Raw genomic sequence first — 142,904 nt, forward strand, 5'->3', positions numbered from 1 at the left:
TTTTTCTTTTTCCTTATAGTTACATATAACATAACATTTTATTTTATTTATTTTTTTAAATATATGTTCAAACATTAAATTTAAACCTAACTTTTGTTCTTCTTTTTTTCTTTTTTTTTGTTTGTTTGTTTTTCCCAGCTCTTCCAGTCTCTCTCCATTTCATGTGAATCTCCAGACTTGCCAACAGGCGCTGTTGTTCGTCCTAAACATTCGGTGGAAACCGTGACCGAATGTCTGACTCAGCTGAGAGATGACATGAAGAAGCTTCTGGAGACCACATGGCCCAAGATCTCTGCAACAGGTACCTGAGAGAAATATCCATCCACTTGATTCCACTTAATCCAGTATTATTCATTTATTTTGTTCCTATCAGTTTTTGGTATAAAAGTTGTGCTGCCACCTGTGCCAAAGACCAGAGAAGAGTTTTTGTGCTGTAAGTATATCAGTATATCAAAGCAGTAATCACTTACTAAATACTAGAAGGCTGATGATATTCTTGGTTTGCTTGTCTATCACTGTCCTCTAACACTGGATCCCAACTCAGTCAACAAATACTTGGACCTTTTACAAAATTCTCAACGAGTGACGAGTGGCTACTATGAGCATTTTCATTCATCTTCGACTCAGAATTTGGGAAGAATGACAAGTTCTGGAGTTTGGAGTGCTCTACAGACGGTTACACTTTCAGACATAACTCAGTAGCCAAGGCGGTGTCAGGTCCTCGTACCTCTCAGATTGGCGTGTACCTGGATTACAGATCAGGTACTCTGTCGTTTTACTGCATCTCTGACATCATGACTCTGCTTCACAAAGTGTGCACAGTATTCACTCAGCCTCTCTATCCTGGCCTTGGGCTGAAGGAAGGAAGCTCTGGCTGTTATGCAGAAGTGAAGAAGTTGTGATGCCAACTTTTTCACCTCTACCATGTTGATTAATGTCTTTCAAGACCTAAAATAAGCAGTGTAGAAACCTGTGAGCTCATTGAATTTGTTTGACACTTATTTGCTAAATGCTGAATGACTCGCACTGTTTGGATGTGGATAGACGTACCAGGTGCCCCACTGTGACAAAGGACATTGGAATTGTAAGATTTTGTTGCTCTAATTAATCTATGCTTAACAGTTTTTTTTGTTTGTTTGTTCTTTTAAAATATTGAGTTTATATTCACTTTTTCAACTGCATGTACCTTATTGTCGTTGTTCCATTTTACTACTTTAATGCTTGGGAGGGATTTCATAAGGAAATAAAGTTGACAACATACTGCACATAGGGCTTATTGTACTAATGATGAATGGGTTCAGATGAAGTCAGTTTTGCAGTCAGCTATAGGTACAGAGATGCTGTATTGCACTATGACCAAAGTCTAGAAGATGGGAAAGATTATTAAATACTGTAAACTCTCTGAATGCAGCTGTATTCATCAGTGGACCTGTACCGCCGGTCAGAGGAGGAGACGAGAGATTCAGCAGGTTGTTTGCACTGAATAAATGGCTTATATCAGCATGTACTGACCACTCAGTGCATTTTATCAACAATTTTAATATTTTTTGGGAACGCAGGGATCCGTTTAAAGCAAATGGATTCAATTTTAACAAGTCAGGGGTGAAACTGTTCACCTCCAACTTCTTTTATTCCATACATCATCCATCTGTGCTTGGTGCCAAGGCTGAGATAAACGAGGAGTTATCTCATAAAGAGGAACAAACAGTACTCCAAGAACAGACAAAGCCCAGCAGAAACCTTGAGGAGGAGCTCCATCTGCCCCCACCTGGGAAGAGCATCAGAAAGGAGAGACATCAGAGGCAAGAAGAGGGGTCCCCATTTGTCTCCAACTCTCTCAACAACACCAACGACCAGAACCAGGGACCACGACCTTCTCCAGTCCCCCAAACCCCTGATAGGCCATCACCATCCTCCCCCTCCCTTTCTCCCTCCTCGCCACACCTGAAATTCACTGAGGAGATGATGGAGCGGGTCAATGCTGGGCTCAGATCTACCCCCCGGCCCAATCCCTTTTTGTCCCCCATAAGCCCCCCACCAGAGCAACCAAAGGTTCGCCATCGAGCCCCGCCCTCAACAGAGCAATCGAAGCCCCCCTTAGTTCCTCCTTACCACCTTCATGCTCTGTCTCTGCAGTCTGATGTGTGAAGGGTCCGGGCTGCGAGGATTATGGCAGTGGTGACTTTTCCCAGGAGAAGCTGAGACCCTGTTTACTAGAAGGTTTTAACATTTCTGTACTTTTAGGTGACAGAAGGAGACATGTGGCCTGGTCAAAACACAGAGAGCGGCACTCTAAAAGACCTTTAAATATAGTAAACATACCTTGTGTGCCACAGACTGCTCCCAAACACGAGGGGGCAAATAATACCTCTAAAACACTCAAGTTGGCTTCATTAAACGTTAGATCTTTAGCTGGGAAAACATTTTAATTTAATCACTGAGCACAGCCTTGATTTTATGTTTTTAACTGAAACTTGGTTGGACCAAAGTAACAGTAGAGCTGTTCTCATCGAGACGACCCCTCCTAACTACAGTTTTATCAGTGAGGCCAGGGTGAGCAGGAGAGGAGGGGTTGCTGTCTTATTTAACCCTTTAAAGCCGGTCGGAGCAGGCACGCTCCATTTTGCGTAACTATTTTTCAATCCCTGTAGAACCGGAACCGCGTAAGCTAGCGCAATAATTTTTTTTGCATATAAAACCGGAGGAGTTGTATTTACATCTTAAGCCATCAGCTTGTCCTAGGTCACGATTTCCTTCCACATATAGCTTTGCAAATATTGCATAAAAAGCGCTTGCAGGAACAAAAACATAATATTCCAGAAACACGCTTTGCCGATCCGATTAGCTGTTCGTAACACTTCGCACATTGAAACAGACATAAGCGTGAACGATCGCATGTCCGCCATCACCTGCCCAAAACCGTGAGTGATGTCATTTTCGCGGAAAATTTAGTTTTTTACTTGTGCGCCTTGTGCGGTGTTTTTAAAAGTTATCTTTGACTTTATGACTTTCTGTGTAGTTTCTGGGATGCTTAGGACTTAGGACTCTATTGCAGTGCTGGAAATAGTTTATTTTGATCCATATGCTGCTTTTTTGCAAATTGGCATTATAATATTTATTTTCGTTTTTCCTGCGGTATATAAAAATTGGTGTATTTCAAAAATAAAACTATGAAGACACTCAAAATAAATTTCCAGTGGTGGGAAACTATTTTGTGCAACTTTTTTGTATTTACAGTTTTGAGAGATAAACCTCTTAAATTTCTCTAACTAGAAATATATGTTAAAAAAACAAAAACGATTTAAAATGTTTTTGTAGTTTATTGCACTTTATGTAATTACTATGCACTCAATGCATACATATTATTAAAATTTGGGCTATAATGGTTGTATTGATGTATAGCAACTTGAAATGCTCCCAAAAATGGCTCCACAGCATGTAAAAATATAATATCAGCTCTGGCGGACTTGGTTCTATGGTAGGTCTTAAAGGGTTAATGAATCATTTCAATGTAAGCAGCTATCTCCTGGAAGTTTTCAGTCTTTTGAATATGTGGCTTTACAGCTGAAGGCCCCATCCAAAGTTGTGTTTCTTAATGTTTACAGGCCTCCCAAATACTGCACAGACTTTTTTAATGACCTCAGTGAACTGCTGTCTGTGATCTGTGTTGATTTCGGCTGTGTAATTATTGTTGGGGATTTTAACATCCATGTGGACAACCCTCAGGACAAAGGGACTAAAGACCTGAGTAACACTCTGGGCAACTTTGGGCTGACTCAGCATGTAACAGAGGCCACACATAATAGAGGACACACTCTTGACCTACTGATCTCCAAGGGCCTGAGCATTTCAAAGGTTACTGTGTCTGATGTGGGCCTGTCTGATCATTACTGTGTTTTCTTTGAAAGTAAAATCTCAGCCCACATAAATATATCAACAGCAGTGATCACAAAACGGTGTATAACTGAAGACAGTAGTGCGATTTTACATAGAGATGGCGCCGAGTATGGCAGCCTCGTCGCGAGCTCCCCAAGCAACAGCTGTTTTCTGTGTTTAATTCTACTTTTCCTTTATTTTTTCACGACTAGCACATGTCTCCTTGTGTACGACCGACAAACCTTACTGGACATAAAAGACGGTCTTTCTTATAACTTTCCGGAGTTCAAGTTTTGCAACACGGACCCTCCGTTCGCAGACCCCCCATTCATCTCACCTGAGACGCCTTTGTTCTCTGGCCCTGGAGACCGCAAACGCCGACGCAGAGGGAGAAGATCTGGCGTTCTGGTTCGACTGAGACGGCGCACTAACAGACCACCGTTACCCAGTTTATTACTGGCTAATGTGCAGTCTCTGGAGAACAAGCTATGCGAGCTTCGGGCACGGATCTCATTCCAGCGAGAGATGCGGGACTGCTGCGTGATCTGCCTCACAGAAACCTGGCTATCGGACAAGGTACCGGACTCCGCAATACAACTACCGGGGTTCTCTGTGCACTGCACGGACAGGTCACAGGATCTTACTGGGAAAAGCAGAGGCGGTGGTGTGTGTTTCATGATCAACAACAGCTGGTGTGATTATGCGAACGTGCACCCGGTCAAATCCTTCTGCTCACCGGACCTGGAGTACCTGATGATTAAGTGCCGGCCATTCTGGCTACCGAGGGAATTTACAGCAGTGATTATTACGGCTGTTTACATTCCCCCACAAGCTGACACTGACCGAGCACTCAGGGAACTGTACAGCGCGATCAGCAGTGAGGAAACCGCACACCCAGTGGCAGCGTTTATCACAGCCGGAGACTTTAATAAGGGAAACCTGAAGAAAGTCTCACCAAAACTCCACCAACACATCCATTTTAACACTCGTGGAGACCGGCTACTTGACCACTGCTACACCTCTTTCCGGGATGCGTACAAAGCCCTCCCCCTCACCCCATTCGGCCAATCAGATCACCGCTCCATCCTGCTCCTGCCCGCCTACAGGCAGAAGCTGAAACAGGACGCTCCAACCCGGAGGGCGGTGCACTGTTGGACGGACCAATCGGAGTCTACGCTGCGGGACTGTTTTGATCACGCGGACTGGGAAAGGTTTCACGTGGCTGCTAGGGACATTGATGAGTACACAGACTCAGTCTGCGGATTTATCAGTAAATGCGTGGAAGATGTCGTCCCATCCAGAACAGCTAAATCCTTCCCAAATCAAAAACCCTGGATTAACGGAGATGTTCGCGCGGCACGGAGCACCGCCTTTGCCTCCGCGAACACATCGGACTACAAACACGCACATTACCAACTCCGGAAGACGATCAAAGCAGCCAAACGTGAGTACAGGGACAGGGTGGAGCAACAGTTTGACAACCCTCGGAGTATGTGGCAGGGACTAAACATGATCGCAGACTTTAGAGGGAAAACCAGCACACCGCAGACCACGGCCTCTCTGTGTGAGGATCTAAACGTATTCTACGCTAGATTCGACACAGCGAACACCACGAGACCGGACAGTGTGCGCACCGCGGATGACATCAGTGCGCACACTGTGTCTGAGGAGGATGTGCGGAAGTGCTTCAGGAAGGCGAACGCACGCAAAGCTACTGGTCCGGACGGGATTCCCAGCCGCGTCCTCAAGTCATGCGCGGCTCAGCTGGCTGGAGTGTTCACACACATCTTCAACCTTTCCCTCTCTCTGTCTGTAGTCCCAGCCTGCTTCAAAATGGCCACCATCGTCCCTGTACCCAAATCCTCCACCATCTCCTCATTGAACGACTGTCGACCTGTAGCCCTGACCCCCATCGTGAGCAAATGCTTCGAGAAGCTGGTCAGGGACTTCATCCGCTCTGCACTACCCGACTCACTGGACCCTCTACAGTTCGCATACCGCCACAACAGGTCCACTGATGATGCCATAGCCCTGACACTACATACTGCCCTCTCACACCTGGAGAAGAGAGACACGTATGTGAGAATGCTGTTTGTAGATTACAGCTCAGCATTCAATACCATCGTTCCCTCAAAGCTGGACAGGAAACTGCAGGATCTAGGACTGAGCAGCTCCCTCTGTGTGTACTGAGCCCTCTCCTGTACTCACTCTACACCTACGACTGCACGGCCACTAACAACTCCAACATCATTGTGAAGTTTGTGGACGACACTACAGTGGTGGGTCTTATCACCAACGGTGATGAGACGGCTTACAGGGAGGAGGTCAGCGCCCTGACCCACTGGTGTCAAGACAACCATCTCACCCTCAACGTCGCAAAGACAAAGGAGTTGATAGTGGACTTCCGGAGGTGCAGAGAAGTACACACCCCCATCACCATCAACGGCGCTGCTGTGGAGAGAGTGAGCAGCTTCCGGTTCCTTGGGGTACATCTGGCTGAGGATCTTACATGGTCAGTACACATAAACAAAACAGTGAAGAAGGCGCAACAGCGTCTCTTCTTTCTCAGGAGACTGAAAAGATTCGGCATGAGCCCCCGCATCCTCAGGACCTTCTATCACTGTGCCATTGAGAGCATCCTCACTGGATGCATCACCACCTGGTATGGCAACAGCACCGCCTACAACCGCAAAGCTCTCCAGCGAGTAGTGCGGTGCTCTGAATGGAGCTTCCCTCCCTCCAAGACATCTACAGGAAGCGGTGCCTGAGGAAAGCGGGGAGGATCATCAAGGACTCCAGTCACCCCAGCCATAAACTGTTCAGACTACTTCCCTCAGGAAGGAGGTTCTGCAGCATCCGGTCCCGTACCAGCAGACTGAGAGACAGCTTTTTCCATCAGGCCATCAGACTGCTGAACACGTCATAGACACCTCAGCTTCACTACTGGAACTTCAACATTATGCACTCCATACTGTACAGTAATGCCACTGTTTTGCACATGTCTCAACTCTGTATATTTTTATATATTTTATTTATTGTTGACTCTATTTAATTTGTAAAATATGTATACACACACACACACACACACACACACACACACACACACACACAGAAAAACATTTAGTATACACATCCAGAAATTTTTATTTTTTTTTGCATATACTATTATATATTGTACATATATTTATTAGTTTCAGATTTAGCCATTCGTATATTTTGCCTGTTTATGTTATTGTATTTTGCACAACTCTGTTGCTTGTGAAGCTCGCACACAAGAATTTCACTCGCATGTGCTGTACCAATGTACCTGCACATGTGATGTGACAATAAAAGTGATTTGATTTGATTTTTAACCAGGTCTTCCCATTAACACCTGACCTGTCCAGAGGTTCAGTCAATGAGCTCGTCAATAGCTTCAATGCAAAAATGTTAAATGTAATGGACACTATTGCTCCCATTAAGGTGAAGGTTATCGCTGGAAGGAAAAAGTCTCCATGGAGAAACTCCACACTGGTGAAAAATGGAGGAAAAAAAAAAAAAAAAGAGTGTAGGAAAGCTGAGCGCAGATGGAGAAAAACCTCCAGGTTCATTATGACATCTATAAAGAGAAACTTCACAATAATAATTTAATTATAATAATAATAATAATAATAATTTACAACTGAGGAGTGCAAGAAGGTCCTACTTCTCTGACATCATCACCAAAAACAGTCATAATGCTCGGGTCTTATTTTCTACAGTTGACAGGCTAACAAACCCTCCTGTGTCAGTGGCAGCTGCACTTCATTCAACCATGGCCTGCAATGACTTTGCCAAATTCTTCACAGACAAAATCCAAAAGATTAGACAAGCAATTGGTACATCAACAGCAGATCCAGGATATGTACTGTGTCCACTGAAAAACTGTTTAAACACCATCAAACAGTTTCACCCTATTAACAGCAAAGACCTGGAGGACATCTTAGGTCAACTGAACTCCTCCTCTTGCTGTTTAGATGTCCTGCCAACAAGTTTTTTCAAAAAGGTCTCAAAGACTTTGGAGTCAGACCTGTTACAGATCGTCAACTTTTCTTTATTATCAGGTGTGTTTCCAGAATCACTAAAAACTGCTGTAATCAAACCTATACTGAAAAAGGACAATCTTGACAAGACACAAATGAACAACTACAGGCCGATCTCAAATCTCCCATTTTTAAGTAAGATCATTGAAAAAGCAGTTTCTCAACAGCTCAATTACTTCTTAAAACAGAATAACTGCTATGATGCCTTCCAGTCAGGTTTTAGACAGAACCACAGCACTGAAACCGCTCTGACCAAAGTGTTTAATGACATATGTCTGAATACAGACAGTGGAAAAATGTCAGTCTTAGTTTTGCTGGAAAACTAGTCCATGCATTCATCTTTAGTAGGCTTGACTACTGTAACAGCATCTTTACAGGTCTACCTAAAAAAAAAAAAAATCAGTCAGACAACTACAGCTCATTCAGAACTCTGCTGCTCGAGTCCTCACTAAGACCAAAAAAGTGGACCACATCAGTCCAGCTCTGAGGTCTTTACACTGGCTGCCTGGCCGTCAGAGGATAGACTTTAAAGTTCTGATGCTGGTCTATAAAGCTCTGAATGGTTTAGGACCAAAATACATCAGTGACCTCCTGACCCAGTATGAACCATCCAGATCCCTCAGGTCATCTGGATCCGGTCTTTTATCAGTTCCCAGAGTCAGAACCAGACACGGAGAAGCTGCATTCAGCTTTTATGCTCCTTATATCTGGAACAAACTCCCAGAAAGCCTCAGATCAGCTGAAACACTCAGTTTATTTAAATCCAGGTTGAAGACTCACCTGTTCTCAGCTGCATTTGAATAAAGCACCAAATCCACACTTTAAGCTTAAATTTCAAAACTTATATTTTAACTACTGCTTTTATCTACTGTTCTGATCTTATCTACTGTTTTTTTAATCAATTTTAAATCATGCTTTTTATTGTTTTTGTTTTTTAATGTCTCTGTAAAGCACTTTGAATCACCTTGTTGTTGAATTGTGCTATATAAATAAACTTGCCTTGCCAGTGTGCGATGGCCGAACCTGTTTCTTTTCGTGGAGATAATTTCTCCTGCCTTAAAGAAAATCCCCTTACATGGAATAGAAGAGGCTGGAGTCCACAGAAACTGTAGAGAAGCAGGTATACGGTCTTCCTGGGTTCCACAAACTGTCAGCTAAAGAGAATAAATAAATTAAATTGCTGCACATTTTGCAGAATAACATTGTTACGTGTCTGCAGCCTGTATGTTTTCTTTCCCTCTCCTTTTGTTTTCCATTCCCTTAGGTACACAGACTGCAGGCTGGTGTCAATTTGGGGATCTCCAGCTAATTAGAGGAAGGAGGCTTTGATTGGACAAACCAGGAGTGCACACCTTGATAACAGACTCACGTGTGGCTCTCTTCCTTCCATGCTTTGAATTGTTTGGCACATGTGTAAAGCTGTTCTGGTGTATTTCCTTTGTTTCATGGTTGTGGTGGGAGTAAAGTGGACTAGGTAAGTTTGGGGACCGCATACACTTATTCACGTAGAGTCCTCTTTTGTTAGAAACACTAGGTAAGTAGGTTGGTGCCACCTGTGTAATTTTGAGCTTGTTTTGAGTTGAGGATTAGGGTCTTTTCCCCCTGTTTTTGTTTTTCTAGGATAATAGCTCAGTTAAGTTTTGGTTTTGTCTTTTTGGTGGGTTTTTTTGGCACAACATAACTGTCCCTTTCTCCCCCACATTTGTTGTTTGAATTTGGGTTATTTGTTTTGTGAGAACGCTGCCATTAAACTTTCTGTTTAGAACACCTGTACCGAGTTCCCAGAGTAGTGTTATTCCCTCCTGCCCTCGAGGAGATGTAAAAACATTTTAAGATTATTTTAAAAATAAAATAATTTTTGTATAATATCAAATGTAAAGACTCAAATGGAAGTTATTTAATGATATTTATATTATGAAATGCAGGTTTTTGACATTTTAAGATTTTTACATTTTCAGATAAAATAAACACGCACAAAACAAAAGCAAACAACAAGAGCACAAAGCTCGAAAACTCACCCGACTGACCAAATACGACTCAAAATAAAATACTCCCACGTAACAGAACCTCCTCTCTTCCTCGCTGGCTCCATATCTGTAGGTAGAAAAATCAGTGGTTTGCTATCTGTCACCATCAAAACTCCACAAATCCCACGAATGTTTCACTTACTTATAAACCAATGAATCAGGTACCGAAGCAGTTAGGTTCTAAATGAAGCTTCAGACGTCACTGATCACGTGACTCTGACCAAACGAATCAAGTTTCGACACAATGCTTCTGAAACAGTGTGGTGATTTTTTTTTTTTTTGATTTTTTTTGGACACACTCCCCAGAGCGTCAGCTTTAAGTGGGCCGTCACTACTTCGAAGCTTCGACACACAGGACATATCACTACTCACAGGTGAATTGCAGTATCCGTGACTATTTGCGGTGCCTTTCATTGGATTGCACTTTTGAATTGGTGGGTCTCAAATTACAGCTAGGGTTTTAGTTGAACATGTACTCAAGAGGATCAGGGCCACTGGGGCAAAAAATGTGTATCGGAATTAATGGGTAAAAAAGTAAGGTAAAAGTGAAAAAGGTATTAATCTTTTTCTTCTTTTTTTTTCCGGAATAGCAAAATGACTTTGCAACCAAATTTGTCCGTCTAGTTCACATAGTCTGCTGTCGAACCTCGTATTTTCATTTTTGTATTGTTTCCGTAATCTGCAGTTCAGCGGTTTCATCTGCTAGTTCGTAACTCCCACAGTAATGATGAGTCGGAAACGCGCGGATTTTGAAGCCCCGCCTCATGCTTCGCCGCTTTTTCAGAGAAAACGAGAAGTGTTCTTCGCGTGGATTTCATCCAAATGGCAGAGAAGTGGCAGCCGCAGTGTGGCGTCGAGTTGGAGCCGAATCAGTTTTACTGCTCGGTATGTCTGGACCTGCTCAAAGATCCCGTCACCATCCAGTGTGGACACACTTACTGCAGAAGCTGTATCGAGGGGTGCTGGGACCAGGAAAAGGAGAAGGGAACGTACAGCTGTCCTCAGTGTAGGGAGGCCTTCAGCCCAAGGCCTGTCCTCGGGAGGAACAACATGCTGGCTGAGGTGATGCATCCACGGTGCCGTTTTTGAAAATAAATAAATAAAATTACCATTTATTTGGGGTAGCTAGTTAACTAAAGTTAAAATATTCAGAGCTCAGAGAAATACTTATTGAGAAATATTTTTCTTTTTCTAAATTATTCTTTCTGATATTATCATTATCCAATTTCTAGTTTGTTTTCATTTACAACATTTATAAACAGATTTTCATTAATGGTGTGGTGGTTTGCTTGGTTTGATTCTAGTCTGAGACACATCCCTTTGGGTTGAGTCAGGAAGGGCAGCTGGTATAAGTATAAGTGAGTACAGTGAACTCATTGTTATGTTTAAGAAACCAGTTTGAGATGATTTGAGCTTTGAGATGGTGTGTTAGCCTGCTGGAAGTAGCCATCAGTAGATGACATGCTGCGGTCATAAAAGGATGGACATGGTAGGCAACAATACTTTGGTAGACTGTGGTGTTTCGGTGATGCTGTGTTTGGACTGGGGGAGGCAAAGTGTGCTAGAGGATATCGCCTCTACAGCATTCTAACACAAACCGGAACTGATGCAAAGCAGGATGGATCCATGCTCTTATATTGTTCATGCCAAAGTTGCAGGAGAAATGTGTTCTTCAGAACCAGCGACAGTCTTCTTCAGTAGTCTAATTTTAGTGAGCGTGTGTGAATTCTGGCCTGAGTTGTGTGTTCTTTGCTGTGGAAGTGGCTGTTGCAGATCATCTGCTCAGTTTGAAGTTCAGCAGGTGATCTTGACCATGTATACATGCCTAAACGCAGCGAGTTGCTGCCATGTGTTTAGTTAATTAGATATTTGTGTTGAAATGAGCAAATGAACAGATGCACCTCATAAAGTGTCCAGTAATCATAATTTTATATTTTCTTTGGCATGTCATTAGATTTTCTTGTGGGTGTTTGCATTGTCTGCTCTTGTTACCCCTAAAATATTTAAATGAATTATATTATCATCATAGCACATGCTTTCTAAATGATAGTGCTGTCTTAAAATAAATAACAGATTTTTTTTATAGTTTTAATTTGTATAGTTATAAAGGCTAATGGAAGGTATATTTGCTATTTGTGGACTTAATTGGGATGCTTTTGCTGACTTCATCCTCTTTCCATTCTAGTTTGATTCTGTTTGTTGTGCAAAACCTTTGACCGCTTTTATTTGATCACTGTAGGTTGTAGAGAAGCTGAAGAGGACAGTAACCCAACAGGCCCGTCCAGCTTCTTCTCTTGCTCCTGCAGGACCAACAGACATTGCCTGTGATTTCTGTTGTGGGACCAAAAGAAACAAAGCCAGCATGTCTTGCCTGACCTGCTTGGCATCGTACTGTCCTGCTCATCTTGAGCCTCACCACAGTTTTCCTGTGCTGAAGCTTCACCAGCTGGTGTCTGCTACAGTGCCACTTAAGGAAAAAATATGTGCGAAGCACAACAAGCTGATGGAGGTTTACTGTAAGACTGATCGAAGGTGTATCTGCTATTTGTGCACCTTGGACGATCACAGGCGCCACTCAACAGTGTCAGCTGCAGCAGAAAGAGCTGCGGAGCAGGTAGAGGCAAAAAGCCAATGTAAATCTGGAGAGTGGTTGAATTTGACTCCTGTGACTGAAATATTCACAATGACACATTGGTGGTTGCTTCTTACAGGTAAAACTTGGTGAGATCCAGAGTGCAGTCAAGCGGAGATTCCAGGAGAGACAAGAGGAGCTGAATGAGCTGGTCCAAGCTGTGAAGGACTTCGAGGTGTGGAAATAAGACTAGAAAACATGTTTCTGCTCTGACCACAGCAGTGTCTTTTGTACAGGTTCTGACATCTGGCAGTGAGAGCTGATAAGCATGACGGTCTGTAATTGCAACACGTATTCCTGCATTTTGGTGTATTTAATACACTGGTTACGTTTGTTTGAATTTATTTTTTATTCATGTTTATTTGCCAGGAGCAAAGTGAATTCAGAAAACTTTCTGATATGTTATGTTATGTTTTTAAACTGAACCTTCTTTATACATTATATATAAACAGATTTGTTGTCAGACTGCTGTGAAGTCCAGTGACGAGCTCTTTGACGAGCTGATCTCCTCCATCCAAAACAAACGTGCTTTAATAAAGGAGTTGATTGAAACTCGGCAGAAAACTGCAATAGCTGAGGCAGAAGATCTGCAGATGCAGCTGAAGGAGGAGATAGCCAAGCTGAGGAGAAGAGATGATGACCTGGAGCAGCTTTCTCACACAGCTGACCATATTCATTTCATTCAGGTAAAAAGTTGTGTGTTCTCAACCTACCCATCTTTCTTTTTATAATTGTCACCTAACACACTGTAGCTGTGTCCAAAAATGTCAGCTGCATCCTTCGGAGGACCCGGCCTTCGCGGTCTACGTGGGCCGGGTCCTTCAAAGGCCGGAAGTGCGAGGCTGTGAAATGGGACGGTCTAGCCTTCTGATTAGCGTCACCGCTGTCTCGGTGGAGTTTAATAAACTTGGCCGTCTGCTCCTTGCTATCTAAAATATAACAGGACACTGGCGTAAATTCTCGACAGTCTCACGCTTCTGTTTAATCAGTTTTCTTTTCAACGTTTATTCAGCTGTGTGAGGAACCCACCCGATGGATTAATAAAGTTTTATTTAATCTAATAACTTTGATCTCAGCCAAACCGATTTACTCCGGAACAAATAAAACACAGATAAAAGGCAAACAATTACATTTTTAAGTTATCCAAGTGACTTATATCATGTTTAACCTGAGTAGCAAAAGAGCGGGGGTCTGAAAACGATGAAGCTGGGAGTCCATTGCTCTCGCCTGCTGGAGTGACCATTGAACCCCACGGCTTGCTATCGAACTGGTGGGTAACAGACGTCTCCGAAAACGTCGGCACGCTTTTGCAAATATGGGATGGCTTGATAAACCAAGCAGATATTTGAAGTTTACACAGCTACTTTCTCGCCTGAAAATATGTTATTTTCAGGCGAGAAAGCATACCTGTGTGGATCAGCGCGCTTGTATTCAAATGGTTTCCACATGTAATGGTCTGCAAGAGGATGTAGAGAGCCATAGCCCCGTCCCCCAGGGCATGAAGCAGGCATGGAGGAGATCCAGGCCCCAGACATCCAGAGGCCCCAGAGTGCGAGAGCCCAAGGAGGACCACCGGAGGGGCATCCATGCCACCCTCATGGGAAGGACTGAGGATCCCCAGACAAGGCGTCACCCAGTAGCCACCGAGCAGAAGCTAGAGGGGGCTGCACCGGCATGCCCGCCGGCTCTGCCGGCAGCCAGCTGTGCCAGAGTGAACCGAACCGCAGGCCCGAGGGCCCCCCGCACCCCGGAGGAGGCCTGACTGAACAACAGGCTCCGGGCCCCGCCAGGTAGCCACCGGGAGTGAGCTGGTACATACCTGAGCGCCCAGCCCCGGACACCAAGAACCACCTATTCACCGACCCCTGAGGGCATCAGTCACCGCAGGGAGTGTGGTGAGGGGAGATAGGCCTTGGAGGGCCTGGGAGTTCCCAGAGAGGTGGAGTCTAAGACCCGACCTGACATTTAGACACAGACAAACAGGCACACACAGACACAAACATGCATTCCCACCCTCATGCACACATATACAAACACTCAGTACTCACCCAACATAAGGATTGACATAAATGGACATGTACACACAATCACACTCCCCAAACATACTCTATACCCCGGGTCCAGGTACCCTCGCCCCCAGAGGGGGAAACAGAACCCAGACCCAAGAGATGTTACCTTTCCCCCCGGGGTGGAGGCAAGCAGACCGTCCCAGGCTCCGCAGCAGCAGGGAGGCCAATCGGACAGCCAACATCTCCTCCCAGCCCCCCCGCCCCGATGGCTAGCAGAGAACGGGGGTGTGTGAAGACCCCATACCTCCCTCCTCCCGCTCATGTGTAGTGTTGCTGCGTGTTGTTCTAAAGTGCATTTAAAACAAGGGAGAGCATGGTGCTGCTGCCAGAGAGCAGCAGGTGTTAGCACGGCCCCTCCCGAGAACCCTCAATGTCTACATGGATTTAAAATTGAGAGGTGGGCACCAGCGCCAGAGGTAGGTTTGAGTACACAGACCGTCCACTGGACGCCGTTAACGTGCCCACCCTCAAGGCCCTGTGTGTGTGTGTGTGTGTGTGTTATGAGAGTGTAAGTAATGTGGATGTCTAAGTTGTGAGATAAAATTGAGGCACAGGTGGCCAGAATGGGACAGAGGGGGGGAATGTCTCCCCTGCACCCTTGTGACACACCCGCACCCCAAGGCCCTACCTGTGTGGTGGAGTGGGAAGAGGGAAGTAGCTGGGGATGGGGAGGAAAAGGAGGGAGGGGAGGATGCCCTTTTGTCATGCGCATTTGTCAGCCGCATTTGAAGGAGTCAACGAATTGGGACAGCCTTCGTCGCCTGGCTGTGACGTAATCGGCCTTCAAATGCGGCCTCCAGAGGATGCAGCCAACGTTTTGGGACACAGCTTCTATTATTTCATTTCAGTATGACACAATCATCATCTATAGCTGCAAGACACAAGTATTAGAAAAGTCTTCTAGGGAACATTACAGCCAAGCTTTAATTTTTGTGAAAGCCACTGCCTGATTTGCACTACTTTGGAATGTTGTGTGCCTCGTATATGGAAAGATATAAACATAATGAATTGAGACAGAATGTTCCATGTAACATGCAGTTAATATGCTTTTTCTGTTCTGACTTGTCATTTTTCCTCTAGATCTTCCAGTCTCTCTCAATCTCATGTGAATCGCCAGACCTGCCAACAGGCGCTGTTGTTCATCCTAAACGTTCAATGGAAGCGGTGACTGACTATGTGTCTGACCTGACATATGACATGAAAAACCTTCTGGAGACCAAATGGCCTGAGATCTCTGCCACAGGTGGCTGAAGGATATATTAAATAAGCTGAGTACCAGTTCCTCTGTTGTCTGTTACATTTTATATATAAATATATTTTTCCCCTGTTAGTGTCTGTTACAGATGTTGTGCTGCCACCTGTGCCAAAGACCAGGGGAGAGTTATTGCGCTGTAAGTAAAACTGTTAAGGCAGATCATTATATAAATGAAGTAATCACTTAATAAATACTAGAAGGCTGATGATATTCCTGGTTTGCTTGTCTATCAGATCACTGTCCTCTAACACTGGATCCCAACTCGGTCAACAACTGCTTTGTCATTTCACAAGAATCTAAACGAGTGACGAGTGACTCCAAAGAGAAATATTATTTATCTCACTTGGACAGGTTTGGAGGTGTGAAGCAGGTGCTGTGCAGAGAGGGTTTAACAGGGCGGTGCTATTGGGAGGTCAGTTGGAGTGGTGGCGCCTGGTCATTGGCAGCGTCTTACAAAAACATCAGCCGGAAATTATCTGAGTCAGAATTTGGGAAGAATGACAAGTCCTGGTGTTTGGAGTGCTCTGCAGATGGTTATACTTTCAGACATGACTCAGTAACCAAGGCGGTGTCAGGTCCTCGTACCTCTCAGATTGGCGTGTACCTGGATTACAGGTCAGGTACTCTGTCGTTTTACAGCATCTCTGACACCATGACTCTGCTTCACAAAGTGTGCACAGTATTTACTCAGCCTCTCTATCCTGGCCTTGGGCTGAAGGAAGGAAGCTCTGGCTGTTATGCAGAAGTGAAGAAGTTGTGATGCCAACTTTTTCACCTCTACCATGTTGATTAATGTCTTTCAAGACCTAAAATAAGCAGTGAAGAAACCTGTGAGCTCATCAAACTTGTTTGACACTTATTTGCTAAATACTGAATGACTCGCACTGTTTGGATGTTGAAAGAAATACCAGGTGCTCCACTGTGACAAAGGACATTGGAAGATTTTGTTGCTCTAATTAATCTATGCTTAACAGTTGTTTGTTTTTGTTTGCTTGTTAGTGTTATTGAGTTTAAATTGACTTTTTCACTTGCATGTACTTCATTGTTTTCTTTCCATTTTACTTCTTTAATTTCTGGGGGGGGGGGATAAAGTTGACAACATACTGCGCATAGGGCTTATTGTACTAATGATGAATGGGTTCAGATGAAGTCAGCTTTGCAGTCAGCTATAGCTACATTGATGCTGTATTGAACTATGACCAAAGTCTAGAAGATGGGAAAGCAGGATAAAGGTTAGTGTGGCTTTTGTGACACTTTTCCAAAGGTACTGCACTCATTTCTCTAAGGTTTGTCAAATTAATGGTTCTGTATTTTTAATTTTTAACTGTTTTTAGACTGCTTTCATAGGATTCCTTTCCTGTTTATCTGAGGTTGTGCTAAAAATAAATCAATAAATAAAAATGATTGCCAATATTTAAACTGTTGTGAATGACTTGTTTGTCCATGATCTGTGTTACATCTTGTGATGCTGTGGGAGTGTGTGGGGTGTTTGCCCGCTCTCTCCGGCTGTATCCCAATTAAGGGACCGCACGCTTGGGAGTACGCGCAGTACGGGTACTACAGACGGTGCGTACTATAAGTACGGGAAGTGCAGAAGTGAGAGGCTTGTGAACGGTCTAGCCTTCGTCGTGCTGCTCAGGATGCCAAGCAACCATGATACTAACCATGAGAAACGTTTCATACAGCACTGTGTGACAGAGATGAAGGAGAAAAAATGTTGGGTTTTTTTTGTTTTGTTTTTTTGGTCATTCATTTTTTTTTTCATGACATCACTTTGATTAGTTGAGTATCTGAGGCTGAGACCACGGGACTGTAAAACATGATTGTTGGGCTTCATTTCTGTGCTGAACAGTCATTTAAGATTAGTTAGTAAATAACAACTAGTTAATGTTGTTCATGAGACTAAAGTCATCTCACTGTGGTAATGTAAATATAATATGGCCAATATTATAGTTATTGTTAGATTATTATGATATATCTATAGATATATCTATGTTTATAAGTTACACTTGTGTTTGAATCCTGCAGCTTATCACACATTTGAGATATATATATATATATATATATATATATATATATAGATATAGATATATATATATATATATATATCTATATCTATATAGATATATATATCTATATAGATATATATATATATATATATATATATATATATATATATAATATATATATATATATAATATATATATCTCAAATGTGTGATAAGCTGCAGGATTCAAACACAAGTGTAACTTATAAACACATGTTCATACTTTTATTACACAATCAGAGCGAAAGAAAAAGAGAGGGAGTGCAAGACAGACAGGTGACAGTCTCAGGTGTATACACTACTACAAAACAGCACAAGAGAAGGATTTAGTGTTTGTTTTTTATTATTAGTGGTAGCAGTAGAGGTATTAGTATTAGTTTGATTTACACATGCACAATTAATGCATTTCCCATCATTTTCTCATCACTTATTTCTAGTTAACAAATTAAGGCCAGTAACCCAGGTATCAGTGGTGAATATCATGAGCACACATCCTCTAAATATCCATTTAAACATTTTGACTGCAGATGTAATAGCAGGAAATTTCAGAGAAAATACATCTACTCAAGCAAACACATAAACTAAAACATAACCAGTGGATTATTCAGCAGCAAGCTCAACAAGACATTTTGAAATTGGCCTCTACGTCCCTTCATTTACACAAGTGTTTCTTTTCTTCTAGCACTGAATTTAAAGAGGGTTGTGATATTTGGAAAAACTGGGGCTGGGAAAAGCAGTCTGGCCAACACCATACTGGGAGAGAATGTCTTCGACGTATGCCATTTACCCGTTTCTGAAAGAATCCAACCCATTTAGTAATTAAGTCTGTAAATGAAAATAACATCAGTTTTATTGACACTCGTAGTATTTTTGACACAGGCATGTCTGAGCAATTACTCAGGGATGAGATAGTGAGGTGCATGACAGAGTGCGCTCCCGGACCTCATGCTTTTCTCATCGTCCTCAAAGTGGAGAAATTTACACAGCAGGAGCAAGATGTAATCAAAAGAATATGTCAAGATTTCTCTGAAGATGCTATGAAATACGCTGCCGTTGTCTTCACTCATGGCGACCAGCTCCCAGAGGGAACGAGAATCGAGGAATTCATCAGTCATAACAAAGAGCTCAGCAATCTGGTGGAGAAGTGTGGAGGCAGATGCCATGTTGTTGATAATAAATACTGGAAAAACAACAAAGAAGATGACTACAGGAGCAATCGGTTCCAAGTAGCAGAGATACTCAGGATAATAGACAAGATAAGTGAGGCAAACAATGGAAGCTGCTACACCAATAAGATGCTACAAAAGATAGAAAGTGAACTACAGAAAGAGGAAGAGCTTATTAAAAAGTCATCAGCAAACATGTCGGTTGAACAGATTGCCACTGAAGCTAAAAAGGGTGTGATGAACAAGCTGCTGATTATATTTGCAGGTACAGCAACAGGCGTATTGGTTGGAGCCTTTCTTGGTGTGGCAAAGATGGTCACATCAACTTTTTTGAATCTGCAGGTGCAGACAGATGCAACAGTATCACTGGCTGCTATACAGAAAGGGTTAGAGGGAGGTCGGTTAGGATATGCTGCAGCTGAACAATCAGAAAGTGCATCGGAAGCCTTTCAGAAAGCTGCTAAAGCTGTCCTGGAACACACTGTTAAATAGTTGTTAGGATCATGACAACGACAGAGAGTGGAAAGCAAAGAAAGCAGAGAAAGGAGTGTTGTTTTCTTATGACTTGTGTAATTACGTTATAAGTAGAGATAGTGGCAGTAGAGGAACTATTTAGGTATTTAGTCAAGGAAAAGTAGCATTTGCTAAACACTTACACTACTTTGTTCTAGTTAAATATTAGCAAGTACAGGTACTTTTCAAGAATAATTTTCTTTATACAATTGGTTATAGATGCTGATGCATTTTTTTTTTTTACAATCTATCAAAGTACATCAATAAACACAGATGTAAAACAATATATTTGTAAAACATTATATTTGTTGGTATTCACTTCTTAATCATTTCTGTCAGCTGTAAGCAGAATAATAAATTACTATGGATTTGAAAAAATATTTTAAGCAACTTATAAATAAACACACATTTTAAGACCTTCAGGAGTGAACTTGTGTAAATGCTTTGATTTAAACTTGATTATGTCATACTACAATTCAATGAAACAGGTACATATTAAACGGAAATGTATATATCTGAATTTATTTCTTTTCTTTTCTTCCAGCAATAAAAAAAAAAACTATTGATGAATCTTTGTCGTTTCTTAGGGTGAACAATATTATATCAACCTGGGAGCTGGTTATAATATACCGTGATTTGGTATTTATAGTATTTGCTATTTTAATAAAATGTATTACATTGTCTCTCCTAAAGATTGGTATGTTTTTTAAATAACTCCTTTTACAAGCTTTTAAGATGTCTCCACTCTGTTTGTTTATGAAAGACAGACGGTCCAACTTTCCATTATTATTATGAGAAACCCCAGTATACTAGAAAGACATGCATATGATAAGGACACAATTAATACCGGTTTTTCATTATAAAGCCTGTAAACACAAATTTCCTTCTTTCTTTCATTTCTTTCAAATCACAGTCACAGTATCATCTATTAAAAGACGCAGACACCACCCCCTTAATCCTTTCTTCTATCCCAAACCTGTGTGCCCATTATGTAAACACAACCACATTCAGCATGTCAGCACATAAGCCACGGACAAATAGACAAGTCTTTGACAAAGTAAGTCAGATAAATCAAGTCAAGTCACTTTTATTTAAATAGTAAATATAGTTCTGGGAGGAGTTGTTTTAACAATGTAACCATGTCACTTAATCTTCTCTTTTTTTTCTGAGTACAAGTAGATACACGCACCAGAAATAAGCAGGGTGTGTGGGCTTTGTCTCTGAAATATGGTGAGAAGCGGAGATGTTATTTCTCCATGCTGAAAATAAAACAGTTAACGTGGTGCAAGCATCTAAGAAGGAGACACCCGCTAGGTGGGTTGTTTCGTCCTGGACCCACAGCGTACTGATCAGAATATATCTTTCAGCTGGCTCTGTTTCATGGAAGAGCTAGAGGAGGTGGCTGGGGAGAAGCTTGGACTGCTGCCCCCACCACCCAAACCTAGATAAGATGTAGAGTATGTATGTATGGACAGACTGACTGTTTATATTTATACTACAGGGGCAGATCTTGTGTCTAAGTCAGTGACCTCTGTTCCTTATGTGTACTACATAAGTCCACTCCTATGCTGTACTATTTCACTATCATCTCTCTATCACACAAATAACTAATACATACAGCCTGAAATTTCAATTCAACAATATCAGAGAATTATAGATTCTTTTGTTTTTCAAAGTATCTATCATATCTACCAGATATGGTGTCCAACATTAGAGGTATATCATTCCTTTGGCCTCTGTATGATCCTGTTACACAAGATGTCATTTGTAATAGATCCAACGTGATATCGTAGTTTACTTAAGTAGATAAGAGACCAGGCCCCACCTCACATTGACCTTTGTCATATTATCATCACATTTCACTTTTGGCTTATGTGTCCAACGTTCATAAAGTCTTAAAGGAATAAAAGAATTTTACATTGAAGACTATACATACTCATGATTGTCATACTGTGATCAGACATAGCCTTCTTCTTCAACCCCAATGATTGGGAAAATCATGTAGGAATAAAAAGAAATGTCAGTGTAAATCATGATATGGTCCAGAGTGTCGATTCTGACACACAGAGGCCTACTAGTGGGTCCAAGGACAATTGTAGTACTCTGTCCGTACCTTTCCACATGAGCCTCGTGCATCAGGAGTAGTCTTTCAGCCTCTGTTTGCAATGTTGTTTTACCTTATCTGTTCTGTACTCCAGAACTTTATTGTTAGAACAACCAACAATGTCCACACATCTCATTATTACAGTTTTTCTTTCTGTGTAAAGGGCTGTAAGACAAACCTTTAGTTTTATTTTCAGTCTTAGTCAGGCATGCTGTGTAATTAAAGATATGGATTACGGGAATTATTTTAATCAGTGTATCTTTATTATCATAGTTTATGGGTTTGAATGCTCTGATGTACTTTAGAGGTATGAGTTGGGCACGTAACTTTGATCTCTAAATATGATAAAAGTTGCACCTATAGGGTAGTTTCTGGGCATTTCACTTCTGCTTCACAGAGAATTTGTCTTTTCTGAACCAAATAGTTGCTCATCACCACTTAACTGGCCACGAGTGTGTTTGCAAGTGTACTAGTATCTGTGTTGTATGCTGTCGCCAGGTTGCAGTGAAACAAGATATATAATATAGAATACAAACTTAATAATGGCATTACCAACACCAGGAGATCCTGATGGTGCAGTATAAGAAGATGCAACTAATAAGTTAAAGGTGAAATTAATCTAAATAGATATATACACTACCAGCCAAAGGTTGGACACACCTTCTCATTTAATGGGTTTTTTTCCGCTCCACTTTTTAACCGCACCTCCGAGTAGAGCCCATATTAATGCCACACAGAATTCCAGTACCAGACACATCTCTACATGAACTGTTCTGGGGAGACAGCGCAAATCAGGCCTTTATGGTCAAATAGCAGCTAAGAAACCACAACTAAAGAAAAGTAGCAAGCAGAAGAGATTTGTTTGGGCTAAGAAACACAAGGAATGGACATTAGACCAGTGGAAATCTGTAATCAAAGTAATCAAAGCAGTGGGTGGCTATTCTGAGGAATCTAAAATATAAAACATCTTTTGAGTTTTTGTTTGTTGACACTTTTTTGTTTACTACATAATTACATATTTCATTCATACTTTAGATGCGTTCAGTGAGATCACAATATAAATAATCATGAAAATAAAGAAAAAAACATTAAATGAGAAGGTGTGTCTAAACTGACTGATAGTGTAAATATCCAGTAGCCATTGGAGCCGGATAGCAGTGGCTGGGATGTGCCAGGTATTTCAGTGAAACTGAGTTTCAATAGTGGGACCATAAGATATCTGTAGGCTAATCTGATTAAACTTTGTCTCTCGTCTCACATTCACAGGTTAATGCAGTTCAGCATCTGTCAGCCAATAAGGAAGTCAATCAGTATAAGTTTGTAAGTAAAGGTAGAGGCAACCAAATGCAAGCACAGATAAGTAAGGGACATCAAACACTTAGACTTGAGGATCTATCCGCCTGTTGCACTTCTCTTTCTTGCCAACATGAATGGTAAGTTAAGTTTGTTTCTATTATCATCCATGTACATTTGCAGCTACTTTATTCATCACACAATATCTTTTTTCCAGATACTGCAATACAAATTTTATTTGCATCGTTGTGACTAAAGTTGTGTTAATAATTCAAGAAAATAAAAGCAATTCTATCAACTGTGCTAATTTATTCTATGTTAACGATGTATTCTTTTTTTTGTTGCTTCCAGTTGGCTCACATTATGCAACATTATGCTGTGTCCTAGTCTCAGGTTATTTAATAAATATCCATAATGATGATTCACTCTGGATGGTAAAGTGCAGTATAAGGAAAGCTGGAACTATATTAAATCACTTTTTTATTGTCACATCACATGTGCAGGCACACTGGCACAGCACATGCGAGTGAAATTCTTGTGTGCGAGCCCCACAAGCAACAGAGATGTGCAAACACAACAACACAAACGAGCAAAATACAAGAATGGCCAACCTGAAACTAATAAATATATGTACAATATATAATAGTGTATGCATTTCTGGATGTGTATACTAAATATTTTCCTACGTGTGTGTGTGTGTGTGTGTGTGTATACACATTTTTACAAATTAAATAGTAAAAAAAAAAAATAAAAAAAAAAAAATAATAATAATAATAAAATATATAAAATATACAGAGTTGAATATGTGCAAAACAAGTGGCATTTATATACAGTGTGGAGTGCATAATGTTGAAGTTATGCATTGTGAAGAGGCTGTGGCAATGTAATCCCAAGATATTATATATGTAGGTAATGTGTAAGACATAATGTCCTACATTTCTAGTTCTAATTTCTATGAACTTTAAATTTTCTCTATAAACTTGACAGAGACATAGATAATATACTTTTACAGCAAGTGAGCAGAGTGTAATATGATTACTGACTGAGACTGTCATGCTTGCATGAAGCATTTTTGTCTCTGAGGAATAGAGTTGAAAAATAACTTGCCGATAACAGTTGCAACATTAGAAATGATGCAATAAACAAAATGGTAAAAACTAAAAAAATACTCTGAAACCTTTTTTTTTTTGTAGTGCCACCAACACGGAGGATTGTCCTCCTCGGGAAAACGGGAGCTGGAAAAAGCAGTGTTGCAAACACTTTATTTGGAGAATCCACGTTCAAAATGGGCCATTCCCCTGACTCAGAGACTAGCTTTTGCATTTCCAAGTCCAAACTCATTAACAGAAGATCCATAACTTTGGTTGACACGCCCGGCTTCTTTGACACAAGCGGATCAGAAGAGGACATGAAGCCCAACATACTGCAATGTATTGTTGAGTGCGCTCCTGGGCCTCATGCCTTTATCGTTGTTCTTAAAGTGGAGAAATTCACAGATCATGAAAAGTCTGTCATCGAAAACATGTTCCAGTATTTCTCCGAGGAGGTTTTACGATATGCTGTAATTCTTTTCACTCACGGTGACCAACTGCTGGAGGAAATGAAAATTGAAGAGTTCGTCAGTCAGAGCAAATGCCTGGCTGATCTCATTCAGAAGTGTGGAGGCCGATGCCACGTTATAGATAATAAATACTGGAATAATGAGGCAAAGAATGAATACAGGAGCAACAAGTTCCAAGTGGAACAGCTTCTCAAAACCATTGATGATGTAGTGATGGAAAACAAAGGTGGATATTACACTAATGACCTACTACAAGCAGTAGAGACAGAAATACAGAAAGAGGCAGAGCGTATTAAACAAACATCACAGACTATGTCTTCAGAAGAAGCCAGGGAAAGAGCTAAAAGTGGAGTCTATAAACAGCACGTGGCTAAATTTGCACGCATCGCAGGTAAAGGTCTGCTAATTGCAGCTTTGCTTGGTGGATTGGAGTTTGCTCCACTTGTACCTCTAGCTATAAAAGGAGTCAGTACAATCAAACAAGCAGCAAGGAAGAAGAGAATAGAAACAGTGTCAAAGGAAGAAACAAGTACAGGAGTAACTGCGGTAAAGGCAGGAGGAAAAGCACAAACACAGTCAGTATCTACACCGAATAAAGGAACTCCAACAAAAGAAACAGCAGTGGAAAGGAGCGTCGCTGGAGCAAAAACGGGAGCTGATATTCTCTCAAAACTACTTAAAATTTTTAGGAAGACAAATGAAGAGGAAGTGAGCGCATCAATAACAGACGAAGCAGCGACACTGGAAGAAGAAGCCGAAGATGCAGAAGCAGAAGATGGAACAGAGGAACTAGTCGAAGAAGAAACTGGGACTGCAGAAGTTTTACCAACTATAGAAACAGATGTGCCAGTAGAAGAAGAAGAAACTGAGCAAGTAAAAGTGGAAATGACACAAGAGATGACAACATCAATGACAGGAGAAACACCAGAAGTGGCAGCAGTACTGGCAGAAGGAGAAGGAGCAGCTGCGTTGACAACAGCAGTCGAAGAAGAAACAGTTGGGGCGGTGCTGTCAGCAGCAGAGGAGGCGGCTGAGGAGGTAGCGTTGTCTGCAGTGGGGGAAGCTCTTTCAGTAACAGCGGTGGTAGAGGGCATGGCTGAAGCTTCAATTGAAGGAGTGGAAATGGAAGTAGTAGAAGGAGCTGCTGGAGTAGTTGCGGAGGCAATAGATGGAGTAGTACAAGTGATGGATGTAGCTGTTAAGGTAGCTGAAAGCTGTTGCGTACAGTGAATCAACCTGTACCAACAGAATTTCTGCTTTCAGCGATTCAACTCGACTATTTCTATTAAAATTATTGTAACACTGGCAACAATGGTGTAATCACTTACATCCCTGTAATGGGTGGTATGAGTTATAATATAGATCTAGTTGAGGCTGGCTCTTAATAAAAAAAAAAGCAGTTAAGACATTGTTGCTAACATTTTTGGCTTTACTTTTGTGTTTTTAAAATGGATAGTGTTTCAAATACAGAGATTTAATTTCTTCTTTTTTTGTTAAATATAAAACTATTGATTGTATTAATTCTATCTATTAAGAAAACATGATCTGGTTAGGCTGGGAAACATTATAGCAGAGTTTTCCTTTAAACCATCTCAAGGATTTTATCTAGTAATGACAGAAATAATTATATTCTTAAAATGAAATTTTAAGAATACATTTTTGATGAAAAAATATAGTTAAAACAAGCAAACGGTTATAAAAGATCTGACTTGAGGGCGGATCAACCCTGGAGTCTTTTCTTGTCTGGGCAACTAATATCACAGGTGCATTAAACTGTGTCTGTCCTGTTTCTCCACACTTTTACCTTCAGTTTTCATCTCCTACAATTTGTCAGATTACAGCTGAATAATTAGATTTAAAAACTTCAAAAATGCATTTAAGCTGGGTAAATGATGACCACAAAAAGTATAAAAATAAATGATATATTTTGAACTTCTATTTCATTAATAATGATGATATAGTTTGTCATTTTTTTATTTCTTTCCTTCCTGTTTTGTTAAGGTAAGCATGTTGCTCAGCACTGACACATGTTCATTTTCTTCGCTTAGGTGGATTAAAATTAAAACTCTGTTCTTTATTTCCATGTTGCCATAGTGAATCATGGTTTATTATTGATTTTATTTAGAGGTCAGACATTTGTAGGTCTGTTGATGTAACAAAGATTACTCAGAGAAGGGAAGTTATTAACAAGAAAAGAAGCACAAATAGAGGGGGAAGCTCAAGCAATATAAAGTTGAACCTGGGAGGACTCATTAACTACAAGTTGTAAAAAGATGACTTGGCAACTGTTGTTTCACTAATTTGTGCCTTCTTGTCTCCTCGTCCTGCTGCCTATGAGGGAAAATTTATCTTCAGCGTGTCTTGCTATAGTTTATCACAAGTTGTGAAACTGATATGGAGGACAGAGGAAAGAGGAAGCATGCTAGAGGAGCTATAGTTGTGTATGCACAGGTGTGTGTTTTATTGAAGTGTTTTGGGGTTGTTTTAACTATAACAGAGCTGTGGCACAAAGCTGGAATGTACCAGTCATGGTGGGAGGACTCAGCAGCCAGACCTTTTTACCTAGAAGTCATTTCATTATTTAAGATCAAACTTTGTACCCTTCACTGTTCCTATAAAACTTTCTTGTCTCTTTGTGCTTTGTTGTGAATTTAACTGAAAATTAAGCTAAATAGTTGTTTAAAAATACATATATTTTAAATGTTGATCAACAACCTGTCATTTCTTATCTAGTGAATTTTTATTTTTATTCATCGCCTTTTGGGAGAAATTATTAGAAGCATCCTGTTTTACTTTAACTTTAGCGTGTGGGCTAAAAGTAATCGGTATGTTACTGCTGCTTAGAGGCTGCAGAACAGATAACCTGTAACTCTGATAAAGGAGCTGTTCTGATAAAGTGACCCAATTAGGGAATATTTTTAAAGTCTCCTATTCCACATCCTCCAACGAAACTCATCACTTTAAGTAACTGAAAATGTTCTCTGATGTGAAGCTCACAGTGAGGCATTTAATGTTGCAGTGTCATTTCCAATAAAACAAGCCCAAAAAAGGAGTGTCTGGTGAATGTTCTGATATCCAAAAAGAAAAATCTTCCACTTGAATGAAAATTTGTTGATGTTTTCAGGCATGGCCCTCAACTTACTAAACCACCCCCCTGCAACTGTATCTCTGTTCTTAAAGTGGTAAGCACCTATTTTATCTCCTAATCACAAACAGTGCAATATGATTGTCTTGGCCCTGAGTAAACATAACTGAAATGTGCACATTACTACTCCTGAAATGATCAACAACAAATCTCTATGAAATATTAATTAAACATGAGCTAAATATTAAACTCAAAATATACAGTAGGGATTTTGCGCCTACAGCAGCTGGTGACGTGTAGGCGCAAAATCGTGTTGCTCAAACAAGAGTCCCGCTAAGATCCATAGAGACGCAAAAGGAGTCTCAATGATTAGAGTCGTAATTACAGTGAGTCACCACTAGATGTCAGCAGATCGCAGGATTTCTTTTCCCCAGACATAATTCTGTTAAACTTTCTGTGCCATGATGACATCCAGTTCAGCAAAAAAGTAACTTTTATACTATTAAAGTTATTTTTCATCTCTTTTATTAAGGCTTTTCTATTCTAAAGTTTATATTAAAACTAGCAGTAGCACTCACTGGCCTATTTATTAGGGACACTGTGACATAGAGATCAAAAAAACTTTAGACATCAAAAATTCAGACGGTTTGATTAAATTACATCTCTGCCTTGTATTACTTGAAGTGCCAGGTAGCTTTGTGGTCACTTTAAAAATCATTCTATCTCTTAAAGTCTGGCCATTAGTGAAAGGCTACTGTGCAAATATTTACACTCATTTTACCTCAATGCCAGTCACATTGTGTCTTTTCTTCATACTGTAGGTATGTGTAGCAGGTGTAGGTATGAGTCTGAAGGTGCAACCACAAATAAAAATTCCTTTGATTTTGATCAATTAATTCTAGGTTTATGCGAACACATCAGTTTGCTGGAAGATGTAAATTACATACTAATCAATGTATATTCATAATTAAAATACTGTACTTAAAAAAACTACTGACATCTATCTTTTATCTTTAAATACTAAAAGAATGATGTATTTATTTCTTTATGTGTACATTTATGTATATTCAAATGTACAAGATAAAATCATTTTGGCCAGAGGCTATTAGGTCTTTTTCTTAGGTAGCCACACCCATGTGTGCACACATATCAAAGGTCATAACTTACAGCACTAGAAAACAATCATCATTTGCTTCATGTAATGCTAATGTCTGCAGTATATTGCCTCACTGGGAAATGAGGAAATAACACAAGAATCATATCAGCAATCATATCTGTCCCGCATTTAGCAGGTTAAACTAAAATAAACAATAAAAGACGAATCAAATAGACCAATACGGCAAGGCTGGGTTGGTCGATTTGGTAAAGTAAATCCGTTGGGCATCTTTCTTTGCCTTTAGATAGTAATTCTGATGGCAAAAGAGCCAAACGGGACAGGCAAAAAAAACCCAAAAACGATCATACCAACAAGAGAAGAAACACCTTAATTACCAGCTTCTCAGCTGTCCCCATCCTGTTCCCATGCATTCGTGTATGTTTTTTTTTTTTAACATTTACATTAACTTTGTAAATTATTTAAGTTTAATTATGGTTTAAAAAATTAATAAATAAAATTAATAAATAAAATACATAACATTTGCAGGGAACAGTGGTTATTGTTTGCTTTTTATTTTTATATTTGTCATTATTTTAATGTATTAATTTTTTTTAAGTGGCGTTAGCAAGCTTTTATAACAAAACTGTCACATACTAATTGGTTTAAGACTTGCAGAAGTTGAAGCCCCACCCCACATTTCCTTGCGTTTCCCTTCAATTAGTTAAAAACTCCGCTGTGCACCTGTGGATTTCATCCAAATGGCAGAGAAATGGCCGCAGCAGTGTGCCGTCGAGTTGGACCTGTATCAGCTTTACTGCTCGGTATGTCTGGACCTACTCAAAGATCCCGTCACCATCCAGTGTGGACACACTTACTGCAGAATCTGCATCGAGGGGTTCTGGGAGGAGGAAAAGGAGAAGGGAACGTACAGCTGTCCTCAGTGTAGGGAGACATTCAGTCCAAGGCCTGTCCTCGGGAGGAACACCATGCTGGCTGAGGTGATGTATCCACCGTGCTGCTTGGGGGGAAAAAAAAAAAAAAAAAAAAAAAAAAATCCGAGTTAATTAATGTACCCCCTTTTTTTTTTTTTTTGCTTGTTTTGTTAATTAAATACACATTTACGCCTACCGGTCACGTGGTTAGTGCCGCGTTTGACCCACTCCTTTCTTCAGACCTGCTTTAATTCTTCGTGGCACAGACTCAGCAAGGTGCTGGAAACATTCCTCGGTGTTTTTTGGTTCAACATTTCGTGACAGTATCACACAGTTGCTGCAGATTTGTCGTTTATGTCAGGTTTCAGCTTTGTGCCATGATCTGCAGCTATCTCTCAGATAAGCTCATCTCTTACTAAAGGACACGTGGTGTGTCAAGAAAATATCCCCAACACCATTAAATTATTAATTATTAACAGCAGTCTGTATCACTATCCAACTTGGTTTTAAGTTGGATAGTGATTTTTAAATTGGACAACCAAATCAGAGCAGTGGGGAAGTGCAGTTTTTATCATTTAAGGCGACTGGCAAGAGTAAAATCTTTTCTTTCGAGGCAGCACCTTGAAACCGTGATCCATGCTTTTATTTCTTCCCGCCTGGACTACTGTAACACACTTTATGTGGGGGTCAGTCAGTCATTGCTCTCACGTCTGCAGCTGGTTCAAAATGCTGCTGCACGACTCCTAACAGGAACTTGTAAAAGAGAGCATATAACCCCTGTCCTAGCCTCACTGCACTGGCTGCCTGTGTCTAATTTTAAAATTCTGTTTGTTTTTAAATGCCTTCACAATCTTGCCCTGCCTTACTTCTCTGAGCTTTATCTCCACACACCATGTCGGTCTCTCAGGTCACCTGACCAGCTGCTCCTGTAGGTACCGAGATCCAGGAGGAAGCTCAGAGGGGACAGGGCCTTTTCTATCGTGGGTCCAAAATTATGGAGTACTTTGCCCTGGCACGTTAGAGTATCCTTCACTATCCACTTTTAAATCGCGTCTTAAAACCCACTTTTAATCTTTGGCTTTTAACCTCAGTGAGACTTAGTTTTCCATGGAAATTAAATTAGTTATTTAATTCATTTTTTTTCTTTCTTTTATTTGGCTTTTATTTATATCTTATGTATTTTTATTTTTTGGTTCCTGTGTGTGTGTGTGTGTGTGTCAGTCCCAGAAGATTAGCAATTTCTGAAAGACTGACACCAGCATGTCTGCCACATTGAAATTAGTCTTTTTTTCCATTCTGGTTCTGTCTAATAACGTCCCAGGAGTATAATTTCTTATTTATTTTGGCATGGCATTAGATTTTTTGTAGGTGATTACTTTATTGATCCCCATGGGGAAATTACTTGTTTTTCTCTGCATTTGACCCATTCACTCAGTGAAGCAGTGGGCAGCCCACTAAGCAGGCGCCCAGAGAGCAGTGTTTTGGGACGGTACCTTGCTCAGGGGTACCTCAGGGTAGCCGTTAAGTGGATTCGAACTGCCGACCTTCCGATCATGGGGCGACCACTTTACCTACTGAGCTATCCCTGCAGTGGGTGATTACCACACCCACTGTTGTTACTCCTAAAATATTTTAATACACAACATTATTTTCATAACCAGCTATTCTGTACACAACAACATATGTTTTTTTATTATTGCATTTTCTACAGTTTTAAAGAAAATACACAATTGGGATGCTTTTGCTGACTTCATCCTCTTTCAGTTCTATTTTGATTCTGTTTGTCGTGCAAAACCTTTGACCGCTTTTATTTGATCACTGTAGGTTGTAGAGAAGCTGAAGAGGACAGTAACCCAACAGGCCCGTCCAGCTTCTCCTCTTGCTCCTGCAGGACCAACAGACATTACCTGTGATTTCTGTTGTGGGACCAAAAGAAACAAAGCCAGCATGTCTTGCCTGACCTGCTTGGCATCGTACTGTCCTGCTCATCTTGAGCCTCACCACAGTTTTCCTGTGCTGAAGCTTCACCAGCTGGTGTCTGCTACAGTGCCACTTAAGGAAAAAATGTGCACAAAGCACAACAAGCTGATGGAGGTTTACTGTAAGACTGATCAAAGATGTATCTGCTATTTGTGCACCATGGACGATCACTGGCGCCACTCAACAGTGTCAGCTGCAGCAGAAAGAGCTGCTGAGCAGGTAAAGATCAATAAAAAAAACAAAATGAATCTGGAGTGTTTTAATTTTTCTCTGATCCTGCGGTTTCTTCTTGCAGGGACGGCTTTTTCTGAGTCACTGTGCAGTTAAGCGGAAATCCCAGGAGAGACAAAAAGAGCTGAATGAGCTGGTCCAAGCTGTGAAGGACTTCAAGGTGTGGAAATAAGACTAGAAACCAAATATCTCTACTGACCACAGTGCTGTCTAGTACATGTGCTTTGTGGTAGTGTAAACTCATAAATTACTTGGTTAAATTCCAACTACTGCGTTCAGATTAATACAGCTTTCATAAGAATAACTGCCTCCTTAATGTGCTTTATACCGTAAGGTGAAGACCCTACAATCATACAGAGATGATACATATGAGTTATACAGTTTTTTTTTTTCTATTAAGAGCATTAACAGGCTTTAATCCTGTATCTTCAATGTACCTAATACAAGAGATTCAGTCAGCAAATGGAATTGGCTGACTGTGGCCCATTTCATCTGTGTGCAACAGGCACATGTACACTTTGAGATATTGTTTACATGGAAACTTTTCACAGTGAGTCAAGATGCAAAGTAAACTGCAGATGAACCACGACAAACATTTTTAACAACAAACCTAATTGGTCACTTAAAGGAGCTAATGAGGACAACATAAGTAAAAATAAAGCTCTCCAGAAAACACTTGGAGTAAAAATCAGAAATTAAAATCCATCAATGAGACACTAACTATTACATATTTACTAAATGCAGTGGCTACATTTTATTTTCTTTATATTGGTTTATGAATTTTGCCGCAGTTTTCTAAATTCTCCTCCAAAAAGTATTTTTTTCCTAATCTAAACCTTCCTTGTATAAAACAGATTTATTTTCAGACTGCAATGAAGTCCAAAGACAAGCTCTTTGATGAGCTGATCTCCTCCATACAAAAGCAACGTACTTTAATAAAGCAGCTGATTGAGGCTCAAGAGAAACTTGCAGTTGTTCGGGCAGAAGCTCTGCAGCTGCAGCTGGAGGAGGAAATCGCCAGGCTGAAGAAAAGAGACGCTGACCTGGAACAGCTTTCTCATACAGAAGATCACATTCATTTCATTCAGGTAGGAAATGTGTCTTTTGTGTTGTAGGCCAACTCATGTTTCTTTCTAAAATTCTGTCACCATTTAGACTCTATATTTAATTCAGTGTTTTATAACCAAAAGGTCACATCTGGAGCTATAAAAGCTCAAATGGTTGTAGAGGAAAACCTGTTTAAACATTACCTCATGAAGACATAAACACTGCACTATCACTATTTTGTTAATTGCTATGTTTTGTAGCGCTCATTTCATGTAAGGCCATCAAAGCTTCCCACCCGAGCAAAGAAAAATCCAGGTGAAAGAAACCTAATGTGAAACATGCAGTTTGAGCCAACATTGTAACTTCTTGCTGGGGAGTTTATGAGGATGCATAAATTTGATTTAAAATGTGTTGCTGTGCAGCAAATGTTCATCAATGAATATGAGCATTTACATTGAAAAAATGAGAGGGAGGATATACATTTTGTATATGGTGCACCATCTCTCGCTCTCTGTATGTATGTATATATAAAAACACTGCAGAGAGTAAAATTACTGACAGTCCACCATTGTACAAATGTAGAAATTAATTTCACTGAAACAATAATGTGGTGCCAAGCATAGAAAAATCTGCACTTTGAAAAATACCCGTGTACATGTGGACGTAGCCTGAGAGCCGATACTGATGGAGCCATATTAGAACAAGTCTTGAAAAACTAGATCTATTGTAGAAATACTTTTTTGAGAAAAGCAGGGAGCTGAAACTTTGCACACATCCTATTGGGATTTTTTTTCTTCTTTTTCCTTTATAGTTAAACATAAAATGTTTTTATTTAAATATGTTATATGTTCAAAAATTAAATTTCAACATTTTTTTTTTTTTTTTTTTTTTTTTTTTTTTTTTTTTCCCAGCTCTTCCAGTCTCTCTCCATCTCATGTGAATCTCCAGACTTACCAACAGGCGCTGTTGTTCGTCCTAAGCATCCAGTGGAAACCGTGACCGAATGTCTGACTCAGCTGAGAGATGACATGAAGAAGCTTCTGGAGACCACATGGCCCAAGATCTCTGCAACAGGTACCTGAGAGAAATATCCATCCACTTGATTCCACTTAATCCAGTATTATTCATTTATTTTGTTCCTATCAGTTTTTGGTATAAAAGTTGTGCTGCCACCTGTGCCAAAGACCAGAGAAGAGTTTTTGTGCTGTAAGTATATCAGTATATCAAAGCAGTAATCACTTACTAAATACTAGAAGGCTGATGATATTCCTGGTTTGCTTGTCCATCAGATCACTGTCCTCTAACAGTGGATCCCAACTCGGTCAACAAATACTTGGACCTTTCACAAGATTCTCAACGAGTGACGAGTGGCTACTATGAGCATTTTCATTTATCTCACTCGGACAGGTTTGGAGGTGTGAAGCAGGTGCTGTGCAAAGAGGGTTTAACAGGGCGGTGCTATTGGGAGGTCAGTTGGAGTGGTGGCGCCTGGTCAGTGGCAGCGTCTTACAAAAACATCAGCCGGACATCATTTGACTCGGAATTTGGGAAGAATGACAAGTCCTGGTGTTTGGAGTGCTCTGCAAAAGGATATACTTTCAGACATAATTTAGTAGCAAAGGCGGTGTCAGGTCCTCGTACCTCTCAGATTGGCGTGTACCTGGATTACAGGTCAGGTACTCTGTCGTTTTACAGCATCTCTGACATCATGACTCTGCTTCACAAAGTGTGCACAGTATTCACTCAGCCTCTCTATCCTGGCCTTGGGCTGAAGGAAGGAAGCTCTGGCTGTTATGCAGAAGTGAAGAAGTTGTGATGCCAACTTTTTCACCTCTACCATGTTGATTAATGTCTTTCAAGACCTAAAATAAGCAGTGAAGAAACCTGTGAGTGACTCGAATGACTCACACTGTTTGGATGTTGAAAGGCGTGACTCTAGGTGCTCTATCCTCACCAGGCAGGTGTAGAGTTGTGGTTCTAGATTAGAACATTGGAGAAATAAAATCACTGCTAAGTAAATGTAAGAGTTTGTTGCTTTAAGTAATATCATTACCCCGGGTTTGTTTTTGTTTTGCGTTTTTTTTTTTTTTTTTTTTTTTTTTTTTTTTTTTTTTTTTAAAAGTGACTTTGAACGGTCACTTTATAAGCTACATGCACCTAATTGTCTTTGTTCTGTTTTGTCTTTTAATGCCTCGGGGAAAAAGAAGTGTTACATTTGTGTTGGTGTATGGTATAAAATATAACTGCTAAAGAAAACATTTGTCTGAGACTTTTTAATGTCAGAATTAAAATATTCACAATAAAGAGCAGTAATTCAGTGTCTCAGATTTTGGCGAAACACACAATCATGTCGGAGCAAGCGGCGGCGCTACTGGCAGCAGCAGCGACACCTGGCCCGGTTATGGCAGTGCCACCAGCGGCTACTTTCACCATCAAGCCACCGGAACTGTTCGACTTCGCAAAGCCCAAGGGATGGGAGAAGTGGATCAGACGTTTCGAGCAAGTAATCTGAACAGTTCAACAGATGCTAACCAAGTGAACACATTAGTTTACTGCATGGGAGACGAGGCTGACGACGTGCTAAGGGGACTTGACCTAACAGACGGGCAGTGCCAGTAGTACGATGCGGTCAGAAATGCATTTGATAGACATTTTGTCCCCAGAAAGAAAGTGATCTATGAAAGAGCAAGGTTTAATAAGCGAGTACAACAGCCAGCAGAAACAGTTGACTCCTTCATAACAGCTCTATATGCTCTCGCTGAAAACTGTGAATATGGTGAACTTCACGATGAACTTTTGAGGGATAGGCTCGTTGTGGGTCTTAAAGATTCATCACTGTCGGAGAGAATGGAGCTCAACAAAGATTTGACCCTAACCAAAGCTATCACAATGACGAGACAATCTGAGGAAATAAAAAGACAGCAAACTGTCCTAATAGGTGAAAGCAGCACGGACAAAACAGCCGTGCATGCCGTGCATGTCAGAAAATCACAGCCAAATAAATTCAGAAGCAGAGATCAAAAGCAGTTCAAGCCACAAAAACCACAAATAACAAAACAAGAGAATAAAACATGTTCTAAATGTGGAAAAGCACAGATGCACCCAGCAGCACAGCGCCCAGCCAAAAATGCAGAATGCCACAACTGTGGAAAACGTGGACCCTACGGGAGAGTTTGTAGATCTACAACTGTGCATGAGGTGGCAGGAGAAGACCCGTGGCTTGCTAACATCTGCATGAGAGGCAAAAGCATGACATTTAAATTAAACTCGGGGGCAGATGTCACAGCTATCTCAGAGGAGACATTCAAAGACATTAAGCAGCCAAATGAACATTTGCAAAAAGCTGAAAAGCCACTGTATGGACCAGGAGGTGCAGCACTGATGGTACTTGGGTCTACAAAGGAGGACATTTCCTACAGTGACAGGAGCACTACAGAGACAATCTATGTAGTCAGAAATCTGCGTGTAGCTCTCTTAAGCAGGACAGCTTCTGTGAGACTGAAACTAATTGCCCGAATGGACAATGTTGACCTTGAGACAGTGAAGAAAGCGTACCCGAAACTATGTGATGGGCTCGGGCTTGTTCAAAAACCATACACGATTAAGCTGAAGCCCAACGCTAAACCTTATTCACTGAAAGTGCCAAGGTGTGTTCCACTGCCACTACTGGGCAAAGTCAAAACAGAGCTGGAAAGGATGGAACAGTTGGGAGTAATCAGTCGTGTGGAAGAGCCCACAGACTGGTGTTGCGGCATGGTCGTAGCCCCCAAAAAGGACAAAGAGAAAGTCCATATCTGTGTGGACATGACACCATTAAATGAGTCGGTGTGTCGTGAAAGATATATCCTCCCCTCTGTAGACCAAACACTAGGCATGCTCACAGGTGCGCAGTATTTCTCCAAGCTTGATGCTAACATGGGTTTTTGGCAAATACCGCTGTCCAAAGAATCTGCTCTCCTCACCACACTTATTACGCCATTTGGTAGATACCATTTCAATCGTTTGGCATTTGGTATTTCCAGTGCATCAGAGCATTTCCAAAACATGATGATGACGGAAGTGACAGCCGGCCTCGCGGGAGTCATGTGTAACCCAGAGTAATTTCCTGCACTTATTTCCTGCCATTGAACGCATCACAAATGCATGACTCCAACCACATGACTTTGCTCAGCCAATCGGATGGCATGTAGGTCATAGTAAGCCTGTCCCGGCTTCCTCCCGTCAGATGCGTGGAGGCAAGCCAGGTGACAGAGCTGTTGCAGGTGTGTATTGGCAAACATTTGCGTTTCCCGTTTTAATGCATTTTTTTAACACCAACTAACTTATGCAACTTAGATGCTGATTACTGTGAGCCAGAGCCATAATGTTGTTGTGCACTGAACAGAACGGAATTGGTGAGTTTGAACTTTTAATTGACTGTTTGTATTGCTACCAGCTGACCCTAATCGGCTGCTGCCGGTCCAAACAATTTGATTTTGATTTGACTGATAGTTGTTGAATAACAAATGTTGTGGAGCTACATAGTATGTATGTATGTAGCAGTTGAAATGTTTTCAGTTAAATCCTTATTGGTTAGAAATATTATATTTAACCAATATATTGTTTGTTTATTTATTTATAAATTGTGTACACAGGAACAAGAATAACTTAATGTATTTAGCTTAATTGGCTGACATTTTTGTATTATTCTTGTGATTTCTTATTGGCCTTGTTTATTTAATGCAGGCCAGGTGAACCTTTTTGGGGTATGGAAAAGGATGGCGAGCCAATGAACGGCTAGGAGCAGGACACATTCTGCAATTGACGCTTCCACCGGTTGGGTAGGAAGCTATCAAAGACAACGCTCTGTCCCCATTTTCCAAATACACTGATTTCCGCAATCATACACACCATTCCTTTCATTTATGGACAATAGCGCTTGGACATCTCTCATGGACATTCAGATTAAACTCATGGACTTCAGTGTGGATCAGTGGATTTGATATTAACATGTGGTGTTTATGGGGGAACTGTTTTTTTGAGAACCTGTGTTGCTTGGTATAAGCCAGATAAATCTGTTTAGTTGTCTTTGTGTACCCTCACTGGGTTTTTGATTAATTGGATAGCTGCAGCAGGAGTGATTATTTAAGTTTTTCTTTTCTTGTTATTCTTTTTTGGGGTTTGGTTAAATACATGGTACCTGCAAAACCATTTTTTGTGGTGTGTGTGTGTGTGTGTGTGTGTGTGTGTGTGTGTGTGTGTGTGTTTATTAATTACTGCCCATCAGCTCCAGTGGCGTCCCTAAATCTTCTGATTAATAATAACCATAAAATCACACTCAATCCCTAGCCTGTATTACTTCATTAGCGCTACATCAGTGTTACACATGTGCCACATGGACGACATCCTGGTCTGGGGATCCACGAGAGAGGAGCACGACATGAGACTCCACGCTGTCCTCGACCATGCAGAGAAGGTGGGCGTCACCCTGAACATGTCAAAATGTCAGTTTGGCAAAAGAGCAGTGAAATTCTTAGGATTCATTGTGTCATCTGAAGGCATGAGTCCTGACCCTGACAAAACTAGTGCGGTGCAGAATATGACAGAGCCAAGCACCGTGAGTGAGCTTAGGAGCTTCTTAGGAATGGTGAAATCAGCTGGGGAAATTCATCCCAAACCTCTCCAAAAAAGACAAACCACTGAGAGACTTGCTTTCAACTAAAAATGTGGTATTGGGGGCACGAGCAACAAAACGCGTTTAGCAGTTTAAAAGAAGAACTGTCATCCGCTCCAGTACTGCAGCTTTACGACCCAAACAAACCCCAAAAGATCTCAGCAGATGCCTCTTCATACGGGTTGGGGGCAGTTTTGCTACAGAAAGACAATGACGTGTGGTCACCAGTTGCGAATGCCTCGCGATCATTGACAGCCACAGAGCAGCGCTATGCTCAGCTGGAAAAAGAAGCGCTGGCGCTCACCTGGGCCTGTGAAAGATTCAGTGACTTTATTCTAGGGCTACACTTTGAGCTTGAGACCGACCATAAGCCACTTGTGAGCCTACTTGGAGGACAAGCCTTGGATTTGCTTCCACCGCGGATACAGAGATTCTGCATGCGCCTAATGAGGTATTCTTACACTATAACGCACATTCCAGGCAAAAGCCTCACCACAGCCAACACGCTGTCACGGTTACCGCTGGCAGACAGCGTGATGCCCAGAGACAATGATCTTATGGAGGACACCGATATTTACGTTGACGCAGTGCTGGAGGGCCTTCCTACTAGCAGCAAATACCTTGCAGATCTCCGTGAGCAGCTACAGTCTGACAGCGTCTGTTCCCAAGTCATGAAGTTCTGTGCAGAGGGCTGGCCTGACAGGAACCAGCTGCAGGGAGTGGTAAAACACTACTGGTCAGAAAGAGCAGTTTTGAGTGTACACGATGGACTACTACTGCAAGGCACAAGGTTGGTCATACCTGCAAACATGCGAAATGCAGTTTTGGACAAAATACACGAGGGTCACCAAGGGGTAGTTAAGTGTCGAGAACGTGCCCGACAAGCAGTGTGGTGGCCAGGCTTAAGTAATCAGATCAGTGAACTTGTCCTTAAGTGCAGGCTGTGCATACAGGAGAGAGTTAATGTGAGGGAACCTCTTATGCCCACACGTTTACCTGAGAGGCCATGGTAGAATTTAGGAGTTGATTTGTTCACACTAAAAGACAAAAACTATCTGTTGGTAGTAATTATTTCTCGAGATATGTCGAGATTGCTCAACTCAGCCCAACTCGGTCAGCCAATGTGATTGTGCATTTAAAGTCAATATTTGCATGCCATGGAATACCTGAAGCATTGATTACAGATAATGGCCCACAATTTGCCTATCAAGAAATGAAAGACTTTGCAAAGGACTACTGTTTTGAGCATGTCACCAGTAGTCCCAGGTAGGGCTGGGCCATATTATACCGTTCACGGTAATACCGGTATAATGTTAGGCAACGATAGGAAAATGAAATATCGCGATAGAATATGAGTAAAACGCACATGCGCAGTGCCTTTGTTTTCATACGCACATGGCCGATTGTTGAGTGAAACAGATGAACCAGAATTGGTTTGTAAAAATGGTGCAACTTCAGTGATGTGGAACTGGTTTGGTGTTTGTCCGTCAGATACACGACAAAGCACATTTTTTTGCAGAACATGCAAGCGGCCGTCGTTATTGTCGTATTTGTCGGACTAATATGCTCTTAAATCTGGGAGTAATCTGGGTCCTAAACTCCGTATGCTTCAGGTCAAACAACACTGCAGCATCACTGAGAGTTAAAAACTCTCTAAATTCTTTCATCTTTAATAAAACGATCAGCGTTGCTGCTTTACCAGGTGTAACTATGAAGTTTAACTTCCAGGCATCCATGAAAACAAAATTTATTACATTTAACAGAGTTAGAAGTTAAGCTAGCGGAAGTTAGCTCGCTAGTTACCTAAGCATGATATAGCACGTTCTGACTGAGAGATTTCTGGAAAAAAATCAAACGTACAGCTCTGCTATCACTTCCAACATAAATGAAGACAGGAAACTAAACAGCAGTGACGTTTGTAGGGTTACTGAAGTTGGGCTAGCTGGTATATAATGATGTGATCGCTAGCGACACAGCTATGTTAGCATAGCATAAACAGTGAAGCTGGAGGACGAACACTAACACTTTTCCACTTATAAAAATTAATGTTAAGGTTCCTGATAGTTAGAGACAAATGCAATCGCATGGCAGGATGCTGTAAATGGACCAAACTTCAGTCAGGAGAACAACTGAGATAATCCATCCACAATACCAGGTTAGTCATTAATATACTGCAACAACATGGGAATAGAGCAGCTGCCAGAGAATTCAACATTAATTGATCAATGGTACAGAAGTGGAGGAAGCAAGAAGAATGAGTTTAATAAAGTTTAATTTATCTGACTGCTTTGTTTCGCTTAATGTGCCTTATAATCCTGTGCACTTTATGGTCCAAAAAATACGTACTGCACACTGCAGTTTAATGTTGCAAAGCTACGGAGCCCCCCAGGGGACATGGGAGAAAAAAAAATTACGGAGGAAAAAAAAAAAAATCGAGATCTCGCAAAAGTATTGCGAGCGCTCGCAAAAAGTATTGCGAGATCTCGCAAAACTCCAACAATGGCGGCAGCTACTTAGTTGTAATATTACTCTTTCTGGGTCACAAAATACACTTTTAAGATATTTTGAGGCGTGAATGTAGTTGTGTAAACGTCAGATACCTGCTCGGTTTACAAGACATCACATATTTGCAAAAGAGCTCCGACGTTTTTGGAGATCTGACACCCACTAGCTCGAAGCTAACGGGCGGTCGAGACCTACTACAGCCGGGAGGAACACCGCTTTCCCGGCACATCGTGCCTCGACCTCCCGGTCGGCTTCGAGCTGGCGGCCACTAGCTCGAAGCTAACGGGCGGTCGAGACCTACTACAGCCGGGAGGAACACCGCTTTCCCGGCACATCGTGCCTCGACCTCCCGGTCGGCTTCGAGCTGGCGGCCTCCGAAGAATGCGGCTAAAACTTTTGCGAGCGCTCGCAATACTTTTGCGAGCGCTCGCAATACTTTTGCGAGCGCTCGCAATACTTTTGCGAGCGCTCGCAATACTTTTGCGAGCGCTCGCAATACTTTTGCGAGCGCTCGCAATACTTTTGCGAGCGCTCGCAAAAGTCCGTCTTAATTTTTTTTTTTCCTCCCTAATTTTTTTTTTTTTTTCCTCCCTAATTTTTTTTTCTCCCATGTCCCCTGGGGGGCTCCGTACAAAGCACCTCTTTTTAACTTCAGTGGATATTATACATGGTTATGCTCAGGATATGTCAGCCCATTTCTACTGGAAATGCCTTTTGGTTAAACTTTCAGCAAGGAATTTGCATTTGCACTGTTAAATTTTTATAAAGCTTTAATGTACATAAAAACCAGCTTCTTGTTTAAGTGAAAATAAATGGAAGGTTGTCTTTTTGCGCTAGTAATGTTGTGGAGTTGTATTTTGTCTCGCATCAATTATATCGTCAGTTATATCGTTATCGCAAATTTTCAAATATATATCGTGATAAACGTTTTTGGCCATATCGCCCTGCTCTAGTCCCAGGTACCCGCAGAGCAACGGCGAGGCGGAGAGGGGTGTCCAGACCATCAAAAATCTCCTCAAGAAAGCCAGCGATCCATACAAGCCATTGCTGGCATACAGAACAACAGCACTGGCGAATGGCTACAGCCCGGCTCAACTTCTCATGGGGCGCAGGCTTTGTACTACTTTACCAATGCTTCCTGAAACCTTAGAGCCATGTTTGCCTGATTTTCAGCAGATTTGTCGTTCTGAGAGAGAGAAAAGGCTGAGACAAACTGAATGTTTTAACAAAAGACATAGAACAAGAGTATTGGATAAATTGTTGCCAGGGCAACCAGTCTGGATCACGGATGCAAAAGCACAAGGCACAGTGACATCAGTCCACCCAACTCCACGATCGTACATCATCAGTGGACCCCAAGGGACAATGGTAAATGGTAAATGGCCTGCATTTGTATAGCGCTTTTCTAGTCCATAGGACCCCAAAGCGCTTTACACTACATTCAGTCATTCACCCATTCACACACACATTCACACACTGGTGATAGCAAGCTACATTGTAGCCACAGCTGCCCTGGGGCGCACTGACAGAGGCAAGGCTGCCGGACACAGGCGCCACCGGGCCCTCAGAAGGAACCGCAGTCATCTTGTGCCGATCCCACAGAGACTCAAACCGAAGCAAAACAGATCCTGTCCACCCCTATAGAGACCGTTTCTGAGCCAAGCGCACCCCATACACCAGGTGTGGTTAGAACCCGGTCTGGTAGGGAAGTGATTAAACCAAAAAGACTTGATCTGTGAAGCTAATTGTTTGGAAAGGGAAAAGTTGTATTTCGAAATGCTAAGTTTTGTTTTTGAGAATAGCATGTTTAAAAGGACAAGAAGGTTTAACTTGTGTTAAGAGTGTAAGAGTTTATGTTTCCTGAAATGCTGGGGTATGTCTGTATTGAAAAAAAATATTACGCAGTTATGTTTTGTTTGAAGAGCAAAAGAATGTACCAGCCTAACTTCAGTAAGGGGGATGTGGTGTAATCTATATTGATGTACATCATACGCCACTAGGTGGCAGTACTTACCCACTCAACGGGAAGTGTGTGGCATGTAAAACAGCACAAGAGTAAGCTGTATTAAAGAAAGATTGTTGTTGCTCCACGTTATCGCTTGAGCGGGAGTTTTATTCAAGAGCTCAACACAACATCTCTCTCTCTCTCTCTCTCTCTCTCTCTCTCTCTCTCTCTCTCTCTCTCTCTCATACATATATACGTATATACATATTTGTGTGTGTGTGTGTGTAATGTCCATTGTGTTGATTCAAATGTGCTCTGGGACAATCATAGGCATTGGTTGCTACTGAAAACAGGAAATAAAGCTGGTCCACACTATGGGCTGAACCATTTGTTAGTGGTGGAGGGGGGTATTCAATTCAATTCAATTTTATTTATATAGAACCAAATCACAACAAAAGTCGCCTCAAGGCGCTTCAGGGTAACACTATGCAATATATTCAGTTTTGGAATTTATTTTCAGTGCTAACTGTAGCTAGGCTCAAAGTGTTAATGCAATCTCATTTTGATAAACAATGTTATATTAAAAACTAGGGTGGCACTAGGGGTGGCAAGAGATCACTTCAGGGTGGCACATGCCACCCTATGCCACCTCTCTAGATCCGCCCCTGCTGAGCTCTTGCAAATTGCTGCTTGTGTATAGTTGAGTTATAGCGGGATGATGGGTGATCTTTATTGGTGCTTTATTCAAATGCAGCTGAGAACAGGTGAGTCTTCAACCTGGATTTAAATAAACTGAGTGTTTCAGCTGATCTGAGGCTTTCTGGGAGTTTGTTCCAGATATAAGGAGCATAAAAGCTGAATGCAGCTTCTCCGTGTCTGGTTCTGACTCTGGGAACTGATAAAATCTGATAAAATCCAGATGACCTGAGGGATCTGGATGGTTCATACTGGGTCAGGAGGTCATTGATGTATTTTGGTCCTAAACCATTCAGAGCTTTATAGGCCAGCATCAGAACTTTAAAGTCTATCCTCTGACGGACAGGCAGCCAGTGTAAGGACCTCAGAGCTGGACTGATGTGGTCCACTTTTTTGGTCTTAGTGAGGACTCGAGCAGCAGAGTTCTGAATGAACTGTAGTTCACTACACCCAAATTTCTCGCCTGGTTTGTGGTTTTTAGATGTATAGATTGAAGTTCTCTGGTAACCTGTAATCGTTTTTCTTTGGCGCCAAAGACTATTACCTCAGTTTTGTTTTTGTTTAGCTGGAGAAAATTGTGGCACAACCAGTCATTGATTTCCTCAATGCATTTACCAAGAGCCTGTACAGGGCCTCGGTCTCCTGGTGACATTGTGATATATATTTGTGTGTCATCTGCATAGCTGTGGTAGTTTATTTTGTTGTTGTTTATAATCTGTGCCAGTGGGAGCATGTAGATGTTAAACAGAAGGGGTCCCAAGATGGAACTTTGGGGAACTCCACATGTGATACTTGTCTGCTCAGATGTGAAGTTACCTATTGATACAAAGTATTTCCTGTTTTCTAAAAGAGAGTTTATTACAGAGAAATGTCTCTTTCCAAAATAAAAGCTATACTATCCGCTTCTTCTGGGCTATATTCTCAGCAGCATAATTAAGGAGAATCACGTGCTAACAGCTGTCTAAATGACTCGGCTAAAGTTAGTAGCATGCTTGTTGTTTTTGTCTTTGCACTAGGATGATGTCGGCATAAATGTGCAGTCATATTCGTTGTGTTCCCACTAGTGCTTTCAGGTTAATCTCGTTGAAATGACCTTAACGCCACAACACGGCAAATCTCCGTTAACGAGCTACCACCGATCGCCCCGTGCATGGGGCTGGACGGCCAACACGTTAACGAGCTAACTGCGCTAACACACTAGTTCCCACCCATGTAATTGAGCATTGCATGGCACATCCAACATACTGTTTTACTTTAGTCCATGACTCGCTTACCTTCAGGGTCATACGTCACATGAAAACCAAAATAATTCCAAACGCCAGATCTGAATGAGGGTGGGGGAGGTCCATGTTGCAAGGAGAGCTTAACTTCTGTCTTGCTAGCTTGCCCTGCGCTCTTCCTTCTGACTATGCTGTCTGTGTTGAGCGCTCAGTGGATCTGCGCTGGACAGTGCAGCCTAGGCGGAGTAGTCGAACGCAGATTCACTGAGCGCTCAACACAGACAGCATCGTCAGAAGGAAAGTTGATGAAATAAATTACAAATGTTGTATTGTTCGATACATATGCGTACCGAACCGAAAGCACTGTATCGAACGGTTCAATATCGATACGAATATCGTTGCACCCCTAATATATATATATATTTTTTTTATTTTTTATTTTTTTATTTTTTTAAAGGGACTACATTAAAACATGAATAGTAAATTGTGACATCTAATAGAGCATTTGAAAAAAAAATCATCAAAGAGCCAATTTGTAAATGATTGCATTAACCTTACCAATCACTGGCTTGACCTAGCAAATTTCCTTAGTGGACCAGTGTTCTCATCTTATCATTTAATATTGATTCTGTATCTGACTAAAACGGTTCAGTATCTATTGCATCCTGTTTCAAACTTCAAACCATAAGCAAAACACCTTTTTAAGAAGGGAGAAAAAAGTAAGAAACAAATGTACTTAACAGAGTCATTGTTCTCCTCTAGATTCAACAACGATGAGGTTGGTCCTGCTGGGAAAAACTGGATCTGGGAAAAGTCACCTGGGTAACACCATTCTTGGAGAGGAGCTCTTTGCCACTTATGACTCTCCAAACTCTGGAACAATGAAATGCCAAACAGAAACCAAAACAGTCAGTGGAAGAAGCATCACTCTGATTGACACCCCTGGTTTCTTTGACACAGGAAGGTCTGAGGAAGATCTGAAGCCTGAGATAATGAGCTGTATGACAGAGTGTGCTCCTGGGCCTCATGCTTTTCTCATTGTGCTTCGAGTGGGTAAATTCACAGAGCACGAGCAGGCTGTCGTCACTAAGATACATCAGTCTTTCTCAGATGAAGCTCTAAAATATGCTGTAGTTGTTTTCACTCACGGTGAACAGCTCAAGAAAAATATGAAAATTGAAGATTTTGTCAGTCAGAACAAAAATCTGAGTGATCTGGTGTCAAAGTGTGATGGTCAGTGTCACGTCTTTGATAACGAACACTGGAACAACAACCAGCCAAACAACTACAGGAGCAACCAGTTCCAGCTGGAGGAGTTGCTGAAAACAATAGAAAAAATGGTGGTGGAAAAAAACGGAGGTTACTACACAAATAAAATGCTGCAACATGTGGAGACGGCAATACAGAAACGGGTAGAGCATATTAGACACTCAATGCCAGATAAAACCCCAGAAGAGATCAGAAACCAGGCTAAAACTAGTGTGTTTAAGAGGTTTCTGATCCAAACGACAGGGATTGCAACAGGAGCTTTGCTCGGTGCTTTATTTGGTGTAGTAACATTGTGTGAATTTGCTGTGAAATCTGTGAAGATGAGTGTCACAGAAATGTTAGCATGTGTGTCTGCTGCTGCAACAGTAGGAAAAACAGCACTAGTAGCTGGTGGGACAGTAGGTTTGGCAGCAGCAGTAGCAGGAGGTGTAATGGGAGGCATCACTGGAAATGAAGCCGCTAAGGATGCAGAGTCACCTTTAGAAGCTGTACAGAGAACATATAAGGCTGTCCAAGAAAAAAGAAAAGCTTTTACTGAATTTTCGTAAGATTTTCTTAATAAGCAGATATTTATGTGAACATTTGATTATTTAATTACCTCTTGATAATGTTACATTACATATAATGTTCACATATTTAGGAGGCAGTACATAAATTTGTTTTTATTTGGAGGTTTTTGGGACTATTAAAGGTTTATTCAGCGGTTTCCGTCATTTAGGCGCCTATTTCTTTTTTCTTCGCTTACTTTGCCTTGGGCCACTGTGTCAAAATTTTTCATACAGTTGGGAATAAGGGAAATGTGGGGTAAAGCAAGTGAAGGCTCTGATTAATTCAACACCATTGCCAGCAGTAAGAGGGTTCATCTGGAGGAAAGATATTTGGAGGGGCTCACAAACAGCAATAGTGCCATCAGGCAGCCTTCACACCTCCAACGACCCCAACAATAGAGACACTTTGGACACTCATTCCCCCACCTCTCCCCCCTCCATAGAGCCATCACCACCTTCAAACTGTTCACCTACAACACCCCCCTCCTCACCCCACACAAAAGAGGATTTCACACCACCTCCTCCGACCACAACTCTTCATATTCATGAAGCAGATGTGAGGAAGCAGTTTAAGAATCTGAATGCTCGGAAAGCTCCCGGCCCAGACGGTGTGTCTCCTGCCACCCTCAGACACTGTGCAAACGAGCTGGCCCCAGTGTTTTCTGGCATCTTCAACTCCTCACTGCAGGCATGTCATGTGCCTGCCTGCTTCAAGTCCTCTACCATAATCCCTGTCCCCAAGAAACCTAGGATCACTGGACTAAATGACTACAGACCCGTGGCTCTGACATCTGTGGTCATGAAGTCATTTGAGCGCCTAGTTCTCTCCCATCTCAAGACCCTCACGGCCCCCCTCCTGGACCCCCTGCAGTTTGCATATAGAGCCAACAGGTCTGTAGACGACGCCATCAACATGGCCCTACACTTCATCCTGCAGCATCTGGACTCCCCAGGAACCTACGCCAGGATCCTGTTTGTGGACTTCAGCTCTGCCTTCAACACCATCCTTCCAGACCATCTCCGAGACAAGCTTTCCCAGATGAATGTGCCTGATCCCATCTGCCGGTGGATCACTGACTTCCTGACGGACAGGAAGCAGCATGTGAGGCTGGGAAAGAATGTCTCGGACTCCCGGACCATCAGCACCGGCTCCCCTCAGGGCTGTGTTCTTTCTCCTCTGCTCTTCTCCCTGTACACCAACTGCTGCACCTCCACCCACCAGTCTGTCAAGCTAATCAAGTTTGCAGATGACACCACCGTTATTGGACTCATCTCGGACGGGGATGAGTCTGCCTACAGGAGGGAGGTTGAACGTCTGGTGTCCTGGTGCAGCCACAACAACCTGGTGCTGAATGCCCAGAAGACAGTGGAGATTATTGTGGACTTCAGGAAGCACACAGCCCCACTCCCCCCCATCATCCTGACTGACACCCCCATCACCTCTGTGGACTCATTCCGCTTCCTGGGTACCACCATCACCCAGGACCTGAAGTGGGAGCCCACCATCACCTCCGTCATCAAGAAAGCCCAGCAGAGGATGTACTTCCTGAGGCAGCTGAAGAAATTCAACCTGCCAACACGGACGATGATGCAGTTCTACACCGCAATCATCGAGTCCATCCTCACCTCCTCCATCACTGTGTGGTACGCTGGAGCCACTATCAGGGACAAACAGAGACTGCAGCGTGTTGTGCGCTCTGCTGAGAAGGTGATTGGCTGCAGACTCCCATCTCTGCAGGACCTGTACACCTCCAGGACACTGCGGCGTGCAGCCCGGATCTCAGCTGACCCTTCTCACCCTGGACACAGTCTGTTTGACCTGCTCCCCTCAGGCAGGAGGCTCCGGTCCATTCGCACCAGAACCTCTCGCCACAAGAACAGTTTCTTCCCCTCTGCTGTTGGACACATGAACAATAACCACATGACTGTCCCCGCCACTAACACATGACCCTACGCTGTGTCACTGCATCATTTCATGTCTGGCACTGATCACCACCTGCACTCATGTATATATCTTTCTACGTAGCACTCATAATTCTTATTCTCATGTATATATCTCATGTATATCTCATGCACATATCTTTCTTTCTACATAGCACTTTAATTCTTATTGTTTGCCCTGAAGCACCGCAGCAATTTCCTAATGTTGTAAACCTCAACATCTGGCAATAAACCCATTCTGATTCTGATTCTGACAACGGCTATCTTTCCCTGGCAAAAAGCAATTGTGTTTCAGTTACTGGAAGGATGTAACTTTGCCAGTGCCGGACTTGAACTCTTGTCTTTTTTCACGTTACTCTGACACCCCATCCTTTTTTTAAAGCAACTCATTTGCTACTTTAGGGCCAGAATCTGTTGGTGTTTATTAACTATAACTGGGGTTTTACTTGAGCACTCATGTTGCAGCATAATGCAACCTTCCACAGCTTTAAGGTGAATAAAATGTTTAAATGAAGTGTGGTTTGCCTTTTTTTGTTTACAATCAAGTTTAATTTCTATCACAAATTCGCATGATAGTGCTTTGCAAACTGTGTAAGTTCGAGGAAGTACACACCAGACAGGCTATTTGTTATTTCATGTAAATATAGGTGAGGCCAAGCACACACCTATATTAGTCATAACTTAAGTGTAATAACATCCCACTAGGTGTGGCATGGAAAAAGGTTAGAGCTTTACCCTTAGTATTATTGCTGTGGCTCAAGCAATGGAAGCTTTATAACGTTCACTGTCACAAATGAGATATTCAGAGTTCCATTTTACTAGAAAAGTGTCCCCATTACTGTTCTGAATTTATCATTAACAGCATGTGCAGTTGTTTGGTCATATGGCCCATATTTCAATTCAATTTTTAGTTTCATTTATATAGTACCAAATCACAGTAACCGTGTCCTCAAAATCCTTTGAAAAGTAAAGATCAGACAATAGCACAGAGAAAACCCCAACTATCAAATGAACCTCTATAACAGGGGTGGGGGAACTAAACCCAGGGTGATATCCTTCAGTATGAGAGAGCTGTGACTGAGCGTTCATGGGGCTCATCTGGATTTCTATCTGCATCTCAAGTTATCTCATGTTACATACAAAACAAAGCACCGTCTGATAACCCATTTCTACATAAATGTGTAATTGCTGTTTCCAAAGAGAGGAACAGCTGCAAAAATCATCCCAAAACCTTCCATACACTTTCTTACTTAGACTACAAAGTCACATTGTCAAGTTTAAGATGGCCTGAATAATGGCCTCTCTCTCTCTCTCTCTCTCTCTCTCCCTCCCTTAGAGTAATGACAAAATTTATGTTTAATCGTGGCTCTAAGATATGCTTACAATACCTAATTCAAAGCTAATAATTATATCTAATGATGGCCCACTTAAAGCTGACGCTCCAGCACGTGTGTCAAAAACCACACTGCTTCAGAAGCACTGTGTCAAGGTTTGATTTGTTTGGCCAGAGTCATGTGATCAGTGACATTTAGAACGTAGCTGATTCGATGGTTTATAAGGAAGTGGATCATTCGCGGGATTTGTGGAGTGCTTTGATAGTGAGTGACAACAAACTACTGATCATTCTATTGAGCGATACTGAGCCAGCAAGGAAGAGGGGAGGTTCTGTTGTGTGGGAGTATTTTGAGTTGATTTTCCTCAATCGGGTGGGTTTGCCAGCTTTTTATTCTTGTTGTTTGTCTTTGTTTTGATTGTGTTTATTTTATTTTTAATAATATTATTTACAAACATACCTGTCCAGCTGTCCAGTGATTAATTGTATAAGTACCATAATGTGTTGTACATTATTATATGTATATTAATGTGTTTTTCATTTATTGTATTTACCAACATCAAAAAGTCACAAGCAAAGAAAGACCACACCATGGCACATGTTTAAATAAGGGAAGCTTATTGATCAAATTTATCTATTAAGCAAATAGACATAATTATTTCACCCAAAAAACATACATATTCAAAGCAACAAACGTGTAGGCCCAATATCAGACAGAACAGTGAACTCTGTAGAATGGGCAGTCATAATGAAGCACTACACTTTAATTTGTAGATTCAAGCTGTTCTTCATAATTTTGGCCACCAGATGTCACCAGAGAGGAATGTGTTGAAAAGCTAGTATGAAGCGTTTTTAACACAAGCTTCAATGCTTCAGAAAGCTTCATTTGAGCATCTAATAGACTCCAGTTTGTTCATGTAAATCAGGGGTGGGAGACTCCAGGCCCAAAGGGCTGATGTCATGCAGGTTTTAGATGTCACCTTGGGTCAACACACCTGAAACAAATGATCAGTTTTTTACCAGGCATCCAGAGAAATCAAAAACATGTTGAGGAGGTAATTTATCCATTTAAATCAGCTGTGTTGGATCAAGGACACATCTAAAACCTGCAGGACACCGGCCCTTGATGCCTGGAGTTCCCCTACCCCTGATTGAATGAGTCCATTGCCTATCCAAAACCTAGAAACCTTCCCAATAAAGCAACGGGGACAGAGACAACTATAAGTGTTGATATGTGAGTGCTAGGTGAACTTAAGTCTGCTACTGCAAATGAAAACATCATAGTTTACACATACTACAATTGACTAGACAAGCTAACCAATGCCAGTCTAGTGAAAGGTCCGAACAAGAACACACTCCTGTTTATAAAAAAGATATATATATATATTTTTTAAGTAATCATTATTACTTAGCAGTGATTGTTCCAGAATAAAACAAATATGGATTTGAATGTATTTCTCTGCCTATGGTAGTGCAGTGCTCCATAGTTGTATATGAACATTTAGAATATTGCTTTGTTGTTCTAAAACTGTCATGTTGTTCTAAAACACAGCCCAGAAGATCACTGGCTGCTCTCTGCCCAGCCTGGAGGTCACTGCAAACTCTCGGTACCTCAGCAGAGCTGGCAATATCATCAAGGACCACTCTCACCCCAGCAACCAACTGTTTGAACTATTACCGTCAGGCCGACGGTACAGGTCACATAAAACCAGGACAAACAGATTCAGGGATAGCTTCTTTCCCAGAGCTACCACCGTAGTAAATAAGCACAAAAACAATTGAACCTATTCCATACCGTCACTGTCATTATATTATGCTGCTATTCATACTGTCATTATATTAATGCTGCTATCCTGTATATATTGTACATACTATTGTTTGAGTACTTACGATTGTTTTTTTTGTACTTTTTATATTTTACATTTATATTTATTATTGAAACTTGCACCAAGGGAGTGGCACTCCAATTTCGTTGTACTCTGTACAATGACAATAAAGGCTATTCTATTCTATTCTATTCTATTCTATTCTATATGCGAGTTTGCATATTTACTGTGCCACCCTACAATACTGTGATTTCCTACACATACTGTCAGTGCACTGTGTGCATGTGTAGTCATGTCATTACACTGACTCCATTAGTTACAGAAAACCTTGGAAGAACTTCTGCTTCCTAACAAAAGAATGATCAAAATACCTCTGAAATAAGTTTGAGTAGGGAGACCGGGGATAGTTGTAACACTTCCAATTTCTCCAATCAGGGCTAAGTTTCAAATGATGTGACTCATCCTGTGCATGCCCAATTCAGTTCTGCTATCACATGTGAAAAATCAGCACATTTCGTCAAACACAGACAATTTAACATGAAAAAAAGTAATTTGTATGCCAAAAAGTAAGTTTTTCTACTTTATTTCAATTTCTAATAGCATTATCTGCTTTGCAGTTAAACTCATCAAACTTAAATTATGTTATTTGTATGTCTGTGGGGATATATTCTGTGTAGGTCTTTAGTGCTAATGTTTTAGCCGTTGGCTGTAATGTTAGCTAGTTCATGGCTATAGGAGTCTGGGTCAGTTGTAACAGCAACAGTCTGAGTTAGTTGTAACAATAATGCAGATGTTACAACTTACCACACTATTACTTTAACTTATATTAAACAAGTTGGGGCAACGACATCAGCAGAGAGAGGTTCACTGGTCGCTTTTGTATATGCGGTTAATGCCATTAGCAACACAACTACTTCACTGTTTGTGTTCCCACACATACATTATGCAGACCACTGTGTCAGAGATGGACCAGTAGGAAGTACTGGTAGTGGAAATAAATCGGGATGGGTGCAAGAAACAGATTTCCTCATCTTTCTGAAGCACTCTGCAAACCACACCAAGGTAAGCCAGGATAAAAAGTAATGGAATTGCGATGCTGGTGAACAACTACAATTTTTCAGCTTCATTGTTATGTTCAAAATTGGTGCAAGAGTTGTAGGTTATAATGCCCACTGAGCCAATGAGGCCAAACTCAAGGAAGACCAACCAAAATTAATGAAATATTCAGTTGCAGAAAATTCCATAATTTGTCTTTTTTGGGGGGTTGGAATATGTTCAAAAGCTAGATTTCTGCATTCTGTCACACACACACAGCTACATAAATGGATGTAAGTGCATTCATGCGTTGAATAAACAAAGATTACATGTTAATGTTTTGTCAGTACCCTTATTTCATTGTGTTACATTTCACCCCAGGATATGTTACAACTAACCCAGACTATGGGGTTAATTGTAACATTTCACTCTTCGTGTTTGAGACCATACCATGCAATGGGTAATTGTGCTGCAGAGAAAATAGCTGCACTATTTAATAGCAGAGACATGTAAATACTTTGCATTACATTTTGAATCCACCACCTTAAAAGAGCTCCAGTTTACAGACAGAAATGTCAAAAATGTTACAACTATCCCCGGTCTCCCCTACACACCTGCTAGACCTCATATCACTGGAAAGAAATCTATAAACAATAATCAACAAAACTTTGTGAGGAAGCAATTTCACTCTCCTTCTGTCCAGCTGTAGCTTCTCAGCACTCCCCACTTTTTTTGATTGCTTATTCACAATTACATTGGTCATTTCCTTTAAGGTAAAACTCAAGAAATTCCATTTGCGTATGAATTGTGTCCTATAAACACACTTTCTTTGTCTTCCCTATCAGTTATTGAATAGTTGCATCCACCTCTAAAGTAATTACATTTTAATCTGTTTTGCAGAGCAAGCAAACAGCATGTAAGTTGGTAGATTACAGAACTACCTGACATTCAGCCACAATGTAGACAAAGCAGGATAACTTCTAAAAGTCTACAAATTAGATCTTCAGTTAAAGTGACTGCAAGCTACAAAAATGATCCAGAAGATACGAGCCAGCTGCTAAACAAACAGATGAGATCAAGAAAGTTCACCATTGATGCTACATGAGAAACATCATTTCTACTTAAGAAAACTCTTCAACTCTTGATTGAATTTACTGAGATGGCTCATCTCAACAGGCAGCAAAGGACGTGTGATCTACTTGTTGTTCGTCTGAACAGATTTTGTGTCAAGTCATTTTTATTAAATGTTTTGATGTTGTTAGCTGTTTGACATATACATGTTATTCCGCAGTTTTATTTTATTTTTTGTAAAAAATGTAGACACTAATCATTAAATGTTACAATTAAACTAAATAACCTTGTTTTTTGTTTGTTTTTGTAAATATAGTAGAAGTTTGAAAGATTTCTGTGAAACAGTGACAGAGACAATCCCTGCACAATACTTATGATCAGCACGTTTTGGAGAAATCCCTGCACAAACAAGAGAGAAGGTATTGAGACCGTTGCAGACAGCAGGATGTGACTGTGGTGATCAATGTGCTTCAGCAACATTCGTGTTGCTCACAATAAATCAATTTATAAAGTAAAACATACAGAGAAAAGTCTGCGTGTTTGATGACATAACCACACAGATTTCCAGCTGTTTTTAAGGCTCTTTACAATCCACAGCAAAAATAATAATGAGAGAGATGGTGTTTTCTTTCGAGCATGTGTAATAAATAGAAGCGGTAGTATCAAATAAATAATTAAACAATTGCGGAGACCACCCCAAATGTCTCTGGCATGCGTCGAAGCAGCAGGTACCCATTACCTCGTTTAGTCGTAGTCACGTGACCTGGGTATTTAGCCCCGCACTTCGGAGGAGTGTTTTAATAAGATGGCAGTAATGCAACAGTTTTGGATACAAGCTGCCGTTAAACTCGACTGAAGAAGAAGAAGAGCGTTTTAATACGTCTGTATCGACTTTTGTTTTGGTTAGTACGCCCAGCTTTGCGGACCAACTTCTTTGTGGTCTGATGCTGCTGCGCCACCTCCACCCTTGTTACGCATGACACGTAGCACCAATCAGTGTTGAGACCCCGGATTGTTTGCCGCGCTTGGCTCACAGGTGAATTGATTACAGTGTTTCTTAGATAAGGTGCGACTATTTGCGGTTCCTGTCAATGGACTGCGCTTTTGATTTGGTGGGTCTCATATTACAGACAGTGTAGAGCATGTACTGAAGAGGCTTAGGGCCACCAGGGGAAAAAAAAAATATGTGACTGGTTCTGCAACCCAATTTGTCTCCTTGTTAAATGTTGAGTGTCCGTCCAGTTCACGTGGTCTGTTGCCGAGCCTGGTATTTTTATTTTCTGTACAAGTTTTCGTAATCTGCAGTTTATCGGTGGCATCTGCTAGTTCGTAACTCCCACAGTATATAAATTGTACAGTAATGATGAATCGGAAACGCTAAGATTTTAAACCTCCGCTTTTTCAGAGAAAACGAGAAGTGTTCTTCACGTGGGTTTCATCCAAATGGCAGAGAAGTGGCAGCCGCAGTGTGGCGTCGAGTTGGAGCCGAATCAGTTTTACTGCTCGGTATGTCTGGACCTGCTCAAAGATCCCGTCACCATCCAGTGTGGACACACTTACTGCAGAAGCTGTATCGAGGGATGCTGGGACCAGGAAAAGGAGAAGGGAACGTACAGCTGTCCTCAGTGTAGGGAGGCCTTCAGTCCAAGGCCTGTCCTCGGGAGGAACAACATGCTGGCTGAGGTGATGCATCCACGGTGCTGCTTTTGAAAATAAATAAAAATAAATAAAATGACAATAAAACGTAGCAAGTTAACTAAAGTTCAGATACTCGGAGCTCAGAGAAATACTTATTGAGAAATATTTTTCTTTTTCTAAATTATTCTTTCTGATATTATCGTTATCCAATTTCTAGTTTGTTTTCATTTACAACATTTATAAACAGATTTTCATTAATGGTGTGGTGGTTTGCTTGGTTTGATTCTAGTCTGAGACACATCCCTTTGGGTTGAGTCAGGAAGGGCAGCTGGTATAAGTGAGTACAGTGAACTCATTGTTATGTTTAAGAAACCGTTTGAGATGATTTGAGCTTTGAGATGGTGTGTTAGCCTGCTGGAAGTAGCCATCAGTAGATGACATGCTGCGGTCATAAAAGGATGGACATGGTAGGCAACAATACTTTGGTAGACTGTGGTGTTTCGGTGATGCTGTGTTTGGACTGGGGGAGGCAAAGTGTGCTAGAGGATATCGCCTCTACAGCATTCTAACACAAACCGGAACTGATGCAAAGCAGGATGGATCCATGCTCTTATATTGTTCATGCCAAAGTTGCAGGAGAAATGTGTTCTTCAGAACCAGCGACAGTCTTCTTCAGTAGTCTAATTTTAGTGAGCGTGTGTGAATTCTGGCCTGAGTTGTGTGTTCTTTGCTGTGGAAGTGGCTGTTGCAGATCATCTGCTCAGTTTGAATTTCAGCAGGTGATCTTGACCATGTATACATGCCTAAACGCAGCGAGTTGCTGCCATGTGTTTAGTTGATTAGATATTTGTGTTGAAACAAGCAGATGAACAGATGCACCTCATAAAGTGTCCAGTAATCATAATTTTATATTTTCTTTGGCATGTCATTAGATTTTCTTGTGGGTGTTTGCATTGTCTGCTCTTGTTACCCCTAAAATATTTAAATGAATTATATTATCATCATAGCACATGCTTTCTAAATGATAGTCCATCCATCCATCTTCATCCGCTTTGTCCGGGGCCGGGTCGCGGGGGCAGCAGCCTAAGCAAAGACAGCACTATCTAAATGATAGTGCTGTCTTAAAATAAATAACACATTTTTCTATAGTTTCGATTCTGTTTGTCGTGCAAAACCTTTGACCGCTTTTATTTGATCACTGTAGGTTGTAGAGAAGCTGAAGAGGACAGTAACCCAACAGGCCCGTCCAGCTTCTTCTCTTGCTCCTGCAGGACCAACAGACATTGCCTGTGATTTCTGTTGTGGGACCAAAAGAAACAAAGCCAGCATGTCTTGCCTGACCTGCTTGGCATCGTACTGTCCTGCTCATCTTGAGCCTCACCACAGTTTTCCTGTGCTGAAGCTTCACCAGCTGGTGTCTGCTACAGTGCCACTTAAGGAAAAAATATGTGCGAAGCACAACAAGCTGATGGAGGTTTACTGTAAGACTGATCAAAGGTGTATCTGCTATTTGTGCACCTTGGACGATCACAGGCGCCACTCAACAGTGTCAGCTGCAGCAGAAAGAGCTGATAAACAGGTAGAGACAAAAAGCCAATGTAAATCTGGAGAGTGGTTGAATTTGACTCCTGTGACTGAAATATTCACAATGACACATTCGTGGTTGCTTCTTACAGGTAAAACTTGGTGAGATCCAGAGTGCAGTCAAGCGGAGATTCCAGGAAAGACAAGAGGAGCTGAATGAGCTGGTCAAAGCTGTGAAGGACTTTGAGGTGTGGAAATAAGACTAGAAAACATGTTTCTGCTCTGACCACAGCAGTGTCTTTTGTACAGGTTCTGACATCTGGCAGTGAGAGCTGATAACATGACTGTCTGTAATTGCAACACGTATTCCTGCATTTTGGTGTACACCTGCTACGTTTGTTTTGAATTTATTTTATGTTCATATGTTTTTGCCAGGAACAAAGTGAATCTAGAAAACTTTCTATGTTGTGCATCTATTGTAAATTGAACCTTCTTTATACATTATATATAAACAGATTTGGTGTCAGACTGCTGTGAAGTCCAATGACAGGCTCTTTGACAAGCTGATCTCCTCCATCCAAAAACGGCGTGCTTTAATGAAGGAGTTGATTGAAGCTCGGAGGAAAACTGCAATAGCTGAGGCAGAAGATCTGCAGATGCAGCTGAAGGAGGAGATAGCCACGCTGAGGAGAAGAGATGCTGATGTGGAGCAGGTTTCTCACACAGCTGACCATATTCATTTCATTCAGGTAAAAGTTGTGTTCTAGACCAACCAGTCTTTCTTTTTATAATTTTCACCTCGTACACATTTTATTATTTCAATTCAGAATCAATCAAGCATCTATAGCTGCAAGACACGAGTATTACCGTAGTAAAATGTGCTAGAGAATATTACACCCATGTTTCCATATTTTGGCTATATTATCTGTGAAACCAGCTGCCTGATTTGGACTTTGGGAATATTGTGCGCCTTTATATACGGAAAGATAAACATGTCAGGTTCCTATCTGCAACATGGCAGTTTCTGCAGGCCTCCAAATCTGTTAATTTGCAGAGCCATAGTACAGGAGACTCCCCCACCCCAGATTTGAAGGACCTAGATCAAGTAGTTTTCAGTTAAAACTCCCGGAGAACAATGCTAGAAAGACTTCTAAAAACACTCTCACCTTGGCAGCAGGGACATGAAACTTCCCATTAGGAAGTGTCTTTCCCCTGGAATTTTGTTTTAATGAATTGAGACAGAATGTTCCATGTAACATGCAGTTAATATGCTTTTTCTGTTCTGACTTGTCATTTTTCCTCTAGATCTTCCAGTCTCTCTCAATCTCATGTGAATCGCCAGACCTGCCAAGAGGCACTGTTATTCGTCCTAAACGTTCAATGGAAGCGGTGACTGACTATGTGTCTGACCTGGCAGATGACATGAAAAACCTTCAGCAGACCACATGGCCTGAGATCTCTGCCACAGGTGCGCATATATATGTAAAGGTGCCTGAAGGAAATATTAAATAGTTGAATACAGTTCCTCTGTTTTCTATTTTTATATATATTTCTTTTCCCTGTTAGTGTCTGTTACAGATGTTGTGCTGCCACCTGTGCCAAAGACCAGGGGAGAGTTATTGCGCTGTAAGTAAAACTGTTAAGGCAGATCATTATATAAATGAAGTAATCACTTAATAAATACTAGAAGGCTGATGATATTCCTGGTTTGCTTGTCTATCAGATCACTGTCCTCTAACACTGGATCCCAACTCGGTCAACAAATGCTTTGTCATTTCACAAGAATCTAAACGAGTGACGAGTGGCTGCTATGAGCGTTTTCATTTATCTCACTCGGACAGGTTTGGAGGTGTGAAGCAGGTGCTGTGCAGAGAGGGTTTAACAGGGCGGTGCTATTGGGAGGTCAGTTGGAGTGGTGGCGCCTGGTCAGTGGCAGCGTCTTACAAAAACATCAGCCGGACATCATTCGACTCAGAATTTGGGAAGAATGACAAGTCCTGGAGTTTGGAGTGCTCTGCAGATGGTTATACTTTCAGACATGACTCAGTAGCCAAGGCGGTGTCAGGTCCTCGTACCTCTCAGATTGGCGTGTACCTGGATTACAGGTCAGGTACTCTGTCGTTTTACAGCATCTCTGACACCATGACTCTGCTTCACAAAGTGCGCACAGTATTTACTCAGCCTCTCTATCCTGGCCTTGAGCTGAAGGAAGGAAGCTCTGGCTGTTATGCAGAAGTGAAGAAGTTGTGATGCCAACTTTTTCACCTCTACCATGTTGATTAATGTCTTTCAAGACCTAAAATAAGCAGTGAAGAAACCTGTGAGCACATTGAACTTGACACTTATTTGCTGAATGACTCGCACTGTTTGGCTGTTGAAAGGTGACCCAGGTGCTCCACTGTGACAAAGGACATTGAAATTATAAGGTTTTTTTTCCGCTCTAATTAATCTATTCTTAACAGGTGTTTGTTTTTTTGTTTGTTTTTTTAAATTGAGTTTAAATGGACTTTTTCACTTGCATGTACTTCATTGTTTTCTTTCCATTTTACTTCTTTAATTTCTGGGGGGGGGGATAAAGTTGACAACATACTGCGCACAGGGCTTATTGTACTAATGATGAATGGGTTCAGATGAAGTCAGCTTTGCAGTCAGCTATAGCTACATTGATGCTGTATTGAACTATGACCAAAGTCTAGAAGATGGGAAAGCAGGATAAAGGTTAGTGTGGCTTTTGTGACACTTTTCCAAAGGTACTGCACTCATTTCTCAAAGGTTTGTCAAATTAATGGTCCTGTATTTTTAATTTAACTGTTTTTAGACTGCTTTCATAGGATTCCTTTCCTGTTTATCTGAGGTTGTGCTAAAAATCAATAAATAAAAATGATTGCCAATATTTAAACTGTTGTGAATGACTTGTTTGTCCATGATCTGTCAAATGTGTCTCTCATTAATGATATCCAGTCTTTTTGAGCCAAAGTATGTTCCTATCACAAGTTAGAAGCTGCAGTTTTGACAAAGTGACTTCATATACTCCCAAGTAAAGTGTCATGTTATATTAAAAATGTCTTCTTCAAAAGAGATCTGGTCTCGAGGCTGTCAGTAAGTGTAAAAAGCAGTTAGATATTTTAAGAGTCCAAAAAGAACTGTATTGGTTACCATGTAGGTGCAAACAGTCATTGCAAGATACTTTCAAAGCAGGTCACTTCTTTTATGCAACGCCTGTTGTTAATCCTCTTGACTAGTCGGTCAAAATAAGCAAAGATATAAGTCATAAAAAAATCACACGTCACTTTTCAGCAATGTATAATCTTCTACTGACAAAGGCAGGAGTACGCCTAGTACATGAGTACAAAGACATATGTCCCAAGGCTAGATTTGAATTGAACTCAAAGTCACATGTATTGAAAATAGTTTTTTATAAAGCGAGACCATTATTGTTTTTCAAACATGTTGACATCTGCAGTGTAATCTATTTTGACATGTGCCATGTTATTATGTAAAACCTGCCACGTTTACCTCTGTCCGTGTCTTTTTAGTAGCCTGCTGTTAGTCTAATATTGGTAATGGCTCTTGTGAACAATCAGTATTCCAAAGTGTTCATAAGCAAAATCACTAATTGCGGAGGCATTTATTAAAAAAAAAAAAAAAAAAAACAAGACTTGGAAGAGAAACTCGTTTTAAGATGTTTACTGTGAGCTTTCTAACGTCTTGTAGACTGAGTTACTAAAAAGGAGTTATCACTGTTGTAAATTCATCATTGGGCGTGCGCTGTTGTTTGGTCATGTGACGCACAAACACGATTGTCGGAGGAAGCCATGCAGGATCATCACTCCTTTACTCCGATCCGAGCGTGCTGAGCTCTTACAAATCGCTGCTTATGTTTGGTTCAGTTACAGCGGGATGATGGCTGATCTTTACCAGCACCCGGTTTTCTTTGAGTGCGAGAGTCTTAAAAAAGAACATCTGACGAGATTACAAAATTATTTCCGTAATCGTCGCAAATCAGGCGGAGGAGATTGCGGACAACTGACGAGAGTGGACGCAAACGTCTACAGCGTGGTTTTCCAAAATAAAAAAGGTAAGTTTATCATGCCTTTTAAGATATCTAAATATTCTATATTTATTATTAAAATATATATTTTATATATATAATAAATAGATTTATTTATGCACGAAATATCTTATTATTATTATTATCATTTCTCGGCTAAAATAGCCGTAACAGAAAGGTTTCAGCTGTTTAAGAAATATTACATTTTCACCGTTGAAGTACAGCTGTGGGTGGGAGTAGTGAGAAAGGAAACGTAAACCAAACGTTAGTCTGGAAACCGAAACTTGTTACGCAACGTTACGTTTCGTTTTCGGTGATCAGCAGCTGCCTCAATGCTGAGTTCAGGGAATTTGGGAAACTCTGATTTCCCACCGTCACATTTGAACTCTTTCCTCTGTGAGTGGGCTGTTTAGAGGGAGAGAGCTACTATGAGATGACGATATTATTGCAAATACAGTTTTTTTTTATTGTATTTTCTGTTTGAATGTGTTTTAGTAGATAAAGTGAAATGAGTTGCAAAGGCTTTAAAGCAGAAGTTAGCAATATATTGTGTTGGACATACTTCATATGTTCTATGTACTGACTTGGTAGCTTGTGAAGCTTGCACACAAGAATTTCACTCACATGTGCTGTACCAGTGCACCAGTAATGTGGTGTGACAACAAATTTGATTTGATTTTGATTTGACCACTGAATTATAGTTTCTACCAAACTGGCAGTGGGTGAAAAGAGGAGGAAAAAAGAACAAAAAAGGGCAAAGAAAACAAAAAGAAAGAGTTAAAGTTATATAATAAATTCAGTCTGTAATTTGAGATATCTGTCAACAGATCAGCAGAGAGTTCTTCAGAGATCAAAGCATGTTTTGGAGATTGAAGATTGTCGTTTGGTGTTCACTGTCCGAGAAAGTCTGCAAAATTCTACCTCCTCTCACTTCATGACCCCCACTTCCAATCCAGCAGAGGTAAATTTCATGTTTTTGTTTATCTAGGTTTTTAATAGTTTTATGCATCCATATGAAATGAACATTGTCCATTTTATTATAATATTAATGTAAGCAGGGGTTTGCTACAAATTGATAGCTGTTCTCATTTGCATGTCTTCCCAATCACAGACTCCTGAGCACATTCCTGCCTCATCTCTTCTACCAAGCGATGACGGGTATGAACTACATGTTAATAATTATCTTAGTTACCTATATGTCCACATGCTCAGCAAGAACTTGAGAACATGCTTGCCTGTTTAGCCTGCTCTGCTGATCTTTACTGTGAGGAGGGGAGAGTTTTAGTCAGGAGGCGAGCTCAACCTGGTGCTGCAGATCAAGTTAGTGATTGGAAAGTTGAGGTAGGCGCTCTCTTTAGTGGCTACTTTTGCCATTATGAGTTAAACCCTTACAAGGTTGAAGCTTTGGTTCAGTCCAGCAGCTCTCCTCAGACTGTGAGGTGAAAGTGTACACAGATGAGTCTGGGAAGAGTCTGAAGTAACTCTTGCTGCTGTGAAGGACTTTGGTAGTGTGAGAGGTTAAAGTCTGAGCCAAGTCATCCCGTTTGATAACAGAGAGGAGGCAGTGAGGGCCATACAGGAACCATGTGACAGGCTTCTTCAAGGGATAGATGTACCTGATGAAGATACAGCAAGAGGAGCCACTGCCAGAGCTCCTGGAGGCAGAGTCCACATGGAGGTTATTCGGGGACTAATCGAGAGCCAACAGGTGAGAAATGTTGCTGTAATTAAGATAAATCACAACTCACAATAAAACACATTTTCTAAATCTCCTGCTCTTGTCCTAGGTGGATGCTTTGGTGTCTCCTATGGTTGGCCATGATCCTCTCTCTACCCGTGTTGGAAATGCTTTATTTGCAGGAGCTGGACCACAGCTGACCACAAGGTTTAGAAAGGAAGAGGAAGATGAAACAATGCCTGGTGACTCAGTACTGCTGGAGGGCTTACCTGGACTTCAATGTAATGCAGTCTTCTTCCTCAATCTTGTTCCCTGGGACGGTGACCCAGACGGCGTGCCAGTCCAGGTGAGATAGTAAAGGAGGGATTTTATTATACTGCCTGTTTGTGAGGACACTTTTAATGGAGTCATTTGCCACAATCCAGTACTTTTACCTACTATCAAATCAAATCACTTTTTATTGTCACATCACATGTGCAGGCACACTGGCACAGCACATGCGAGTGAAATTCTTGTGTGCGAGCCCCACAAGCAACAGAGATGTGCAAACACAACAACACAAACGAGCAAAATACAAGAATGGCCAACCTGAAACTAATAAATATATGTACAATATATAATAGTGTATGCATTTCTGGATGTGTATACTAAATATTTTCCTACTATAGGTTCTTCGAATGGGCATCAGAAAGATCCTATCTTCCTGTGAGACAAAAGGATTCACATCTGTCTCTCTTCCCGTCATTGGTGCTGGGATTGCTCTGAAATTTCCTGACAGTGAAGTGAAGAGGGTGTTAACAGAGGAAATGCACATATTTGAACAGGAGCGAACAGGCATCACACCATTCCTGATCCGCATCGTCATTCACTTTGATGACACGGAGACACTCAAGGTAATGGAAACAATTTTTTCCCTAAAAATCAACTACCGAAAAATGCTGAGAGTTAAAGAATGCCACCATTCCTAATCTTAAACTCAGAATATAATAATCAAATATCTCACAATTGGAAAAGCTCATTTTCCTATATCAGTCGCCAGGAACAGTCTCATCTGACCCCACTATTTGGTTTATCCTTCATATTTTATTTTTCAAAGCAGCAAGCCTTCAGGAGGCTTCACAAACCTGATTTGACTTTAACTTGGAAACATACTGTATACACAATCATTAACCAATCAGCTATTGTTTCCTCTGCAATATATACAGTATGTACAGGAATCATTACTAATGCTGGAAATTTGTTGTCTTTGCAGACATTTGGCTCTGTCCAAAATAAACAATTCACTGAAGATGTTCAAAATAAAGACCAAGATCAAGGTAGGTGTAGAAAATATCCACAGATAAGAATCCAGACAGTGCTTTTTAGACATAAATAATAATTTGATTCTTTTTGTTAAAAAAAATCTTTTAAAAAAGAGACCATAATAAAACATCAACAGGAAATTACAACATCTGATGTGGAATATAAAAAACATTCAGTTGGAAAAGTTTAAATCTTACCTGTCCAACTGAAGCTTTTCTGTCAGATCAGGGAATATCACCCTCATAAACCTCACTTTCTTGTGGGGTCCCCCAGGGGTCCATTCTTGGCCCAGCCCTTTTTTTGAATTTACATGCTCCCTATGGGCTCAACCTAAAAACAAACAAACAAAAAAAAAAAACATGGCATCACATTTGACTGTTATGTAGACAAAAAAACTTTACCTGCCACTGAAACATAAATCAGTGAGTCCTCCAAAGGTTCTACTAGATTGTTTGGAGGATGTTAACGCATGGATGGCTTTAAACTTTCTTAATTAAAAGGAACAGAAAAGAGAGGTTATTGTGTTTGCTCCCTGTCACCACTACGACTTTGGCTCTTGATTAAAAAAACCCTTTGCGAGGAACTTAGGAGTGATTTTTGACTATCTATCTATTTATCAATCTAACGCTTGATAAAACAGATCAATGCTGTAATCAAAACTTTTTTTTTTCATCTCCGGCTATTTAAAAAAGTGAAGCCATTTTTCCATTTCAGAGACTTTTGTAATAGTCTTTATTCAGGATTCAGTCTGTAATTAGTTAGCCGAGTGCAGCTGGTCCAAAACGCTACAACACAGTTACTAACTGGCACGCACTGTACTTTTATTTGCCTTATTTCTTCCTGAAATCTTCTAAATTAATGTTTTTTTTTTCTTAAATTGCATCACATCTTCCTACTTTTATATCTTTTGATTGTTTTAAATTTGCAGCACTTCGGTCTCAGTTGTTGTTTTTACATGTGCTATATAAAGAAGTTTGACTTTGACTGTTGATTCTGTTTCAAACCTGAAACCCTGACCAAAAAGTATTTCGAAGGCAGCAAAAGTAAGAAACAAATGTACTTAACAGAGTGACTGTTCTCCTCTAGAGTCAACAACGATGAGGCTGGTCCTGCTGGGAAAAACTGGATCTGGGAAAAGTGATTTGGGTAACACCATTCTTGGAGAGGAGCTCTTTGCCACCTACCATTCTCCAAACTCTGGGACAATGAAATGCCAAACAGAAACCAAAACAGTCAGTGGAAGAAGCATCACTCTGATCGACACCCCTGGTTTCTTTGACACAGGAAGGTCTGAGGAAGATCTGAAGCCTGAGATAATGAGCTGTATGACAGAGTGTGCTCCTGGGCCTCATGCTTTTCTCATTGTGCTTCAAGTGGGCAAATTCACAGAGCACGAGCAGGCTGTCGTCACTAAGATAGTTCAGTATTTCTCAGATGAAGCTCTAAAATATGCTGTAGTTGTTTTCACTCACGGTGATCAGCTCAAGAAAAAGATGAAAATTGAAGATTTTGTCAGTCAGAACAGAAATCTGAGTGATCTGGTGTCAAAGTGTGATGGTCGGTGTCACGTCTTTGATAACAAACACTGGAACAACAACCAGCCAAACAACTACAGGAGCAACCAGTTCCAGGTGGAGGAGTTGCTGAAAACAATAGAAAAAGTGGTGGTGGAAAAAAACGGAGGTTACTACACCAATAAAATGCTGCAACATGTGGAGACGGCAATACAGAAACAGGTAGAGCACATTAGACACTCAATGCCAGATAAAACCCCAGAAGAGATCAGAAAGCAGGCTCAAACAGATGTGTTTAACAGGTTTCTGATCCAAATGGCAGGGATTGCAACAGGAGCTTTGCTCGGTGCTTTTTTTGGTGTTGTAACATTGGCTGAATTTGCTATCAAAGCTGTGAAGAACCCACAACTGATGAATGTCACAAAAAAGCTTTCCACATTAGCACGAGTGCCAGCTGCACACGAACCAAAAGCACTAGTAGTTGCTGGAGCAGTAGGCTTGACAGCAGCTGTAGGAGTAGGAGGAGTAATGGGAGGTGTCATTGGAAATGAAGCCGCTAAGGATGCAGAGTCACTTTCAGAAGCTGTACAGAAAACATATAAGGCTGTAGAAGAAAAAGGAAAATCTCTCACTCACTTAATGTAAGGTTTTCATAATAATCAGATATTTATGTGAACATTTGATTATTTTATTACCTCTTGATGTTGGTACATTATATATAATGTTTAAATATTTAGAAGGCGGTAGAGAAAATTTGGAGTCCAGTCCGTTAGACAGGAGGGTTTTGTTGTTTAGCCACTTTAGCACTTAACACTTTTTTTGCCTGACTGCCATTTGGTGGTGGGAACATATTCTTTGGTGTGTTTATGAGAGATTTATGTTCAATAGGTTTGTGGTCCTTAAAAAGTAAAATGATGAGCTTAAAGATTCTCACCAAGTCTGTCAGTATGCTTGTTTTGCTTGTGAGGTTGTTGCTTGATCTCCCTGGTGCCTCATTATTTTGTCTTGTCCATATTGATTGATTGAATCTTTATTTTGAACATGTTGAAAAAGTACAACAAAATAGAATTAAAAGAGACAAATGAATCAAAGCAAAACAAAAGGAAAACGAGCAACCACAACTCCAAATAACGTTCATGCTCAAAAAGGAGCAGGAAGAAGCATAAGCTTATTTAATCCCACCCCTTTTCCACTATCTAGTATCAATAGACTACAGAAATACCTCCTTGCAATTACATTATATGTTATGTGTAATCATATAAAGGACAAGACTGTTTATGACCACGAAACACAGACTTAAAAAACTCCAACAACCACTGAAGAAATTAGGTTTTGTTTCTGTTTTTTCCTGATATTGTCAAATCTCTAGTTTTACTTAATTGTAAACGATCTGATATTGATAGAACTACTTGAAATGTGTATGATATATTGGTGATGTGATTGACAGATCAAAGATGACTTATTAAGCAATAAAAGCACTAATTTCTGACAAGATTTCCCATTGCCCATTTGTTTTGTTTTGAGATTTTTTCCCTCCACATCATAGTTTTGTTCTTGTTGTACTGCACTTACATGTTGTGATTAACATGAGACACTGAGGAAGAAAAGGTGTGAAGAAAGGACATTTAGAGGGGCTACAAAACTGCCAGAGTGTTGCCAACAAAGTGCAGCAACTATGTTTCCTGCCTGAAATTTTGCCTGTGCAAAAACATGAACTTTTGTCATTGTGAATCTTTGAGTTGAGTGTATCATTACCAGCATGCACAGTAATTGGTCATATGGCCCTTTTTTCAAGTTTCAGTTCAATCTTTAGTGTTATTTACATAGTCCCAAATCACAACAACAGTCTTCTCAAAGTTCTTTCTATTGTAAGGTAAAGACACAACAATAATACAGGGAAAAAACTCAGTTGACCTCTTATGAGCAAACGCTGGCAACAGTGGAAATGAAAAACAGGAAGAAACCTCAGGCAGAACCAGCCTCAGAGAGGGGTGGCCATCTGCTGTGAACAGTTGGGGAGGAAGACACGACAAAAGGCAAGCTGTGGAGACGAGACAGATTAAAAATAACTAACAATTAAATGCAAAGAAGTGTATAAACAGTACGTGAAAAAGGTGAGTGAAGAATAAATGCTCAATGCATCATGGGAATCCCCAAGGAGCATATGCCTAGTGCAGCAAAACTAATTAGGTTTCACCTGATTCAGCCCTAACCATATGCTTTATCCAAAAGAAAGGTTTTAAGCTTAATCTAAAAAGTAGAGATAGTGTCTGTCTCCTGAAGAGGGGCCTCTGATTCTACTTTTGAATACTCTAGGAACCACAAGAAGGTCTGCAGTGCAAGAGCAAAGTGTGGTGAGGCCTTAAAGATAAGATGGGACCTGATTATTCAAGTATGTGTATGCATAATGTAAACAGAACTGGTCCTATCGCAGAACCATGTGGAAATCCATAATGTAAAGTAGATTCCCCATTTACATGAACAAATTGGAGACTATTAGATAGATAGGATTCAAACCACTGCAGCGTCGTACCTTCAATACCTACAACATGCTATAATCACAGTAATAAATTAACAGAGATGAGTCCACTGTCAGAGGCCATAAGAAGATCATTTATAACTTTCACTAAAGCTGTTTCTGTACTGTGATGAGCTCTGATACCCGACTGCAACTCATCAAATAAACAATTTCTCTGCAGATGATCTGTTAGCTGTTTTACAACTACTCTTTCAAAAACTTCTGAGATGAAAGGAAGGTTGAAAATTGTCCTATAATCATAGTTAGTTTTGCATGTAGACATACAACTCATCTCGCAGGATCAAACCTTCAGTCTCATGAGAGAGTGCAGAGCTCTTACTAATTGCTTTGTATTTTATGAAAATATTTCCATATTCACCACAGTTTAGGAGACCACTATGAGAGTGAGAGACAAAATCTACTTTACTGCTTTCAGAAATCAAAAAGATATGTTCATCATGAATTGTAATCCAATCCAACTTTATTTATATAGCACATTAAAAAACAACAGTTGACCAAAGTGCTTTCCAATAATTAAACAGAGATAGCAGTTAAAAACCATACATGAAGCAGACAAAAAAATAAATATAAATAACAATGAAATAAATACATAAATGAAAAAGAAGATGGAACTAAATCAGTATATATATATGAAATATTAAAACATTAGTAAAATAGACAATAGGATCTACAATGAATAAAATTAACAAAATAAAAAGATTAAAAGACCAACAGCTGACTAAAACTGACTACAAGCTGACTCTGGTACTACTCCTAAAAAGCCTTTGAGAAAAAATTAAAAGTGATTTAAACATTTCAAGTGTTGGGGCCAGCCTAATATGGAGGGGCAGTTTGTTTATGGAGGGGGCCACAACAATGAAAGCTCGGTCTCCCCGGTGTTTCAGTCTCAACATGGGGACAGCAAGGAGTGACTGGTCAGCTGATCTATGAGACCTTTGTGGAGTGTATCGGTGTAGAAGGTCTGCAAACAATAAAAATTTAAAATGAATTCTAAAGTGGACAGGCAACCAGCGTAAAGAGACAAGAACAGGGGTAATGTGCTCACGTTTGCATGTCCATGTCAACAGGCGAGCAGCAGCATTCTGGACCATTTGCAAGCGTGATAGTGAAGCCTTATTATATGTGGACTGGTATCTTCACCTAAACATCCTACAGTGGTAGAAGTATGCAAATGACAATCATGAAATTATTATTATTATTATTGTTATTATTACCATCTCAGTTAAAGACATGCCATGAAATATCTAAAAGAGAAAGTTTAAGCTGGAGTAACCGGAGCTATATGCAGATACAAAGCTAAATAAAAACGTGTCCATCCTGTAAGACAGGGCAGCCATACAAGTTTCCAGTTAATGACAGATCACTATTTGCTGTTAGTTCCTGAGTGATCCTGTCTTTATTAATTCACAAAGTCATTTCGGTTTTCTTGTGCATAAATGCATGATGTTCCCTGGATTTGGAAAAACTATGGAAAACTGCTATATGTAAAATGCTAAAAACAAACAAACAAACAAAAAAATCTAGAAGCAACAAATTAACCCTCAGATCGTGTTAATATTTATAACACGATCTGATATAACACGACACCCCCCCCCCCCCCCCCCCCCACACACACACAACCCATATCTGGATGACATACCACATGCCATGCCATAAGTCAGCCAGCAGTGTCGGCTTGACACCAGATCCAGGCAAAACCTGTCTGCTATGTGGGCATAGGGATCAAGGTCCAGCGAGCCCCAGACCCAGACCTACTCACACACACACAGAAACTGCACAGATACACTCATCTATTCACATCCACCCCACGGACGAATGCCTCCCGACCATAGCCAGCAGCCCCGTTGTTCGAGATGCAGACAGTTAACCTGTCCCCTGATCATCACTCAACCACAGCGTCAGGTAGGACGTAGGAATTAGGGATGTAAGGACCGGCTTGTCCATGTTAAAATGGTCTGTTGGGGGCATGTGTTGGTGTGCGTGAGTGAGTGAGATGTAAAAAGTGAATATGACGTGTGAAAACTAGAGCGCTGTTAAAATTCAGCGGAGAACTGTGGCACGATAATGAATGGCTTTTCTAAAGAGAGAGCATTGTTCTTACCAAAACATGTTGATATCTTTGGCAAAATCTATTTAGAAGTTACACGTGTTTACCTCTGTGGATGTCTGATTTTTTTTTTTTGTAGTATCCTGCTGTTCTGGCTCTTGTGAACAACTAGTTTTAAAAGTGTTAAAAAACAAAATTAGTAATTACAGAGGCATTTAATAAACGTACTTGGATGAAGAAACTGGTTTTAGATGGTTTCGGTATGGGGAGCTTTGGAAGACTGGTTTACCACAAAGGTGTAGTTATTACTGTTCTAAATTTAACATCACCTGCAGGCGCATTTGTTTAGTCATGTGACCTTTATGACGCACAAAGGTGTTTGTGCACATTGAGGAAGCTTGCAGGATCAGTCCTTTACTCCGATCAGAGAGTGCTGAGCTCTTACAAATCGCTGCTTATGTTTGGTTCATTTACAGCGGGATGATGGCGGATCAGACCCAGCACCCGGTTTTCTTTGAGTGTGAGAGTATTAAAGAAGAACATCTGACGAGAGTACAAAAATACTTCGGTATTCGCCGCAAATCGGGCGGAGGAGAGTGCGGACCGGTGACTACAGTGGACGAAAACTTCTACAGTGTTGCTTTCCGAAATAAAAAAGGTAGGTTTGTTATGAATTTTAATAGGTAAATATATTTACCTATGTTTATAATGTACGGACTTTCTTATGCACGAAATATCATACAGTAGTCGGAGTCTCTAAATGACCATTTATTATTTTCATCAATAATTATATTTTGTCTCAGTAACCGTATCAGAAAGTTTTGGCTGTTTAGGAACTATTATACTTTCACAAGTGAGTTACTGGTGGCAATGGGACAGGTAAGAAAGGAAAACAAAAGTCTGTCCGGAAAGCGAAACCTAATATTACACAACATTTGTTGATCAGCAGTCGACAGTGAGTGAAAAGATAAGAATAAAGAAGAAGGAAAAAAGAAACATAAAAACGAAAATAAGTCACATAAAAATAAATTCTACATGAAACTCAGTTTGTAACTTGAGATATCTATTTATAGACTGACTACTGAATTATAGTTTCTGCCAAACTGGCAGTGGGTGAAAAGAGGAGAAAAAAAGAACAAAGAAGGGCAAAGAAAATAAAAAGAAAGAGTTAATGTTATATAATAAATTCAGTCTGTAATTTGAGATATCTGTCTACAGATCAGCAGAGAGTTCTTCAGAGATCAGAGCATGTTTTGGAGATTGAAGATTGTCGTTTGGTGTTCACTGTCCTAGAAAGTCTGCAAAATTCTACCTCCTCTCACTTCATGACCCCCACTTCTGCTCCAGCAGAGGTAAATTTCATGTTTTGATTTAATCAAGATCTTTGACAGTTTTATGGATCCATATAGAATCAGCATTATCTATCTATCTATCTATCTATCTATCTATCTATCTATCTATCTATCTATCTATCTATCTATCTATCTATCTATCTATCTATCTATCTATCTCTACACTGTAAAAAAAATTAATATAAAAGTATTTTACTGTGTATTTTACAGTTTTGTACTGTTCTTCTAGAATATCAATAAATCTACATAAATAGACTGTGATTTTACATTTCAAACGTAAATCAACGTTAAATCACTGTAAATGCAATAAAACATAATTTTCTTGTTTTTTAAATGTATTTGTCTGTAAATATGCATATTTAGATTGTTAAAATACATCCACAAATGTATCATAATTTCACAAATATTTGTCCGTTATTTGAAAGAAACTGTTAAATTCAAATGTAATGCTATGGAAAAATATATAAAATTATTCTTATAAACGTTTTTTTTTTTTTTTTTACATCAAATAATTGTTATTATTATTGTTATTTAGGGCGATTGTGGCTCAAGCATTGGCAGATTGCCTTGTAATCAGAAGGTTGCCGGTTCGAGCCCCGGCTCGGACGCTCTCGGTTGTTGTGTCTTTGGGCAAGACACTTCACCTACCACCTACTGGTGATGGCCAGAGGGGAATTGGAAAGTGGAATTGGAAAGCACTTTGAGGGTCTCAAAAAGCACTATATGAATGCAATCCATTATTATTTAAACCAACTGTATATTTCTGTACATTTAAGTATTGTTATTCATATTGCCGCATTCATTGACCTTGTTTATAGGTCATTTCATTGTTTGATCATGTTAAAATGTACCTAATTTAATGTTTAAAAGCACTTGAAAAAGGCAAAATCCCATGTAAAATTAGGGCAACAAACTGTTTTGTCATTACTGAAAATAACCGTATTTTTATGAGAAAGTTATTTTCTGTTATTATTTTGGCGCCCCAGCTGCCGGAATATTACTGTTTGCTTAGTTTTGGGGTTTTTTACGGTGTGTGTGTGTCTATATATATATATATATATATATATATATATATATATATATATATATATATATATATAAAACACCCAGCACGCCCCTGCGGGCGGTTTATCCTTCAAGCTCGGGTCCTCTACCAGAGGCCTGGGAGCTTGAGGGTCCTGCGCAGTATCTTAGCTGTTCCCAGGACTGCGCTCTTCTGGACAGAGATCTCCGATGTTGTTCCTGGGATCTGCTGGAGCCACTCGCCTAGCTTGGGAGTCACCGCACCTAGTGCTCCGATTACCACGGGGACCACCGTTACCTTCACCCTCCACATCCTCTCGAGCTCTTCTCTGAGCCCTTGGTATTTCTCCAGCTTCTCGTGTTCCTTCTTCCTGATGTTGCTGTCATTCGGAACCGCTACATCGATCACTACGGCCGTCTTCTTCTGTTTGTCTACCACCACTATGTCGGGTTGGTTAGCCACCACCATTTTGTCCGTCTGTATCTGGAAGTCCCACAGGATCTTAGCTCGGTCATTCTCCACCACCCTTGGGGGCATCTCCCATTTTGACCTCGGGACTTCCAGGTTATACTCGGCACAGATGTTCCTGTACACTATGCCGACCACCTGGTTATGGCGTTCCATGTATGCCTTGCCTGCAAGGCATATATATATATATATATATATATATATATATATATATATATATATATATATATATATAAAGCAAGGTGGTCTTTGTTGCCGATTGATACCTCCTCTCATTTGCATTTCTTCCCAATCACAGACACCTGAGAACATTCCTGCCTCGTCTCTTCCACCAAGTGATGAAGAGTATGAACTACATGTTGATAATTATCTCCTTCGTTACCTGAAAGAATGTCCACATGCTCAGCAAGAACTTGAGAACATGCTTGCCTGTTTAGCCTGCTCTGCTAATCTTTCCTGTGAGGAGGGGAGAGTTTTAGTCAGGAGGCTCGCTCAACCTGGTGCTGCAGATGAAGTTAGTGATTGGAAAGCTGAGGTAGACGCTCTCTTTGGTGGCTACTTTTGCCATTATGAGGTAAACCCTGACAAAGTTGAAGCTTTGGTTCAGTCCAGCAGCTCTTGTCAGACTGCAGGTGAGGTGAAGGTGTACACAGATGAGTCTGGGATGGCTGTTGTTGTTGGACAACGGTCTGGGGTTTATGCCAGGTTGTTAGACATCGAGCAGTCTTCAAGTTTACTTGACAATATGGCATCTCTGAGTTTGAGTGAGGAAAGCACAACCATTGCTAGCTACAGCCTTTGTGATGGGCTCCAGGTGTTTGTGTGTCAGGGTGACATCACCAAGCAACACGCTGATGCTCTGGTAAATGCAGCCAATCAGGACTTGGAGCACTCTGCAGGTGTTGCTGCTGCACTGAGTCGAGCTGGTGGTCCTGAAATACAGAGCGAGAGTGATGAATTAGTGAAGTGTTTGGGGAAAATTCCCATAGGAGAAACAGTAGTGACCACAGGGGGTAACTTAAAGTGCAAGAAACTGCTTCATGCAGTTGTGCCCTCAGGTGGAAAACTAAGTAAGAGAGATAAGCTGTTACTGGAGAAAACTGTGCATTCAGCTTTAAAGTTTTCAGAAATAATGGAGTTTCAGTCCATAGCCATTCCTTGTATCAGCTCAGGTGTCTCTGGGGTTCCTCTCACTGTGTGCACTGAGGCAACTGTTGCTGCTGTGAAGGACTTTGGCAGTGTGAGAGGTCGAAGTGTGAGCAAAATCATCCTGATTGATAACAGAGAGGAGGCAGTGAGGGCCATGCAGGAAGCATGTGACAGGCTTCTCCAAGGGATAGATACACCTGATGAAGATACAGCAAGAGGAGCCACTGCCAGAGCTCCTGGAGGCAGAGTCCACATGGAGGTTATTCGGGGATCGATCGAGAGCCAACAGGTGAGAAACACTGCTGATAAGATAGATCACACCAACATTAGATAATTTGAATTAATCATTTACTAGCTGGGCCCACATCCTCATTTCAGGTTTGACAGTGTTTTAGTAGGTAAAGATGAATGTCTGGACATGAATTGAGCTGTGGTTTGGGGAAGGCCTCGAAGGAGACTGGCAACGGCTCCCATGCCTGGCAGATCCCCATGTACTAAATAGAAGTGAAGAAGTTAAAGAATTGAAAAGGGGAGGGAGGGGAACCAATAGACCCAGAAGGAGAGTATTTGGAGGCGTGGTCTTGCTCCTTAAATTCCGATACATAATCTCCAATTTACATAAAACACGTTTTCTAAATCTCCTGCTCTTCTCCTAGGTGGATGCTTTGGTGTCTCCTATGGTTGGCCATGATCCTCTCTCTACCCGTGTTGGAAATGCTTTGTTTGAAGTAGCTGGACCACAGCTGACCACAAGGTTTAGAAAGGAAGCAGAAGATGAAACAATGCCTGGTGACTCAGTACTGCTGGAGGGCTTACCTGGACTTCAGTCTAATGCAGTCTTCTTCCTCAATCTTGTTCCCTGGGATGGTGACCCAGACGGAGTTGCAGTCCAGGTGAGATAGTAAGGAATGATTTTATTAGTCTGCCTGTTTGTGAGGACATTTTTTAATGAAGCCATTTGTCTTAATCCAATATTGTTATGTTCTATAGGTTCTTCGAATGAGCATCAACACAATACTGTCTTTTTGTGAGAAGAAAGGATTCAGATCTGTCGCTCTTCCCGTCCTCGGTGCTGGGATGGCCCTGCAGTTTCCTGTCAGTGAGGTGGAGAGAGTGTTAATGGAGGAAGTTTATGTATTTGAAGAGGAGCGAGCAGGCATCACACCATTTCTGATCCGCATCGTCATTCACCCCGATGATGAGGAGACACACGAGGTTATGACATAGCACTTTTCCCTAAAAATCAACTACTGACAATTACGACGCTGAGAGTCGAAGAATGCCACCAACACCAAACTCTTATATTGATTTGTGCTTAAAAAAAGAAACTCTGAATATAGTAATCAAATATGTTCCAATAGTAAGCTCATTTACCATCTCATTTGCCAATATCAGTCAGCAGGGACAGTCTCATCTGACCCCAGTATAATGTGTAATAATATACTGTACAGAAATTGTTACTAATGCTGTTAATTTGTTGTCTTTACAGACATTTGGCTCTGTCCAAAATGGCAAATTCACTGAAGATTTTCACCACAAAGACCCAGACCAAGGTGAGTGTAGGAAAATATATATAACTAAGAATCAAAACAGTGTTTTTTATTTTATCTGTTTTTTCTTTTCTTTTCGGGCACCTAAAAATCTCGAGTTAAAAAAGAGACGACATCTAAAACATCAACAGGGAATTACTACATCAGTTAGAGAATATAAAAGCCATTCAGTCCATCACAGTGTACAAAATACACAGCATTTGGACAACAGCTCAAATACCTGAAAGTTTGGAGGATTCAGACAGTCTTACATTAACCCTCCAAAGACTGAACAAAAGCTTGACCTAATTATCATTTAGTGTTCAGGTCTCATATTATCCCTCCTGCTACAGACCCATCTGTTCTCATACCAACAGTGACAGTGGTCAACAACCTGAAACCCACAAGTTGTACTCTGGATATTTATAATAACCGACCAAAAGCTTGGCCTAATAGCAAACTGCATTCTCCTCTTATTCTTTAGTATTGACTCTGTGTCTGACTAAGCCTATACTGTAAAATCTGCTTCCTATTTTAAACCTCAAACCATGACCAAAAAATATTTCAAAGGCAGCAAAAGTAAGAAACAAATGTACTTAACAGAGTCAACTTTCTCCTCTAGATTCAACAACGATGAGGTTGGTCCTGCTGGGAAAAACTGGATCTGGGAAAAGTCACCTGGGGAACACCATTCTTGGAGAGGAGCTCTTTGCCACCTACCCCTCTCCAAACTCTGGAACAATGAAATGCCAAGCAGAAACCAAAACAGTCAGTGGAAGAAGCATCACTCTGATCGACACCCCTGGTTTCTTTGACACAGGAAGGTCTGAGGAAGATCTGAAGCCTGAGATAATGAGCTGTATGACAGAGTGTGCTCCTGGGCCTCATGCTTTTCTCATTGTGCTTCGAGTAGATAAATTCACAGAGCACGAGCAGGCTGTCATCGCTAAGATAGTTCAGTATTTCTCAGATGAAGCTCTAAAATATGCTGTAGTTGTTTTCACTCACGGTGACCAGCTTGACAAAAATTTAAAAATCGAAGATTTTGTCAGTCAGAACAAAAATCTGAGTGATCTGGTGTCAAAGTGTGGTGGTCGGTGTCACGTCTTTGATAACAAACACTGGAACAACAACCAGCCAAACAACTACAGGAGCAACCAGTTCCAGCGGGAGGAGTTGCTGAAATCAATAGAAAAAATGGTGGCAGAAAGAAACGGAGGTTACTACACAAATAAAATGCTGCAACATTTGGAGACAGCAATACGAGAACAGGTAGAACACATTAGGCAGTCAATGCCAGATAAAACCCCAGAAGAGATCAGAAAGCACGCTAAAACTAGTGTGATCAGTAGGTTTCTGATCCAAATGGCAGGGACTGGAACAGGAGCTTTGCTCGGTGCTTTTTTTGGTGTAGTAACATTGGCTGAATTTGCTATCAAAGCTGTGAAGAACCCACAATTGATGAATGTCGTAACAAAGCTTTCCAGATATGTGCCAGCTGCACAACAACAGAATGCATTAGTAGCTGCTGGAGCAGTAGGCTTGGTTGGAGCAGCAACTGCAGGAGGAATAATGGGAGGTGTAATTGGAAATGAAGCAGCTAAAGATTCAGAGTCACTTTCAGAAGCTGTACAGAAAGCATATAAGGCTGTACAGGAGGAAAGAAAATCTCTTACTCATGTAAGATTTTCATAATAACCAGGTACAGTAGTTGTTTATTGCGGGAGTTACGTTAAAAAAAAAAAAAAATAGCCAACTTTAATTTTTTACAGTTATTATAGATGTTTTAAGGCTGTAAAACCCATCACTACACACTTTATACACTTTTCTTGTTGTGTTTGACATTTTTGTGTTTGTTGGGAGAAAACTTACAAACACACAGGACAGCTCTTCAGAGTCACGCTGCTAGCGATCAAAGATTTATGTAGATTTGACTACCTGAACTCATTCTGTACTGTACAGGAGACACGGCACGAGATTGATTGGCAGTGGTCTACAGGACGCAGAACACAATGCATTGTTAAAATTTAAAAAAAGAAAAAAAAGAAAGTCGTAAAAGGCGTTGCACAAAATTAGTGTTTATTTGGAATCTGGTTTGTGGCAAACTATCATATATTTAGTCAGCAGTTTCCCTCCTTCATGAAGGATTTTGTTCTTCAGCCACTTTAGCATTTTATCTACTAACATTTTGTTTTTTCTTACTTCCCTTTGGTGGTGGGAACATATTGTTTGGTGTATTTATGTTCAATAGGTTTGTGATCCATAAACAACTAAAACGTTGAGCTGAAAGATTCTCACAAGATCTATGAGTGGGATAGCTGTGTTTATGGGGTTGTTGCTTGAACTACCTAGTGCCTTGATTCACTGTGATCACAATTTTTCATACAGGTGTGACTAAAGTGGAAGAATGTTTGAGATCATGAAACACATCAAACTTTAAAAACAATAACAAAACACAACAACACACTTAAGATTGAAGAAATTAGGTTTTGTTTGATTTTTCCCTGATATTGTCAAATCTCTATTTTAACTTAATTGTAAAGTATCTAATAATAATAGAACTACCTGATATGTGTATGCTATATTGCTGATATGACTGACAGATCAAAGATGTCTTATTAAAGAGGCTCACAGGGTCTATAAGTATAGTTATGTTTGTGAGGTTGTTCCTCAGTCCACTGTGATCATAATTTTTCATTCAATTGTGACTAAAGGAGAAGACTGTTTGGGACCATAAAACACATCAGGCTACTGAAGACTGAAGAAATTAGGTTGTGTTTGATTTTTCTGAAATTGTCAAATCTCTATTTTTACTTAACTGTAAATGATCTGATAATGATAGTGTCACGGCGGGGTGCGCCGGTGTGTAATGGAAACAGGACCCAAAAGCAGATGAGGACAAGGAGTTGAAGTTTGAACAGAAAAGTGATCCTTTATTAGATGACGGCAGAAGTAAACCAGGAAACCAAAGTAAACTGAGAAGACACTAAGAAACAAAATACTAAACGGTACTGAGACCAAAACCTAAACTATGACTGTGGTGAAAAATAACAAGCAAAGACCATGACTAAGACTAATAATACATAACAGACGAAAACCGTAACTAAGACTGAGGTCAAATAAACAGGCTAAGACTATGACTATAACTGTAACTCTGGTGAGATAAACAGACGAACCGACAATGGCATGAAGAAAACAAAAGGCTTAAATACAGACATGAGGTGATCAGGGGAAGTGGCGACACATGGGGGAAAACAGCTGACAGACATAAACCTAATGACAGGACCAGGAGAGGAAAGCTAAATACAATGAACAAAGAACACATGACATTGTCAGAATAAAACAGGAAATACTAAAACATGACAACACAACTTAACAGACCTAATACGTGATGAATAAATACAAAACCCCAAAACATAGAAAACCAGGAACAATAACTGCCTAAACTAAAGGCAAATAGGAAATAACACAAACTAAATCACATAACAAAATGACAAATACAAACATGAACTCAGAGCGCTGGGTCAGAGACCCAGACTGTGACAGATAGAACTACTTGATATATGTATGATATATTGGTGATGTGATTGAAGGATGAAAGATGGCTTATTAAACAATAAAAAACACTAATTTCCCAAAAGTTTTCAAAGTTTTTCCATTTGTCTATTTTCTTTTGTTTTCAGACATGTTTGCCCAGGTCATAGTGTGTGTGAATTTGCATGAGCATACACTCTTTTTCCATTTTACATATCTATTTTTACACATATTCACATTTTTTAAAAGCTCTTTAGAGAGCTGTCGACAATCTTTAGGGCCACTTGGTGCCAGTACATGATTTTGAAGGTTTATAAAAATGTTGCCATGAAGTGCAATTTTTGCCTCTATTTGTTCCTGTTTACGGTCAAGTTCAATTTCTGTCACACTGTTGCATGACAGTGTAATGCAAACTGCAAAGATTAAGGAACTAGATACCAGACAGGCTATTAGTTCTTTCCCGTAAATATAGGTGAGGCCAAGCACACACCTATTTATTATTCAGATGCGCCTGAATAATAAATAGATTCTTAGTATTGACAGCATGCAGCTGTCCTTTCTGTCCTTTTGGTAATCTACTGTAACCTTCGTACTGGTACTCATTTAATTTAATGAGGTTTTAATGTACCAAAACTAGAAGAAACTGAAGAAACTTAAAAGCTTTGTTTATGATGGCTTAAAAAGTGGAAGCTTTATATCTTCCAAGTGCGGTGGAAAATTCTTTCTGGAGTTCCCCTGATAAGTGTGGTGAATGCAGCATGAACACTGACTCTTCAGCAGCTTGGTTATAAGCGACACCTGTTCACTTAGTCTCTCTATACTTGCCTTCAGCTGAAGGAAGGTGATTCTTGGTGTTATGCCAGAGTGAAGAAATTATATCATCTTTGTCATATTTACCACATTGAATAACAGCTTTGAAGTGTTAATATATGCAGGTAGTTTAGTGATAGTGCAACAGTTCAATCTGTTGATTTGGTGAGCTTGTTTCTATTCTTGTATTTACATCTAATTTTCAGCTGTGCCTCAGGCTTCAGTGTTTCAGTTCACTTTGTGTTTTTTTAACTGCTGATTGATGTATTTATTTTAGCTGTTACATGCACCACTGTGGTCACCAGGCTGTTGATCGTCGAGTGTGAAATTTGTGGAACGTGTGCTTAAAGTGGCTGTTCTGAGGCTGTTCATCAGTTGCTATGAGCCACATATTCTTAGCACAGTTCAACAGTTTGCCTGATAAAATAAGTTAATAAATATAGCTCTTTTTTTTTTCTTTGGGCATCAAACTTATGGTAGAACATTTAAAGACCATATTGTGATTAATATTTCATAATATATGGATTTGATGGAGATTGCAAAAATTAACTGGGTGAAATAAATCTTATCAGATATCCATACTATAGTACACACTGGAACACACACAACTTACTTTCCTAATTCTGAATGGCTACAGATGAATCCAGTCACTTTACCATATCCAAAAATAGGGGACAGCCAGCAGACTGTAGCCAACAGATCTGCTGTGTTGGTGTGGCTGCCAAAGACTAGCAGGGTGAATGCTTGCCAGTATGAGAACATGAACTCCTGTCCTTTCTCAGATTAGTCTGATCCTTGTTTTTGATATAGAGTCATTTGTCACTTCACATGTGTGCTTTCATAAATGTTGATGATTCAGGGAGCTGCTGAGCTTCATGGCTGGTTTGTGTTGGTGTTTACTTAGTATAACTGTGGTTTTACTCATGCATTCATGCTGCATCTCAATACAAGCGTCCAAAGTTTGTAGATGAATAAAAAGTTTACTTTTTTTTGTGTGTGTTGATTTGTTTTTTATTACATTTTATATTTTTCACTGCAAAAGAGAAAAATGACAGTGACAATAAATATACATTCACAATAAAAAATACTCTAGATTGCAACGAAACATTCAAGTGTACTTAGCCTTTAGAAAATCTAGAAGATGTAAACATGACCTCCCCGAAACACTGCACCTCCTCACCCAAAGAGTCTTTCTCTCTCTCTTTCTCCCGTCTGTAAAGGTATAACGTCAACAAAACACATTTACGCATCTATGCGCGAGTCTCACAAAGTATGAAGGTACGTCACACATCGGGCTCTGATTGACGGAGCAAGCTAACATTCTCGAATGTCTGGTGGGAAACCTTTTTTTCTTTTTTTCGGTAGTTTTAGCGGACTCGTGTCCAGTCTGTGTCCTTTACAAACGGAGCTTCACCGGAGCGCGCGGCGGCCTCGGCGTCTCCAAACCTCCGGTGTCAGTTTGTGCTCTGACCAAAGGCCGGGCTCTTCTCCCTTCAAACGTGTCATTAGAGTCTGAGCTTCAGCGTCTGCTTAACTGATCACGCACCTCTCTTTGTCTTTGCCGTGGCCGCCTCCGATGGCCTTTTCTTTAACAACACATGGGCATACAGGTAATGGGGGTTGTAAATATCACATTACTTTGGATCTCGGACCTCTTCTTCAAAGTCAAATAAGGTCCATCTTCCACAAAACATTAGGGAAATGATAACGATATATGAGGATTTTAAATATCAAATTATAATTTGGAGGTCACATTTGACCTCTGACATCAGTTTTACATTTCTCACATGCCTTTCTTTCAAGTTGACCCCAAAATGTGTTGCAGCTGTAAAAATAAAGAGAATGAGGCAGTTAAAAACATGCTATAACATTATATAACAAGCTCGAGTTATTCATGTCCACTTATTTACAAATAACTCATTTTATTTCAAGAAGGAGAGATTATTAGAAAGAAATGAACATGATTTATTGATGTACAGAATTTAGATAGCGGTATTTGGCGGTTAGAATTCAATGGCCCGTCTCGAAGGAAAGGAATCCCAGCGGTGATAGAGATTACAGCAGGGCACCCTGGAGTCTAGACGCTGGTGGTGGAGATAAAGACGGAGATGTAAATGGAGTCTGAGTGATAAAAGGTGGTGATGGGAGGAGTTCGGATGCATGAAGGCGTTTGCAAAGGAGAATGACAGAGCTCCAGTGAGATTTAAAGTATGCTGCGTGAATGCTGACTGACCTGAAGAAGGCCAGGAAAAAGATGATTGGACTAGACCAGTGTTATTGCAAACAGCTTGACAGTGTGGGGAAGAGGAAGTGATGTGAAGCTTAGATTTAGCAGGCTACACCTGAGAGCAGACAGATGTTAGAGGTTTCATCTTCCTTACTGAACTTACCCATAAGCTTCGTTACTAAACATTTAAGGAAAACATTTTATTGATATAAAGGAATGCCCCACGTGAACTATATTCACAAATAAAAATTCATAGAAATAACAGAATTATACTCAAATGAAATAACAAAAGCATGCACTTTTGCTCTTGTTTTTACTGCATTACAAAGTTTTTAAAGTATCTTTTAAAATCACAAAGAAACGAAAATGAATGTGTGCAAAACCACAATACCATTTCTTTAAAAGTAAATACTGCGCAGAGATTGAGCTGGTTGGTGAAGGTTTGCGCAGCTGTACAAGGCAGAGAAACAACACAGTGTAGGGCACCTGACCTTCAAACAGTTGTTTCTCTTAAGGAAAAAAAGTGAATAGGCTTGAAGAAGGGAAATCAAAGTGAAGTTTAAGAAGGCTTAAAGGGTTTATTATAACTTCCACGGCTTGCCAAAGGCTACGCATTCAGTCCAGTGTTGTGCCCTTCCACAGTCATTTCTCTCGGCAAGACTTCCCATCCTGTCCAAAACTTGATGAGGGCTTTTCGTTGTGCACAAGATGCTGCAACGGGACATTGTGTTGAGCTATAATGACATCCTACATTCATTATTTTCAATCTTTTATGGAGAAATACCATAAAAGATGAACACTTTTTTTAATGTATTGCATGGAGGCAGTATGGAGCAAATAACAAAACAAATATATACTATAGTTATTCTTTGTTAATGACCCGAGATCACTGGACTGTGTGTAATTTACCAAAGTATAATCAGAGAAAACCAATAGCAAAATACCTATCGCAACAGACTTACCATTTTCAATGAAGGACCGAAGGTAACCTGCCACTCTGCATTTATCCTCAAGAGAGCATTCCTCTTCTTCCTCATCTTCATCTTCTGTGGCAGGCCACACTATCCTTTCTAGAATAGCCTGCATAAAACAGTTCACCTTGAATAAATGTTTCTCTTAAATGCTACTAGATAAAATTAGCTGAATTTGTCATTTCATAACTTTACTTATCTTGTAGTCTTAAGAGCGTCAGCAACATTAGGTGTATTTTTATTAAATGTAACCCAGCTGTTCAACTAGCCCAAGCATACCAAATAGTATATTGGTGTTTTGTGTCAACAATTAATGTGCATCCTTCATAAATTAACAAAATACCTTTACTATTCAGATGTTAAAAGATGTGACCTGACTTTACCTCACAACAGGGAGCAGTCTCTGATTACCTTGGTAAGAAAAGAGGAATGATGTCTGATCTTTCTGTCAGAAGCAGCCATACCATCTCCTTAAGCCCTTTCCTCAGCTGCTTGACTTGATGACTTGTTCGTGTTATGACCTACAACGGTGAGACCAAACCAAAACTGAAGTGTGAGTCCGTAAAGTGAAACACACTTTAAATGTTAAATACTTAAAGAACATCCACTGTACTAATAAAATAATTTCAGATGGCCTTCAAAGAGATTTTTTTAATGTATATGAAAAATGTACTTATTCACATCCAAAGGTTTGATGTGCTTTTCTATTTAAAATTTAAATGTATTGCTGAGAGTAAGTCAGTACTCACAGCGTGGAATAGCAGACATTCATACAGCAACTTTATATTGGTTTGTGTGACACCTGGCAGGTCCCAAGCCAGGGCTATCTCGAGAACATTTCTTCGTTCCAGTTCTGTTAATTCAGCAGTGCCATCAAGCTAGGACAAAGAAAAAAAATTTAGTAGTCAGTAGTAGGTACTGGTGGCTATTCAATCATGTCTCTAAATTCAATATTTAGTGAAATAGTAATTCTTCAAAATAATGGTACAAAAATGCAAACCAGCTGAATAGTGCTGCGGATATCAATATCAGGGCAATCCTCAATCTGAACTGTAGCTGTTTCAGGTGAGCCACCAAAAAGGACATGGATGATTGCAGGACTTATACCAGACACACACGGTCCACCATGAATGAATGAATGTCCCATTATTCTTGCTAAGACCAAACATAATAAATTCACTTAGCCTAACATTGCACGGTGGTAAAAATAAACAGTTTTGTAACTGCATTCAATCTATTTTTCATCTTTAGGGTTACAGTTAGGATAATGTAACACTAGTAATGCTGTTACCTTTAGTGCTGCACATGTATTATTTTAAATTCCTCTTCCTCTTATTTCTGTACATAACTTTCTTACCTGCCACCAAAAACATGTCACTCTCAAGCAAGGTCTGAGAAGTGGATGGAATCAAGTGTTGTGGCTCACCGTCAAACAGTCTTGTAAGATCTGTGTTCCCTGAAAAGAGTACAGCTAGGTTATGTTGCGTATGAGAAATCCAGGCAGTACTCTACCTTTGGGGCTTTGTAGAGGGAGATAAGTGATCTCTGTTGATCCATAATACTTTCCCGCAAGTCCATTTGCAGGACTACTGCCTTTCTGGTCTCATGCTTTGGAAGTAACTCTGAGCCAGGCTGCTCTGGTTGCATCTTGTTCACATTTCCACTCTGAAAGGTACCCATTTGTATGGATCACATAAATCAAAAGAAATAAAATATATGTAATTTTTTGCCATTTGTCTGGTATGTTCCTAACTTAATTCCTGTCACTACCTGGTTTTTCCCCTGGAAGTGACTTCTCCACATCTTGATGAGGTGCATCTTCTTGCACTACCATATCACCTGACGATTGCTCTGCTCTTGCTGAGGTTATGGTAGATTCCAAGATGATACCATCTGGTTCCTCTACCCCGCAGGACAGATTCAAGGCATCACTGTTGCTACAGGATGGGACTTCTGACCTTGCTGTGTTCAATGTGCTGCCCAACACAATGGGCAGCACAAAACTTGTAAATAACTCATTAAAGAATAAAGTTACGTTGAATCCAAGCACACCATTGTTTTTCTTGTGACATTACCAATAAGTTTGATGTGTCACATGGCCCTCTTCCTATTGAAAAAACAAAAGGTTGTATCCAAGATGGCCGACTTCTAAATGACCTCCATGGTCACCACCCATCTTGAGGAGTTTGCCCCCTCACATATACTAATGTGCCACAAACAGGACTTTAATATCACCAACCATTCCCATGTTATTACGGTGTATCCATATAAATGGCCCACCCTGTAGATCTCCATCCACACAGGAGCCAATCGCTGATAGTTGGTCTCTAGCACTTAACATGTCAAACACCAAGTTCTAATTAAAAAGGACAGTGATTAAACATATCACAGCTCTATAACATGTCATAAATTGTGACGGGAGTCATAAATCCCTTCTAATACCCCTCCTTTGTTTACACGGTTTTGGGGTTACTATTTTCTTATTTTGATCCAGCAGTATCATTTTACTGGAAAAGTTGGACACTTCTGGTAAAGGGCGGGGTGAGTTCATATGAACAGGAATGTTACTGGCAACAGGCCAAAATACCAAAGGAATTTTCTTTATGTGAAAGAAGACAATGCCATTGCTTAAAGGTATTTAAAGTTTTCCTTCATTCTCATAATGAAACCCGCCACTGCATTTCTTCAGGCCTGTCTGTCTGGTTTTATCATTAAAAATCTGTGGGACTGACAAATGTCTTTGAAGGAGAAATCCAAGCAACACAGTGTTGGTTAGCAAATATATTTTAATATATAATGGTATATCTATTTTAGGTTATTGACAAAATAGCTTAATTCAGTTCAGTCTCATTTAAATCATGACAAAAAGCCACACCTTTATGTGTTTGAATACCTCATGATGTTTGCTGCAGTCATTGCAAAATAAATCATGAATCCTGAAGTACTCCCCATGAGAGGAAATCCTTAGCAAAAGTGTCTAACAGCATTGAGCCCATAGGATCCAACAGGGTTACTTATGTGAGCTGAAATATTTAATGGTTGTAATGATGCTCCTCACTGCACTCTTAAGGTCAGTGTGACACTACATCACTTTAATGTCTCAAATATCAGGAGTAACACATAATCTTATCAACAGCTCTTGACAAACATAATAAAAAAGACTATGAACCAACCACACACCTGCCACTTGTAACATAAAGTAAGAACTATCCACTTTAGAAAAATTAGACACTAGCGGAATATGTCTGCAGTGTCAGACAATGGAGATGCACCTACAAATAAAGATTTGTCACTTCAAACGTCATCAGAAGTTGCTCAGTGTTAAACATACAATGAGTCTTTCAAGACTTTAATCACTTTCATTCACTCCAGCAGTTTGCAGCTGAATGGAGTTGGGGCTTTTATCTGCGATGGAAATATTTTTTTGCATGAAAATATTTGTCTCAATGAAAAGTCAAAAACCATTTTTGTTGTGCAAATGGAAACAAATAAAGTTAAGAAACAAACAAATATCATTGTTGTACTTCTATATTCAGAATTCCTAACATAACAACAGCCTCATCGTCACGAGTGGCATCTCAACACGGTACACCACCAAGTAGGAAGTTAGTCACGACAGATGAGTGAACCCTACAGGACAGATGAACAATGTGCAGTTAACCCAGCCGGTGGCACTGCTGCGATGGCTGAACTCTCAGACAGACTCTTGGGCATCCTGGGCATCCAGGTTAGCAGATAGCAGCAGAATCACCGGCCAGGACAAAGTGGGCACCTACAAATGAGAAAAGTGAGCATCACATCTCTCAGTTATTCTGTGAGAACTCCACCTTTCTGTTTGCCTGATAACTTCATAATTTAAACACGTTATTTGATACAATGCAGTATGTTAGTTTGTGATCTGTAATGAATACTCTATCTGCAACCAGAACAGTGACATCTAGTTTTGGTACTGAAAAAAAAAAACACCAAAAAAACGTGACACTGAAAGATAAAAATTTAAACTGAAAAAGAAAGGATTTTTTTTTAAATTTAGCTTTTTTTTTTTTCTTTTAGCTGTAATACCCTCTTTTTTTCACACATGGTGTCACACTCTGTTGAATAGATCTGTGCTTACTTCTTGGTTCACCTTTCGACAGTGCTCTACCACTTCACCCCCAGTTTTACCAGAGGCTCATGCACCTTTTAAACCAGTGGTTCTCAAACTTTTCACAATGAGTACCACCTCATAAAATATATGGCTCTTGAAGTACCTCCCTTATGACCGACATTAAAGTACAGTTGCCTCAAGGTGCTTTATATTGTAAGATTTAAGGCGCTACAATAATACAAAAAAATGAGAAAACCCCAACTATCAGATAACCCCTTATGAGCAAGTGCTTTGGCATCAGTGGGGAGGAAGGACTCCCTTATAAAAAGAAGAAACTTCTAGCAGAAACAGTCTCAGGGAGGGGCAGCTGCCCTCCCCATCTGCCCCTCCCTGCTGCTGCTGTAAAATCACCATTTTGTCATATTCATCCATCCATCTTCTTCCGGTTATCCGGGGCCACGTCGTGGGGGCAGCAGCCTAAGCAGCACCTCATTGTGGTGAAGGGGTTTGAGAAAACCATGGAGGGAACACTTCACCCTGCAATTCCTGTTTTTATTTTTGCATGTTTGTCACACTTGAATATTTCAGATCAATCAAGTTTAAATATTGGACAAACATAACACAAGTAAACACAAAGTGTTGTTTCTAAGTGAAGGTGATTATTATTAAAGAAAAGAAAAATCTGTGCTGCTCCCTCTTGTAAGATAAATTAACTGTGGTGTATCACATCTTTGGAAAGCAGAGTTCAGTTTCTCTAACCACACCCACACCTGACCACTGACACACCTGATCAGCAGATCATTTAAATAGAGCCTGCCTGACAAAGTGGAGTTGACCAAAGTGGGTCTGGGATAGGGTTACCGGGGCCCCGCCCTGGGGCAAGGCCCAGGGAGGGTGCCCAAGGGCGAGCGTCTGGTGGTCAGGCCTTAATCCATGGAGCCTGCACAGGCACAGCCCTAAAAGGGGACATGGGCCCATCCTCCTGCAGGCCCACCAACCACAGGAGGCACCGTAGGGGTCGGGTGCTATGTGTGCCGGGTGGCAGCCAGGAGCAGAGGCCCTGGCGGACTGATCCCCAGCTACCAAGACTGGCAAGCATTTTGTCAAATTTGAAATATAAATCTAATATATTATGTTTCCTAATGTAATTTTCTGTAAAATACACTATGTGTTTTTAATATTGTAAATATAATAATCCATAATTATGTGGATATAAATATTAGATCGTGTAAATAATAAGCTAATACTACTTTGTACTATAAACTATAGTGTACGCTGTACACCCTACTTACTGGTTTTTGTTGCATCAGTCTGCATCTCTCGATTAATTCTTGTGTTTCTCCAACAGCTTCGCTCCAACAAGGCGGCAAAAAATGCCCATGCTCTTTGTGAGCTCATTCCCAGGTCTTCAGTAATAATGAAGCTCATGTATAAGTTAAGTAAGGAAGTAATCACTCATCTGCCTGCTTTCCTGTGTGTTCAGCTGCTAGTCTATTCTTTACATCACTTCCACTTTCCCATGCTTACAAAATCAGTGCTGGCATCATTACTCTCATCCAATAATTTTCTTGCCTGCCTTCTGTTCTGTGTTTAAAATCTCAGTGCTTTTCTGTCTTTGTGCAACCCACCTCCTTCTCATCTTCATCTTCATCACCACCAGCATCAAATATAACAGATTGTAAAGGTATACCAAGGCTATGAATACTTTAAAACTAATGCAAAACTATGAGTGTACACTTAAAACAAATAATTGTTTCACCCTAACTAACACCCAGTAAATTTATGTAAACTGTTCTGAGACAATGATTGCCATGTATTGTAACTTTAATATTGATTCAGACCTCAAATGTACAGATTCAGTACTGCAAAAAACAACAACAACAAAAACAAATCAGTATTCATCTAAATTTAAGAAAGTTAAAACTACAGCCATAATTAAGAACTGATTAAAAAAGTGAAAATAAAGCATTGTAACAAAATGAAAACTTAAAACCCCTTCTATATTAAATATAGAATAAATCTAAAACAAAACCATTTTCAAAATCAATCAAATCAAATCTTTCATAAATGTCACAAACCCATAAACAATATATGAAGTAGATACTATGAAAACAAGTTTTGGGAACTAAATTTCCTCTAAGAGTCAGAAAGTCTGTTATTTAATCAGAGTAAATGTAGAGTAAACATGTTCAAATTAAATGCAGAATATTTCTCTAAAACTAAAGTTATGATAACACATACGTCTTGCGCACTGGTTTTCAAAGTTAGAGCACATATTTCCTTTTGTTTTTTCTATGTGAACACATAAATGCTAAAAAAAGTCTTGGATTCTCCTTCCCATGGGGATGTTGAGCAGGATTAACAAACTTTATGTCCCTTATTGTCTTTGGTCTCTTTCACATCATTGGTCAGAGTGGTCCCACAGTGATCCACGCTACTCTAATCTGTGAAAATAAGTAAACATAAGATGAATTAAAAACACAACAATGGATGTTCAGTGTAAAAAAAAAAGGTTGTTCAACAATAGTATGCAAAGGTGTATACAGGCTAGATATAATGTGTTAGTAAACAGATTTACATTGCATATATACATATAGAGGACTTGCTGCGACTTGATGTCCAATGTTTAATTTTTCTGCTTATATATAAAAAAGTTGTCTATTTGGTATTTGTTTCCTTCCAATCATATTCTTTTCCCATTAAGATCAGGATAAAAGTAATATCTATGGGACAGGGCTTTTATTTTTAACCTGTGTACCAACATTCATTAGGAGAGCAATTTCCTGGACTTGCTGGTTGTTTTGTGCCCTAGAGCTGTTTACTTGCTGCTGTTCTAAATTTATCACGAATTTCATGCAGTTGTTTGGTCACGTGGCCCCCGTGACGTACCAGCACTCATTTTGCGCCCGTGTCATAACGGCACAACTCATCTCTCAGGATCAGCTGTAGATCTGATACCTGCTACACGCTCTACATAGCTTTAGTTACAGCGGGATGATGGGTGATATGTACCATTACCCGATTTTCTTTGAGTGCTACGGTCTCCGCGAAGAGCATATAAAAGGAATAGAAACATATTTCCGTCGCGCCATCTCGGGCGGAGGAGACTGCGGCCCACTGATAAGACTGGGTGAGGACGTCTATGGTATTGCTTTCAGATATGAAAGGGGTAGGTAAATCATTAATTTTAATATGGGTACATATATTTAAATATATTTCGTATGCTTTTTCACGAGACGTCATATAGTTGTCGAAGTATGCAAACGGCCAGTCATAATTATTTGTTTAATATTTTCCTTTTGCTAAAATTTGCTAAAAACAGTAAGAACAACGAGGTTTAAAATTTTGAGGAAAAACTTAATGATGAGCTGCATGAAAGAAAACCTGAACAGGAAGAGTCTATAAGGGTCTATCGAAAGTGAAAGTTAACCATTCAGTTAAGGCTGTGCGACAGAACTGAAACGACCAGTTATTATGTAACTGGTGGTATCTTCTTCTCTATGGATGAGTTGTTAAGGAGAAGACTGGAATATTGCAGTACACTCAAATACAAATGCAGTTTTTGTTGCATCAGTGGAACAAATGTGGGTTGACAGAGGTAGTAAAATCAGCAAGTAGGGGAGACCGGGGATAGTTGTAACATTTTTGACATTTCTGTCTGTAAATTGAAGCTCTTTTAAGGTGGTGGATTCAAAATGTAATGCAAAGTATTTACATGTCTCTGCTATTAAATAGTGCAGCTATTTTCTCTGCAGCACAATTACCCATTGCATGGTATGGTCTCAAACACAAAGAGTGAAATGTTACAATTAACCCCATAGTCTGGGTTAGTTGTAACATATCCTGGGGTGAAATGTAACACAATGAAATAAGGATACTGACAAAACATTAACATGTAATCTTTTTTATTCAACGCATGAATGCACTTACATCCATTTATGTAGCTATGTGTGTGTGTGTGTGTGTGTGTGTGTGTGTGTGTGTGTGTGTGTGTGTGTGTGTGTGTGTGTGTGTGTGTCAGAATGCAGAAATCTAGCTTTTGAACATATTCCAAACCCCCAAAAAAGACAAATTATGGAATTTTCTGCAACTGAATATTTCATTAATTTTGGTTGGTCTAATTGGAGTTTGGCCTCATTGGCTCAGTGGGCATTATAACCTACAACTCTTGCACCAATTTTGAACATAACAATGAAGCTGAAAAAATGTAGTTGTTCACCAGCATCGCAATTCCATTACTTTTTATCCTGGCTTACCTTGGTGTGGTTTGCAAAGTGCTTCAGAAAGATGAGGAAATCTGTTTCGTGCACCCATCCTGATTTATTTCCACTACCAGTACTTCCTACTGGTCCATCTCTGACACAGTGGTCTGCATAATGTATGTGTGGGAACACAAACAGTGGAGGAATTGTGTTGCCAATGGCATTAACCGCATATACAAAAGCGACCAGTGAACCTCTCTCTGCTGATGTCGTTGCCCCAACTTGTTTAATATAAGTTAAAGTAATAGTGTGGCAAGTTGTAACGTACATTATTGTTACAACTAACCCAGACTGTTGCTGTTACAACTGACCCAGACTCCTATAGCCATGAACTAGCTAACATTACAGCCAACGGCTAAAACATTAGCACTAAAGACCTACACAGAATATATCCCCATAGACATACAAATAACATAATTTAAGTTTGATGAGTTTAACTGCAAAGCAGATAATGCTATTAGACATTGAAATAAAGTAGAAAACTTACTTTTTGGCATACAAATTACTTTTTTTCATGTTAAATTGTCTGTGTTTGATAAAATGTGCTGATTTTTCACATGTGATAGCAGAACTGAATTGGGCATGCACAGGATGAGTCACATCATTTGAAACTTAGCCCTGATTGGAGAAATTGGAAGTGTTACAACTGACCCATGTTACAACTATCCCCGGTCAAGTAAAATCGGCTATAAATCCAAGGGCAAGTTGTTGAAAGGCATTTGTAACATATGACAGGCATGGGATGTAAAGAATAAAAGGAAGGAGGCTTTAAAGAAAATAATTTACTATATATATAACTTTTTTAAGTAAATGTAAAACAAATCCACTGTATAACTCCAGATGTCTGTCTACAGATCAGCAGCGAGTCCTTAAAAGATCAGAGCATGTTTTGGAGCTTGGAGATCGTCATTTGGTGATCACAGTCCGAGAAAGTCTGGAAACTTACACCATCCCCACTGCTACAGTAGCGGTACATTTCGTATATTAATTTAATCAAGGTTTTTAAATGTGGAATAGCTAATAAATTTATAGCTATAAGAACACACACAACACACACACACATCATCAGATCATCAATTTATATATACACATATATATATATAAGGTGGTAAGGTGGTCTTTGTTGCCGATTGATACCTCCTCTTATTTGCATTTCTTCCCAATCACAGACTCCTGAGAACATTCCCGCCTCGTCTCTTCCACCAAGTGATGAAGAGTATGAACTACACGTTGATAATTATCTCCTTCGTTACCTGAAAGAATGTCCACATGCTCAGCAAGAACTTGAGAACATGCTTGCCTGTTTAGCCTGCTCTGCTGATCTTTACTGTGAGGAGGGGAGAGTTTTAGTCAGGAGGCGAGCTCAACCTGGTGCTGCAGATGAAGTTAGTGATTGGAAAGCTGAGGTAGACGCTCTCTTTGGTGGCTACTTTTGCCATTATGAGGTCAACCCTGACAAAGTTGAAGCTTTGGTTCAGTCCAGCAGCTCTTGTCAGACTGCAGGTGAGGTGAAGGTGTACACAGATGAGTCTGGGATGGCTGTTGTTGTTGGAGAACTGTCTCTGGTTCATGCCAGGTTGTTAGACATTGAGCAACCTTCAAGTTTACGTGACAATATGGCATCTCTGAGTTTAAGAGAGGAAAGCACAACCATTGCTAGCTACAGCCTTTGTGATGGGCTCCAGGTGTTTGTGTGTCAGGGTGACATCACCAAGCAACACGCTGATGCTCTGGTAAATGCAGCCAATCAGGACTTGGAGCACTCTGCAGGTGTTGCTGCTGCACTGAGTCGAGCTGGTGGTCCTGAAATACAGAGAGAGAGTGATGAATTAGTGAAGTGTTTGGGGAAAATTCCCATAGGAGAAACAGTAGTGACCACAGGGGGTAACTTAAAGTGCAAGAAACTGCTTCATGCAGTTGGGCCTGTAGGTGGAAAAGCAAGTGACAGAGATAAGATGTTACTGGAGAAAACTGTGCATTGTGCTTTAAAGTTTTCAGAAATAATGGAGTTTCAGTCCATAGCCATTCCTTGTATCAGCTCAGGTGTGTCTGGGTTTCCTCTCACTGTGTGCACTGAGGCAACTGTTGCTGCTGTGAAGGACTTTGGCAGTGTGGGAGGTCGAAGTCTGAGCAAAATCATCCTGATTGATAACAGAGAGGAGGCAGTGAGGGCCATACAGGAAGCATGTGACAGGCTTCTCCAAGGGATAGATGCACCTGATGAAGATACAGCAAGAGGAGCCACTGCCAGAGCTCCTGGAGGTAGAGTCCACATGGAGGTTATTCAGGGATCGATTGAGAGCCAACAGGTGAGAAATGTTGCTGTAATTAAAATAAACAACACCTTGCAATAAAACACATTTTCTAAGCCCACCAAATCTCCTGCTCTTCTCCTAGGTGGATGCTGTGGTGTCTCCTATGGTTGGCCATGATCCTCTCTCTACCCGTGTTGGAAATGCTTTGTTTGAAGTAGCTGGACCCCAGCTGACCACAAGGTTTAGAAAGGAAGAGGAAGATGAAACAATGCCTGGTGACTCAGTACTGCTGGAGGGCTTACCTGGACTTCAGTCTAATGCAGTCTTCTTCCTCAATCTTGTTCCCTGGGATGGTGACCCAGACGGAGTTGCAGTCCAGGTGAGATAGTAAAGGAGGGATTTTATTATTCTGTCTGTTTGTGAGGACATTTTTTAATGAAGCCATTTGTCATAATGCAGCATTGTTATGTGTTATAGGTTCTTCGAATGGGCATCAACACAATCCTATCTTCTTGTGCGAAGAAAAGATTCAGATCTGTTGCTCTTCCCATCCTCGGTGCTGGGATGGCCCTGCAGTTTCCTGTCAGTGAGGTGGTGAGGGCTTTAAAGGAGGAAGTTCATGTATTTGAAGAGGAGCAGGTGGGCATCACACCACTCCTGATCCACATTGTCATTCACCCCGATGACGAGGACTCACACAAGGTAATGACAAAGCACTTTTCCTTAAATATTGGCTCCTAACCATTAGTGTGCTGAGTGTTGAAAAACACTTTGGAAAAGTAAAGTTACGTTCCATATCAATATTTGTTTCATTTTACTTTGTAATGAATCGTTTTTTCTTCACTCTATTACATGAACTACACAAGATAATAATAATTACTTTTTTCATCTGCATTTCCATCTGATGAGTTTTTACAAGGATTGCTATTGATGTTGATACTTTGTTGTCTTTGCAGGCATTTGATGTTTTCCAAAATGACAATTTCACTCAACATGTTCACCAAAAGGTCCACGATCTAGGTGAGTATAGAATACTGAGAAAGAATGAAAAATAATAATACCCAAAGTGCTGGAGTAATGCATGTAAATTTACCAAATTAACAGCCTGAGGGCAATAGCTCAAACTCTTAATGGAGTGGATTATTCAGACAGTCCAATATTTCATTATCCTTCCTAATGATTTCCTTTTATTAATTACCAGATACTTCTTCCAGTAAACCCCTTTGGCTCTAACACTAGTTTTTCATTTAGAAGTGTGTTTTTTGTAAGTAAAACTATAAACTATCTACTGCTTTCTGTTCAAAACCTCAAACCACAAAGAAACGTCTCTCTTTGCAGCAGCAAAAAAAAAAAAGAGAAAAAAAACAAGAGAGAGACAAATGTACTTAACAGAGTCAACTTTCTCCTGTAGAGTCAACAACGATGAGGTTGGTCCTGCTGGGAAAAACTGGATCTGGGAAAAGTCACCTGGGTAACACCATTCTTGGAGAGGAGCACTTTACCTTTTATGACTCTCCAAACTCTGGAACAATGAAATGCCAAACAGAAACCAAAACAGTCAGTGGAAGAAGCATCACTCTGATCGACACCCCTGGTTTCTTTGACACAGGAAGGTCTGAGGAAGATCTGAAGCCTGAGATAATGAGCTGTATGACAGAGTGTGCTCCTGGGCCTCATGCTTTTCTCATTGTGCTTCAAGTGGGTAAATTCACAGAGCACGAGCAGGCTGTCATCACTAAGATAGTTCAGTATTTCTCAGAAGAAGCTCTAAAATATGCTGTCGTTGTTTTCACTCACGGTGAACAGCTTGAGAAAGAGATGAAAATTGAAGATTTTGTCAGTCAGAACAAAAATCTGAGTGATCTGGTGTCAAAGTGTGGTGGTCGGTGTCACGTCTTTGATAACAAACACTGGAACAACAACCAGCCAAACAACTACAGGAGCAACCAGTTCCAGGTGGAGGAGTTGCTGAAAACAATAGAAAAAATGGTGGTGGAAAAAAACGGAGGTTACTACACAAATAAAATGCTGCAACATGTGGAGACGGCAATACAGAAACGGGTCGAGCACATAAGGCACTCAATGCCAGATAAAACTGCAGAAGAGATCAGAAACCAGGCTAAAACTGATGTGTGCAACAGGTTTCTGACCAAACTGACAGGGATTGCAACAGGAGCTTTGCTCGGTGCTTTTTTTGGTGTAGCAGCACTGGTTGGATTAGCTGTCACAGCCATGAATAACGTAATGTTAATGAACGCTGTAAAAAAGGCTCCAGCATTAATGGGAGTGTCGTCAGCAGCAGCAGGAGAAGCAGCTGTAGGAGTTGCTGGAGCAGCTTGTGTGGCAGTAGCAGCAGCAGGAGGAGTATTTGGTGGCTTCATTGGAAATGAAGCAGCTAATGATGCTAAGTCCCCATCAGATGCTGCACAGAGAGCGTGTGAGGCTATAGTGGAGAAAGGAAAGTCTCTTATCAGGTTTAAGTGAGATTTTTATAATTATCATCCAGGTAGTGGAAGGGAAAAAAGCATCTTATTATTTCTTGATGTTCTTACACTTCACATAATAACTGCATAATAATACTACATACATCGAAGAGAACATGTTAAATTATTTGGAATCAGGTTTGTTGGCAAATTGTTGAATACTTATCTAGCAGTTACCTTTTTTGTGGACTTTTTGCATAATCTTCTGAGGGCCTTAATGCATTGTAGTCATATTTTTTTCCTGTGGACGAATGTCTCAGACCGAGAAGCATCACAGACAAACAAGTCAACAAGTAAGTCAAAAAACTGTGGTGGGAGTTGGTTTTGTTAACTTGTCATGGAATATTTAGTCATGTTACATATTTCTAAGATATTGTCCTGTTTTGTCCCTGTTGCTTTTAAGCAATAAAAAAAACTAATTTCTGGGGAGTTTTCCATTTTGTCCAGTTCTTCTTTCGTTTTGAGAATACTGCTTTTAGGCAGGATTGTCATACTGCACTTACATGCTCTGATCAATGGGGGGAACTCTAGCAAAGAAATGTATGTGTGTCATGAGATGCCACTACCAGCAATAAGAAGGTCTATTAAGTATGTTTGCATATGTGAAACACCCACAAGGCGGTGAGAGGTCAAGTTCTGGATCTTAAGAGTAAAGAAAGGCAAGAGCAGTGTGTTAGTACTACATGAAATGTTGGATGTTTGTGGTTTGTACTCGTAGTCCATATATTTACTGTGCAAGACTTGGATAGTTACCTTATTTTATTAATGAGCAAATCTGTCCTGGATGTACAGTTTGGGTCATCCCGCATTTACATTGTTTTATTGTATTTTTAGCTTAATCTACCAGCATTTAATCTCATTGCAGATTTAGTTTTTCTCCAAATCTGTTTTGCTAGCTTTTTTCACCCTTACAGACTTGGCAACCGTCAGTCTTTAGAACGACTCCTTTGTGAACTTGAGAAAAAAAAAGAGTGAGTTTGCATTTTTTGCATTTTCTTGTTACACATGTTTTAAAAACATGCAGTTGATTCTTGGTTATTTTAAGGTTACTTTGTGGTTAATAGTAATGTGTAGGAGATGACACAACGATGAATGGACAATACAAACAAGGCAACAAACAGTACTACAGTGTAAAACTACAATGTAAGCCTTGTTATTCTTCCCCAAGAGCATTCCTCCGACTCTGAAAGATGCAAATGCAGCAGTGAATTATAGACTCTGTATGCTCGCTAGTCTCTATGACTGATAAACTGATTTGTTCTATCTTCCCCTTTAAAATGAATCATTAACGCAAATGTGACGACAATTAAAGTGGGTGGACATTGACTGCACTTCAACACTTGACCTGTTTCCACTTCTCCACTTCTGCTGAAAGCAGACAGTTGCTGCTTTCTTTGCCAAGATCTTCAGAGATATGTCAACTCAGGGACAGTCCAGTTCTGTTTCTTAATAATACCACAACTAAAATGTCTTGCAAGCAGCAAAGTCAGCAAGATGAGCCACATGGAGTTGACCTGGACTGCATTCAGTTTTCCTGTTCAGTGTGTTTGGATCTTCTGAAAGAACCCGTCACCATTTATTGTGGACACAGTTATTGTAAAAGCTGCATTGAGCATTGCTGGGATGGAGAGGAGGAGAAGGGTGAATACAGCTGTCCTCAGTGCAGGGAGACATTCAGCCATCGGCCTGTTCTCAGGAGGAACAACATGCTGGCTGAGGTGAGGGGACAGAAATGAACTTAGCACAGACTCTGTAGTTCACAGATAACGTATTAGTCGTATTGTTACATAAGAAATCATCCCCCCTTTTTCCTGTAATTGTGTATATAATTAAACAAGTGGAACTGGTTTTGTACCAGTTTGTACCAACATATTTATTTGAGCTCCAGAGTTGGGCATTTTAACCATTTTTATGTGAACACACTTCCTTATGAAGCCAGCCTCAAAAACATTCTATTTCTCTTTACAGCACATCCTAACAGTTTCTGTCTTTCTGTCTAGGTTGTGAATAAGCTAAAGAGCACAAAGTCAACATGTCCTTCTCTGGTCTATGCCAGCCCAACAGATGTTGCCTGTGACTTTTGCTGTGGGATCAGAATCAAAGCCACCATGTCATGTTTGACCTGCTTGGCATCTTACTGTCCCACTCACCTCGAGCCTCACTACAGTGTTGCTGTGTTGAAGAAGCACGAGCTGGTGGCAGCTACAGTGTCAATACAGGAGAAAATGTGCACGAAGCACAGCAAGTTAAAGGAGCTCTACTGTGAGCAAGATGAGCAGCTTGTTTGCTCTTTGTGCACAGTGGATGAGCACAAGGGCCACGGATGTGTTTCTGCTTCAGCACTCAAGGATAAGGCAAAGGTGGGGGCAAGGAGTCGAGCACATAATGCTACCTTTCAAAGTCCAAATGTTTCTGTGCTCCCAAACGACACGTGGCCATCAGACGTACTCATTAATTACATTACTGATTACTAATATTTAAATGACTCACTGGATGCAACCATGCCTTCTTGCAGAATCAGCTGGCTTTAAATCAAAGGAAAATCCAGGACAAAGTCGAAAAGAAAGAAGAAGCTGAAAGAACTGAGCCAAGCTGAGGAGAGTCTCAAGGTGTGGAAAAGCAATGTTTTCAGATCTGATATGTGCATTCAACTGCTGGGTGAATGAGATAGCTGCTGAAATGAGCTTTAGTGTGTTAACATAGTCTCAGTATTTAGCTCTGATCAAACTTGCAATAAGATTTTTACCCACTTGAGGGCACAAACAAGCACTGCTCTCAGCATTTGTTTTTGATTTGCTCTTTTTACCTTTACTTTGAGAGACGTGCTGTTGATCTGCAAATTCATTAGCATCATCAACAAACATGAATCCTCTCATCTGATGACTTTTAGTTTAGCATTCTGTCTTTAGGTGTGATTTGTGCACCACAGGTGGTTGTTAACTTAGCGTCTTTTAATGCTTAACATATCCTCTACAATTGTCTCGGTCTGTGGGGTTCAAAGATCAAGTCGGGTTGTTGTTTTAACTGAATAAAGACAAACTTTTAAACTAAAAACAGATCTGCGATGTGCCAACAGAGTTCTGCTCTGATTTCCCTGAACGACTGTGACAAGATCTTCGATGAGCTCATCTCTTCCATGCAAAGAAAACAGAGTGAGGTGAAGCAGCTGATTAAAGCCCAAGAAAAAACTGCCACCGCTCAGGTGGAGGACCACCAGTCTCAGTTGAAGGAGGAGATTACAAAGCTGAAGAGAACATACGCTGAACTGGAAAAAGCTTCGGATGCAGATGACCTCATATATCTGATGCAGGTATAGCTGCTTACAACATAGCAAAGGTTTTCCTGTAAAATACCTGATTTCAAAGGCCTAAAAAAAGAGAGAACTGAACACAATTCAATCCAAATGGCCAAAATGAACATTACACCAGATATTCTAGACCTGCATGAGATCGTTTAGATTTATGATGGGTTGCTTAAAAAAATTAACATTTTTGTCTTCTCCTTATATTTCACAGTATCTCTCCACTTCCTGGGATTCTCCAGATGGCTCACCTGGAGCTCCTCCTCAACGCTCCTTTAAAGACATAACCGAGTGTTTGTCTGAGCTCAAAGATAAACTGGAAATGTCACTGAAAGAAACATGGCCCATGATCTCAGCCACAGGTAACAGTTGGAAATGTAAAAAGAAAAAAGAAAGCATTGTGGATGAGTTGCTTCATAGATACCCAGTGATTTTTTTTTAATAACTCCAGTTTGTTTCTTCACAGTTTCATATGTTGACTTCTCACTACCTCCGGCCCCCAGCAGCAGAGAAGAGCTTTTACGTTGTATGAAATTCACTTGAAACATTATAAAATCATATAGTAGTCCGTTACAGTTGAAAATAGTGGTAATATTGATCGTACTTGCTATATTTTTTGCCAGATGTTTATCCCCTCACACTGGATGGGACCTCAAACTATCATTATCTCCACCTGATATGCGAGAATCGCAGGATGAGGCCTTCACCCGGCCAGGCTTCAGCGCATCTGGACAGGTTCACTAAATTTCCCCAGGTGCTGTGCAGAGAGGGTTTGTCCAACCGGTGTTACTGGGAGGTAGAGGGACATGCTCGCATTCTGTCTGTAGCAGTGGCTTATAAAAACATCAGCCGGACATCAGATGAGTCACAGTTTGGCAAAAATGACAAGTCCTGGAGTTTAGATTGCACTGCAGATGGCTTTTTATTCTGTCACAATAATGTAGAAACCAAGGTGCCCGGCTCTGGTCTCTGCAAGATTGGAGTCTTCCTGGATTATAAAGCAGGTACTCTGTGTTTTTATCGTGTCTCTGACCCAATGATTCTAATCCATCAAGTCCAGACTGCATTCATCCAACCTCTTTATCCTGGGGTTGGCATAAATTATGAATGGTATGATACTGGAGTATTTGCACAGCTGGTTAAGTTATGGTAAATCTTTTCGAAGTGATAGAGATGTTAAATATTTTAAGATCCCATCTCTAAAGGATTTTGTCATCCATCGCAAAAGCGTAGCACATGAAGTTGGGAAGTATAAAAATACAAATTCTTCGTTACTATACTTAAGTAGAATATTCAGGTATCTGTACTTGAGTAGTAGAGATACCTGTACTTGAGCTTCAACCTTTTTTAAACAAATATTTCTAGTGTAATTTCTAGTCTTATACTCAGGGATTAAAGCCGGAACGAGTGCAGGTCCTCGTAAATTGTGGCTGTGGTACCTCAGCATATATTTAGTGCTACTGAAAAGCAGCAAATATAATGAAAGTATTTTTTTAAGTGGTAGGTAATTTCAAATGCAACATTTCTATTAGCTCAACAAACGTCGGCAAAACACACACAAACTGTTTTAGCGCAGTGTGTTAACCCTAAAGGTTCAGCTGCTGTATCTCACAGTGTGACAAAGTGGGTTAACAGTTGGAATACTCATTACTTGTCTCATAAGTATTAACTTTTTACACATTAAGCACATTATTCTCCACATGTTAGTGATGGCCATATGGCACAGATTCAAGTGGCTCTGCATATTTTTGGCTGCCAGATGGCACCAGATAGGACTGTGTTGAAAAGCTTCTAGTGTTGAATCATGTTTTGATAAAAGCTTCAGTTTTTTTTTTTTTTTTTTTTTTTGAAAAAATAAATAAACAAATAAATGCCTGTCTAGAGTTTCTGGACTTCAAAGGGGTGATGAGGTCATGTCTGATGTACCCAGGCTAAACCAACACGTGCAGCATTAGGAATGTTTTCTTTTGTTTGTTTTCAGGTAACGAAGTGATTTTTCAAGACTATCTTTAACTTTAACAGAGCCATTTAGCTGTATTTATTCAATTCAATTCAATTTCATTTAAATAGCACCAAATCACAACAAAAGTCGCCTCAAGGTGCTTTATATTGTACAGTAGCTCCTACAATAATAGATACAGAGAAAAACCCAACAATCAAATGGCCCCTATATGAGCAAGCACTTTTGTGACAGTGGGAAGGAAAAACTCCCTTATAAACAACTGAATCAGGTGCTGAGCCTGTGATATACTGAATGAAGGTTCAGACGTCACTCATCATGTGGCTCTCGCCAAACGAACCAAGCCTCGACACAGTGCTTCTGAAGGAGTGTGTTATTTTTTTGGACACATGCGCTTCAACTTCAAATGGACCATCACTGCTGTAAACCCAAAATGTCTGCTGATTCTTCTTATTTACACCCTTCTTTGACACTTGAGCCAGACTACTTCCCACACAAGGAGAGAAAAGAGTGTGAGAGAACTTTACTCAGAGATAGAGAAAGATGTAACAAAAGAAAGGACAGGAAAGGAAGCCGAGAGCTTAGATTTAAACGTAAGGAGTGCTCATTCATGCTTGATAAACTGCAGACTTAAAGATTACATGTCATGTTGTCATTTGTAATCATATACTGGATCTGTATGTGACATGTGTTTAACCCTAAAAGATCGTTGGGTTTCCCCACCTGTGAATCGCACTTTAACCCTGGACTATACTAGTTTTGTGATTAGATGTGGAGGTTTAAATCAGACAACAGAATCTTTTTGTTTCTTTTACTGCTTGGTTCCTACATAACGCTTCACTCTGACCACTTTCATTAGAAGTACAATCCAGATTTAAATAACATTTGTATTCTTGTATACTAAAATTGTTTTGTTTTTATATTAATATAGCACAAGTTTCACATACATGTGCTTAAAAACAAATGGTAAAAATACTTTTAAGGAGCTACTTTTTTTTTACTTGGAGTACATTTCAGAGGCTGTTTTTTTCACTTTCACTTTTACTTAAGTTGACACATGTATCTCTATCTCTAAAGTTTTAACTTTTTAAAGTTAAAGAAAAAATCTGCACATAAGCGGTTTCTGTGGGGACCCCTTTCCCTTCTTGAGACATATCTCTCTCTTTTGATTTTCTTTTTTCTCTTTTGAATTTGATTTAAAACAGGAACTATATTTTCCTCATAATGGTGGCCAGTAATGAACTGTTCATGTTCCACCTTCAATAAAAATCAAATGAGCTCACCTTAGGCACATCTAGGCAACATTGGGGAGGGAGCTGCTGCTGCTTCGCTCTCTCTGACTGTATCTGAAATTAATAGCCATACATCTATTTGGATAGACATAGTGTCACAGCTATCACTGGCTTGCTGTCTTTAACAGCTGCCGATAGCTAAACTATTCTTAATCTGTTAATTGTATTCTGTTCACTTTTCTTTTGAAAAAAAAAAATTATATCTGACTGCTCCCAGTTTGCTTTTTTGTTGGTCATTTTCATATCTATAATTTGCCTGAGAACTTGCCTTGATTGGCAGCTGTAGCCAATCAAAATTACTCTAAGAGTGCATTGATGATTTATCTACAAGGTCACAAAAGAATCTAGAACAACATCTAAAGAATAGCAGGTGTCACATTTCTTACTGAAGGTCAGGGTTAATGATTAAACAACAACAAGGAGATCAAATAACCATCCTCTGTCCTTTTGAACAATACTTTTTAAAAACACTAACTGGAAATGCTCTTGGCTTTTACATAGAAAGTTCCTTCTGATCAAACCAGTACTGGAGGTGACATTTTTGTTATTATTATTATCTTTTTTATTATTATTAATAATAACTGTTATCCTGTGTATATATATATATATATATTCTTGAACCAAAAATACAAACTGGAATTGGATGATTTTTGCACTGTGTGCATTACATAATGAAACAGTGATTCATCTTTTGAGGAACTGCACCCACAAAAAAATCTCCTGGACTGATAGGATGACCTTTGTTCATGAAAATGTATTGCCATGTCAGTGCAATGCAGTGTGCATTTTCCCCCGTTATGGAAAATGTGTCATTCATACGATGGCGTTTTCACAACAAGGACTAACGTTTAGCGTATTTTTAGTCTTTATACAAATAGCATGAAAGTTAGATGTAAACTCAAAGGAAAGGTATCTCTGGCATTGCTTGTGCTCTTGGTTTATGTTAAATTGGGTAAACTGTCTACATGAATTAAGAGATTCTAAATTCCTGTTTCAATTGATTCTCACTTCCTGATTTTTTTTTAACGTAATTTAAATTTTTGACTTTCTTTGCAGTTTCTCTGTAGGGAACACCTACATTTTTAAATATTATAAAGGTCTGTCTCTCTTCAATTGTTAATTGTACAAATTTGTCCTTTAAAAAGATGCTGATGAACCTGAAAAAAAATAATTCTAACAGTCCAGGACATTCTTGTTTGGGTGCAATTCCTGAAAGATGAATCACTGTTTCATAATGAATTTTATAAAGCGAATCTAAGATAAGATAAGATAAAAAAAAATCTGAGGGTGGTCCGAGCAAGCAGGAGGACAGGCAGGTTGCAGACGCGAATGCTGGATCGTAACCACTGAGGGGTGATTGACGGACAGGCGTGGAGCATCCGTCAGCGCAGGGTTAAACGGTCCTCCAGGTAATTGTCCAGAATGGAAAGCAGGTGTGCAGGTGATGGCCCAGCCCGGGGGTGTGGCCACCAGGGCATCACACACACTCCTCAGACACAGGGCCACGGACCATGACAGTTCAATTACATTTTTTTAGCTGAGTCTACATAAAATGCCACAGATGGGATACAGTTTGAGATGCATCAAATAATATGACTCAGCTGGGTCTTAGCTGAAGACTTGGCATATCTTATGGTGTGCAGTTCGTCCTTAAATATAAAAATATGACACAACGCCATTATTTAACACGTGCTGTTTGCTGAAGCTTCACAAGAAATGGTTTAATGGAAGTATGGCAGTCAAGAAGATAAACATAAGGTAAACAGGGAGAAAAAAAAGTTATTCCGAATTACCAACAGTATCCAATACCATCTAGAAATTAAGATTGGCAACAACTTAATTTTTCAACATGTTGTTGATCCCAAACTGAGCACATTAAAAAAATGCATTCCACTACTAAAGCAAAAGCAAATCAATGACTCCCTAAATCGGTTGCTCACAAATTACATGGAAGAACTGGTCACAGCTGTTTCCTGATCCACAGCTTGAAGGGAAAAAAGGTATACAACAAAATTCTAGTGTTTGTCACAGAAGATGGTACTTGTCTCCTGAAGCGAACAATAATTATATGTTAATAAAGAAAGATTAATATACATGAAGATAACAACAAATAAAAGTGAAAATAGTTGCAGTGCAATAGAAACACTTTATGTTACTAAAGTGATTTAATAATAAAGAATAACTTTAAAATTAATCCTAGAAACAATAATGTGATTCTTTGTCGGAGTTGTGTCTCTGTGTTCAGTCTGTGGATTTCCTGTTTTATTTTGAAGGTTCATGTCTTATGTCAGTGTTTCCAGTTTCGCTTCCTGTCTCATTAGGTCTAATTTCTCCCGGCTGTGTTCCCACCTCTTCCTCATTCCCTCATGATCTTGCCTGTGTCTTTATAGTGTGTGTCCTCCATGTTCAGCGTTGCGTCTTACCCTTAATGAGCTGTGTGTTTTGCTTCCGTGGTCCCTCGTTTTCAGGTTTTTCTAATGTTTTATTAGCCTCATGTTTTCAGTTTAGGTTTGTTCTTGTGAGTTTATGTTTGGAGTTTCTGCCACAGCACAATAAAGCTGCCTCTCTTCGTTCACTGTGAGTCCAGTGTTTGGGTTCTCTTCTCCTGTCTGCGCACAGCACACCATGACAGCAGCACTATCAGTCACCGATTTACCTCTTCAGTGCTTGTATCTGAAAGTTGTTTAAGCAGCGCAGGATCATCTTGAGAAATCCCAGTGAAAAATAAGGCTAGACTAGTATTTAAAAGCACCTGCCTTGAAGGTTTTTAGATTTTTCGGACGTTCGTGATGAAACTATTGACATTAGTGTCAAACAATGTTTATTAATTCCAACAAAAGATATATGAACCCCCGATTTTTCCTCTCAAATAAAAGATGGTCAGGATGCAAGGGCAATGGGACATGTTTTTTCTGCTATGTGGAAAATAAAGTGTTAGTAATGTAATGTCAAATGTGCAAATTAAAGTCCTCAAAAAACAATTCAACCTAGGGAAATATTAGACACACGAGCAGCACATAATTCATATTTTGGACTAAGAGGAATCTTTGGTAAGGATTTGTTCAATTCATTTCAATTTTATTTATATAGCACCAAATTACAGCAACAGTCGCTTTATATTGATATCTCATTTTAGATTAGGTCCCGATATACATCTACCTACCTTATTCTTGCTTGTGGTTGTAACAAATAATTTTTGACAAGGGCACAATGACCTTATGAGAATGCTGATTGCACAAGAAATCAAAGCAGGGTCAACTATAGCATTGCACTGCCACAGTGAAGGCCATGCTGCCAAAATTTTGTTTCAATTTTAAAACACTCAGGCAGCTCTTAATCACAAAGTCAGTAGTGTATGCAAGAAAATGTTGTATATTTATGAATTACAGGCAAGGAAAGAATACCAAACTGTTAATAGCTTCAATTTTGATTGAAGCTGGAAACACTGCTAGCTCATGAGGTCCCAACAATTCTGAAAAACTGTAGGGTGATTCAGGTTGGTCAGGTATTACTCATGTTAAACTTAAATAAAATAAAAATAATCATTCATTTATGTTTATATTTCAAATGTTGGTGAGAAACATGACTACATATTTTTGTTTTCTCTTTTATTTCCTACCAATATTATAAATAGATCTTTTGTTTTTGTTAGATGTCACACTTCCTGTAAAGCAAATTGCGTAGATTTCTTTTTCAGAACAGAGGGAGGGGATGTCACATATCCCACCTATTTCATGCAGAGTATAAAAGCTGAGCTATGAGATGAACAAAGGGACATTTTTGACCTGTTGATTCTTTTATCAGGGGAAAACTGTAAGTATTGTTTTTTGCTTGTTCTTTTGGGTTTTTTTTTTTTTTTTTTTTAGATATCTTCATTAGACATTATTACATTATACTTACATGATTTAAACAAAAGTCTTTCTCCAAGATTTCAATTTCATTAAAATATTTTTGTCTGTGCAAAATAAATAAATAAATAAATAAATAAAAATGAATCAGTCTTTCTCATTCATCTTTTCTTCCATAATCTCCAACAGGCATAAGTGAGACTATCAATGGGGCAGCTCAAGTCTAAGATTACAGGGTCAGGCCCAGGTATTCACCAGGCAAATCCTGAAGAAGGACCTCCCAGGTACTCCTCACACCATTTTGATAGCAGTATAAATCCAAACTCCACCATCTCAGGCATGTCAAGGTTTGTTAAACGCTAGATTTTTTTCTTTATTTATTCTCTCACTTGTAAGTCTTACATGATACTATTATATCACACTGATCCTACTTCAACTAGCTAATCTATAATCTGTTAAATATGTAAACATAAACAAAGTAAATTAATAAATAAAAAAAGAAAGAAAATCTAGCAATCACTGAAGGAAATGCAGTTTCAAACAGTTATGGTTTCATTATTTATTAACTTTTTCTTTCTTTTTTTCACTGGAACAAAAAGCGAATCAGGACAGAAGGACATGGAGCTGCGAAAAACTTCTATCTATAACACCATAGACATGGCACCACAGTTAGATTATTATGCAAATACACTGCCCCACCAAGAGATCAAAATCAGACCTTCCCTTGATGTTCTGCGCAAAACATTTGAGGTGAGATTTCCACCTGTGGAAAAAAGATCTCACTGTTGTGTTTTTTTAACTGTGCAACTAGTTTAATCAAAAACTGACATTTTATTATATTTCTATTCAGAAAACTAGCAGATCTATTTTCTAAATTATTTATTATTGTTTTAGGAAGTGGAAGCAGAAAAGGCTGCCGCAGATGATGCCGCCGCAGAGGATGAAAATGAAGAACCCCAAGGTCCTCCAGGGAAACCGCCTACTAGATTTGGCTGGTTTATTGCAGTCTGGGTGAACAAAGCTTTTGTGTATTTAAGTCTACAACATACAAATGGATAGAAGACTAACTAAAAAAAGGAACAATTAAAACAAAACAAAAAAGACATTTATTTTCTTTTCTTTTTATCACAGATGCGCTGCATGCTGAATATCTGGGGTGTCATCCTCTTTCTCCGGCTAACATGGATTACCTCTCAAGCAGGCATTGGTGAGACAACATTCATTCATTGTTCAGCATATTGGGTCCTTTTCATTCCTGCTTTCTGCTGCCAACTCTGGTATATATAACATTGATTTAGGCTGTTAATTCTTGATAGTAGATATACAATCAAACAGAAAATGATAATTTGGGGTTGAATAAAATACTCACCTTGATTAAAATTTGTTCCTTTTCATCCTGCAGAAGGTACTTCATACTATTGGCATGAGAAATGTAAAAAATCAATAAATAAAACAAATTTATATACGTTGAGAGTACTTACCTAGACCATTTTTGTGGATATATGACAAAATAAATACAAAATGTATCATAATAACAGAATTGTATAAGATCTGTAGACAAGAAAATTGATACAGTACATGTAAAACATTCTTATTCAAGCCCTTTAAACAGGACTTTGATATAATAATTAAAGACCTCCATGATCATAATATTATAATACTGAGTCCTAACTTGTTTCTTTTTTTAGTGTTGGGCTTGGTTATCATAGCGCTGGCTGTGTCAGTGACCACAACAACTGCCCTCTCAATCTCTGCCATCGCAACCAATGGGAGAGTGAAATCAGGTGAGCCCATGTGCAATTTAAGAATTCCAAACAAACCGTCTGAAGTAATCTGAAAGTATGAATACTCTGGATTCCTGTTGAAAAATCGCCATTAAGTCTGTAAAAATGGAAATTTTCAGTTGGGTTAAATTTTTAATTTATTTATTTGAATATTGCATCTTAATAACTTTATTATTAACTGTGTATTATGTATATACACTTAGCATTCAAACTAAAAACTCCTAAAATCACAAATTGAATAAATGATTTTAAAATGGAATGACACAAGTATACGTGTGAGAGGACGCCGCTTAATCTTGCCTTTTAAAATCATCCCTTGAATTTCCAGCTTCAAACCCACAATCCTGTCTGACACTCTCTTTATCTCTATAACACTTTTAAGAAATGTTTCCTTTAGGAGTATTCTCACTACATTTATCTTCACATCAACATTATCATAGAACAGCTCCAATGCTCCTGGCGTTGCTTCCCTTCTTCCTGGTCCCCATTCAAACACAATATTTTTAGTATCCCCCATTCCATCATATCAGTGAGCTCTCTTTTTTGGTGAGATTTGCCCTTAACATTCTATTCTAGAATACTTATCCCATTTGAACTACAAATTTAAATGGAAAAGGTTTTATGCCAGATGCCCTTCCTTATACAACCCTCCACATTATCTGGGCTTGGGACTAAAACTAAGCAGATTGATTTGTCGCTTGTTTCCAATTAAGGCAATTCAGTGGACGGTGAATGGTTTTCTTCAAATGCTCTCGTCCAAAGTAGCTCAAGTAAAATAAAATTGGAAACCAGCCAATTCTGGTCTCTAACTAGGAAGTTTTTGCATCTTTGAGAAATAATATATCTGTTGGTCAAGATATTAATCCATTTCAAAAAGTTCAAATTATTGTTCTGCATCAAATAAAGAAAAAGGAAAATCCATTTGTTATTTGGGTGTAATATTTCTTAAATAATGATAAACTTAGATAATTCAAATGTTTGGTTAAATATAATCATTTTAAAATATCACAGTTATGTTGGATATTGAAAATAAGTGCTTTTCCACAGTCAGAATGTGAAAAACAGAAAACTCAAGAAAGAAAGCCTCATCAATGATATATATATTTTTTTTAAAAACCTGAAGAGTAAATATGCGTTTGCTAGAAAGCATAATTTGATGTGATGTAAATTTAGATTTAGTGTTTTCAAGAGTGATGGGCACATCACTAAAAGAGAGGTAAAGTAAAAAAAATAAAAGAGTAAAAAGACAAAACAGAGTCACGGTACATGCCTGTATCATTAGCCAGAGTTTTCTTAGATTAATTTTTCATACTGATGCTCAAAAAATGAAGTCAGCTGATTGATAAATCTAACCCCATTGAGAATATTTGGAAAATACCGAATACTTTATGTAGCTGTTTGATTCTCCCATAATCATAAGAAGATGGTAACAAATAAAAAAATATTTGTGGACATAAAAATGATATTCCATAAGCTTATCAAAGTTATGTTAGAATGAAAGGTGTATCAAAGCTAAAGGCTGTCCAATGACATATTAGAGAGCGTGATTTTTTTTTTCACTTTAACAGCCTTGTTTCTGCTTATTTTTAAATATTTAGGTGGGACATATTTCATGATCTCTCGCACACTCGGTCCTGAACTAGGAGCATCAATTGGGTTGATCTTTTCCCTTGCCAATGCTTTGGCTGTTGCGCTCCATACTGTTGGCTTTTCAGAGGTTGTACGCGATCTGATGAGGGTAAACAAATAATAATATAACTAATAATAATAATAATAATAATAATAAATAGGTAACCACATCTTGTAAAATAATGCATTCTAAATCTTTATACTTTCATATTCCTGTTAATAACTTGTTGATTTTTTTTAGAGCTATGGTACCATAATGGTGGATTCGCTCAATGATGTCCGTATTATTGGTGTGGTCACGGTGACAATTCTTTTGTTCATTACGTTCGGTGGAATGGACTGGGAAGCCAAGGTAAGCAGACCCAAACACATTTCACTTTGTTTGCTGGACATGGGTTACAAATATTGTTGTTTCTTATTAATGTTTACTCTTCATTACACCTGTTTCAATTATCCCTCTATATTCTTTTTTCACTTTCACTCTCGTAGGCTCAGATTTTTTTCTTCATAGTTCTCATGGCTTCCTTCGTTGATTACCTTGTGGGAACACTGATACCTCCCACCCTACTGAAGAAGTCACAGGGCTTCTTTGGATATGACAGTAGGTTTATTCTTCTCACAACAATCTATTTTCCAAAATGTATCTTTGAAAAAATCATTTTGATTAAATTACTTTAGTTATCAGTACTTCTAATAAGTTCTGCCTACCAGTTCTAATGCACTAATCTTCATTCTCTGATGTCAGTTATTCTGGACTGTCACTGACAATATTGAACACGTTATAGGATTGACATGAATTAATTATTGGAAGTAATAGCTGAAAGAGCAAACTTTCAGCTACTTTACAAAATCCTGACGCAACTGAGTGTGCCTTTCATATGCTGGAGAAGAAATCTAAAAGGGCAAACAACTGAAACAAGTACAAGTTGAAGGTGGCTGCAGTTTTCACCAGAGAAGATTCTCAGCAACTGCTATTTTACATAAATTGTAGACTTCGAATACTCCTTGTTTGCAAGGGATCTGCAAAGAAGTACCAAACATGACTGTTTTAACATACGTAATATTACATTTTGTCAAACACTATGGTGTTCTGTTACTTTGAATCAAAGTGTGGAATGTGCAACTGCACTTTAGATCAATTTTCGATTTTACACTGAGGAACATTTGTTGCTCATGTGGGGTTACTCAACGAAAAATATTTATTTGTCCCAAACATCATATGTGTTTACAATAGGGACATGTTTTTAATAATTTAAAGTTTAATACTATTTAAGCTAATATCTCGTATCTTCTACAGGGGATATATTCATAGAAAACCTCACACCAAGCTGGAGAGGTCCTGATGGCAACTTTTTCCGTCAGTTTGCAATTTTCTTTCCTGCATGCACTGGCATCCTGTCTGGAGCCAACATCTCTGGAGACCTCAAAGTATGACAAGCATCAAGAAAGCAAGATGGTTCTTCCACTGAACCCACTAAGGTTTATATGTGAGTGATGACTCTAAAAATATTTTCTTTTGTAGGACCCTTCTACTGCTATCCCCAAAGGCACCCTAATGGCCATATTTTGCACCACTCTCAGCTACGTTGTGATTGTTATCACTTCTGGTAATTACTCAGTTTCCTTTTTTTCTTTGCATTAGACATGGCTGGAATCTAAACTTTAAAGCTTCATTCAGATTCTGTGGTATACAGGCATTTTTTTTCTTGTTGAAACCACCCGTGAGAAAAAGGTCAGACACTATGAAACTGTTTTTTAACTCTGTTCTGAAACTAAAATTGACTGCAGGCGCAAGTACAGTGAGGGATGCCTCTGGAAATATGACTGACCTCATGACTGGAAACAGCACAAGTGGCTGTTTGGGACCAGCATGTAAACTGGGCTGGAACTTCACAACCTGCGTCCAGTCACAGGCTTGTTCACAGGGTTTGGCAAACTACTCGCAGGTACTGGTCAGCTAAGAGATAAATAGCATTTATGTTCATTGAAATTTTAACCAGTTTTTTTTATTTATTTAGGTAAAATAAACATTGTTATTGGTTGTGAAAGGTTGGATCAGGTCTTAAGTTATTTTTTATATTTACACGTAAAATAATCCCATGGATGGTTTTCGATTCTCATCTCACCTTTGGATCTAAAGATCTGAGTTTGAAACATATTGAGATTACCATGCTTTCATGTCTTCTATTATTGTAATGATCTTTTAACAGGTTAACCCAAAAGCATTGAATTGACTATAAATTAAATAAAATGATGTATCGAGGTTCATTAGAAGAATCAATTAAAATGAACATGTTACATTGTTTTTAAGGAATTTGTACTGACTGTCCACTACTTTCAAGATTTAAAATTGATTTACTAAAATTGATTACTTGTTACTTTTTAAATTGTCATTTCCTAGCGCCAGAATATATAGTTCGCCTTCTTTGCCCTTATCAAACAGTGTGCAGCTTTCACATACTTAGAAACTGTATTTTGGCTTCTTTGGTTCTAGAATGAGCTGCATAATGAAATCTAGCTTGCCTTATTAGTATCTACTTTTAAGTTATTCTTATTCTCACTATAAAATTGCCCTTGACTCTTTCATGGTCTTTTTTTGTAATCTTTTTTAATTTCCTTATATGTTGTCTTTTGTTCGTTTAGTGTTTCTTTTCTGGAACTGTCTCTTGTAATGCTGGTTCTATTTAAAAAGTGCTTATTTATTGCTTATTTAAACTGTACTGTTTATTTTTGTGAGCATTTATATTAAATGTGTTGTTTTGAATACATTATTCCAGTTTTTAACAATTTCATTTTGAAACTTTTCTACAGGTAATGGGTCTGATATCTGGTTCATATTACCTCATTGTTGCTGGTGTCTTTGCAGCCACCTTGTCTTCTGCTCTTGGATTTCTTGTTTCTGCCCCTAAAATTTTTCAGGTGAGAACCACCTGAAAAAAAAAGATACATCACAATGACTGAACCATATGTTTTATTTTTTAGACAATAAAATATGGATTGTCTTAACCAAATTTTCAGCTTGTGCAGCATAAAGTATTAATTTTGCAGAGTAGAACAGTGATAGACAAACATCTGACACTAGCTTTCACAGTTCTACTATTTCTGCCATAGTATTTATAAAGATGATCATAGCATTTGAGATGGAACTCAGTTCTTAGCCACATTCATCTTAGCTTTTATTTTGTTTTAATTCAACCTGAATTAATTTAACAGAAAAACTACGGGACACTGCTACCTCATGGGCTCGTGACTTGTCAGTCACATGGGGAAGCACATTGTTTGTTATCACCTTCCTGGAACAGATGGTGACCTTAATGACAAAGAAGCCACATACTTTTTTCCACATACCTTTACACAACTGGTTGCCTTTTTGACACAGATGTCAGAGAACCGATGATTATTAGAAATAAATCAGATTTCCGTCTCTCCAGCATTGCTTCAGCAAGGTTCTGCAAAAAAGAAAAAAAACTTAATTTTTTTGGTGCAAATTCCTATATCCCAACTAGAATAAGCAGCAAAACAATGAAACATGTAATATAGTCATCTGTAAATGTAGTAAAGTTATTATTGTTAAAGAAATGATGTTTGTATTTTATTTCATCCCTCAGTGTCTGTGCAAAGACAATGTATACCCGTATATTTCATTCTTTGGAAAGGGTTATGGCAAAAATAATGAACCACTTCGGGGCTATATACTCACCTACCTCATTGCTGTGGCCATCATTCTAGTTGGTGAGTGTAATTCAGAACTGTCCTCCTACTGTTATTTGAAATATTGTTTCATATATGTGCTGATCGTTTTTTCCCCTTTTGTATTATTACAGCTCAACTAAATATCATTGCACCCTTTATCTCCAACTTCTTCCTGTGTTCCTATTGTCTCATAAACCTAAGCTGCTTTCATGCATCAATTGTCAGCTCCCCTGGTAAGTTATGTACTCAACTATCGCACTGCACTAAGACTTGATAAAAGCTCATGCCTATTCACTAAACAAGAAATTAACTATTTCACCAGGTCAAAAGTGATGTCTAAGATAGGTGATACTTAACAAGCTGATAAGAAATAATGTGAAGATATATTCCTTTGAGCATCACTTCAATATTTTTTGTGCTTATGCTTAGGGAGGGCAAAAAGAGGGGTTTATATTTCAGGTTTTTTTTGCATGCTGTACTGGACACAGTTCTAGAGATCTAAAATCAGAACGTTTGCATTATGCTCAGATCTAACTGTCCTTCTCTTGTCATCTCTTAAAGGATGGAGGCCAGCATTTAAATACTATAACAAATGGACAGCTTTGTATGGAGCAATGGCATCTTTTGCTCTGATGTTTGCGTTTACCTGGTGGGCTGCTCTAGTCACCTGGTTCGTCATCTCCCTCCTGTTTATATACATTACATACTTAAAGAAACCAAGTGAGTCAAAATCAAGCATAGGTTGGAAGTCAATGTTGCTTTAACAAGAAACATGTCTCAGATGGACAAGTGAAATGCACTGTATTACCTTTCATTTATACTGCATCCGTTTGCATAATGTTTTTTATTACATCAACAGATGTAAATTGGGGCTCTTCAATACAGGCAAGTTCATACAACATGGCTTTGTCATTCTCTGTGTCTCTTACTGATGTGAAGGACCATGTCAAGAATTTTAGGTGAGGGATCTTAAACGTTAAAATGCATTTGTCTGTTTTTTATTTCATGTGTTCTGTTTTCAAAGAGTATTTGTGTGATCATTGTTTTATTTAAAAAAAAACAAACTGTCAAAATAAATCCTGCTAACATATGCAGAATGGTGAAAGAAGGACATATCAACAAGTGCTGATCACATATCTCAATTAAACATTAGGATAATTCAAATAGACAGTAACTCCCGGACATTATCTTTGTTCTCTGATGTCCTTTTATTAGACCACAGTGCCTTGTCATGACTGGACCTCCAAAACAGCGCCCTGCACTGGTGGATTTTGTTGGCTGCTTCACTAAGCAAGTAAGCCTTATGATCTGTGGAAACATTATAATGGTGAGTTTCTTTGTTTCATGTTTATTTATAAGTTATAAATGACAACTGATTGACATTTTTGTATCCACTTATTAAAAGTCCTCACAATGGCTTTTTGTTAGAATTTTTTTTTTTTTTTTTTTTTTTTTTTTTTTTAAATTGCACATGCTCAGTTCCTTCTGCTTTTCATGGAAGGTTGAAATTGCCTTTTCCAGGAGCCAGACAAGCAGACCCAGTTTCAGGATTCCACAGATCAGTATGTTAAATGGCTAAACAAGAGGAAAGTTCGCTCGTTTTACACTCAGTTTACAGCTAACACCCTCAGAGATGGAGTTCGATATCTGATGCAGGTAGGTCCTCTATTTGACAAGCAATTGTTGCTCACTACCCAAAAGAAACTAGAAAATGAATAATGGCTTCTTACAAGTTATACTGTATGAGTCTCATAATGTTAGATAATGTTAAACCGTTTTTATCAGCATGTGAGTGGCTCTATTTAGCCTGAAAAATTAAAGGTTTCTCATTGAGTTGCAGAAGACACAAATACCTATGTGGATGTGTCAAGAATGGCATTCTACTTACAAATCAGCTTTTGGTTTGTAATCATGGTGTCAGGGCTCTGTGTGCGGGCAGGTGGAGAGGAGGACCCAAGCGCAGGACTGGAACACAGAATTGTAAATCAAAACCTCAGCTTTATTGCTGACATGAAAACCAAACGTGAAGTGCCATGAATACAGAAACCAAAAAAACCGCACAGGCATAATCTGAGGGTACAACGCGACACTGGGTTGAGGACAACACAGGGCTAATATACACAGGGTGGTAATCAGGGAATGGGTAACAGAAGGGAGACACAGCTGGGGGAGATCAGGGCTAACGAGACGGGGGAGCTAAGCTGCACACACTAACATAAGACAAAGACTTTCACAAAAAGACAGGAAACAAGAAACCACTAAAGATGCAGACACGACACAGAGACAGACTAGACACTGAACAGAAACTGCAATACACATGAGAACCCAAAACCTAAGAACTGATACCTCACCAAGAATAACTGAAACAGATCTATAATGATAATAATAAACAAAGCACCAGAACATCAGAAAACAATCCATAATGCAAAAATAGACCAAAATATAAGAAACTCAAAATGCTGGGTCAACACTGACCCAGAACCGTGACACATGGCATATCATTCCTTTTTTAAACTATAAAATGTTATCAAACATTTCAGTACTATAATACAAGTGAAGCAAAGGGTTGTGTTTAAATGGTCTGTTTAAAAAGAAATGCTATAATTTATATTCTTGTTTAGGGGTGGATTTATGTGTTTTTCCTGCATCTTATTTATGGTGTCATTTTAAAATTCCACTATCTTGAAAATATTGTAAAGTTTTTTGACATTTTCAATATAGATATCCAAGAGTTTAACTCAGTTTAACTTAAAATGTAAAATGCCTGAAATCCCTAAAACTTTTGGCTGTTTCTGACAGCTTCTTCTTATTATTATTATTACTATTATTATTATTATTATTGTTATTTTAATTCAAGGCTTCTGGTCTCGGCAAGCTAAAGCCTAACACGCTGGTCATTGGCTTCAAGTCAAACTGGATGGAAAGTTCTCCTACAAGCATTGATGATTATATCCACACTATATAGTAAGCTTATCATTTTTTTCATATTCTGTGTGTGTGAGCATCATTCTATTGTAAACATCAAAGATTACATCTTTGAATCAATTCTGAAAAAAACGTTATGGTGTTGTTATGGTATTCATTTTGGGAGATGAAGAAAACATGAAGGAAAGCCGTGATGCGTAGGTTTATTCTATTTTAACCTCTGTTTTGGTATTTGAATTGACAATATCTGTATTTTTGAAAAACGTTATTCATAGATAGGTAGGGTGGGGTCACGTTACCATCCACGAAAATTTGGCTTACATACACCGTGGTCTTAAGGGTCAACTTAATGATTTGGTCTAAAATTCATAAAAAGCCTTTTAACGATTCTTTTAAAAGTGTGGTGTGCATTTTTAGCATATCGAAAGTACCATACAATATTATGACACCTTCTACTTAACACTGAAATGAATGCTACACTTTTTTTTTTGTTTTTGCTGTAAAGAGTCCTTAAAAGTATTTCTGTTGCTCACACACTCTCTTTTACTGTTCTTCAGTGATACATTTGATGCCAACTACTGTTTGTGTATCTTGAGGATGATGGATGGGCTGGACATCAATGACCATGCTGATTTTAAAGGTTGGATACATGGCCTAGAATTCTTTTAGGCATCAATTCCCAAACGTATATATGTATAATTTATATATATAATTTATTTTTTAACGTTAGAAAACCAAGGCTTTGAGCCTGATGAAGCCATTGAAAGCAATGACCATCAGCTTCCTGAGAAAAACTCTGGTAAGCACTTCTAATACAAATATACATTATAATTACTGCTTCTTAAGTACGAATATGGAGTAATCTTTATGATAACACATATCTATTGCTTTTTGCAGCTAATGACATTTCTGAAAACAGCAAAAGCGATCAGGTCAAGACTGTGTTTAAGAATGCTGGGGGAACAAAGACTATCGATGTCTATTGGATAGCTGATGATGGAGGTGAAACATGGCACACGGGTTACATGACAATTTATTAATATGTGTGTAACACTTAGTTGAAACACTGAGTTGATATAAAAGTGTGTGGATTGGGTATCTGGTCAGAATTCCGGGCCACCAGTTTGGGATTCTGACCACTTACTTTGGTCATCTAACTATGATGTCTCTTGGACACATTGTGAATGTGAATCAAAGGATGAGTTGGTCTGTGAGCTAATCTGGAAACACCTAGATCAGTCAGTAGCCAAAGACAAGGAGGTCTCAACATTTCAACTTAGACTGGTGGATGGATAGTTGATAGATATAATTTTAGTGCCAATATTGGCTTTAGTCAAAACTGAATCTTCACCTATCATGTTGAATATAAAATAAACCACCGCTATCTTGCTCTTCTCTAGGACTAATTCTACTGGTGCCTTACCTGCTCACCAGGAGAAAATGCTGGCGAAGCTGTAAGATTAGGGTATTCATTTTGGGAGATGAAGAAAACATGATGGAAAGCCGTGATGCGTAGGTTTATTCTATGTTATCCTCTGTTTTGGTATTTGAATTGACAATATTTGTATTTTTGAAAACCCTTATTCATAGATAAATTGAAATTGAAAGGCGTGGAGGTAAACATTCTTCCAGTAAGTTTTTATTTGTGATCTATTTCTTTATTGTTAAATAATGTATTGATTAAATTGATATAATTTTTTCCTTTAGAAAAGTTTAAAACTGTATATTTTAGATGTACAACACACAGTCGGCGATCAAATTTGAAATAGCACCAGGACTGAAAGAGCGTTTCCCTGCATGCTGTTCAGATTGGGGTGAAAATGTTTAGGAATGTTTCAGGTTATATGACATGGTGTTTGATTTTCAGAAACTGAAGTGCTTTAAGGTTGTTTTTGATTTCTTTCAGAATGATGGCCCTGCTGAAGAGATTCCGTATCAATGTTACTGATGTTGTCGTCATGACAGACACTGAGAGGAGTCCTCAACCCAAAAAGTATGAAAATCTTACCATCTTTTTCAAATAAGACAAAATATACACTTTTACAAAACTCTGTGACGCTTTTAACCCCATAAACAGACGAAAGGCATGGAATTTCACCTTAATGTTTCAATTATGAGTCCCATTTTTATTTAGTGAAAAAGATATTTTTAAACATGATGTTGAATTAACTGTAATAGAACACTGGAAGTAAAATTATTTAGAGCATGTTTAATTCTAGCAGGGTGTTTCTTTCCTTGCCAGCAAACTCATTTGTGTCTTTTTGATGCCTTGCAGTATGAATAGGTTTTTGGAGAATGTTGCGCCCTACAGGCTATATGACGAACAGCAGGAAGATGTCTCGGTTCAGGAACTAAAAAAGAAGGAACCATGGAAAATATCTGACAAACAGTTTGAAGCTTTTAGACTTAAGGTCTGTCTCTCTGTACCTCATTTCTGACTAAAGGAGGAGATGACATGCTTATGATTGTCCATCAAATAAATTTTTTAAAAATTTTTTTATTTACAGTCTGAGAGAAAAGTAAGGCTGAATGAAATCATCCGGAGGAATTCACAAAATACCACCCTCGTGCTTGTGTAAGTCGACTGTTTTTATTACCGGTGAAATTCAGAACCTTTTTTGGTGCAAATTTGTTAAAACTGTCTATTATCTATAACATCGTATATGCTGCCATTGTTCTGGTGTATATTTAGACCCAGAATTTAGGCAGTTTTATTATACATGCATACACCATTTAACATTCCCTAGATGGTTTGTATTATACTATAATGTGGTGTATAATATATAATATGAAAATGCAGATCAAAAATAAAAGGGGATAATTGTAATGGATTCAGCAATGCAACCTTCAGGAATTAAATGACTTTACATCTGTTTACCATTATAGTATATGTTTAACATTTTTAAAACATAAATTGCATATTTTAGCTATAAAAACATGATAATAATAAGATCTAATATTTAATAAATATTTTTAAATACACAAGGGACAGTAAAAGTATTAGTGACTCAACACAATGCCTAATAGATATTGGAAATTATATATATATATATGTGTGTGTATATATATATATATATATATATATATATATATATATATATATATATATATATATATATATATATATATATTCATATATTCATATAAATATATATACACACACACACTATTGGTCAAAAGTTGTTTCGTTTTTAACTGTAGTTGCTGATTTGTTTCTATGCTTTCATTTCAGAGTACAATTAAACTGCATAATAAAAAAAACTGTGGTGTTCTAAAACGTTTGACTCGTAGTGTACAGTTACAATTAAAACAAAAAAGAAAAGAAAAAAAAAAAGATAATTTTATGCCAAACCACTTTGTTCTTTAGAATGTAAGATTTCAAATACAAAACAAGAACAGTCTATTTTTTTTTATGGTACTTCATTTATTTTAATGCTAAACCACAAAATACAGTGTGTTTTGAAAAAGAATAAATAAATAAAAATATAGAAGAAGTTTATTTCTGTAGTTGCAGCAAAAAAAAAAATCCCCAAGCAAGGTTATTTTTAAATTTATTTTGCCATTTTGTTATGTTGATTGTAATTCAATAATCTTTTTGGGGTTTTTTTTGTTATAATTGAATTCTTTTAGGAGTCTTCCTGTGCCGCACGGCGACTGCCCCAGTGCTCTGTACATAGCCTGGCTGGATACTCTGACCTGTGGCCTCCACTGCCCTGCAGTGCTTGTACGAGGAAACCAAGAGAATGTCCTCACTTTTTACTGCCAGTAAATCCTATGTTAGTGCAATGAAATCTACAGAAACAATATTTTTGATACTCTAAAATGATGTCCTGACAATAAAGGAGAAAAAAAATCACACAAGACAAATAAGTAAATAAGATAAAGCATAAATGCGTGTAAATGATGTGCAGTTGTTACAAAGATGATTAACAAATCTGATGAAAAATAAAGAATGATCAAAAATGGAAGATAACACCATTGTGGTTATTCACTTTGTGCTGAATAATTTCAAACTGTGTATTCCACAAATAATCACATACAGAGCTTATCCAGTGTATTACACTAATTCAGTGCCACATCACAACAATATATATATATATATATACATATATACATATATATATATTGTTGTGATGTTGTTGTGTTTTTATATATATATATATATATATATATATATATATATATATATATATATATATATAAAAACACCCAGAACGCCCCTGCGGGCGGTTTATCCTTCAAGCTCGGGTCCTCTACCAGAGGCCTGGGAGCTTGAGGGTCCTGCGCAGTATCTTAGCTGTTCCCAGGACTGCACTCTTCTGGACAGAGATCTCCGATGTTGTTCCCGGGATCTGCTGGAGCCACTCGCCTAGCTTGGGAGTCGCCGCACCTAGTGCTCCGATTACCACGGGGACCACCGTTACCTTCACCCTCCACATCCTCTCGAGCTCTTCTCTGGGCCCTTGGTATTTCTCCAGCTTCTCGTGTTCCTTCTTCCTGATATTGCTGTCATTCGGAACCGCTACATCGATCACTACGGCCGTCTTATTCTGTTTGTCTACCACCACTATGTCCGGTTGGTTAGCCACCACCATTTTGTCCGTCTGTATCTGGAAGACGGACAATATATGTAAAAAAAAAAAGAAAAAAAAAAAAGAAGAAAATTATATATATATATATATTAGGGGTGCAACGATACACAAAATTCACGGTTCGGTTCGGTTCAATACTTTGGTGTCACGGTTCGATATTTTTTCGATACAAAAAAATGTTCATGCCTTTTTAATTTGGCATTTATTAAAATTATAAATATATATTTTAACTCAAAAGTACAGTTTTTAAATTTAACCCTAACCCTTGTGCATGTTTTTTATTTTGACAGCGAATACGCACCTGCGGACCACTTATGTGCAGCCCTGGTTATTTAGCTCGTCATATTGCAGCCACAGAAATTCTTTTGTCCATGAAACCATAAAGCTGCACTTTCTTTTTGCCATGTAGTAGTAGTATTTATTTATTGTCATTGTCAAGAACAATGAAATTGCGTTTGGGGCTTCCATACAACCCAAAAAAAGAAGAAAATAATAAATACCCCTTAAAACCCAAGTGTACATATTTAACCCAGTGTGACTCCAATGCAATAAGACAATCCTTAGCAATAATGTTCGTAGAAATTCAGACAAAGACCTGAGAAACATGACAAAATACAACAATGCACCCATTCAATATTATTGTACTGTGAGATATGATATCAGATATGATAGTTATCTATTTAAGAAAGAGGGGGGGGGGGGGCAGGAGGGGGAAGAGAATAAAGATATGATGCACCAATGCAGACCAGTTCATTGCTATTAAGAAGTTGGATATGGTTATTGTCCGTGAGAGGGGGGCAGAGAGTTCAGGAGCCTCACAGCCTGTGGATACAGGCTGTTGGCCAGTCTGGATGTTCTGGCCTGTATAGACCTGTACCTTCTCCCTGAGGGCAGCAGATGGAAAAGGTGGCGCGCAGGGTGATGTTGGTCCCGCAGGATACTGTGCACCCTCCTCAGACAGCGAGTGGGGAAGATATTACTGATCTCTGGCAGACTTGTTCCAATAATTCTGCCAGCTTCTTTCACCACCCGCTGGAGTGCTTGCTGATCGGCCTTGGTGCAGCTGGGGAACCACACTAGAAATCCATACGTCAGAACGCTGCTGATGGCACAGTTGTAGAAGTTCAACATCAGAGATCTGGGAATGTGTGCGCTCCGCAGTCTCCTCAGGTAGTAGAGGCGCTGTTGGGCCTTCCGTGCAACTGAGGTGATATGGTTGCCCCAGGACAGGTCCTCGGTCACAGTTACCCCCAAGAATTTAAAATTGCTCACCCTCTCCACCGCCTCACTGCCAATGAAGAGAGGCAGATGGTTGTTATGACCCCTCTTCCGGAAATCTACAATGATCTCCTTGGTCTTTTTGGTGTTTAAGACCAAGTTATTGTCGTGGCACCATGACTCTAGTTGTTGCACCTCTGTCCTATAGTTTGTCTCATCATTGTTGGATATAAGTCCGAGCACTGTAGTGTCATCTGCAAACTTAACAATGAGATTGGACGCGCAGGAGGAAATACAGTCATGGGTGAAGAGAGTGTATAGCAGAGGGCTCAGAACACACCCCTGAGGGGCACCGGTGTTGACCACAAGGGTGGAGGAGGTGTTCTTACCCACTCTGACACTCTGTCTACGGTGAGTGAGGAAGTCCACAATCCAGTTGCACAGAGAGGAGTTAAGTCCCAGTTGGTGGAGTTTGGGACGGAGTTTGTATGGCCGGATGGTATTAAAAGCCGAGCTGTAGTCTACAAAGAGGAGCCGTGCATAGGTGTTCCTGTGTTCCAAGTGCTTCAGTAATGTGTGCAGCACTGTGGCGATCGCATCCTCGGTTGACCGGTTCTCCCTGTATGCAAACTGGTGCGAGTCCAGGGATGGTGGAAAAGCAGCTCTGATGTGTTTAATGACCAGTCTCTCCAGGCATTTGGCGGGAATGGGGGTGAGTGCCACAGGTCTGAAATCGTTCAGACATGTGACATTTGACTGTTTTGGGATGGGAACGATGGTTGCTGCTTTGAAACAGGATGGTACCAGTGAACAGGACAACGAGGTGTTATATATAGAGGTGAAGACGTCCGCCAGGTCCGCAGCACAGTCTTTTAGCACCCGGCCCAGCACTCCATCTGGCCCGGCCGCCTTCCTGGTGTTAATGCTCCGGAACACACGCCTCAGCTCATGAGTGCTCAGGACTGGAGCAGGATCGGTTGAGGGGAGAGGGGACAGGACAGGGTCGGTGTTCTCCCTATCAAAACGGGCATAAAAGAGATTTAGATCCTCAGCCAGAGTAGAACTGTCGGCTGAGGGTGATGGTGTTCTTCTTTTGTAGTCCGTGATAGCCCTGATGCCCTCCCAGACCTGCCTTGGGTTTGTGTTGTTCTCAAACCTGGCCTCGATACGCCTCCTGTGCTGCTGCTTGGCAGTCTTGATGCCTCTTCTCAGGTTGGCCCTGGCAGCACTGTATGCCTCCTGGTCCCCGGATTTGAAAGCGTTGTTCCTTGTTCGAATAAGTTGTTGAACTCCGTGTGTCATCCAGGGTGGATTATTAGGGAACACACGGAATCGTTTCCAAGTTGTTACATTGTCCACACAGAAACAGATGTAGTCCAAGACAGTGGAGGTGTAACTGTCCAATGCGACACGATTGTCAGTGTCCTGCACCTTGAATACATCCCAGTCTGTGCAGTGGAAACAGTCCTGAAGCATCGGAATAGCATCCTGCGGCCATGTTCTCACGGTTTTGGTTGTAATCCCAGTGCTCTTGATCTTTTGTGTGTATATTGGGTGTAGCAGAAGGGAGAGATGGTCTGACAGACCCAGGTGGGGATAAGCCTGGGCTCTGTACGCATTCGCCATGTTGGTGTACACCTGGTCCAACGTTCTATCTCCTCTGGTAGCACACTTCACATTACGGTGGAAATTGTGAAGTACAGATTTCAGGTCCGCGTGGTTAAAATCCCCAGCCGCAATAAAGACACTGTCCAGGTGTGCTACCAGGCTGTTATTGATGCTGCTGCTCAATTGTGCTAACGCTAGCTTAGCATTAGCATCTGGTGGAATGTAAACAGCGCAGATGTAAACGGCAGAAAATTCCCGAGGGAGATAGAATGGACGGCACTTTAACACCAACAGTTCTACCTCTGTACTGCACAGTCTTTCCGTTACCGTGACGTTCGTGCACCAAAAGTTGTTAATATAGATGCACAGCCCCCCGCCAGTCTTCTTACCCGAGTCCGCAGACCTGTCGGCTCGATAGGCGGTGCGGCCTGCTAGATCAATAGCCGCATCGGGAATGGCGCTGTCCAGCCAGGTTTCAGTGAAAATCATGCACGAACAGTTATTAAAAGTCCGTCGAGTGGCGATCTGCAGTCGTATTTCATCCAGTTTGTAACGGATTGAACGGGCGTTGGAGAGGAATATGATCGGGAGTGGTGGTTTAAACGGACTAGTCTTTAGCCGTGCCCACAGGCCTCCCCGCCTGCCTCTCTTCTGCCTCCGCTCGCAACGTCTCCTCCTGCGGCTTGCTGTTGCGGGTAGCCCCGGGGGTTGCTTAACGATCTCCGGGGGGATGAGATACTCGGATGTTAGTTGAAGATCTCCACGGCTTAGTTGTAGTAGATCATCTCTGTTGTATTGAAGTAACCCCAGACTGTGTGAAATAATACACAGTACCACCAAAAGTGCAAAAGTGTAGGAGCTCCGGGCCGCTGCGTCTGTGCGCGCCGCAATGTCTGATTTGTCATAACTTCTCTGTTTTGTGGTAAGCTTTTCTTTGGCTGTCACTTCTTCACCCTGACCTGTCTTATTTGGCTCAGCAGAACTAAAATATATATCTGTCTGTGAAGGTTCTCAGTCATCCAGGTCATCGTAGTCAAATATATATCCTGCTGCTTTTACACACGCACTCACATAAGCTCAGCGATTCTCTGCGCGATCAACCTCTCACATGTTTAAGTTGTTGCTGCGGGAGATTTCACTTGTCATGTTTGCATAGTAAGCAAACAATTAATAAGACGATGTCAGAGGAATTGGTGCACAAATTATCATCACTCACAGATCAGTGCTGTCGCTCTCTATACACCGTTCGCACGATTGCAAAGTGAAAGCAAAAAAACAAGCGCAAATTCAAACGCGATTTCAATATGTCACATATTGACAGTGGCTCACCGATGCCAATGACATAATTACCCAGCTACATTTCTGAAAGAATGCAAAAGCATTGACATATATTTTTCCTTCCTACAATAGCCCGACGGGCAGGGCAGAGATAGATTTTGGTAGCCCGACTGAAAAAATCGCTAGCCTCGGGACGTTGGGCTAGCGATATTGCGAGCCCTGTATCTGATTGAGGAATCACTCATCTTTGGAAAAGAGAGTTTATTACAGAGAAATGTCTCTTTCCAAAATAAAAGCTATACTATCCGCTTCTTCTGGGCTATATTCTCAGCAGCATATTAAACATACCGGTATAAGGAGAATCATGTGCTAACAGCTGTCTAAATGACTCGGCTAAAGTTAGTAGCATGCTTGCTTGTTTTTTTTCTGCTTCCACTTGTCTTTGCACTAGGATGATGTCGGCGTAAATGTGCAGTCATATTCGTTGTGTTCCCACTAGTGCTTTCAGGTTAATCTCGTTGAAATGACCTTAACGCCACAACACGGCAAATCTCCGTTAACGAGCTACCGCCGATCGCTCCGTGCATGGGGCTAGACGGCCAACACGTTAACGAGCTAACTGCGCTAACACACTAGTTCCCACCCATGTAATTGAGCATTGCATGGCACATCCAACATACTGTTTTACTTTAGTCCATGACTCGCTTACCTTCAGGGTCATACGTCACATGAAAACCAAAATAATTCCAAACGCCAGATCTGAATGAGGGTGGGGAAGGTCCATGTTGCAAGGAGAGCTTAACTTCTGTCTCGCTAGCTTGTCCTGCGCTCTTCCTTCTGACGATGCTGTCTGTGTTGAGCGCTCGGTGAATCTGCGTTCGACTACTCCGCCTAGGCTGCACTGTCGAGCCTAGGCGGAGTAGTCGAACGCAGATTCACCGAGCGCTCAACACAGCATCGTCAGAAGGAAAGTTGATAAAATAAATTACAAATTTTGTATTGTTCGATACATATGCGTACCGAACCGAAAGCACTGTATCGAACGGTTCAATATCGATACGAATATTGTTGCACCCCTGATATATATATATATATTGGAGTCTGACTGTTTGAGGCTGTGGACAGGTGTCTTTTATACAGATGATGAGTTCAAACAGGTGCCATTCATACAGGTAACGAGTGGGGGACAGAAAAGCGTCTTACAGAAGACGTTACAGGTCTGTGAGAGCCAGAGATTTTCCATGTTTGAGGTGACCAAATACTTATTTTCCACCCTAATTTACGAATAAATTCTTTACAAATCCTACCATGTGAATTCATGGATTTTTTTTTCACATTCTGTCTCTCACAGTTGAAGTGTACCTCTGGTGCAAATTACTGACCTCTGTCATCATTTTAGGTGGGGGAACTTGCACAATCGGTGGCTGACTAAATACTTTTTTGCCCCACTGTACATATTCTGAGCCCATTCTCACTCCCGAGGCGTAACATCCCATGCGAACGTGAAATGAAAGCATGCAGGTTATTTATTTTCCATAGGGGAAAAAAAATGTTTGTGCTGGCAAAAAGATCCAAAGGATTGTCATCACTGAAAAGAAAAAAAAAACTTGCAAGTTATTACAGGCCCTAAATCCTTGCAGTTACTCGGATTTGGAAACTTTGCCACTGTGGCTCACTTTATAAAGCCGGACTGTCAGCTTTACTTTGTGGGGCACATAAAGCCCAACTGAAAGTATTTTAACATGTAAAAAAACTTTTTTTTTTCCATTTTCTTTTCTCTTAGCCCAAACAGTTTTAAGTACATTGTAAAAACCTGCAATTCATTTATATCATTGTTGATCCATCCATCCATTTGCTTCCGCTTATGCTTTCCACACTCAAAAAAGTGAAATTTGGTGGTTATTGCATTTACAAGACTCTAACATGTAATTTGAACACAATGAATTTATGTTTCTAAGGTAAATGTAATAAAATCATATAAGATCTACATGAAATTTACCAACTTAGCACCTCTTAAATTTATTCTTGTTGATATGACATGATAAAATCTAACAAGTGTGGTTAGCTGCCTTAAAGACTCGCGATATCACAAGATCACGTGAGATTCTAAACAACAAGAGGCAGGAAAGCACACGGTTTGCTTCGCGGTCATCTTGGAAAGGTAAGAGTGAATCTATCTTCATCCATCTTGATGAAAATACTTTTTGCACAAAGGCATCATTAGTTTGTCGATTCTTTTCAGTTCTATTTATTCACATTTGTTTTTTTTTTTTAAATATCTGTTTGTTTATGCCATTCTAGCTAGCTAACACGTTAGTGCAAGAATATAGCCCAATGTCATGCTAGCATGATAGCCTAATATGAAAGACTTAGCTACTCAAAATATAGATATTGTTTATAACTTAACCTCTGCACATAAGCTAGTTTGGCTCTACCACAGAGACTGTTGTGATAAATTTACATTTTACGTGTGGGTTGTTGAAATTTGTAAGTTTGTAAGTTGCAACTGATGGACAGTGGTTTATTTAACAATTAATGTGTTTTTAGTAGGGGTGGGTTTTTATAATCGATTCATCGATTAAAATCGATTCTGGCTTGGATAACGTAAAATCGATTCATTAAAATCCTGAATCGATTTTTTAATATAAATTTATTTTGTCCGAAATGCCAGAATCTCTGGTGACATCTCACAAAATTTCAAGAACCACCAAACAGTAAATGAGAGCAGGTACAGGGATTCTGCACATAGACTTAAACACACAGCGCGACCCGCGGATCAGAATCAGTTAGATGTCGCCTTTCTCACAGTCGGGGCTGAAAGCCGACAGCTCGCTGATTCTGATCTGTGGGCGGGTCCGCGCTTTGTGTTCACGCCCTTTATGCGCTGATTCTAAAGCTGTTAGTTTGATCTCTCTCCAAACAATATTGACCGAATCAGCAGCAAAAGAAGATCCAAACGCTTCACATAAACATCGTCATGAATTCACTCTTTTACTGTTTTGCTTCCATTGCGATGCGCAGCTCTCTCTCTCTCCCTCTCTCCCTCCCCCCCCCTCTCTCTCTCTCTCTCCCTCTCTCCATCCCCCTCTCCCCCCCCCCCCCTCTCTCTCGAACAGTTTCGCTTTCTTCATTATTCGCTTGCTTGTTACACAAGTCTACTGTTGCTTACAGCGCTGTCGGCCGCTGTTTTTTCCCCTTTTACATTCTTCCGAAAAGAAAACCTCATTTCTGCTGTTCAATACTGAACAAATTGAAACTTTTTAAAATTATTCAAAATGCAAAATGCTTAGCCATGTCTCTAATAAAACCGCTGTAACGTCAGAGGTAATGTTGATTAATTAATGGTTTTCTTTCGTTTTTGATGTACTGCAGAATATTTTTATAAAATCCCAGGCCAGGAAAATCACCTACATGTTTTTCTGTGTTTTATCTTCAGCTACTTTGACACAAAGGCATCTGCTGTGATGCTCACACCTTGGATAAAGTCTTGAGAGTGTCAGCTTCCTTTTTATAGATACAAAAATATGTAAATGTCCTGATCTGAATTATATCTCTGACTGTCAAAATTTCCCAGATTTAAATCGAATCGAATCGAATTAAATCGAATCGTGGATCGAATCGATTCGGGACCTTGTGAATCGGAATTGAATCGATTCTAGAAATCAGTGACGATACCCAGCCCTAGTTTTTAGTACACTGAGGAGGAAAGACAAAACATGAACAGATGTGTTTTCCTGTTTTTTAATGTTTTTGAAATTAAATATTTTTCTACTTAATAAACTTGGAGACTTGCAGTTCCCTCCTGTAAATATAATAAATGTTTAATCTTATCAGGTGGTGAAAGGTCTGGAGAGCTGGCAGGCCAGTTCATCAAATTCAAGGTGAGCTAATATTTTTCTTAAAAATTATCACATTCCCATGTTAAAAATTTAATATATTCATTTGTAAGTGACATATAGTTTTGAGACCAAGAAAACATTGCATTCTGATTTTATGTACACATCATCTAAACTTTCTTGAATTGGGGGTATGGCATGATTAAATTAATACACAAAGTAAAAAACAATATTAAAATGACAGACTTGTCTAAAATGCATAAATACTATTTGAAAAGATTAAGACTGTAAAACAATAGCCTCTCTTTTTCTCACAAATTCCTGGTAATTCAACTAAAAGTTCTTTAATCCCACTGCTAGGTCGTTGAGATGGATTTCCGTATATATTTGTTTTTTTCCCCCTCTGTGTATAAAGACTGATGCTGTTGAAATCAGAAGAGAATACATCGCCAAAGGTCTTTGCGTGTACCTGAATGAAGATCCTGAGAAGCTGGTGAAGGATTACCTGGTATGTTAACTTGCCTGTATCCTTAACTAAGGAGATGATCAAAGATAAGCTTGAACTACATACAAAAAGTTTCAGGGGATGGGGTTTTCCTGTAAATTACCGGTGGCTGTAAAAAATACCTTTTAAAATAGGAAAAGTAAGAGCTTTATGTTTCTCACTGGATACTACACGCACCATTCTTGAGTGTTTTATACTAACCTTATTATAATATCATTATAATAACCTCATTCATACACACATTCATACAAGATTTTTATGTAACATTTACACTTCAATGGATGTATCAGGAGCAACTTGGGGTTCAGTATGTTACCCATTGATAGTTTTAGTATCAGATTAGAGAAGCCAGGGATTAAACCAGTAGACAACTTGCTCTACCTCCTGTGCCACAGTCACCCCTGTCACAACTCAAGATTTTGAAAGACAGGACATTGTTGAGGTATTGAATGAACTTCTCTTGAGTCAGGAAAAATATCGGGCAGTCATTTTTGATTAGATTTACATTATTATAAAGCTTGAATGAATAAAGCTTTTAGGTATTTTACATTAATGTAAAACAGATATGTACTTTTAAAACTGTTTGCAATGGACATTAGTGAGAAATCATTATCTTTTTTTTTGTTTGTTTTATTGTCACAGGAAGTTGATAAAAAGCATCGCCACTGCCATAGCAGAGACAGTCTTTGGAATCTGTGTCTTTCGATCAGAGGGTGCGGAGCCTGGCGATGACCCTCAGGATGTTATGATTGTTCTAGAGGGGGTGGAAGTGATGGGTGAGTTGGGCAATGTAGTTTTTGCAGACAATGTTGCTTGGTCTGGTCTATTCACTGAACCTGAGCTACCCTCTGGAACTCAGGTACACCTTTGAGGTCCTGCAGAAGATTCTTATGGAATTAGTTGCACACGAACAATCCAACAGCACACAAAGTACAGGTTCTCAAAACACTATTTTCTCGTTGAGAAATGTTCCCATTACAACAGCTACACCATGTATCTGGACCATGAACCTAAAATAATTGCAGATAGATGATACCATGCATTTTTTATTGATTTTGAATAAACACAAAATTGGTGCTCTTTCTTTTTTGAAAGTGCATCTGTTGACCTTCAAAGTAGTTGTATTGGTCATCAGAAAATCACCTGATTCAGCCATTCATTGTTGTTAAAAAAAATTGTTTTAACACGTTAAATTTCCGCTTTGTCCACTACTTTTTTTCTGTTATGTAACTTGCACTTGCATTTCATGTATTCTTTATACGTTATGTGAAATTTGCTATAAATTCAATAAATTGGAGAAAACAAAAAGATGTGTATGACAAATTTTTATTTACCTTTTAGATGTAATAGTGAAATGTATGTTAATCAGACTCTAGACTTTGTTAAATGCTCCAAAAAATTACTCTTTAAATTAACTTAAAATAATCATGGAAAGAATTTCCACGTGATTAAATTGCTTTCTATTAGCATTAAAGACTTGTGTTGGAATAACTTAATTTGTATGATTGGTTCAACTCAATTAACTTAAGCTGGGACCAAATTTAGTAAATTAGTTGGAGAAAACCTACTGAATTGAGTTGGAACAAAACTCTTTAAGTTGGATCAACACTATTAAAATATATTGGATCAAAATGCAGTAAATACGTTGATTCATCAATCTTTAATTAAGTTGGTCCAACTTGAGTGCATTAAGTTGGAGTAACAGAATTGCATAGTGCTAAAATAAAGCAATTTAATCACATGGAAATTCTTTCCATGATTTTTTTTATGTTCATTTAAAGAGTTATTTTTTTGAGTGCAGGGTCGCGGGGGGTGCTGGAGCTTATCCCAGCTGTCATAGGGCAAGAGGCAGGGTACACCCTGGACAGGTCACCAGTCTGTCACAGGGCTAACACATAGAGACACAGACAACCATTAGCATTCACATTCACTCACAGATTCACACCTATTGGCAATTTAGATTAATCAATTAATCACTTTTAAGCACAGATTCACTATCTCTAATCAGAATCAGAAAGGGTTTTATTGCCAAATGTTGAGCAGGTTTACAACATTAGGAAATTGCTGCGGTCATCACAGTCATTTTTAACATTATGCATTTGCCCTTTAAAACAGTGGCAACATGCCCAGTTTTCACCAGGCACATCTGGGTTTCTGTTGACTGCAGAAACACTGCTCAAGTGAGTTCCACAGAAAAGTGTCAGTGATTTCTCTACCAGAGAAAGTAAGACAGTTATCTTTGTGTTTTAATGTTTCATTTCTAAAGGATGTTGTAATCAGTGCTTGAGGCGTAGCACAGTACTCTGTGCCCTATAAATAAGCTTCTTTGGGCCTTTCTTCCTTCCTTGATCTATATCTCTCACGCATCTTTTGATTTTTTTTTTCTTTTGATTTTGAAGCAGCAAACCAGGAACCTTGTAGTGCTAACAATAAATGAACTGTTTATATAAAATGATGATGATATTTGAAAAAAAATCGATGATCCATCCTCACATTTTAACTCTAATTTCTCAACACGCTGCACAATTATTCCACACTTACTTGGAGATTTGCTTAGAGTATCAACCTTAAAAGTGCATCATTTTCTTCATTTTCATTTAGGTATTAATTTTAGTCCTGGATCCTAACTTTGTACCTCCTTCTCGCTCATCCTCTTCTGCCTTGTCCTCTTTCTTTCCATTACCCTTCAGGACAACCTTAATTCTCTTTACTTACATTTTAAACTAGTGCATCTTGTCTCCAAAAGTTGATTCTGTTCATCTGGACGTAGCGTTTTGTGGGAGAAACGTTTCGTCACTCATCCAAGTGACTTCTTCAGTCTCAGCTGACTGCAGGTTTCCCCAATCTTATAAACAGTACATTTGCATAATGACTGAAACCAGCCCACTGAAGGAACAATGGGCTGGGAGGTCAGTTCCTTAATCATAATTATGCAAATTCTCATGACCATTGATCAACAACCACTGACCAAAACCCACTGATCAATGGCCATGAGTACCATTCACAGAGAGTTGGGGAATGGCTGCAATCACAGCATTGTAAGATGGCGAAAGATGTACCCTTAGGCCCCCTCGTCGATTCAGAGATGGTCTTTCCCTTTTCACCTAAATGGCCTCCTTGACTCCGCGCTCAAAAAAGCGTTCCTCCTTGTACAGGATGTGTACATCCTCATCCTTGAAAGAGTGTCCACTGGCCTGTAGGTGTAAACAGACTGCAGAGTCCTGGCCTGACGAGGTGGCTCTTCTGTGTTGTGCCATCCATATCGCCAGAGGTTGTTTGGTTTCTCCGATGTATAAATCCTGGCAATCCTCCTGGCACTTAACAGCGTACACTATGTTACTCTGTTTGTGTAGGGGGACCCGATCCTTGGGGTGGACCAATTTTTGGCGCAGCGTGTTTTGGGGTTTAAAAGCCACAGAGACCCGGTGTTTAGAAAAAATGCGTCTCAACTGTTCCTGACACGTACGGGATCACTACAGGTTTTCGCTTGGGCAGTGGTTGTCCTTCTCTCCTGGATTGGCTGGAGCTTTCTTTAGGTGCCTTTCCAGCTTTGACAAAAGTCCAGCTGGGATAACCACATTTACTCAGGGCCTTCTTGATGTGCTGTTCTTCTGCCTCCCTGGCCGCTGTGTCAGTGGGGATGGTGTTCGCTCTGAAGTGGAAGCAGAGCAAGTATGGACGAAAGTTTTGGCCTGTCTCAGCAATGCAAAGCCCCCAGCATCCAACATCATCATGGAGGACAGGAAGGCACTCACATCACTTAGTAATGACAACAACATTATCATCCTTCCGGCAGACAAGGGTAGGTGCACAGTATTGCTAAACCAGAAAGACTATCATGAGAAGATTTTTTCACGAAATTGATGAAATTTATTCAAGTGAAATACAAAAAAATATGGCTTTTTTACAACAAAGATACTATGAGGTAGGAGGCAAATCTGCAAAATTACTGGCCTATAAATTAAAAAAACAACAATCAGAAAATATAATACATAAAATAAAGGATCCTCAAACAAATAACATTGTGTATAAATTGGAAGACATTCAGTTAGCTATTTTAAAATTTTACAAAGAACTAGACACACAACCTAGAGTGGATGTTAAAGGTATGATAACTTTCTTGGACTCACTTTGCTTACCAAAGCTGAATGGAAACCAGAATATAACCTTAATCAAGGACATATCTGAAGTTGAAATTAAAGAAGCTATTTCAAAATTAAAACTTAATAAATCCCCAGGCCCGGATGGATTCCCATCAGATTGGTATAAGGAAATGAAAGTGTTATTGATTCCCTTGATGAGAACATCATTCAAATATATTTTAAAGATGGGAGTAATTCCCCCATCTTGGAATGAGGCTTCTATTTCCTTAATAGCTAAAGAAGGAAAGGACAGGCTTGATTGTGGAAATTTCCACCCTATTAGTGTTCTTAACCAGGACTATAAGATATTCACATACATCCTTGCCAAAAGAATTGAAAATATTCTTGTTCATATAATTAGCTTGGATCAGACTGGTTTTATTAAGCAGAGACAAACGCAAGATAATGTTCACCGAACATTACATGTTATTGATTATGTTGGAAAAAATAAAATTCAGATGGTCCTTATGCGCTTAGATGCTGAAAAGGCCTTCGATCGGGTTAATTGAGAATTTCTGTATAAAGTCATGGGCAAGTTTGGATTTCATCAATCGTTTATCAGGATTATTCAAGCACTATATAAATCACCAATGGCAAGAATTAAAGTTAACGGGGTGCTTTCTAATGTTTTTAATTTACAGAGAGGGACACGTCAGGGTTGCCCTTTAAGTCCCTCACTCTTTGCTCTTTTCATAGAGACCCTGAGTCAAAGTGTTATACAAAGCAATAATATTACTGGAGTCAAGATCATGGGTCGAGAGCATAAGATTTCCTTGTTTGCTGATGATATTTTGATTTACTTGACAAATCCAAACATTACTCTCCCCAAGCTGTTATCACTTCTGGAGACCTTTGGCTCACTATCAGGTTATAAACTAAATATATCGAAGACTCAGATATTAACTTTTAATTATAAGCCAAATCAGGAAATTAAGTCTAAAGTCAATTTGAACTGGGAGTCGGAGCAGATGAAGTATCTTGGAGTAAATATTACTAAAGATCTCTCTAAGATATATAATGCAAACTTTAATCCTTTGTGTTATAAAATAAGTGAGGATATTAAAAGATGGAACTTATTACCATTTTTAAATTTTGAATCACGTATTGATACAGTTAAAATGAATATCTTGCCCAGGATACTTTTTCTGTTCCAAACACTCCCAGTTGAAATAACTGATAAACAATTTCAGGAATGGGACAAAATAATTTCTAGGTTCATATGGCAGGGGAAAAAACACGGATTAAGTACCAAACTATCCAGTTGGCTAAAGACAAAGGGGGGCTGGGGTTCCCATGTTTGAAAGATTATTATATTTCAGCTCATTTGAGGATATTAGTGTGTTGGTGTAATGTAGACTACCAAGCGAGATGGAAAGAAATAGAAACAGAAACAGTGGCCTTAAGAGATTTTCCAATTCAGGCAAGCTTAGGGGATGTGACACTTATTAAAAAACAAATTAATAAAGGAAACCAATGGATTAACTTGCCATTAAAACTTTGGTTACAATTTCTTAATAAGAATGATTGGAATGAAGAGGCCAGAATTTTAAGATGGTGCGCTTTTGATTTTGATTTTTTACCCAATAAATCAAATCAAATCAAATCACTTTTTTATTGTCACATCACATGTGCAGGCACACTGGCACAGCACATGCGAGTGAAATTCTTGTGTGCGAGCCCCACAAGCAACAGAGATGTGCAAACACAACAACACAAACGAGCAAAATACAAGAATGGCCAACCTGAAACTAATAAATATATGTACAATATATAATAGTGTATGCATTTCTGGATGTGTATACTAAATATTTTCCTACGTGTGTGTGTGTGTGTGTGTGTGTGTGTGTGTATACACATTTTTACAAATTAAATAGTAAAAAAATAAAATAATAATAATAATAATAATAATAATAATAATAATAAAATATATAAAATATACAGAGTTGAATATGTGCAAAACAAGTGGCATTTATATACAGTGTGGAGTGCATAATGTTGAAGTTAGATGTAAGATATAAAAAATGGGCAGGGCAAGGCTTAATGGCATATTGTATGTTTTATGATAAGGGAATTCTTAGGGACTTCCAATCAGTAAAAGATCAATACCAGTTAAGCAAAACTGATTTTTTTTAGGTTTCTTCAAATTAGGCATCACCTACATAACTTTATACAAATCTTTTCTCTCTTCCTGTTTTGAATATATTTGTCAAGGCTTACCAGGCAGATCCCAGCCTCAAGGTGATTTCTAGACTGTATAAGGGTATACAAGAGGTTAAGAAGTTGAATACTACCTACATTAAAAAAAATGGGAAAGGGAAACAAATACAGCAATTTCAAATGACATTTGGTATCAGCAGTGTGCTTTTCAGTGGAGAATTTCTAGTTCTAATATATGGAGATGTTTTGGTTGGAAGAGTCTCTGTAGGTTTTTTATTACTCCTGCACAAAGTAAACATTATTGTAATCACTCTAGCTGCTGGAGAAACTGTGTGGCCCAAGGAATAAAACATTTCCACTTCTTTTGGTCTTGCCCATTGATCAACACTTTTTGGGTATCGAATCATTCTGAGTTACAGATCATTTTTAGTATGCAACTTCCCTTTAATTGGGATGAACTTTTGTTTGGATATTTAAAATCAGTGAATGTAGATAAAATGTCCAAGCTGTTGTATGGTATTCTGAGTTTGGCTGCCCGTAAGACTATTACCAAGAAATGGCTTAGTGTGAAAATTCCATCACTAAATGACTGGTATGAGATTGTTTATGGGATGTTTAAAATGGAAAGAATTACCTTCATTAATAGACTCCAATATGACATATTTAGTGATATTTGGGATAAATAGCTAATTCAGTATGGTTCCATATTAATCCTTAATACGTTTTATGTGTGTGTGTGGGGGGGGGGGGGGCGCCAGAGGGAGTGTTCGCCCAGGGCGCCAATCAGGCTAGGACCGCTACTGGCGACGCATGGCGTTTTTTTTAAAAGCCGAGAAATGCACTGTATTTGATAGCTTGCTGCAAGACCTCACACTGATCTACTGCGGGTGTGGTGCCTGTTATCGAACACAGAGTTAGCAACATCCCCCAAAAACACGAAGAGTAGAGTCCTGGCCCCTAGCCCTGCCAGTGTAGCAGTAATGATGACGGATGATGATGGCAGCAGCAGCCGTTCTTCTCTGCGTGAGTAGTTTAATGTTGTTCGTGTGTAATTTACGTTGAGTAGGCTAACCACGTTATTACATTAATGCATGTAAGGTGAACTAGCAAACATCATCATAGCTACATGCGGCTGTCTTCTTGTTTGATGGCAGATACTCCCTTCACCCTGGCCAAAAAGGCTAAAATGACCAAAGAAAAAGTGGAAAACAGCTAAACATGAGAGGTTTTTGGACAAAGTTTGTGTTTTTTCCATTGTTTAAACACTGCTTCCAGCCAAGTGTGATACCATATATGCCCCATAGCTGCAGAAAAGGCTAACATTGTTATCTTTTTACAAAAAAACAGCTGAACATGAGAGGTTTTTGGACCAATTTTGTGTTCTCCATTCTTTAAGCACCGGTTTGAACACCGTTTAAGCACCGGCACCGTTTCAAAAGTACCGGTTTGGCACTGGTATCGGATAAAACCTAAACGATACCCATCCCTATAGTTATAGCCCTAAACCACGAAGGATGTGTGTTCTTGTTCAACAGTCATATGGGTGCAAGGTGTGTGTGTGTCCTAGTAGTAAAGTGAAAATTTTAGTTAAGGTTTTGACATATGCCTCTAAAACAACAACTGTTGCTTTGACAGCAAAGGTCTAGAAACATTTTGGATGCACAAAACAGTGGAAATGAGATGAACAGGGATTTGGATGAACTATCCTTTTACTGGTTTGCTTTTGGGTTTATCTGCTTGAGAATGTTGACGAACTACCAGAGCCAAGAGAGGCGAGGCATAATGGGGACACACCTTCCTCTGCTCCCTGCGTGTTACAGCAAGCATGACAAGTCAATGGAGAGAGGGCTCAGAGGGAGAGACAGAATGAAAGTAGGTGGGGGAAAGTGAGGTGGGACCAAAAGGTTAAAAGAAAAGGAAGAAACTACAACATCTTTAACATATTCAGACTCCTTTTCAAGCACATGGTGTTTTCTTTTCTGTATTGGGATTTACATTTAACTTGGTAAGTCTTTTCTTTCTTTTCTGATCTGGGATTTGTTTGTTCTTATTAATGATTCTTTACAATAGCTCATTTTCTGCAGCCTAGTGAATTATATATTTATTTTGAGACTGCATGGCATATTGCATGTTTCCATGGCTGATACTGTTCTCATGTATATTAGAGCTTTTGAAAGTATGAATATGTCAGGTACAGCTACATTTCTGGACACTTATGTTCAATGTGTTGTACCCTTTCTGTGCGCGTCCCCTTTCTCTGTGGGTGGAATAGGTATGCATGTGAATCACAGAGCACACAAACACACCCTCTAAGTTAGGCATGTTTTTATTAATCATGTGGTTTAACAGGAAGGTCTGTGTGTATACATGGTAATAAAAATAGAGATTAAGCTGACAAAAACCAAAGAAAATAGAAACACTGCGACAACAAGCGTAATAGAAACTGGAGAAAAAAAATCTGCCATTTATCCATGACCTGGTTATAGTTGGTATAAGTTGTAGGTGTTGCACAGCTCAACAAGAAAAAACAGTGTCAGCGTCCACTGCTGCTTGGATGTCACTGCCCATGAGGTTTGACCAGCTCTTTGTAAACAACTGTCATGTGGTCACATTACTTCAAAATCAAGAAAAAAGCAGAAATCAACTGAAATCTGAAAACACTTATCATTAACTCTACATTTAAATTTGGTCTTTTTTTTCATTCATCTTTTTTCTATGTATTTATTTTAGAAGAATCTTCATAGTTATATTTAGCGACATGATTATTAAAATGGGTTTTTTCAAGATAGAAATGATTTTCTTTTTAGTTTTGTTTTCACTTATCGCTTGTTGTGCTTAAAACAAAAGCAACAGGAGAAAACTGGAGAGTGTCTCTTAATAATTTTACTACTTTATAAAGATAAGAAAGAATCTATTTCTACTACTACTCCTTAATTACCTGCACCTCCTCACATTTAATACATGCTAAATGTATTTGTGCTTTAAAGCAGTAGTCTGCTGTAAATCTTCATAAAGCTTAATATTGACTGCTTTGATTGTGCCTGCCGTCTCACCTTGTGTGAGCTTGCTTAACTTTAAAAACAACTGCACGCTTATTGACTCTGTAATAAACACCAACTACAAGACAGTTTGCTAAGAAATATCAAACAGGTTTGTTCAGCAAGTGTAGGTGTGAGTACCTGATTATACGCAGAGGCATACTGACACTGCCTGACTGGAGTGACAGAGAGTGTAGATGTGTAGATCATGTAGTGACACGTTTTTTTGGAAAAACATTTTCAGTAATGTGAAAGGACTCTGATTCTTGAAGTCAGCTGCTGGAGAGGGGAAAAAAAGAAAATACATGTGAGAAACATTTGATGTATGAGCTAAAATTTATTTTGACATCAGAATTGATGTTGACACATGTTTTCTAAACTGGCGCTTGTGTACATTTTCTTGAACAACTATGGGCTTCCAGTTAGTTACAGAGAGCATATTCACACATCAAAGTGTCTCTGCTAATGTATAAATGTCTCCAGGGCTGTAAATGTTAGATATACATACACATATTTTTATTACCTTAGTTTACGTCATCAAATCCCCCAAAATAAAACTGTCTCAGTACGACAGGTCCAATTTCTATTGCCCTGCGGTCAGTTATTGCAGGAATTACAAGGTAATTATACTAAGTTTACACCACAAGAAAGGACAGAGGGAAGATCGGACTATTTATATACAAAGAGCTGGTTGGGAATGGCAAACAGAGTCAGAAATAAGGCTCGGGTGAAAGTAATGAGGGACAGATAGGAAGCAAAACACACACAAAAAACTAAGATTCACAGTAAAATTGAAGAGTAACGGTTAAGAGGAAGTACTAGACAAGGAAATAAAAATGGACCAAGGCATACTTAAAGAACAAGGCATAGAAAGGCACACATAGAAATACTGATGAAACCACTACAAATAACAGACATACATTACCACACTGTGAACCAGCAAACACAACATCATGTAACTGAAAAACATTAAATAGCAGTCAAGGATCCAAACACCAACTCAATGCAACTTTTGCTCAACCTAAGGGACACAGTGTTAAAATGCATTCACTGAAGTTATTATCCTGTTAACAAATGGAAAAAAAACTTCCTGGTTTAAGTAAATGTCAGAAAGCTTATTAATACGTATATACTTCACATTTGAACACACATGTGTGTTAGCACCAAGACATTATATCAACACACGACTGTTCATTTCAATGCCATTGCTATGAATATACTGAGACTGCGTTTCTCTCACAGGGCAATGATAAACAATATATTGGACTAATGCATAAATGCTGCAGCTGGTTAAAATGGGAAAATCTCACTGATTTATTCACCACTTGGCCAGTAGTCTGCGCTACAGCACGGTGCTCTATTATTTTAAAATGAGTGTCAGTTTCACATAAAGTGTTAGGCTGTAAACGAATTAATTGTCAGAAAAATAAAAATAAAGTAAGTGATTATCCTCATGTATCCACACACTTCTCATACAGTGCATATCATTTTTAGTGTATATTTAATACTATAATGCTATTTTATACTATTTAAATACTTTAATACTATTCTCTCCTGACTGTATTTTGAAGCTTCCCAGTAAATCTTTTTTTGTTGTGTTCGGTTCTGTTTGTGTAAAAATCACCTTCCCTCAATGACCCTGAAGAGAAGGAGCACAGAAGTCTAAAGTACAATCTCTGGTTAAATACTGACACCAACACACTCACTGGTGCTTTCCACTCATGTCTGGTCTCGTTTGTTCAGGAATTAAGAGTCCCCGTTAAAACCTGTTGCACTTGCACCACACTCCCACACTTTCCTGCATGAAATTCATGCTTTTAAGCCTGGCACTCGTGGGAGGAGGTGAAGACTTTTATTATTATTTATTATTCCTTTGCCATATTCTTGCTGCAGCCCTGAGATGCTGTCTCTATTTTCTTTATTCTTGTTAAAAGGGAGTAATAAAATGACCGAATGAATCATTCTCTTTGACAGGAAACAAAGATGGCCCACAGAGATTGTTCAAATTTGACAAACACTGCTGTAGGAAATGAAACCATTATGGATAATCCAGTTGCCACATCTATGGGTGCCTTCATCCTCAGCCTCATCTTTCTCCTGGGCTGCCCAGGAAATTTGTTCGTCATCTGGAGCATCGCGGCACGAGCCCGAAAGCAATCTGTCACTACTCTTCTCATCCTTAACTTAGCTATCGCAGATGGCTTTCTAATGGCTTTAACCCCGTTTTTCATTGTCTACCTCGTTAAACAGAACTGGGTGTTTGGGAATGTAATGTGTAAGGTCCTCTACTACCTGTGTCTAGCCAACATGTACGCTTCCATCCAGCTCATTATGATGATGAGCCTCTACAGGCTGGTGGCTGTGCTGTGGCCACAACGTGTCGGTGTTATCACCACCCAAAAGACGGTACCGCGTGTGCTGGCAGCGGTGTGGGCACTGGTGATTGTCGCCTCCATTCCTGCACTCCTCTTCAGAGAAGTGAGGGACAAGGGACCTATGCATGTTTGCGATTCCTTCCATGATTTATGCAGCCATGTGAGTTGAGAAGAATTCTGATAGAGGAATACTGAAAATGTTTAAATCTACCTCTCTATCTACCTATTAATCTATGCATACATATATACACATTAACACCTCCATTCTACACTATTTTTCATCCGTCTTGTGTTTTCTCCCTGTACAGGTGGTCCTACAATACACACTGGAGATCATATTGGGATTTCTAATTCCTTATACTGTCATTGTAGTCAGCTACATATGCATCTTGCGTCGGATCCGACAGACCAAGTTCCGCCGTCGCATTCGTAGCGAGAAGCTCATCCTGGCCATCGTGTTGACCTTCTGCCTGTTTTGGTTGCCCTACCATTTCATAAACCTGGTGCAAGTATGTCCCACAGTCTTAATTTTATGCATAATACCTTCTTCCAAAAATGCTTATAAAATTCATCATTATGATGATTCTCAACGAAAAAATAATTTAACTATTTTTACATTTTGCTCAGGTTACATGGGCAGTGTATCCAGAGAGTCAAGTAAAAACTATGTAAGTATAATTTAAGACACAAGTTTACAATTACTATTGAGAAGAAGTGAGTCAGGTGGTGCTGAAGTCAAAGTGAACTTTTTAGTCATTGAACAGTTTGGAAAATTTCACCTTGATATGTGATATGTGTGATGGAACTAGAGCCATGGCACACTATTTTCAAAAACCTAATTCCTGTATGCTAAAGTTTCATGACATCTAAAAGCTAAAGTTCATTTACATCATTAGCATTTAAGAATTGATATAGATATAGGAAAATTAATGTTTTTTTGTTTTTTTTACAGAGGCCTAAGAGTCATTTGGGGATTTTTATTTTTTTTTATCTCATTATCTCAAGGGATGTGGTCGTCAAGACAACATTTCTGCTTTTACTATCACAGCCTCTGGTCTCTCTTTTAAATACCTTGTAAATAACTATAATCTGCAACAATTCATGTAGCTTATTGAAATGCTGAAGTCTTTCTTTTTTTTTTCTGAAAGCTTTTTACTCCAAATGTATTTTATTGCTAAAAATACTTCTCATTTTCAAATGTACTTTTACAAAAAAGGAAAAAAAGGTTCGGTATAGATATATATCTATATAGATATATATGT

The 142,904-nt window shown here is 39.5% G+C and overlaps 9 protein-coding genes, 1 long non-coding RNA gene and 3 pseudogenes across 18 annotated transcripts in view; 12 read left to right on the plus strand and 1 right to left on the minus strand.

The window, feature by feature from the left end:
* Positions 1-1,154, plus strand: part of LOC308408171 (E3 ubiquitin-protein ligase TRIM47-like) — a 14,515-nt pseudogene extending 13,361 nt beyond the window's left edge. Inside the window, exons 5-7 of the transcript XR_013974708.1 lie at positions 139-301; positions 374-433; positions 545-1,154. The product of XR_013974708.1 is annotated as an E3 ubiquitin-protein ligase TRIM47-like (transcript). The remainder of the gene's footprint in view (positions 1-138; positions 302-373; positions 434-544) is intronic.
* Positions 1,155-8,577: 7,423 nt separating this feature from the next.
* On the minus strand, positions 8,578-10,234 carry LOC308392439. Its single transcript, XR_013970805.1, has 3 exons — positions 10,107-10,234; positions 9,956-10,031; positions 8,578-9,091 (listed from the first exon to the last, which is right to left on the minus strand). It is a non-coding gene; the product is annotated as an uncharacterized lncRNA (long non-coding RNA).
* Positions 10,231-60,062, plus strand: LOC308392411 (tripartite motif-containing protein 16-like). Of its 2 annotated transcripts, none has more exons than XM_080875440.1 (8): positions 10,231-10,338; positions 55,423-55,700; positions 56,860-57,234; positions 57,332-57,427; positions 57,695-57,928; positions 58,485-58,647; positions 58,746-58,805; positions 58,903-60,062. In XM_080875440.1, the coding sequence occupies exons 2-8, from the start codon at positions 55,461-55,463 to the stop codon at positions 59,427-59,429; spliced, it is 1,695 nt and encodes a 564-aa protein (XP_080731566.1). In that variant the 5' UTR covers positions 10,231-10,338; positions 55,423-55,460; the 3' UTR covers positions 59,430-60,062. The 2 variants fall into 2 exon arrangements, with proteins under 2 accessions (XP_080731566.1, XP_080731567.1); XM_080875441.1 differs by lacking the exon at positions 10,231-10,338 and adding an exon at positions 55,056-55,129.
* On the plus strand, positions 10,423-17,339 carry LOC308392428 (tripartite motif-containing protein 16-like). Its single transcript, XM_080875475.1, has 7 exons — positions 10,423-11,026; positions 12,204-12,578; positions 12,676-12,771; positions 13,049-13,282; positions 15,746-15,908; positions 15,997-16,056; positions 16,154-17,339. Exons 1-7 carry the CDS (start codon positions 10,787-10,789, stop codon positions 16,678-16,680), a joined length of 1,695 nt encoding a protein of 564 aa, XP_080731601.1. The 5' UTR covers positions 10,423-10,786; the 3' UTR covers positions 16,681-17,339.
* Positions 17,134-19,625, plus strand: LOC308408178 (GTPase IMAP family member 7-like; annotated as a pseudogene). The gene is made up of 2 exons: positions 17,134-17,152; positions 18,650-19,625. The product of its transcript is annotated as a GTPase IMAP family member 7-like (transcript).
* LOC308392419 (tripartite motif-containing protein 16-like) lies at positions 29,544-34,971 on the plus strand (the record flags this gene model as incomplete). The annotated part of the gene is made up of 7 exons (XM_080875463.1): positions 29,544-29,783; positions 31,542-31,916; positions 31,993-32,088; positions 32,783-33,016; positions 33,887-34,049; positions 34,122-34,181; positions 34,265-34,971. The coding sequence occupies 7 exons, from the start codon at positions 29,544-29,546 to the stop codon at positions 34,789-34,791; spliced, it is 1,695 nt and encodes a 564-aa protein (XP_080731589.1). The 3' UTR covers positions 34,792-34,971.
* LOC308408184 (GTPase IMAP family member 7-like) lies at positions 45,768-46,811 on the plus strand (the record flags this gene model as incomplete). Its single annotated transcript, XM_080900333.1, has 1 exon — positions 45,768-46,811. The coding sequence occupies one exon, from the start codon at positions 45,768-45,770 to the stop codon at positions 46,809-46,811; it is 1,044 nt and encodes a 347-aa protein (XP_080756459.1).
* A 931-nt stretch (positions 60,063-60,993) lies between the features above and the next one.
* LOC308393410 (uncharacterized protein) lies at positions 60,994-67,208 on the plus strand. The gene is made up of 8 exons (XM_080877150.1): positions 60,994-61,257; positions 62,058-62,191; positions 62,342-62,388; positions 62,785-62,938; positions 63,018-63,254; positions 63,577-63,801; positions 64,161-64,224; positions 65,297-67,208. The coding sequence occupies exons 1-8, from the start codon at positions 61,080-61,082 to the stop codon at positions 66,367-66,369; spliced, it is 2,112 nt and encodes a 703-aa protein (XP_080733276.1). The 5' UTR covers positions 60,994-61,079; the 3' UTR covers positions 66,370-67,208.
* A 3,494-nt stretch (positions 67,209-70,702) lies between these two features.
* LOC308391817 (uncharacterized protein) lies at positions 70,703-96,882 on the plus strand. Of its 3 annotated transcripts, none has more exons than XM_080874570.1 (7): positions 70,703-70,968; positions 71,529-71,662; positions 92,893-94,032; positions 94,121-94,357; positions 94,456-94,680; positions 94,935-94,998; positions 95,390-96,882. In XM_080874570.1, the coding sequence occupies exons 1-7, from the start codon at positions 70,791-70,793 to the stop codon at positions 96,460-96,462; spliced, it is 3,051 nt and encodes a 1,016-aa protein (XP_080730696.1). In that variant the 5' UTR covers positions 70,703-70,790; the 3' UTR covers positions 96,463-96,882. The 3 variants fall into 3 exon arrangements, with proteins under 3 accessions (XP_080730696.1, XP_080730697.1, XP_080730698.1); XM_080874571.1 differs by lacking the exons at positions 70,703-70,968; positions 71,529-71,662 and adding exons at positions 90,373-90,630; positions 92,578-92,693; XM_080874572.1 differs by lacking the exons at positions 70,703-70,968; positions 71,529-71,662 and adding exons at positions 90,373-90,591; positions 92,578-92,693.
* LOC308404636 (GTPase IMAP family member 9-like) lies at positions 76,456-80,328 on the plus strand. Its single transcript, XM_080894786.1, has one exon. The coding sequence runs from the start codon at positions 76,466-76,468 to the stop codon at positions 77,525-77,527; it is 1,062 nt and encodes a 353-aa protein (XP_080750912.1). The 5' UTR covers positions 76,456-76,465; the 3' UTR covers positions 77,528-80,328.
* Positions 96,883-97,841: 959 nt separating the features above from the next.
* On the plus strand, positions 97,842-101,042 carry LOC308391900 (E3 ubiquitin/ISG15 ligase TRIM25-like; annotated as a pseudogene). The gene is made up of 7 exons (XR_013974719.1): positions 97,842-98,179; positions 98,462-98,821; positions 98,977-99,070; positions 99,538-99,771; positions 99,977-100,124; positions 100,229-100,288; positions 100,386-101,042. The product of XR_013974719.1 is annotated as an E3 ubiquitin/ISG15 ligase TRIM25-like (transcript).
* Positions 101,043-106,801: 5,759 nt separating this feature from the next.
* LOC308391803 (solute carrier family 12 member 3-like) lies at positions 106,802-120,879 on the plus strand. 2 transcript variants are annotated; one of them, XM_080874553.1, is made up of 28 exons: positions 106,802-106,827; positions 107,052-107,209; positions 107,462-107,612; positions 107,757-107,873; positions 107,994-108,069; positions 108,551-108,646; positions 110,245-110,384; positions 110,517-110,627; positions 110,765-110,876; positions 111,573-111,703; positions 111,798-111,882; positions 112,064-112,221; positions 113,087-113,194; positions 113,884-114,007; positions 114,100-114,201; positions 114,530-114,688; positions 114,828-114,927; positions 115,184-115,295; positions 115,490-115,624; positions 116,826-116,932; positions 117,451-117,533; positions 117,624-117,692; positions 117,791-117,895; positions 118,294-118,405; positions 118,800-118,886; positions 119,169-119,304; positions 119,401-119,468; positions 120,524-120,879. In XM_080874553.1, exons 2-28 carry the CDS (start codon positions 107,070-107,072, stop codon positions 120,660-120,662), a joined length of 3,063 nt encoding a protein of 1,020 aa, XP_080730679.1. In that variant the 5' UTR covers positions 106,802-106,827; positions 107,052-107,069; the 3' UTR covers positions 120,663-120,879. The 2 variants fall into 2 exon arrangements, with proteins under 2 accessions (XP_080730679.1, XP_080730680.1); XM_080874554.1 differs by having other exon boundaries at positions 106,814-106,827; positions 107,052-107,146.
* A 17,198-nt stretch (positions 120,880-138,077) lies between these two features.
* The window catches only part of LOC308391933 (leukotriene B4 receptor 1-like), a 6,042-nt gene continuing 1,215 nt past the window's right edge, over positions 138,078-142,904 (plus strand). The window contains exons 1-4 of one of the 2 annotated variants that reach the window (XM_080874738.1): positions 138,078-138,234; positions 141,242-141,802; positions 141,951-142,151; positions 142,270-142,310. In XM_080874738.1, the coding sequence (XP_080730864.1) occupies positions 141,251-141,802; positions 141,951-142,151; positions 142,270-142,310 (794 nt within the window). In that variant the 5' untranslated portion in view covers positions 138,078-138,234; positions 141,242-141,250. Of the gene's footprint in view, positions 138,235-138,280; positions 141,803-141,950; positions 142,152-142,269; positions 142,311-142,904 lie in introns of those variants that run through there. The other variant, XM_080874739.1, reaches the window with a different exon arrangement.

The sequence above is a fragment of the Rhamphochromis sp. 'chilingali' genome, assembly GCF_963969265.1.
Source record: "Rhamphochromis sp. 'chilingali' genome assembly, chromosome: 1".
Lineage (NCBI taxonomy): Eukaryota > Metazoa > Chordata > Actinopteri > Cichliformes > Cichlidae > Rhamphochromis > Rhamphochromis sp. 'chilingali'.

Coding starts and splice junctions, on each gene's coding strand:
- LOC308393410 (XM_080877150.1), top strand. CDS start 61,080: ATGATGGCTGATCTTTACCAGCACCCGGTTTTCTTTGAGTGCGAGAGT. Junction 62,192..62,341: donor CCACTTCCAATCCAGCAGAG/GTAAATTTCATG, acceptor TCCCAATCACAG/ACTCCTGAGCACATTCCTGC. Junction 63,255..63,576: donor CAGACGGCGTGCCAGTCCAG/GTGAGATAGTAA, acceptor TTCCTACTATAG/GTTCTTCGAATGGGCATCAG.
- LOC308392428 (XM_080875475.1), top strand. CDS start 10,787: ATGGCAGAGAAGTGGCAGCCGCAGTGTGGCGTCGAGTTGGAGCCGAAT. Junction 11,027..12,203: donor GGAACAACATGCTGGCTGAG/GTGATGCATCCA, acceptor TGATCACTGTAG/GTTGTAGAGAAGCTGAAGAG. Junction 13,283..15,745: donor ACCATATTCATTTCATTCAG/GTAAAAAGTTGT, acceptor TTTTTCCTCTAG/ATCTTCCAGTCTCTCTCAAT.
- LOC308391803 (XM_080874553.1), top strand. CDS start 107,070: ATGGGGCAGCTCAAGTCTAAGATTACAGGGTCAGGCCCAGGTATTCAC. Junction 112,222..113,086: donor GTTTGGCAAACTACTCGCAG/GTACTGGTCAGC, acceptor ACTTTTCTACAG/GTAATGGGTCTGATATCTGG. Junction 118,887..119,168: donor AGGAGTCCTCAACCCAAAAA/GTATGAAAATCT, acceptor GATGCCTTGCAG/TATGAATAGGTTTTTGGAGA.
- LOC308392411 (XM_080875440.1), top strand. CDS start 55,461: ATGGCAGAGAAGTGGCAGCCGCAGTGTGGCGTCGAGTTGGAGCCGAAT. Junction 55,701..56,859: donor GGAACAACATGCTGGCTGAG/GTGATGCATCCA, acceptor TGATCACTGTAG/GTTGTAGAGAAGCTGAAGAG. Junction 57,428..57,694: donor AAGCTGTGAAGGACTTTGAG/GTGTGGAAATAA, acceptor ATATATAAACAG/ATTTGGTGTCAGACTGCTGT.
- LOC308404636 (XM_080894786.1), top strand. CDS start 76,466: ATGAGGTTGGTCCTGCTGGGAAAAACTGGATCTGGGAAAAGTCACCTG.
- LOC308391817 (XM_080874570.1), top strand. CDS start 70,791: ATGATGGCGGATCAGACCCAGCACCCGGTTTTCTTTGAGTGTGAGAGT. Junction 71,663..92,892: donor CCACTTCTGCTCCAGCAGAG/GTAAATTTCATG, acceptor TCCCAATCACAG/ACTCCTGAGAACATTCCCGC. Junction 94,681..94,934: donor ATGACGAGGACTCACACAAG/GTAATGACAAAG, acceptor TTGTCTTTGCAG/GCATTTGATGTTTTCCAAAA.